Source organism: Panthera tigris, chromosome C1 (genome assembly GCF_018350195.1).
Source record: "Panthera tigris isolate Pti1 chromosome C1, P.tigris_Pti1_mat1.1, whole genome shotgun sequence".
In the NCBI taxonomy this organism is placed as follows: domain Eukaryota; kingdom Metazoa; phylum Chordata; class Mammalia; order Carnivora; family Felidae; genus Panthera; species Panthera tigris.
Window position 1 is genome coordinate 104,010,336 of NC_056667.1, and position 144,179 is coordinate 104,154,514.

The window sequence follows — 144,179 nt, forward strand, 5'->3', positions numbered from 1 at the left end:
CCCCTCCCCTGTTTGCACACACACACACACACACACACACACTCTCTCTCTCTCTCTCTCTCTCTCTCAAAATAAATAAACATTTAAAACTTCCCCATTGCCTCCAAATCTTCAGCAAAGCCTAACACATACACTAATATCCTGTGTGAGGAGTATTTTCTGGGGAAAATTAAAGAAGTTGATTTGCATCTTGGGACAATGTGATGTAAAACAGCAACAGCACACCAGAGATAATAAAATGATACATCCGTTGAACCAATCAGTAACAAGGAAAAGCATAAGGCACACCCCCTACCCCCAGAATCCCTGGAGTCAGGGAGGGGGCTCTTAACCCTACTGGAGAAAGGGTTTCAGGCAGTTTCCTTTGAATCTCACTGTAACCTTCACACCAACATAGGTTACAATTCGGTGAAATGTGTGTATTCCCTTTTTACTCTCTCACCCTGTGAGTATGACAGGGGCCCTGTGTGGTACTCTGTGCCCACTATATGAGTACTAAATAAATACATATGTGGTGATGGTATTGATGTTCATTTTTCATTTTCCTTTCATTTTTTTATAAACTTTATTTTTTTAAGTTTATTTTGAGAGAGACAGAGACGGCGTGGGGGAGGGGGTGGGGGTAGAGAGAGAGAGGAGAGGGAGAGAGAGAGGATCCCAAGCAGGCTCTGGTCAGCACAGAGCCTAATGCAGAGCTTGAAACCACAAAGCTGCGAGATCATGACTTGAGCAGAAACCCAGAGTCAGAGACTCAACCAACTGAGCCACCCAGGCACCACTCATTTTCCTTTCATTATAAAGTGGTCTGCTCAGGGGCGCCTGGGTAGCTCAGTCAGTTAAGCATCCGACTCTGATTTCAGCTCAGGTCATGATCTCACAGTTCATGAGATCAAGCCCCAAGTTGGGTTCTATGCTGACAGCACAGAGCCCACTTGGGATACTGTCTCTCCCTCTCCCTCTGATGGCCCCCCACCTCAAAATAAATACATAACTTTAAAAAATAAAATACGGGCGTCTGGGTGGCTCAGTCAGTTAAGCGTCAGACTTCGGCTCAGGTCATGATCTGGAGGTTCATGAATTCCAGCCCCACATCGGGCTCTGTGCTGACAGCTCAGAGTCTGGAGCCTGCTTCACATTCTGTGTCTCCCTCTCTCTCTGCCCCTCCCATGCTCATGCTCTGTCTCTCTCTGTCTCAAAAATAAATATTTAAAAAATAAATGAATGAATAAATAAAATAAAATAAAATAAAATAAAATGGCCCGCTTAGAGGCCTGGTCCATCATGCATTTTCTGGTCCTCCAGCTGTGGCCAGCAGGCAGGATTCTCCTCTTCCTGTGTGAATGCTTCTGGGGCCACCGCCCCTCTACCCAAGGGGTAGAATCTGCCATCAACCCTGAGAACAGTTCCAAAGGCCTTCTCCTCAGTAAAAAGAAAACACCATGTCTCTGCCCAAGACTTATTGACACACACACTCTTTCTTCCATGACAGGCCTCCCATGGGTAAACTTTGCTAATAAGAAAGGTCCCAGATAATTAGTGGAGGGAATTGGAATCAAACAGAGAAATAATGGAAGACACCATTCTTGTGTCCTATTTTGTAAAACTAGTATCTGAGCGGAAGAATAGGTAACTTCTGTGTGTTCTAAGGGGAGACAGTAGACAAGAAAAGAGGCAAAAGACAAGGACAGGGTATTAGTAATACAGTAGAAATTATAAAGGGTGATTCCCAGGTGACAAATCATACCACTCGGGCCCACACAAGGGGCATCTCTGCTCTGAGCCCTGATCTTGAAAAGGCATCATTCTGACCTTCCCCTGGCCATTATCTCTTCCTATAGGTTGAGATGTCCACAGAATCTGGAGACAGGCACATCTGGAGGCCAGGAACCCTTTCTAGAGCAGCACCCTCTGGGTGCCTGGGAGTCTGGAATTCTCAGTCCCAATATTCTGAGCCAGCTTCCAGGGCCTATGAGGGCCTCTTCCCTAGGTCCAGAGTCCTAAGGGTAAATTTTATCAGCGATGGGCCAGCTCACCTTACGCTGCCATATTCCTGGCTATAACCCCAGAGCACCCAGGTGGCTCAGTCAAACATCCAACTCTTGATTGAAGCTCAGTCATGATCTCATGGTTCATAAGTTCAAGCCCCGCATCAGGCTCTGCACCGACAGCTTGAAGCCTGCTTGGGATTCTCTCTCTCTCTGCCCTTCCCCCACTCATGCTTTCATTCTCTCTCAAAATAAATAAACTCAAAAAAATTTTATCTAACAACTTGTTAGTTTTTAAATATTTAGATACATAGTATATGTGTCTCTACTTATACTCTTGCCCCAGGCCCCACAAATGTCAGAGGTGGGCCTATTTAAAATAAAAAGTTCTTGGGTTTAGAGAACCATATATTTAAGGGAAAATATGATGGAGAGCCCCTCTACTTGCTAGGTGGGATGCTGTCCAATTCGTGAATCACTTAATAAAACCAATTCAACTTTCAAATTAAAAAAAAAAAAAATGACAAGGGCACCTAGGTGGTTCAGTCAGTTGAGCGTCTGACTGTTGATTTCGGCTCCGGTCATGATCTCTCGTGGTTCATGAGATTGAACCCCATGTCAGGCTCTGCACAGACAGCACAAAGCCTGTTTAGGATTCTCTCTTTCCCTCTGTCTCTCTCTGTCTCTCCTCCTCCCAAGTGTTCCTCCTCTCTGCTCCTCCTCTCTCTCTCAACATAAATAAATAAACATTTTTTTAAAAAGACAAAATATTCTTCTCTGCTATTGATTAAAAGCTTTGACTACAAACCTAGATTTTTATTTACAGCTACTGACTTACCTAGAAAATTTTCTCTAAAACCAAGTAGACCCCTGTCAAATGATGATCTGTATCTAAAGATCACACTTTTCCTAACAATGCTTGGTGTAGCAAAATAGTTACTGGCACTTGTTGATTTCCTAGTTTCCAAACAGGGGTGTGGATGCTGGCCTCTAGTTGGCCTTGTCTAGTGAAGCTCTGGTCTCTGCTGGGGCTGCTCCTCCCATCCTCCTCCCCTCACCTTGGCCTCAATCTCCCTCCTCCCATTTCCATTAACCAGCCTCTGGTAAGTCAAAAGTAATGTACTTTTTAAGTACATAGTTTAAAAGGTGTTTTATTCAATAGCAAATGAATTGACTCTTATATTCCTTTCTCTCAAAAGGAAAAAAAAAAAAAACTCTAATCATTTTTTTTAAGTGACTCAGATTTTTTCCCCTATTGGCTTATATACTTTAACAGGAAATATGTTCCATTTTGCTGTATCAAATAGTGTATTGTTAAGGCTTTTAATGTCTGATTTTTTTTTTTCCAACGGGGGTGGGGAGGAAGGCAGGCTGGGCTCAGGTCCTAGGCGCCAAGAAGACCTGAGTAAGGTATATACTCACAGCAGCTGCAAGGAATGAAGCTGGAGGGTGAGTGTAAAACTATATTTGGGGGAGGTGTGGCAGGGGTTAAGTATTAATCTAGAGAAGCAAAATCTTGTCATGAAGTCCAAGGGTCAGATTCAGAGCCAAAAATAGAAGATGACATCAGAGGTCAGGAGCTCAGTCTATTTCATTTTGTAGCAGTGGACCCTTTCACCTCATACCTGCCTTAATCATTGCGCTGGAGTTTACTGAGTCCCAGAGGCCCTTTTATGGGACGAGCAAACATGGGCTAAGCCCACTAACCTTTCAGGTTTAGTGAAAGAGCAGCAACTTGCTGGTGCTCCATGACGGCACCAGCCTGGTGGAATTCAGACTCTGGTGCTCAATGAATACTTTCCAGATGATGAAATCAATCTATTAATTAGTCGACAATATTAATGAAAAACATGTAAGATTATTAAAACATGCATATTGCCAGCAAACTCGGCTTTCCTCAAGAGAGGCAAAAGGGAAAGACGTTTAAATTTTAATTTAAATGTGGACATTTAAAATTCATCATTACAGACACAGTGGTTCCTCTAGACTTTCTTTTGCCACCAAATACACCATCTAACAGTCATTTTGCAGCAACGACAGTTTCTTACTCAAAAATGAAGAAAAATCTAGCCTCTCTCTCTACCCCCCACCACCCACCCCTCCTCTCTCTTTACTTTTCTTCCTGCTTCCCAGACTGAGTCTAGAATTCAGAATGGAAGTGATGAGTCAGGGTTCGTCCACAGTCTTCACCTGTGACAAATCCTATAAAATCATATGCCTGAGTCTGAAAAACAATCGATCTGGCTGAGGGAACAATTCCAGTCCTTGGTAACTAGGATGGTCTAGAAAAGCCGCATCCACATGGGCTCACATGAGCAGAGCATGTACTTCATTGGTTCTCAGACCGGCAACAGTACATCACCTCGAAGCTCATTGGAAATGCAGACAGTAGACTTATGGGCATAAAGCGACGCCACAGGTCAGGGCGGCTGGTGGGCTCAGTCAATTGAGTGTTGACTTCAGCTCAGGTCAACATCTCACAGCTCCTGAGTTCAAGCCCTGAGTCCAGCTCTGTGCTGACAGCTGAGAGCCTGGAGCCTGCTTCGGATTCTGTGTCTCCCTCTCTCTCTGCCCCTCCCCCCACTCACGTTCTGTCTCTCTCTCAAAAATAAATAAACAACAAAAAGAGAGAGAGAAAGAGAGAGAGAGAGGGAGAGAGAGAGGGAGAGAGAGAGAGAGAAACCACAGGCCATGCAATGACGTCTTATCGCCAGCGCTCTAGAACAGACTCTGCAAACCATTAACGAGGGATGGGAGTCTCTCTGCTGGGCAAGCCAGGAGTCCCTCTCCATTTACCCTCAGTTTTATTCAGCTCTATGATATCTCGCTAGATGATCTTATGTCCAATGGTATGTATTTTTAAGAACCCAAAAGAAAAAAGAGACATCTCAAGATGGTCTGTTACTGAAGAGTTTGAGGAGTCTCTTATCAGAAAGATCAGAACATTCTCATCAGTAGCAGCAGCAACAGCACGAGCCGCAGCTAAGAACACCGGTGTCTAATAAGATTTTATTGTTTGCCTTTGTTGTGGCACAAGGTTTATCACAAATTAGATGATAGCTGGCAGTGGGGAATTAGAAAAGACAGAGAGACTCCTCTTTCCTGGTCTATGTTCTAAAAGCAGAAGCAGAAAGTACTGACTTGAAATACTAAATGGTATAGAAGACCTGACCGAGTGACATCAACATTTCCTACTTCCTCCTCCACATTAGCGAGTGAAGACAGAATTTAACTCCTTTAGCTGAAAGCAATACTATTCCTTCCTAGATTTTTTTTTTTAATTGAAGTGTAGTTGACATGCAATGTTATATTAGTTTCTATTCCTTCCTAACTTTGACACATCAGTTACTGCCCAGTGCCAGGGATATGAAAGGCATTCATCTCTCAATGGAGCGCCACTATGTAGCATATTAACAAAAGCACTTTTAAAAATCTTTTTAATGTTTTATTTTATTTTTGAGAGAGAGAGAGACAGAGTGTGAGCAGGGGAAGGGCAGAGAGAGAGGGAGACAGAGAATCTGAAGCAGGATCCAGGGTCTGAGCTGTCAGCAGAAAGCACGACGCAGGGCTTGAACCTCCGAACTGTGAGATCATGACCCTAGACAAAGTCGGACGTTCAACTGACTCAGCCACGCGCCTCACAAAAGCATTTTTTAAGCAATGGAATAAATACTCCATTCTACAAATTAAATCTAGTCCTTGCTTAGCTTTTCTAAGACCCTTCAATTAGAGCCATTTTCATTTTTGTTGTTAAGGATGAGACCAGGGCAGGGGCATGTGGGCGGCTTAGTCGGTTAAGCATCCGACTTTGGCTCAGGTCATGATCTCATGGTTCATGAGTTCGAGCCCCACTGAGGTGTCTGTGCTGTTAGCTCAGAGCCTGGAGCCTGCTTCAGATTCTGTGTGTCCCTCTCTCTTTGCCACTCCTCCCCCTCTCACTCTCTGCCTCTTTCTCTCAAAAATAAACATGAAAAAAATTTTAAAAGAAATAAAAAGAAAAGGATGAGACCAGGTCAAGTTATAATGCCTGAGGTAACAATTTTTCTGGCAGGAGCTTGTCCCTGATTATTGCCTCTGCACTCCGGGGAATAAGGGATCTCACAGGCTTATGAGGGGACATTAGCTTAAATAGGAAGAGAACAATAAAGAGGATAAGGGTTTTGAGTACAAGGTGATAAAACCTAGGAACAGATGGCCTGATGAAGAACACCAAAGAGAGTTAAAGACATTGATCTATCTGCTGTTTTCCCTGGTTTTCACAAAAGCTAGAAAAATTATTCTTGATCTTTTAGGAATTTAGCTTGAATGACATTATGTGACAAGAGTTGTAAAAATATACAGAACAAATTTCTGTAGTAGAGGGATATAAATCTGTACATACAAGTGACCTCAAGAAGAAGGGACTGACTGAAACCAAGGACTGAAATGTTTCCAGAATTCTCCCAGGCTTCATCATGACTTCTTTCTACTTTTGAGCTTTATTCTCACACAATACACACTGGCTTCTTTCACACAAGAGGTAATAACAACTCCAGAGCCTCACATCTCCCAATGCTCTCCACCAGAGAATCCCTGAGACCAGCTTTCCATGTCTAAGTTAAAAATCTGGAGGAAGGGCTCTGATTGGACCATATTGGGTCAGGTGACCATTGCCAGAGCAATGAAATCTGTCCAGTGTGGGGGATGGTGACATATTATGTTTAGGTCAGGTGTCCAGGCCTAGAAACCACTGTGGTGGGAAAATGGAGTTATATAAGAACATGGAAGCTTCCATAAAAATTACATGGTTGGAGAAGGAGATGTGGTCAAGGGCTTGTGTTCATACTTGGGACAAAACAGTAGAAGGGAAGCAGAGCTGGGAGAGTCTAGTTACAGGGCTGCAAAGGGATCTGGAGAAATCTGAAGCAAGAGTGGCCTTGAGTGAGGCCTTGAGTAAGAGCTTTCCAGCGTTCTTCAAAGGGAAAAAGAAGGAATGAAGTACATGTTCCTTCCTTTTAGAACATTCCCTTGAAGTTGCACACAACATTTCCGTTTTTCACCATTGGCCAGAACTTGGTCACATGACCACATTCAGCTGCAAAGAAAGAAAGCTTACAAATGTATTGTTTATTCTGGGTGGCCATTTGCCAAGTTAAAATGAGAGATTATTTTACTAGGGAAGAAAGGCAGAACAAATAGTAGAGAAAAACTAGAAATATGTGTCATAGGCCATGCAATGAATATTTATTGTTTTGTCTGGCTATAACAGTACTTGTTTACTTTGGGGAAATGTCTCTTTCCTACTGCAACCCTGTGATTTTGGAGGGACTTGCCAATAACAGTGTTCCACTTCCAATGTCACAGAGACGAGATCCTGACCCAGATTGTTTTAAACATAATATCTCATCCACCTTGACCTCAGTGATTAGCACAAAGATGACACATAACCCAAATTTGACCTATCAGAGCCCCTTCCTGGGATTTTCTAACTGGATTTTTCTCAGGTTATGAGGTCTTAAGGGTATAAGCTCAGAGCTACTTAAGGCTATGGTTGAAATATGTTCAGAGCAACTTAAAAGATTAAAGCCAACACGGAGAGAAGCAGAGGTGAGAAGTGAAGAGAAAGAAATGATACCAAAGTTCTTGCAGCCAGTGATCAATGAGAACAACTCTACTACTGCCCTTTCCATAGTTTGGCATTATGAGCCAATACATCTCCCTTTTTGCTTAAATTCATTCCATTGGGATTTCTGTAACTTTTTAAAGCTTATTTACTTATTTTGAGACAGTGAGAGCAGGGGAGGGACAGAAAAGAGAGGGAAAGAGAGAGAGAATCCCAAGCAGGCTCTGCACCATCAGTGCAGAGCCTCATGTAGGGCTCGATCTCATGAACTGTGAGACCATGATCTGAGCCGAAACCAAGAGTCGGAGGATGTTTAACCGACTGAGCCACCCGGGGGGGGGGGGGGGGGGGGGGGGGGGGGGGGGGGGGGGGGGGGGGGCCTGGATTTCTGTAATATGCAATCAAAAATATATTTATATTTGAAAATCTTTTATTTAAGATAAACATTTTTAAATTTCTAGATTATATCATTATTTCAAAGCTATGCAATATGTACAACCAATGTAGGCCATTAATCATATGTGCTTCTGCTTAAATAATCTTTGACTTTCAGTCTTCAGATAACATAAATCAAATGTACTGTAAATCAAACATATCATATTGAGTGCTTTTTATATGTGATAGGCACCCCATTAGCTAGGTTCTAGGGGTACAAGATTAGGTCATTGTTGAGGAGGGAGCATAAGGCAGTCTGAGGGCAAAGTACAAGCTAGCACACCCCTCCCCCAGGTGGGGTATATGTGATAATCCTCAGGCACTCCTGGCTGCCCACAAACAAAAGGAAGGAAAGAAAACAAATGGTTCACTGATAGAGATAACAAGTCCTGCAGGACACATTTACAAATATCTTAGTAAATTGCAAGAAAAAGGCAATCTTATCAATAGCCTAATCTCCAGAAACCTATAGACTCAGTTTCCTGGAGCCCTAATATCACCCTCCCCTCCATAGTGATGTGGGGAACAAAGGCAGAAGGAAATGGCAGGTAAAATTAAACTTCCTTATAACCTGCAGCCCATCGACAAATACTTATTTGAGGCAGGCAGAGTAAAACATTTCTCCAGGAACTCCTTACTGTCTTAATGCTAACACTTTGCTAGAGGGAAAAAGCCTTAGCCTGACAATAGCTAGGCCTCCAGTATCCTGGGGCACTCTTCTTTAGCATATGAAAATCCCTTTGGAAATTTGCTCTTGACTTTACCTCCCTGACCCCCAAGTATACAATCAGTCTCTCTTCAGGGTCCCAGGGCAGCTCTTTCTGCCCACAGGTCCTGTCCCTATGCTTTAGTAAAATCACTCTTTTGCACCAGAGGCATCTTCAAGAATTCTTTTTGGCCTTCAGCTCCAAACCCTACCATCACCACAAAACCTCATCTATTATCCCTAACTTTAAGGTGCTCATCCTCTGAAGGGGAGGCAGAGAGGAAATAAATAATCACAATACCATAGAGATATGTAATAGGTAAGCCATGGCACAAATGTAAAGGGATCAGCTCAACATTACCAGTTTTATTTACCACAGAAGTTTCCCTATAATAAATGGCTACTCGTCTAGTATTCTTTAGTGCTAAAAGAAGAGTGCCAAGAAAAGTGCATTTTCTTAAAATTCCAAATTGGAAATATTTCTTTTCTTTATTACTTCCCTACAAAATATATAAATTCTGTTCTATTCTATCATGGAAGATTTCAAGTCGAAAAGTAAAGAAACTTCTTCAACTAATTTGGTAAGTTCAAATTATTGAGATGTTAACTAGCAAAAGAATTTCTCAGACACATTTCCATACAATTTCCTGTATGGACAGAAAATACTAGGAAAAAAATAAGCAGCTTTCTGAAGCAGCCAAAGTAATAGATCAATACCCAAATCACAAAACCATAACTTGACACGGAATTCCTTTAGATAGAAACATCTATTAATTTATTAGATAGTAGGTAATATTCAATAGCATTCGTGTTTTCACTAAATCCACTATACGTAACCGTTCTGCCCCAAAGAGTTAATTGTTTTAAATCAAACAAGTTTGGCAAGGATGCAGTTGTCAATGATATCCTTGATATAATAGACACCATAAAATGAAACACAAGCAGGCATTACAAGCTCTAGAGAGCCCTGTTTAAACTATACTAACTACTGGATTAAATTCTACCAAGATTATTTGGCCTGATACAAGGTTTTGTGATTCCCAGGAGGACCTGGGCAAAGCCAGATTAGGAGAAAATACTAGGTAAAAGAAAAATTAAGGATTGTACTGTTTTTATGAATTAAAATTATGTATTAGTAATCTCTAGTATCAGGTTTAGTCAATAAATATCATGAATAATTAATGATGAGTTAGGAAACCCAGCTTTCTTCCCAAGTCTCATCAAGATATGGGGGAAATGTATTTGTTTAGGCAGATCATTAAATCATCATTTTTATCAAAATTGTAACAAGTTGAACAAGAAGCTTTCATTGATAAAATAAATTCTGTGGCATGTTGAGAGGGTGACCATCCACTCACAAACTGTCAATTGATTGATTAAACAAACCCATTGCCCCTGGTTCTGACACTGGCAGGCTCTGGAATGCTAACGATCATGTCTACACTTGCATTGTAACTCGAGTGAGGTTTTTCTCAAAATTCTAAAATCTTATCTCCAGCAGATAAGTAAATGCAACAAATGACTGCAGATATAATCCTATAACTCAAGGTTGTTTTAGATTTGCACTACCAATAGCTCAAGAATGAGCTTACTGAAGATTCCAGAAGTTTTGGGAGTTTAACCCAAAGAAAATCTAGGAATATATTTATTTGCAGCTGCCTACAGCAGAGGTCGTTCATTCTTTCAGGCTGCACAGTCTCTGGGGACAAGCAATTTGGTTGTAGCACTGTCCTGCCTTCCCATTTTTCATATAAAGAAAGAGGGTCGGAGAGATTTAAGTAACTTCTCCTAAACCATATAGCAAGGAAGCCACAATGGGTTCTCCAAAGCCTGTGCTCTTTTTACTGCACCACACTGTCGTCTCTGAAGTCTTAAAGTCTAGTAATCCACAACCTGCAGCAATCTCTTACCCCTCCAGCTGTCCCACTCCCATAGTCTCCACACCTGTCCTTTGCCACCAGAACAGTCTCACATTCTTACATGTCTTCTTCTGCTCTGAGTCCACCTGAACTTTCTTAGCAACACTTTCCCTCCAAGGACCCTGGGTCCCATAATGAAACCATTGGTACCGTGGCTCTCTCTTATCCCTATTTTATATGTAATCCCCAAAAGCTAGTTTCTCTGCTACTACATGTTAAGCATAATGGGATAAAATTAAACCTGTGCGGGGCACCTGAGTGGCTCAGTTGGTTGAGCATCTGACTTCAGCCCAGGTCATGAGCTCATGGTTCATGAGTTCGAGCCCCACATTGGGCTCTCTGCTGTCAGCACAGAGCCCATTTCGGATCCTCTGCCCCCCTCTCTCTGCCCGTCCCCTGCTTGGGCACCCTCTTGCACTTTCTCTCTCTCTCTCAAAAATAAATAAACATTAAAAAACAGAGAGAAGAAAATTACACCTGTGGACCATGTAAAGATTTAAGTATCAACTTAAAATTTAGAACTTTTCTCTGATTCCTTCAGTCACTATGCCCAACACTCACCACCATCTTCCCTTTATAACTGTCACCTTGCTCCTTCTCAGAAGATGACCAAACTGCCCACTTCACAGAGAAAACTAACTGAGGCCTTGGTGTGAGTGGAAGGCATTTCCCTCACCTCCAGACCCTGAACTCACAAAACAATGCACAGCTGAATAAATCCTCATCTTAGACAACTTTCTGGTTAAACGCCTTTCCTTCAGGGCTTAAAGGAAATGCCCCTTCTGTTCAAGGTTAATCCCCCTAATCCTCACCCCTCCCACCCCCCCACCCCATTTTGTACAAAGTCCCAACCCCTGCTGCCTCCTCAGGGAACTTTTATCATTAGTATTCCCTTTCTCTTCTTTCTTCTGTATCTTTCATTACTCTATCTCTCCTGGATCCTTCCATTCAGCCCATATCACTCTCATCTAAAAGCAAACAAAACAAAACCCAGCCCCATAAAACATTCTCTGGACCCTGCATCTCCCTCACAGGCAAGCCTCTCAAAGTGTAACACCCCATCTCTTGTTCTCTCCTTCTTCACCTTCCATTCACCGGCAGCCTGCTTCCATTTGACTTCCCTTCCCACCAGTACGTGGAAACTGCTCTTGCAAAAGGCCGCCCGTATCTGCAGTATCTGTAATTGATACCTTTTGATGCTTACTATGGCTAATCTACGTGGGTCTTTTTATTTTTTATTTATTTATTTACTTATTTAAATGTTTATTTATTTTTGAAGGAGAGAGAGACAGAGCGTGAGCAGGGGAGGGGCAGAGAGAGAGGGAGACACAGAATCTGAAGCAGGCTCCAGGCTGCGAGCTGTCAGCACAGAGCCCGATGTGGGGCTCAAACTCACAAGCTGTGAGATCATGACCTGAGCCAAAGTCGGAGGCTTAACCGACTGAGCCACCCAGGCTCCCCTATGTGGGTCTTTTTAAATTGTTCTCATATGGGGTGCCTGGGTGGCTCAGTCGGTTGAGCGGCTGACTTCGGCTCAGGTCATGATTTCGAGGTCCATGAGTTTGAGCCCTGCAGTGGGGTCTGGGCTGACAGCTCAGAGCCTGGAGCCTGTTTCAGATTCTGTGTCTCCCTCTCTCTGACCCTCTCCTGTTCATGCTCTGTCTCTCTCTGTCTCAAAAATTAAAAAAAACATTAAATCATTTTCATGTTTTCTTTACTTTTGAGAGAGAGAGACAGACAGAGCATGAGGGAGGGGCAGAGTGAGAGAGTGACACAGAATCCGAAGCAGGCTCCAGACTCTGAGCTGTCAGCACAGAGCCCGACAGGGGGCTCGAACTCACAAGCTGTGAGATCATGACCTGAGCCAAAGTCGGAAGCTCAACTGACTGAGCCACCCAGGCCCTGCTATGTGATTTTTTTTTTTTTTTTTGTAGGGAACGTAGTGGTTACTGCTCACTTAATAATTTCTTTTTTTTTTTTAAGTTAACTTATTTATTTTGAGAGACAGAGCACAAGTAGGGGAGGGGCAGAGAGAGAAGGAGAGAGAGAATCCCAAGCAGGCTGCGTACTATCTGTGTGAGGCCTTTTGCGGGGCTCAAACTCACAAACCTCGAGTTCAGGACAGGAGCCGAAACCCAGCCCAATGCCCAACTGACTAAACCACCCAGGTGCCCTGCTCACTTAATTATTAAAGTATGTAGATTTAGAATATTAGATTAGATTATTATATTATACCTTTTTACATTTGGTGTGAAAGGAATTTTTTTACTATTTCATTTTCAAAGTGACGGCTACTGGTGTTGAGAAACATTATTTTTGTACACTGATCTTGTCAGCCTGGTCTGATTGGTTTCAATAGTTTGCCCATTTCTTTTCTTTTCTATGTAGATCATCATGCCATCTTCAAATAAACACATTTTCTTTTTCCAGTCTGTATACCTCTTATTGTTCTCACATTATTGCATTGGTTTGATTTCTAAGAAACGTTGAATTAGTGGTGATAAATTTTCTTGTCTGGAAATTCTTCTGAAGTTGCACCATTAAGTATAATGTCTGAGTATACATTAAGAACTCAAATCAAAAAAAAAAAAAAAAAAAAAACAAACAAACAAAAAAAAAGAACTCAAATCAAGTTAAGAAATATTATATTTCTGGGGTGCCTGGGTGGCTCAGTTGGTTAAGCGTCTGACTTCAGGTCATGATCTTATGGTTTGTGAGTTGAGCCCTGCCTCTGGCTCTGTGCCGACAGCTCGCAGCCTGCTTCGTATTCTGTCTCCCTCTCTCTCTCTCTGCCCCTCCCCGCTCCCACTCTGTCCCTCTCGCTCAAAAATAAATAAACATTTAAAAATTTTTTTAGGGGCACCTGGGTGGCTCAGATGGTTGAGCATCCGACTTTGGTTCAGGTCATGATCTCGTGGTCTGTGAGTTCAAGCCCCGCGTCGGGCTCTGTGCTGACAGCTCAGAGTCTGGAGCCTGCTTCGGATTCTGTGTCTCCTCTCTCTCTGACCCTCCCCCCATTCATGCTCTGTCTCTTTCTGTCTCAAAAATAAATAAAACATTAAAAAAATTTTTTTTTAATTTTTTTAAAGAAATTTTCTTTTTTTTTTTTTGCTAAAAATTTTTATTATTTATTCAGGAATGGCATTGCGTTTTCTCAAATCTTTTTTATCCAACTCTTAAAATGATCTTTCCCTCTTTAGTATATTAATATTCTGAATTCTATGGATAGACTTTCTAATATTGAAACATTCTATAAACTTGAATAAGTCCTGCCTGGTCTTTTAATACATTGCTGGTTCTCTTTGCTAATATTTCATATTTTGCACATGTGTTCATAAGTTAAGAATGCCCTATGGTGTTCTTTTCTGGTGCTAATTAGTATGGTTTTTGGTATCCTGGCTTTGCCAGGTTATAATCTGAGCTGGAGCATTTTCTTTCTTTTTCTGTGCCTTTATGCGAGACTGCTTTGTAATTACTTCTCTGTCTTCAATGTTGGAATGTAAACTCTCTGAGGACAGAGACTATTTGTTTCATTATTTGCTATCTTCCCGGTACCTGGAACATGTTAATCACTGGCAGGGGGTCAAAACTTTTCGGATAAATGAAGTTCTCCCTGGGGATCTAATGTATAGCACGGGGACTATAGTCAACAGTACTATATTATACAGTCAGACTCTGTCAAGAGAGTAGATCTTAAATATTCTCACCACACACACATACAAATGGTAATTGTGTAAGGTGACAGAAATGTTAACTAACCCTACGGTGGTAAACATTTTGCAACATACACGTGTATGAAATCATCACCTGGTACACCTTAAATTTACACAATGTTGTATATCAATTATATCTCAATAAAGCTGGAAAAAAATCATTAAGCTCTCCCCATTGGTAATGATCATATTCTAGTATTCCCTTAGTATTATTTCCTAGCAGTATCCCTAGTAGTAGTATCCCTAGTATTATTTCCCTTACTAAGTTACAGGTTCCTTATATGATTTTTCATTGCATGTTTGTTTGTGCCTAGCAAAGAGGGATCTAATGAATATTTATTAAATAAATTAAAGAAAATGTTAAGTGACATGAAAGTGATACATTAAATAATATTACCATATTTTAAATGAGGTATAAGGCCAGGTCCAAACAAAACTTATCTGCAGGGACAGCCACCGCTTTGCAGTCATTAACCTAGTCTTACTGTCTGATGTCCCACAGAGCCTTTAATGATGTGATCTTCCTTCCACCTCCATAAAATGTATCTGTCCTATTTTTTTTTTTATTTCCTCAGGGCATAAGGTTTCAGGTAGCAGATCAGACAAACTAATTTTCATTAATAGAGAACAGTAATTGGAGAAGCCAAAGGGAACACCAGCCTAGGCAATAAGTGTACACTTTTCAAAAAACATGGTGCCTTTTCTGATTATAAAATACATGGTTATTATAGAAAAAATTTAACCACCAAAAAAAAAAAAAAGCCACATAAAGAAAATAATAACTATGCCAAAAAAAAAAAAAAAAAACCCTCAAACAAGTCAAACCCTTTTGGTTTTAACATAGCATAGTAGTTAAGAGCTCAGACTCTACTGCCTCACTTTGAATCCCACCCCTACTACTTTCAAGCTGTGTAACCTTGGGCAAATTACTTAACCTCTCTGTGTCTCAGCTTTAGCATCTGTAAAATGGAAGCAGTGATAGTATGTATTATTGTTCTGAGGATTAAATGAGTTAACGTGTGTAAGGTGCTTAAAACAATCCCCGGCATGAAGTAAGGTCTATGTAAATGTTTGCTATTATTGTTTTGACAAATATGCTTCCAGATAGATAAGACAGACCAACCAACAGACAGGAGAGGGATATGTCTATAAACACACATACTTTAAAAAAATATATTGAAATCATCCTTTACCTATCCTTTTCTTATTTGCTTTTGTCACTTAGAAGTATACCATGTAGGGGCCCCTGGGGTGGCTCAGTCGGTTAAGCTCTGACTTCGGCTCAGGTCATGATCTCACAGTTTGTGGGTTCATGCCCTGCGTCGGGCTCTGTGCTGACAGCTCGGAGCCTGGAGCCTGCTTCAGATTCTGTGTCTCCCTCTCTCTCCGCCCCTCCCCCAGTCACACTCTGTCTCTCTCTCTCAAAAAGAAACATAAAAAAAATTTTTTAAATAAAAAAAAGTATACCATGTATATTTTCCCACACTTTAATATTCCCCACCAGTAGATGTTTCAAGCTGATAAGCCTGTGGGCAGAATTCAGACTTTGCCTTTTGTCAACCACAATAGTATTGTTTTATAATTTGAATTTTAGTGCCATCAGGTGGAACAGTAACTGTCCAGTTAAACACAGACCACTCACTAGCGGCCTTATACTCAGATGCACTGCACATTTAGTTTGCTGGCTAAGCACCTGAAGACTTTTGAGTTTTTTACCTCCAGTATGACTTTTAGTAGTTGCATATTCTTACATTCTATGACTAGGCCATATTTTATTTAAGCAATTTCTATTGTTACACATTTAACTTGCTGTTTCTCTCTCACTATTATAAATAATGCTGTGAAGAACACCCATAAACACAATTTTGCGTTTTCCACCAGCCCATTTCCTTAAACGGTTACTGGTACTGGCACGCAGTTACATTCGTTTCAGGTGTACAACAGTGAGTCAACATGTACATATGTGGGACACCTGGGTGGCTCAGCTGGTTATGTGTCCAACTCTTTTTTTGTGTGTGTGGGTGTGTGTGCATGTGTCCAACTCTTGACTTTGGCACAGGTCATGACCTCAGTTGCGAGTTCCAGCCCCATGTCCGGCTACGCACTGGGCATGAAGCCTGCTTAAGATTCTCTCTCCCTATCACCTTTTAAACTTTTGCCCAGAAAAGGTCTACTAATCAATAATACGCATATTTTATATAGGGCCTTTTTGAGGACAAACTATTTTTTCCTCCAGCCATCAAACCTCATTCTTTTCCCTGCTGTCCAGACAAGTAAGTGAAATAGTTGGGGGAAGATAAGAATCCTAGCTGTGTCCTCAAATGATATTCAGTATCACCCAAGTGGCTCTATGCCTCAAAGAACTGGCTTGTGGTAAATAACAGGGCAGGATATGAGATATCTTTAGTCCCTGCTAACCCCTATCATTAAGGTATAAAATTAACAGGATAATTATTATTGTAGCTGTTGATAACAGAAAACTTTATTATGGTTAGGCACACTTACTATGTAATAAGCACTTTACTTTATTAATCCTCACAGTAGTCCATGAGGTAAATAGTATTATATATACTCTACTGGACAAAACTGAGGGTCACACAGGCTAAAGAAACTTATTTCAAGTTTCTTTACACGATTCTCAGTGGTAAAGCCAGAATTTAAGCCTTGACCAGTCTAACTCCAAAACCACAATACCAAAATGTCTCTAAGCATATTATTATTAATAATAAATCTTTCGGGGCACCTGGGTGGCTCAGTCGGTTAAGCGTCCGACTTCAGCTCAGGTCACGATCTCGCGGTCCGTGGGTTCGAGCCCCGCGTCGGGCTCTGGGTTGATGGCTCAGAGCCTGGAGCCTGCTTCCGATTCTGTGTCTCCCTCTCTCTCTGCCCCTCCCCCGTTCATGCTCTGTCTCTCTCTGTCTCAAAAATAAATAAACGTTAAAAAAAAAAAATTAAAAAAAAAATATTAAATCTTTCATTTAACACTTTTCATTTCTCAAAAGGTTTTCATATACATAGTTTGGCACCGATGATCGTATGTCTATGGGATTTGATGAGGAGGTATTATGATCAATTCATAGATTAGGTAACCAAAGCAGTCTGTTGAAATATAATAATAAACACAAAATCTTACATTTCCTTTGCTATCCATTAAGGTCATAACCCATACCATACTTGCAGTTAGAACTTAAAAATTGCTCACATAAGCACTTTGGGTTTGATGTAGATGACAGGCCTATAGATCTCCCACATACTTAGGCCTCTCTGAGCTACAGCAGAAATGCCAAGTACAGAATTAAGACAGGAATTCTGGCCTATTCCAACCCATCCTCGTTCAGCAAGTTTGTCCTTTTTCTGTTCTCCGGCTGACAGAGCTACTTTAAAAAAAGAAATCATTTCTGCCAACATTTGAAGTGGCTCATCCCTCTGGCTTTTAGCATAATTGGACTCTGTCAGAATAATCTAGAAATCTGTGTTCCAATGCTTGAATGCAACCTCTTGAGTTTTTTGTATGTTTATGGGGTTGTTATGGCATTAGATCAGGCCAAAAATATAAATATAAATGTAGACTTTGACTTCTTTGCAGTAGCATATTTTGAATACTGCGGTTTCACTGTTTTATATTTACTTAACTGCCTTTAAAAAATGTCACCATGATTTAAAGTACTAATAATGTTCATTGTGTAATTAATTTTAGCAACTTTCATCATAAGATCAACATGAAGGGGTGCCTGGGTAGCTCAGTCAGCTGAGCATCTGACTCTTGATTTTGGCTCAGGTCATGATCTCATGGTTTATGAATTTGAGCCCTGCATCGGGCTCCACCATGACAGTGGGGAGCCTGCTTGGGATTCTCTCTTTCTTCCTTTCTCTCTGCCCCTCTCCCACTCTCTCTCTCTCTCTCTCAAAATAAATAAATAATCTTTTTAAAAAAATTGAGGACCTCAAAGAGTTTTTGATTATGTGGGTTATAACTATTGATATTTACCATATTAAAAATTAAAACTGAGATATTTTTAAACTATTCATTTAAAATAAATTCATTATATGTTAACATAGATAACATTTTTTTTAAATTTTTAATGTTTATTTATTTTTGAAAGAGAGAGAGACAGAGTGCAAGTCGGGGAGAGAAAGAGAGAAAGGGAGACACAGAATCTGAAGCAGACTCCAGGCTCTGAGCTGTCAGCACAGAGCCCAATGCAGGGCTCGAACTCACAAACTGTGAGATCGTGACCTGAGCTGAAGTCGGAAGCTTAACTGACTGAGCCACCCAGGAGCCTAAAATAGATAACATATTTTAAGAAAAATAACTATTTTTTCCAAAATAAAAAATTAGTTAGAGAACGGCATTATTTTACATTTTTGCAAATCTCTTTAATACATGGCTTAACAGACGATATCTGGATTCTCTCTCATATCCACTTCTACAATCAATTTGTTGTGATATGTTGTTGGAAAAGGTTGAGTATTCTTCTTTGATACTACCCCAAAACTCAACAAGTAGTAGTTTTTAAAAGGTTAGTTGCAATGTGGAATCTGAAAGCATATACAATGAACTTTTCACACTGTTACATTAAAACCCATGAGTCCAGGGGCGCCTGGGTGGCGCAGTCGGTTAAGCGTCCGACTTCAGCCAGGTCACGATCTCGCGGTCCGTGAGTTCAAGCCCCGCGTCAGGCTCTGGGCTGATGGCTCGGAGCCTGGAGCCTGTTTCCGATTCTGTGTCTCCCTCTCTCTCTGCCCCTCCCCCGTTCATGCTCTGTCTCTCTCTGTCTCAAAAATAAAATAAAAAACGTTGAAAAAAAAAAAATTTAAAAAACAAAAAAACAAAAAAACCCATGAGTCCATCTTGCTCTTTGAATATAGATCTTTTAGCCATGCTTATTTTGTAACATCATGCATTGGTCCTGTCAAAAATATTGGGTCACTGAATTATGCAGATCTTCCAAATGTTAACACATTTCATTGTATAATAGCAAGATAATTCATTTATGAATATGATCTGATTAGAAAATCTTTTTTTTTTTTAATTAAAAAACTTGTTTTTATTTTTGAGAGACAGAGACAGAGTGCGAGTAGGGGAGGGACAGAGAGGAAGACACAGAATCTGAAGCAGGCTCCAGGCTCTGAGCTGTCAGCACAGAGCCCGACACAGGCTCGAACTCACAAACCATGAGATCATGACCTGAGCTGAAGTCTGACACCTAACCGACTGAGCCATGCAGGTGCCCCTGATTAGAAAATCTTTAAGTATCAGGAAGCTCTCAAGTTCACAATGGCAGATACAATTTTTCCAAAATTGTTATATTTGAAAGCTCAGATTTTATCATTGGCAACAGATTTGGTCAGTTGTTTACCTTGAAGTGATAGGCTCACTGTGTTCATTTTCAAGAAATGTCCACCATATACCTGTCTCAGCCATAGTCCCATCAGGTGTTCTTTCAAGTAAAAATGGCATCTATGGCCAAAAATGTAGCTAGTTCAGCTCACAATTCAAGCAATTGCACAAAGGCTCTTCCACAAGACAATCATCACACTTTGGTATACAGCAGAAGTGTTTGCATTCTTATTTCATTCCCCAGAATGTCAAAAACACACCTACCTCAGGGGTCAACATTTAATAAAATAGTTTCTCCTGCTTCATCAAGATCAGTCTTAAGTGAAACCGGCCTTTCTTTTTTTCATTTTCTTCCTTCCTTCTTCCCTTCTTTCTTTCTTTCCTTTTCTTCCTTTCCTTTCTTCCTTCTTTGTTCCTCCTCCCCGCCCTTTGTTTCTGCAAGTGCCCGGTGCTGAAGAATACAATGACCACTGCATGGTATAGTTTGGCACTTAATCTGTGCTAAGAGACTAGCGGTTTTACCTACCATTGCTTTTGCACCATCAGTATAATATCAACAGAGTGGGGGGAAAGGCGTATCATGTCTAAAAATTTGGGGGGGGGGTTTGTGGGTTTTTTTTCAAATTTTTATTTAAATTCTAGTTAGTTAACATATAGTGTTATATTGTTTTCAGGAGTAGACTAGGGATTCATCACTTACCTCTAACACCCAGTGCTCAACACAAGTGCCCTCCTTAATACCCATCAGCCATTTAATCCTTCCCCCCACTCACCTTAAAACTTTTTGAAAATAATTTTTAACCTTGTAACTCTCCTTAAAGGGTCTCAAGGAGCATTGCCCCATTTATGGCTTAGTTCAAAAGGATTTTGCTTAACAAATCACATACTAACTCAACACATACTAACTTTTTGGTTGTCATCAGAACCATTTTATCAGAATCAGTCATTCCTAAAATCGTTTCTTATAATTGGAATATTTTCCTTAAAAAAACACTTTTAAAGACCATTGTGATTAGATTGGGCCCCCCCCAGATAGTATTCTTGCTATCTTTTTTGAACTGCAAAAATTTTATTTTTACATTTTCCAATTTCATTGATATAGTTGACAGACAACATTGTATTAGTTTCAGGTGTACAAAATAGTGATTTGATATATATACATATTATAAAGTGATTACCACAATATAAGTCAAGTAATAAGTTTAGTTAACATCCATCACTTCATATAGTTACATTTTTTTCTTGTAGTGAGAACCTTTAAGATCCACTGCTTAGCAACTATCAAATATATAATACAGTATTGTTAACTATAGTCACCGATAATCTTTTCCATTTTAAGTTCAGCTGATTAGCAACCTTAATGCCATCTATAATCTTAATTCTCCTTTGCCATCTAACACAACATATTCACAGGTTCCAAGGGTCCTAATCCTAATGTAGACATCTTTTGGGAGGGGGGCATCATTCTGCTTATCACAGGGAGCTTCACCCTTGAGTTACTATGTCAAAATTAATTCCAAAGGTCACTCCTATAAGACCTTCATGTGCTTTGTAATTTCTCAGTGCCTGTTCTTTGTAACTCCCCATAGTGGTTCATAATAACATTCTTTTGTTTTTTTAATTTTTCTTTCATATTTATTTATTTTTGAGAGAGACAGAGACAGAATGCAAGTGGGGGAGGGGCAGAGAGAGAGAGGGAAACACAGAATCCAAAACAGGTGCCAGACTCTGAACTGTCAGCACAGAGCCAGACATGGGGCTCAAACTCACAGACTGTGAGATCATGACCTAAGCTGAAGTTACACGTTTAACCAATTGAGCCACCCAGGAGTCCCTATAATAACATTCTTAAGGGCGCCTGAGTGGCTCAGTTGTTAAGCATCTGACTTGGGCTCAGGTCATGATCTCACAGTTCAGGAGTTCGAGTCCCACATCAGGTGAGCTCGAGCCCTGTATTAAGTGGGCTCAAGCCCTGCATTGGGTGACCCCCACTTCTCTCTCTTCCCCTCTCTCTCCTTCTCTCTTTCTCTCTCTCTGCCCCTTGCTCACTTGCACTCCCTCTCTCTAAAAAAATAAATAAATAAATTCCTAAAATGCAAAAGGCCTGGGAGGAATGAGCAATCAGAGACACAGTATTCCAGTCAAAGCCAGGCTTGGGAGAGATTGAACCCAAAGGTGCAGCATCTGGGGAGAAAAAGGTAGCCTGGGCCTCAGGGAGAAGAACACGGTGTGCAAGTGTGAGTGACACAGGCACCCTCACTTACAAAATACAGCGACATCTAGTAGAACATCCCCCGTATCCTCTAACACAGAACTGTTAGCCAACCGGGCTCCAGTTTCTAGAAAAGAGAAAACCCACATGCCAACCATACCCTTAGCACTGGGGCTACCATATGTGTATTCTTCTACTGTCTTCCTGTAAGGTTTAAGTCTGCTTCATGGTTGCAATAGTGGTAAGTGCTCAATTAACGTGCCTTGTGTACCAGGGGCTGTGCTAGGTAGAGGTTTAATTCACATCTTGAAACAAACTTGCAGACCAGCTAACAATATACCCTTTGGACAGATGGGGATGCTGAAGTCTAGGAAGTCAAGCCACACACAGCTGGTGCTAGAGTAAAACTGAGATTGAGAACTTGGTTGCTTTGGGTTCAAAGTTAGTGTCTTTTCATGACATCACACCGCCTGCCCCATGAAACATCTTTGCCTGATATTTGCTCATCTATTGTTCTTTTGAGAGAATTTACCATGTTTCTATGTTCTTCATCGTTTTAACTTTTGAGACTGTTCAATATTCTCAAAAATGAAGCCATCATTATGTAATCAATCATTTTTGTATTGCTGACATTTTTATGATCCTAAAAAAAGCTGCGGTGAATATGAGAAAAATTGTTTTAATGGAATGATTCACGAGGGAGTGAATCCAGAAAGAAAAACATGAAATTAAGGTAAGCTTAAAGTGATTTTCATATTGATTACAATCGTTAACTCATCTTACTTAACAAATATTTGTCCCACAACAATTTAACAATACCCACAGAACTGAAGAATTTGAGCTAATATGTCTTTAGTTCCTTCCTAGAATTGAATTATTCATTAGGTAAGATTTAAATGGAAGCAATATAAACAGTTCTGTCCAGGCCTTTGAAAATAATAGTGAACTGGGGTGCCTGGGTGGCTCAGTAGGTTAAGCGTCCGACTTCACCTCAGGTCATGATCTCATGGTTCATGGGTTTGAACCCCACGTCAGGCTCTGTGCCGACAGCTCAAAGCCTGGAAACTGCTTCAGATTCTGTCTCCCTCTTTCTCTGCCACCCCCCCCCCCCACTCATGCTCTCTCTTTCTCTCTCTCTCTCTCTGAAGAATAAACATTAAACATTTTTAAATAAATAAATAAAATATAACCTTTATCATAGAGTACCTTTCCATTTAAACATGGGTCTGTTTCTGTGCATTCTACTCTATTCCAATCTATTCATCTTACCTTTGGCATTACCAAACTATCTTAATTATTCTTGACAGTCTGATATTTGATACGGCAAGTCCTGGCAACTTCATCTGCTACCCATTGCTCTCTGAAAGTAATTTTTTCTTAATTGTCTATCCCTCTCTATATTCTCTCTTCATATGTCAAATCCTTACCCCCCAAAAAAATTCCCACTGAGGTTTTGATTGAGATTACATTGAATTTACAGATTAATAGGAAAGACTGACTGACATCATCGTAATATTGAATTTTCCCATCCAAGATTACATTATCCCTTTATTTATTCAAAATGTTTTAAATTGTCTTTCAGGAAATATGTACATTATTTTTCATATAAGTCAATATTTCTTATTGGGTGTATATTCTTGTTATTCTTATAAATGGGATATTTTTCCCATTACATTTTTTTCATTAGTTATTGCTGGCATACAGGAAGATGTTGATTTATCTTATATGGAGCCATTTTACCTCACTGTTATTAATTCTAATTAGTGTTTCATTCATTGCCTTAGATTATCTAAATAGGCAATCATATTGCCTGCATATAATAATTTTTGTCTCCTTTCTAGCACTTATTTCTTTTGTTTATTTTTTTTACATTGGCTAAAACCTCTAGATCACTGTCGAATAGCAGTAGGTATGGCAGCCATTTTCATCTTATTCATGAAAGGCTTCTAATGTTTCATAATAAAGTGCGATGTTTAATTAAGCTTTTTAACAGATGGCCCTCAATTAAGGCAACTTCCTTTTCCTAGCTTAGACTAGCTTTTATCCGGAACAGGAGTTGAGATTTATCAAAAGAATTTTCAGCGTCTTACAAGATTATCTTCTTATTCTTTATTTCTTTCAGTATAATGAACATCTTCCTTAATGTCAACCATACATTTCACGTTGCATTCCTGGAATTAAACCTATTTGGTTAATTCAATTCACTCAGTTCAACAAAAATGTGGTACCTAATATATGTCAAGCATTTGGCATGTATTAGGGACCCGGCAGATTCCTCCTGGAGCTTATGGTCTAGCAGATGTCTACGATCTATTTTCTTTTTAATCCACTGCTGAACTTAAGTTGCTTATATTTGCTTTAGAATTTTTATTTTGGTATTTATAAGTGATATTGACATGAGTTTTTCTTTTTTGTGTTGTACTTTTTCCTTTCCTTGTCTTGGTTAGGTTAACCTAAGAAATATATTGCAAGTATTTCATTATCTTCCATGTTATAAGGATGTGCAACAAATGAATTTGTCTCTTTCTTAAACGTTTTCTATAACTTGTGCATAAAACCCCTAAGACCTAAGGTCTTTTCTTCTCCCTTAAAAATTATTTTTTCAATTGCAGTAAAAAAATATGTAAGTAAAACTTACCATCTCAACCATCTTTAAGTGTACCACTCATTGTGCTCTTTTCCTTTTAAATACATTTCCTTTACTATTCCTATTTTAAATACATTATTTTACTATTACTTTTACTATTACTGTTTTAAATACATTCCTTTTGGGGCACCTGGGTGGCTCAGTCGGTTGAGTGTCCGACTTCGGCTCAGGTCATGATCTCGCATTTCATGAGTTCGAGCCCCACATCGGGCTCTGTGCTGACAGCTCGGAGCCTGGAGCCTGCTTCGGATTCTGTGTCTCCCCCTCTCTCTGCCCCTCCCCTGCTTGTGCTGTCTCTCTGTCTCTCAAAAAAATGAATAAATGTTAAAAAAATTAAAAAAAAATACATTCCTTTTACTTCCTAATTGCTTCTATGGTTATTGGCCTATTAGATTCTCTATTTCTTTGAGTTTTATGTCCCTAGAAATTCCTCTGTTCCATTTAGATTTTATGTGTTTTGCTCCAAAGCTTTACACAATCCATTCTCATGCTTTTTATGTCTTCACTATTTCCACGATTATGTCCCCCTTTCATCATTAACATCGTTTTTTTTGGTATTTTCTCTCCTTCTCCATCGTTTCTTCTTTTTTGATCAGACTTGCCCAAGGCTTGTCTATTTTGCTGGTCTTTCCAAGAATCAGTTTTGGATACACTAGTCAGTAGATGTTTGATTGTTTTCGACTTCATTTTCTCTTTTCATTCCATCGCTCTGTTTTTTCAGGTTTGCTAGTGAGGTTCTTTGTCTAACTTATTGAGATCAACATTTGGTTCATTAATTAACATCAACATCTCATGTTTTCTAAGTGCATTTCTAACACTGTATGTTTTCTTCTCAGTACTATTTTCTGTATGCTGTAGGCTTTGCTGTGTAACATTCTTAGTGTTGTCTTTAATTTCAATTTTTATTTTCTTTCATTTCAACCCCAAAGTTATTTCTAAGAGTTCTGTTTACCTTACAAGCAGATAGTTTTGTAGGTTTTTTTTTTTAGCTACCTTTTGGCAAAAATAATAATAATATATATATATATATATATATATATACACACATATACACACACATATATATTATAAACATATATATATATATATATATATATATATATATATATATATATATATTTCCTCCTACCCCTCCCCTCACACTCATTTCCACTCAGAGAACCATTCCCCTGGCCACTTCAGGGCCAACTTCTGCCAAGACCTGCCCCACCTGTTGGCCTAAAGATCAGCATGCCCTCTCCAGCCAGTGGACCTCACTTTCATTTCACCCTGCTCTGCCTTGTAAGGGTCGTTTTATACATTTGTCTTTCCCACCAGCTGAGGCCTTTTGGGAAGGAATTCAGAGATGTTAGTATTACATTTTGAAACAATATTTCTCAAAGGGAAGTCCGGAGGCCTTTTGCATCAGAATGACCATGGGGTGCTAATTAAAAGTATAGCTTCCAGAGCCCCACCTCAGATCTATTGAGTCAGAATCTCCATTTTTAACAAGCATCCCAAGTGAATCTATTCTAGCACACTGAAATTTAACAACTACTGCTTGACATGATACCCTGGTAAACTTCAGTAAGTTCAGAGGATGTCAGCTAGGTAGGAAGGCCTTAAGAACCATGTCATATAAAGAATATTGAACAAACCTAAGATGTTCAAAGCTACAGAAAAAAATAGTTGGTGGGAAGAACCCAAAAGTTGCTACTGATATGAAAGATGCTTAAAATTTACTTCCTATAGGGGCGCCTGGGTGGCTCAGTCAGTTAAGCATGTGGCTTTGGCTCAGGTCATGATCTCGTAATTCGTGGGTTCGAGCTCCTCATCGGGCTCTATGCTGAAAGCTCAGGGCCTGGAGCCTGCTTCGGATTCTGTGTCTCCCTCTCTCTCTGCCCCTCACCTGCTTGCACTAAAATTTGTTTTAATTAAAAAAAAAATTTTTTTTTTTTACATTTACTTATTTTTGAGAGACAGAGAGAGACAGAGCATGATCGGGGTGGGGGGAGGGCAGAGAGAGGAGACACAGAATATATAGAAGCAGGCTCCAGACTCTGAGCTGTCAGCACAGAGCCCAACGCAGGGCTCGAACCCACAAACCGCGAGATCATGACCTGAGCTGAAGTCGGATGCTTAACCAACTGAGCCACCCAGGCACACCTAAAAAATTTTTTTAAATTTATTTCCTATAGCTTCTATAATTTTTTTAAGTTTATTTATTTACTTTGAGAGAGAGAGAGCTGTGTGCACGAGTAGGGGAGGGGCAGAGAGAGAGGGAGAGAGAGAATCCTAAGCAGGTTCCACACTGTCAGCGCAGAGCCTTACATGGGGCTCCATCCCATGAACAGTGAGATCATGATCTGAGCCAAAATCAAGAGCTGGATGCTTAACCGACTGAGCCACCCAGGCGCCCCTATTTCATGTAGTTTTTAAAGGACAAGGGCAAAGGGTAAAAAGTAGACAGAGATAGATTTTAGCTCTAATATAAGGAATAGATTTTTAGCAATTTGAACTCTTCAAAAATGGAATAGCTTTCTTATAAATTAGTGACATCACTCCTATTTGCACATCTAAGCAAATAATGAATGATGTTGTGCCAGAGATGAAGAGAGACTTTTACATCAGACCAGGTAATTTCTACATTCCCTTCCGACTTATAGGATTCTTAAGATTCTCTAATTTTAGGTTCATGAGCTCAATGAGAGTTATAATCATTATAACATTTCCAGATGATACCAGAAGCCCCTTTCTTCATAGTGAAGGATCCAGGTGCATTTGGTGATTTAAAACAATATATACAAAAATTGGTCTGAAGAGGGGCGCCTGGGTGGCTCAGTTGGTTGGGCGACTGACTTCAGCTCAGGTCATGATCTCACGGTCTGTGGGTTCGAGCCCTGCGTTGGGCTCTGTGCTGACAGCTCAGAGCCTGGAGCCTGCTTCAGATTCTGTGTCTCCAGCTCTCTCTGCCCCTCCCCTGCTCACTCTCTGTATCTCTCTGTCTCTCAACAATAAATAAATGCTTAAAAAAATTTTTTTAATAAAAAAATTGGTCTGAAGAAATTAAATCTCACACAATTATATTTTTTCAAATTTGAGAGTTGTTAAAGGTTTAGTTAGATCATATTCTTGTACATGTATGTGATGGCTAACCCATTCTAAGAGTTAAAAACACAAAACTTATCAAAATCAGGTGTGCAGTGACCAAACTCATTCATTGCTTACATGAAAGTCAAGGATATGCGACAAAGAAAACTATTTATAACAACCCAATATTGCAATGTCTATAAAATCACTCCTCTACTCTTTCCATTTTCATAAAGGTGAAAAAATGAGAGTTTAAAATTTGAAGGAGAGACAAGATGTATTAACCTGTGAAATGGTTCTTCAGTTGTGTGCCTTTAAATTGGTGGGGGAGGAAACTCAGTATTAAAATAGATAAATTATATATCACTATATTTATGTAGTATTTTTGTAGCCAATATCCTTTAAAAAAATTTTTTTAACGTTTATTTATTTTTGAGACAGAGAGAGATGGAGCATGAACAGGGGAGGGTCAGAGAGGGAGACACAGAATCTGAAGCAGGTTCCAGGCTCTGAGCTATCAGCACAGAGCCCGATGCGGGGCTTGAACTCTCAGACCTCGAGATCACGACCTGAGCTAAAGTTGGAAGCTTAACCCACTAGCCACAGAGGCGCCCCTGTAGCCACTATCCTTAACAGAAAAATTACCTAGTAGTGTCAAGGGGATCAGGGATAATAAGGATTTTTAGATGCAGATTTCAAATTCTCATTGAAAAAAAAGGTAACACTTTATTTGTTTTTATTTTAGAGAAAGAGAGAGCACAAGCTGGGGAGAGGGGCAGAGGGAGAGAGAGACTCTTAAGCAGGCTTCATACTCAGCACAGAGACCAACACAGAGGTCAATCCCACAACCCTGGAATCATGACCTGAGCTGAAGTCAAGAGTTGGACACTCAATCAACCGAGCGAGGCACTCAGACACCCTACACTTTGTTTTTAGACTAAACTCTTAAAATTAGAAATACTATTCAACAGACACATACCAACGTTGAGGGAAATTTTTGGCAACGGAGAAAAAAAGGCATTGCGAATTTTATAGAGAATTTTGCCAATATTAGAATTAAATGTTTTAATCAGATAGTGATTTACTTGTTTCCTTCTTGTACCCTATACCATCCCCAGTTTGTGTTGTTAAGTCCTGCATGTTAAATAACAAAAACAAACTAATTATATATCTTGCATAATCAGTATGTTACAACATTAAGATCAGAGTAATAATACAAATCCACTCCACTGCCAATTTTTAAACTTCCTGCAATCCTACAGCAAGTCCTCAAGAATATATAAATGTGAACAAAAAGGCTTTATATTTATCCTACAGAAGGTATAAACATCAATTGCAAAGAGATATAAGGTAATATAATTAACATTACAAGCATTTTTAATAAAGCAGAGGAAATAATGTCTGTAGTTCTATTCCGAGTGTATCGAACCATTGAAAACAACTTCAGGGGCGCCTGGGTGGCTCAGTCGGTTGAGCATCTGACTCTTGACTTTGGCTCAGGTCATGATCTTACAGTTGGTGAGTTCAAACCCTGCATCTGGCTCTGTGCTGACATCGCAGAGCCTGCCTGGCATTCTGTCTCCCTCTCTGCTGCTCCCCTGCTTGCCCTCTAGCTCTCTAAATAAATAAATAAATAAATACACTTTAAAAAACTTCAAAACCAATCAAATACAAAGGCACATCCCTATTACAGAAATACAATACATGCAAAGTATGTTTAACCTTTGAATATTGATGTAGCCTTCGCTTTTCCCCAGTCCAAACAACCTATTCTTAGTTCCTACAGCGCGCAGGATGGATGGGGAAAGGAAGAAGCTAAACCTTGCCTATTGTAGCATTTTAGGTGTGTGGCATATGTGTGATGCAGTAACAGCGGGATTGGAAGGGGTAAAGGCTGCTTTTCCTCAGTTAATGGCAGCTTCATCCTGCCGGTTGTTCAGGCTAAAAACCTGGCATCTTGCTGGGACTCCCCTGCCACATATCCTTCATCCAAACTCTCAGCTAATGCTGCCTCAATCTCTAGAATCCTTCCCCCACCTTCTCCATCTGCCTGGCTAAGGCCTCCCATCTCTCACCTGGGTTAATGTAAATACTCCTAACTAGTCTCCCTTTTTACCTTTGCCCTCTGCAGTTTATTCCCAACCCAACAGCCACATCGATCCTCTCCTGAAGCTCTCCAGGGACTTACAGCTCATTCAAAATAAAAATCAGTGCCCTGCCAGTAGGGTCCTGCACACACTGTTCCCCATTATCTACTTTGCCCCCCACGCCTCAGCTCCAGCTATGCTGTCCACTTAGCGCTTTGACCAACAGGCCACTCCCACCTCAGGGGTTTTGCAACTGCTCTTCCTTTTATTTGGAAGGTTCTTCACTTAGATACCACCTAGGTTATTCCTCTCACTCCCTTCAGGGTTTTGCTCGATGTCTACTTTTCAGTCAATGATTCTCTGACCATCCTGTGTATAACTACAAACCTTACACATGCCTATAATCCCCATCTCTTTTTTAAAAAGGTTATCATCTGGATAAAGCCATTTTGTTTTCCTCTATAGAATCATCATCTAATTACCATAAATTTTATGTATTTTCTTTGTCTGATTGTCCTAAGATTGTAAACTTCATAAAATAAGGAAATTTGTCTGTTTTGCTCAATGCTATATTTCCATAGCTAGCACACAGTAGGTGTTCAATAGGTGCTGGTTGAAAGAATGAATACCCTCCACAAAACCTCTAGTAACCAGTGCTGAGAACTAAGTGCTTCCATAGATGCCTTACACCGTGGGGGGTGGGGGTAGGGGGCTCCATACCAGTGCTAAGGCAGATGCATGGCATTATTAGATTTATGTGAATATACTGCTCCCAGAAATTGAACAAGATATATACCATATGCAGATATAAAACAAAGAAGATGATTTCCACATTAAAATCTAAAACTCAGAGATTTATGAACTGAGGTTTTCTAGCCAATTCCCCTCATTTGAAAGACAGAGGTCTAATGAGCTAAAATCATTTCTTTTTTTTTTTTTCTTTTTAACATCTATTCAATTTTGAGAGACAAAGTGCAAGCAGGGGAGGGGCAAAGAGAGAGAGGGAGACACAGAATCTGAAGCAGGTTCCAGGCTCTGCACTGTCAGCACAGAGCCAGATGCAGGGCTTGAACCCACAAACCGTGAGATCATGACCAGAGCGTAAGTCAGATGCTTAACTGACTGAGCCACCCAGGCTCCCCTAAAATCATTTCTGAAACTCACCCAGATATTAGTAGTAAAATATACTATACATCAGATTACCTGGCTCTCAATTCAGTGTTCTTTGCATTCTATCATGGCAAACTTGAGTGTTCCCAGGAATTGAGTCAGTCTATAGCATCTGAATTTAAATGACTATATCACCAGGAATAAAGAGTCTGATTTCCCAAAATTATTCCTAAATTAAACCACGGTGAGTGTTGATGTTGCTGTATTCTTTCAATAATTACTGGAATTTAAAGGGAAAAAAAAACCAATTTCACCATTAGTTGTATATTTTGTGCCATGAATAAGGGAAACTGTCATTTGCAATATAGTATTCTGGCTATAAGTATGGATGCTGGTGAACCTCCAGGTTCAAATTCCAGTTTTGTCACTTCTTAATGGAAATCTTCGTAACCTCTCTAGGCTTCAATTTTCTCATTTTCAAAAAGAGGGTAACAGCACTACTTACGTCATTGAGTTGTCAGAATAATGCACAGAAAGTACTGAGCACATAGCCTAACACATACATATTCATATTGACAGATTTACTGTCAGTTGCAATCAGACATGAAGAGAAGTTATAATCACTTTTCCAGCCTTCAAATTTAGATATGACTTTATATTTATTAAACAAACCTCCCAAATTGAATGCTTGTTGATTTGAACCCTATAGCAATTACTTTTGTCTAGTTCCTTAAGAAATGAAAAAATTGGAAAGCGGTAAATGTTTGCAAATCTTTCAATAAGATATAAAGCTAAAACCAGATGAAACTCAATAGCAAAGCACTTTGTAATCTATTTTGACCAAAACAATATATTTTCCTTCAATCACGTAACCGTTACTTAGTGAGCCATCATGCAATGTCAAAAAGCTGCTTTAGTTCTTGATACCTTCTTGGTGGTCCAAGGGCGCCCTCTGTCTGAGTACTGAAAAAATTCAAAGCTAAATTAAACACTTTTTGAAAACTGATGCTTTCTCAAGTACTTAATCAACAATTTTATGAAGTTCATTCTCTTTAATCACAGCTAGCAGCTAGAAAAAAACAAAATTCATGTCATTTGTGATTAGAGTGCCAGAACAGTTAAGTCTACATCCTTGTAATGTACTTGGGAATTTAAAAAGAAAACCCATGATATCTTTCCCAGAATTTATTCCGTATCATTCAATAAAATTACTGGCATAAATCATCTGGATAAGTATCTTGATCTCTTTGTTTGGACTGTCCATGTAAAACTCTACACTTTAACATGCCATTGTCGAAGTTAGTCCAGTGATGAGTATCACCAACATGAAATATTTATTGGGTAATTTCTGTGCACAGGACTGCACTAGGTGAAAAGGATGGGAAAAAAACAACCTTTATCCTCGAAGAAATGACAATCCACTTCCTAAAAAGGATGTGCGGAAAGGACTTGTACAAAGAAATATGGTAAAATACCCACAGAAAAAGAAATGTTTCTTTCAATTTGCTGCTGTGTCACCTTAGAAAAGTTATTTAACTTCTCTGAACCTCAGTTTATCTGTAATATCTAGACAATACCTCAAAGGAAAGTTGCAAAAATTGACTGAGATATTTGTAAAGGTCTCAGCACATAGTAAAAACACAGTAAAAGATGTTTGCTTTTATTTATTAATATTATTAAGAGACATCTTGGGGCACCTTGGTGGCTCAGTCAGTTAAGTGTACAACTTCAGCTCAGGTCATGATCTCACAGTTCCTGAGTTCGAGACCCAAGTCTGTATCCGTGCAGACAGCTCAGAGCCTGGAGCCTGCTTCAGATTCTGTGTGTGTGTGTGTGTGTGTGTGTGTGTGTCCCCCTCCCCCACTCACGCTCTGTCTCTCTCTCTGTCTGTCTCTAACAAATAAACATTAAAAAAAATAAATCTTGAACAACCTCCTACATTAAATTTCATTTGTTTCTAATAGAAAGATGTGCAAACAAAATATTTTTAATCTTATTTTTTTCAATATCAAATATTCTTTCTAGTGAAGAAAAACAAGTAATCCTAATCAAATGTTTGATCAAGTCAATAATGAGCCATCTCTAAAGGAATTATTTCAATATAAAAAATATAATTAAAATTCCTTTACCACTAATGAAATTTAAGGATTTATAAGAACGTGCATTTTCTCGTATTTACTTCACATGGCTTGCTTATTGTCTTGAAATATCTAAAATGTTGAAAATGATTTCGGGGCATCTGGGTGGCTCAGTTGGTTAAGCGGCTGACTTTGGCTCAAGTCATCATCCCCCAGTTCATGGGTTTGAGCCTCACGCCGGGCTCTAGGCTGACAACTCAGAGCCTGGAGCTTGCTTCTGATCCTGTCTCCCTCTCTCTCTGCCCCTCCCCTGCTCAAGCTCTGTCTCTCAAAAATGAATAAATGTTAAAAAAAATTTTTTTTAATAATTTTATCACATTTCATGGTCATTTACATTTTTTTTAAATTTTTTATGTTTATTATTTTTGAGAGCAAGAGAGATAGAGCATGAGTGAGAGAGGGGCAGAGAGAGAGGAAGACACAGAATCCAAAGCAGACTCCAGGCTCTGTGTTGTCAGCACAGAGCCTGATGCGGGGCTCAAACTCACAGAGTGTGAGATCATGACCTGAGCCACCCAGGCACCCCTGGTCATTTACATTTCTAACCAGTGTAATCCAAGAACAGAATCATGATTATAAAAGAGACCCTACAATATTCTGGCTCAATCATTTTTTTAAATAAGAACTTATTATGCACCTTCTTAACAGTACACTTTTAAATTCGTTTTGTGAATTTTAATAATATCTCAGGAGAGCAAGCACATGACAATGTATTTGTTTGTTTATTGCTATTTCACCTTCATTTCTTCCTTCTCTGGTGTTGTCCCTTTTTTTTTTTTTAATTGAAGCATCATTGACATACATTACGTTAGTCTCAGGTATACGACACAGTGATTCAACAAGTCTGTACCTTACACTATGCTCACCACAAGCATGGTTACCATCTGTGTGTCAAGTATTTTTATATTCAGTTTGTAGGTGGGGAAATTTATAAACAGTAAACACAGTGCAAAATATTTGCTAGGAAAAAGTAACTAAAGTTAGGCTAACAACTGCACGTATTAACTCACTTCATGCTCACTCCAACCTGAGGTAGGTATTACCTTCTCCTGTCTACAAATGAAGAAACTGAGTCCTGGAGGGGCTATGTAACCTGCCAGAGTCCTGCAACTAGTGTTCAGCAGAATCGAGTCCAGGTTGCCCAATTCCAGAGCCTGCACTCTCAAGTTCTATATATCCTTCCTATTACTTAAAAGTAATTTTCTCCATTTGCAACTATGTGGATGGAACTAGAGGGTATTATGCTAAGCGAAATTAGTCAGAGAAAGACAAATATCATATGATTTCACTCATATGAGGACTTTAAGATGCAGAGCAGATGAACACAAGGGAAGGGAAGCAAAAATAATATAAAAACAGGGAGGGGGAGGGGCCCCTGGGTGGCTCAGTCTGTTAAGCATCCGAAGTCGGCTCAGGTCATGATCTTTCGGTCCGTGAGTTCAAGCCCCACGTTGAGCTCTGTGCTGACAGCTCAGAGCCTGGAGCCTGTTTCGGATTCTGTGTCTCCCTTTCTCTCTGACCCTCCCCCATTCATGCTCTGTCTCTCTCTGTCTCAAAAATAAATAAACATTAAAAAACAAAAACAAAAACAGGGAGGGGGACAAAACATAGGAGACTCTTAAATATGGAGAACAAACAGGGTTACTGGAGGGGTTGTGGGAGGGGGGATGAGCTAAACGGGTAAGGGCATTAAGCAATCTACTCCTGAAATCATTGTTTCACTATATGCTAACTTGGATGTAAATTTAAAAAAAAGTCATTTTCTTAAATATCCATGAGTCTGACGTAAATAAGTGATTGAATAAGTAAATGGAGGGGGGGGAGTATAGCTCTTTTTTACAGAATTCCAAACAATAACCGTAGAAGAAATGAGGAAAGTAATTACCATCAGGTAAACACCAATGTTTGCAGGCAAGAACTGTCCATGGATTCCAGTTAAAATTAACAGGTATCACAAGTATGAGGAGAAATGGGACACTTGCAACACATCATGGCATCTCTCCATATGATATTTTTGTTTATTTTTGCTTCAAGTATAGATGTTTTTAAAAAGACTTTATTTTTTGCCTGAAGACAGAACATTTGGAAGGCAGGAAGAGGAGTTTGGGGGGAAATGTAAGGTTTACGTATTTTATAAAATAAAAAAATAAAATTTAAAAAAAAACATAAAAAGATAATGAAAAGACTTTATTTTGAATTTGAATTTCTAAGAAGTCTGCTTAAAACCGCAGGTATTTATTTATTTACTTATATTTATTTATTTATTTATTTATTTATTTATTTATTTATTTATTTATTTATCTTTGAGAGAGAGCAAGCAGGGGAGGGGCAGAGAGAGTGGGGGATTTGAAGCAGGCTTTGCGCTGAGAGCGCTGAGAGCGCTGAGAGCGCTGAGAGCGCTGAGAGCGCTGAGAGCGCTGAGAGCGCTGAGAGCGCTGAGAGCGCTGAGAGCGCTGAGAGCGCTGAGAGCGCTGAGAGCGCTGAGAGCGCTGAGAGCGCTGAGAGCGCTGAGAGCGCTGAGAGCGCTGAGAGCGCTGAGAGCGGGAGCCTCACGCAGGGCTCCGGGCTCGATCTCACCAGCTGAGAGAGATCATGACCTGAGCCAAAGTTGGACACTTAATTGACTGAGCCACTCAGGCACCCCTAGATTTTTTTAATCGAAGCTTAACTGACATACAATGTTATATTAGTTTCAGGTGTACAACATATTGATTCGACAATTCTCTACATTACTAATACTCATAATGATGTGTCGTCACCATCTGTCACCGTACATGATTACGTTATTATGAACTATATTCTTTATGCTGTACTTTTCATCTCCATGACTTATTTATTTTGTAACTGGAAGTTTTTACCTCTTAATCACCTTTATCTATTTCCACATATTTATTAATTACAAGGAGAAAAATAATTTTACAGTGGAGAAACCCAGCAGAGACCACTAACCAAGTGATCAAAGTTAACATCACCATCAGAAAGGTGAAACCATGCAAACTACTCAATGTGCAGACAGCACTCTCCGTGCACATAATTTTTACTTAATGATTTAAAGCAATTCAATATTTTTGCTGCCATAAAGTTCAATACTAAACTACCAACTGTGACAAAAACTTAACAAATGCTGTTTGATTTGAAGTGGGGTAATCACTAAGTAACTTGAAGCATATTTTTCCTAAGTTTTCTCTCTGTGAAAATTGTATGGTTTACAAATTATGAAAGAGCAGCCCAATTCTTCCCATCAACACTTCTATTACTGTATGATAATGCAAGATAAACTTATTATGGAAATTATATTTGGAAGGTGTCCTTTACAAATTCTGAAATTGACCACACTTAAAAATTTTCTTGTCAAAGGGGAATAAAATACATCTTATGTAAAAAAATAAGCTAAAAGGTATGTTTACCTTTTGATTTCAAATAATTAAAGCTGATACTTACTGAGCATTTAGTATGTACCAGACACTTTTTTTCTGCACATTATTTCATTAAGTTCTCACAATTTCCTAAAGTAAATCATTACCATTTATCAGATGAGAAAATGGTTACAGGTTAAAGAACACTGCACAGGGACTAGTTGTCTGACACTTGGCAATACTGTCATTCTTTCTCCAAATACTTTTTCAATTGCTAACAAGTAGGAAATCTAATACCTAAGTCTCACTGAATTTCATCTTTACTTCTCTCCTATCCAGGGGTTGTTGGGGAAATGTTAACACACAGCAACAAAGAACAATAGTAGATAATTAACAATCTAAGATAACTAAGAGTTAGCCATACAATTAATTATAATTATACTGAAGCTTATTTACATATCCTTTGTTTTATATCAAGCTTTGAGTTCTTCTGCAGGAAAAACATGATTTTAATTAAATATCAAATGGGTAGTTAAACCTCTATATTATTTTATTATTACATTACATTACACTTTGTAGAAAGTTGGAGCACATGTAATTATTCAGGTAATCATTCCTGTTTATTTCACTTACACACATATTTACAAGTCTACACAAATGTAAATACAGTATTTTTTAACTTCCTGTTTTGTACCCTTAAAGCATTGATTTCTTGGACCTAAGCAAAAGTAAACTTTTAAGTAATTGCATTAGAAACTTTTATAATTAACGCAATCATAATTGAAGAATGTCATGATTTTTTAATTTAGAAGCCTTTATTATTGAAAATATTTGTTATTACAGTTTACTTACACTGTAAATTTAAACAAAGAAATAAGTAAGGCACTTCATATTGGCTTCTGAATTTGCTGTGTCTTGCCTACAACCAAACAAGTTACTCTGGGTATATCCTGGATGAGTCTCAAAGCAAGAGTTTGGACTTTATCATTGGTGCCAGTCCTAATTTTAGAGAGAGATACAAAGTTCTTAATCTGAAGACATTTAAAATGGCTTTTGTAGTTTTCTTCAGAAAGGGAATAGGCTCTCAAACTTTAGGACTATCACAGCATCCTTTAAATACATCACAACTTTGGTACAAAATGTTTACATTCCATATCTTATCAATGTACAAAATAACAGTGCCACTGATATCATGGAACTTCCTGGGCAATGGAATGAATTGCTAAGCCTTGTGCAAAATAGGCATTTTCTATCTCCTTTAAAATGTTAGAATTGTCCAACTATAAATAAAGAATGCAGTTTCTTGCCATGTATTGCTTACAGATTGACTACTGCCTAATAAAGCACAAATTTCATAGACAAGACTTTCCTTGTTTCTTCTAAAAAAAATGTATAAAATGGAAAACAATCTTATACTGAAGTCTAAATTATAGGTAAGAAAAAACAAAAACCAAGGGACACAGGAAAGTGGTGAATTTTCAAACATTGATTAACTTACAAGATTTGCAGGTGTTTCACTGGTTCACTGTTTTCTATATTTTAAATTGTAATGTATTTTAAATATTTAATGTATTTAAGTTTTTAAGTAATATTTTAAATTAATAAATAGAATTTTCTTATGTTAGATTTTTCTCATTTGTATCCCTTTAAAGTTCACATTTTCATATTAACTTTTCTTTCAAAACATAACTCAAAAATGGATAAAAGCCCAATGGTAAGTTTTATTTACACGGTAGAAAAGTTGAAAAGAAAATAAGACACATTCTTCACAATTTCAGAAGTGACAAACATCTAGGATATTTCAAGTGGCTTCCCATCTCCCTGAAAGGATTTGATTATCGGATATAAAGTTTTATAAAGTAGTCTTAATAGCCAGATTAATGTTAACGTGCTCTGGGTCTAGTTGTAATTGAATCCTTCTTAAAATATAACGAAAGAATGATTGATTTGGTAATGTTGAAACTATTGATTAAACAGACCCCAACAATGGTCATTATTTTAATGGAAATATTGACAAGCAATTATAGTTGTAGATTCTTGTTGTTTCTTATTATCTTCCTGATTTTTCAATTCCCCAACGTAAAGGTGCGGGGGGAAAACTAACATTTCCCTCCTTTTCGAGAAATGGCATGATAAAGAGAAGACCTTTGGGGTATAAACACAATTGCAGACGTTTAGAAGTTGATGGCTTTAAGATTCATTTTGCTGCTAAGTTTTTGTTTCTTAAATCAAAATGTGTTTTCCCTTACAACCCCCACGCCACTTTGCTGTAGCCCTAGTGCATACGTACCCCCTACCCATTTCTGACTGTTAACTAGGCTCCTGCCCGCAGTGTCAGCGTCACAGGTCCCTCGCTCCCCGCTCGAGCAGGAGCCCGCAGAGTCCAATCCCCCAGGGTGCCGAACCTGGGGTCGCTCGCCCGTGCTGCCAGTCCCCGCAGCCGACTCAGCTCCAGGCCCTCCGGGAGGATCTGAGGCCGGTCCTAAAACATCCCTCAAGGGCATTCCTTTTGTTCTATCATTCAACAAATATTCAATTTCACGTGCTCCTCACTCTTCGGAAAACCAAGTCGGGCCTCACTTTGCAAGAGTACTGTCCTCGTCTTGTTAAAGACACGGTGAAGCCGGGGAGGACGAACTTCGGCCATTACTTAGCAAATACCTTCCCGATCGGCCGGGCGCATTACACCATCTCTCTTCCCTTAATCCTTCACTGCCCCCAGGAAAATATTCGTGGCAAACAGCGACCACGGCCACACTCTGTTGTTCTTGCCTCCAAGCCAACCTTACGCCAAGTTCCTCCACCACGCGAGGGGCTACCCTCTCCCCAAGCCAGCAAGAGAGGCTTGCGGCCGCAGCCGGGGCACCCCGGAACCACGGCCGGCAAGTCCGAGTCCAGGCCTCACACACCTCCAGGCTGGCGGTGGGTGGCGGCGAATCACTACCGAGCGTCGCAGCCCAGGGGTCTCAGCCGGATTTTTCCGTTCCGCCGGGCGGCTGGGTCGCCCGCGCCGCGCAGCGGAACTACAACTCCCAGCACCGCCGTTGCCCGGACTTCCGGAAGCCGAAGCCCGGCGGGGAGGAAGCCACCGAGACCCGGCCAAAAGGCCGGGGGTTAATTTAGCCAGAAAAAAGGGGGCGGGAAGGGCTGTGGGGCTAACCTGTCAATTCGCTACCATGAACGTGGTTTTTGCTGTGAAGCAGTACGTTTCCAAAATGATAGAGGACAGCGGACCGGGTATGAAAGTACTTCTCATGGATAAAGAGACGGTGAGTTTGCTTTGCTCAGTATTTGTGAGGGAACCCTCCCTCCCTTACGATAGCTACTCCCACTCCGCTGTAGGATTTTAGTATTTATGAAAGGTTTTGAAGCGAGGGTCAGTTCTGGATGGAACTGAAAGGTGGTATAAAGCTTGTCTAGTACGTTTTCGGTCTAAATGGCTCTACCATCTACTACCAGAGATTTCTTCTTGTAACCCGGAACAATTTATTGGAGTCAGGAATCCTTTTCTAAATGTCTCTGGCAAGAAATAATATGTGAGACAGAGCACTTGGAAGACTTTTATTTCCACTCAGCGTTGTGTTTTTAAAATAAAGCTATTAGTGCTCAAGCTGAGATGACAGGTTATTATTTGTTGGTCACAGAATTATTTTTCTAAAAAACTCTCTAAGGTGATGGGGAAAATTTTTTGTTTTGGAAATGTATGGATTGTGTTCAGAGAGAATATGTTGTTCATCCTGGTACCTTACCTATATGTTTTGGATGCTCAGTAAGTGTTATTACATATGTTAGTATTTAAGTTATCTAGCTAAGTATTAATGAAAAATAATTTTTTAAGTCTTAAGTATTGTTGCTTGTTTATATTATTTCTAACTAGCATAATATTAGTTGATTCTTTTTCTTCACAGACTGGCATTGTGAGTATGGTATACACACAATCAGAGATTCTTCAGAAAGAAGTGTACCTTTTTGAACGCATTGATTCTCAAAATCGAGAGATCATGAAACATCTGAAAGCAATTTGTTTTCTTCGACCTACAAAGGTACTACATAAACTGAGCTGTCATCTGCCTAAATACAGAACACTATGATCTGAAAGCATTAAGAAGGCAAAATAAATTTGTATTATCGTCATTTGTGGCATCATATTTAACTGGCTTCATCAGAGTTATAACCTTGACTTTTCTCCTTTCCACATCTCAGTTCACTCCTTATAGCCCGTTTTTCCTCCAAGATGCCTTTTAGGTTCTCAGCCACTTCCAGAGCCACTATCCTGCCAGAGACGCACATCACTTCCTGGATTAATTCCTGGATTAACCTCCATACCTATTACACTGAACACCATTGCCACTTAATCTTGCACGCTACACCAGTATCTTGAGTCTGTATCATTTTATTTGCCTCTATGCACAGGAACATATAATGGCTCACTTTTACTTCCATGATTAAATCAATATCTAGTAGCTTGGTCCTTGAAATCCTCCTTTAGCTGGTTTGGTCTGCCCTTATGTATACAGCCTCCTGTGTCCAATCTCTGCTCCTCCACTATGGCCAACTAGGCCTTTTTATCATCCCTCTACATGCTCATTCCTGTTCTCTATTTGTTCCCCTCCCCTACTTCTCCATTTGTTCTTTAGCCTTCTGTCCATCTTCATCCATCATCATATAAATCTAGCTTGAGTCCTCCTGTAAAAATCCTGTACTATTCCAGGCTTATTTTGTATATTTCCCTTTTTTTTTTTTCAATATTTATTTTTGAGAGAGAGAGAGTCAGAGAGAGAGACAGAGTGTGAGCAGGGAAGGGGCAGAGAGAGAGGGAGACATAGAATCTGAAGGAGGCTCCAGGCTCCGAGTTGTCAGCACAGAGTCTGACGCGGGACTTGAACTCACAAACTGTGAGATCATGACCTGAGCTGAAGTCAAACACTTCACTGACTGAGCCATCCAGGCGCCCCTGTATATTTTCTTTATATTCATGTTCACCAACTCCAATGAGCTGTTTTACCATGCTTGTATATTATGTACTTTCTGAAATACAAATCTGCTCATGTCATCCTCACTTGAAATCCTTGAATGACTTTTCATTGTTTTTATGCTAAACACAAAACTCCTTAATTGTGGTTCTGTATGGTCTAGTTCCTGTCATTTGTACAGCCTCATTTCAAACCACTCCCCCTTTTGCTCTTAGATACATTAATCTTTCAGTTCACTTTATTCTGTCATGCCACAGGACTTTTGAACAGACTCTTCTTTCAACCTGGATCTTACTCACTTCTTCCAGAAAGTCTTCCCTGGTTTTGCTGACCAAGCCAAAGCCCCCTCTTACAAGCACTTACAGCACCATCTTCTCCCTATTGCTTGTCATAGTCTAAGTTTCATATGGTTTGTATGATTAATATCTGTCTTACCTACCAGCAGTAAGCTCCATGAGAACAGAGGTGGTGTCTGTTTTTTCACACTGCTATGTCTCCAGTGCCTGCTACATAGTGGACCTCAATAAACAGTTCCTGAATGAATGAATGCTTTAATACTGTATTATAGTCATTTCTAGTTGTTTCACATTTGTAGGTCTTTTGAAATTTTGGTGCTGAGAGGGATCTTAGAGATCATCTAGTCCATTTCCTAAGATTTTTCGTGAGAAAACCTCTTTCACAGCTATATATATATACTCGCTCAAACTAAAAATGATTTATCCTTAAAATTATAAAGTTAACTTTCAATGTATTTTTTAATCTAAATGACAATTTTAAAAACCTTTTTCCCATTTAACAAGTAATGTACATTGCTTACGTTATTTTTAATTCTTTAAAGAAATGTGTGATTTTTTAAACATTCAATACTATTTTATATCATGTCTAGATTGGGGACTAAATTCATATTGAAATTTAACTTGTTAATAGTTAAATTTCTATCGACAATAGATTAAAAACCTGCATTATGATCTTAAGTAATTGGAATTCTTATGTTTACTTCTAGATTTCATATTTATTTTTAAATAGTAGTCTTAACCTACTGTGTGCAAATACTTCACAAACATTACAGTTGTATAATCTTAGGTCCCAATAAGTTAAAAGCCAAAGTAAATACAATTAAGTATATTTTCTCTTGAATGTTGGTTTTTAAAGAATTAGCTACATTTTGATAGTCTATATAAGAATTTTGATTAGGGGGCGCCTGGTGGCTTAGTCAGTTGAACGTCCTGACTTCAGCTCAGGTCATGATCTCACAGCTTGTGGGTTTGAGCCCCGCGTCGGGCTCTGTGCGGACAGCTCAGAGCCTGGAGCCTGCTTTTAGATTCTGTGTCTCCCTCTCACTCTGTCTACCCCTCCCCTGCTCATGCTCTGTCTCTGTCTCTCAAAAATAAACATTAAAAAAAATTTTTTTTAAGAATTTTGATTGGATGAATAATTTACAGGCCAGCAGCCTGAGGCAAATTTGCAGAATTACTATCAATTTTATGTTGTAGTTCCACATTTGTGTTTTTAATATTTTTTTAATGTTTTATTTATTTTTGGGAGACAGAACGCGAGCAGGGGAGGGGCAGAGAGAGAGGGAGACAGAGGATCCAAAGCGGGCTCTGTGCTGAGAGCAGAGAGCCTGATGCAAGGTTCAAACTCACAAACTGTGAGATCATGACCTGAGCTGAAGTTGGATGCTTAACCGAGTAAGCTACCCAGGCATCCCTGTGTTTTTAATATTTTTAAATCTTAATTTGGCCAAGGTAATACAGCTAGTTAATGTTATAGTTGATTCCTGAATACTTAATGTATCTCTTTTTCACTGCCAGCCCTCACGCCTGCAGTATACAAACACTTAATCTAGACCTCAGCACACAGTAGATTCTCACTAGATACTGAAATAAATCAATGGATGATATTTATTAATTTTTTACTTAAATATATGAGTTCTCCTCATATATTATTTGTTTATTTGTTTTTTCTTTTCTAGGAGAATGTGGATTATCTGATTCAAGAGCTCCGGAGACCAAAATACAGTATATATTTTATTTGTAAGTATATTATTTCACCTATTCAATCATGTAACTGTATTCTAGATAGTTTTTTCCTGTTAGGTGCTTCATATCATCAATAAGTTAAGTGAATCCATCTCTATATAAGTCTGATTTTTTTAATGTCCTTTCAAAGTATTAAAAGTCTTATGGCTAACATTCTATTTTAGAAAGCTGAGCATGACTTTTTTCATCATTGATTAGGTAAAATTATTTTTTAAGTTTTCCTTTGCCTTTCAAGATTCTTTGCAAGGCAAAAGTTGTTAAGTAGCCAAATTTCACATCCCACCTCTGCAAAAGAAGAAGAAGAAGAAGAAGAAGAAGAAGAAGAAGAAGAAGAAGAAGAAAGGGTACATTTATTCCCTATTTTGTACTTTTCATGAACTGAGGCACAGAAGCTGAATTACTTGGAGGGAGGATATACTTGAGTGTGTTGGAAAAGCAAAGATTTATTTTACATACCAGATGAAAACATAACACTTCTTGCTACTTTATGTAATGGTTGAAAGAACAAGTTATTCAGTAGATACCTCTTATGTGCATAATTTGTGGGGGGAGTTTGGGGAGGGTACAGTCGTGGAAATAAATTAGGTTTGCAGTTACTATACATTTTATATGATTTTTTATTTTTTTATGTAATACATTCTGCTTTAGAAGTTACATCCATTCTCCTCTAGATGTCATTATTGATCCTTATAGGATTAGTAGGTATAGTTTACCTGGTGCCATTTCCAAAACAAAGACAAAACTTAATTCTCAGTATGTAGGACATTTGAGAAATTTTAAAGCTTGCTTGAAGGCTTTTTAGGGTTTAGATTATACTCTAAGATATACATACTTTCTATGTAACGATATGCAACAATATGCAACAATAAATAATGGTACCAAAAATTAACATTTGTGGGGCACCTGGGTAGGTCAGTCGGTTAAGCATCTGACTTTGGCTCAGGTCACAATCTCACGGGTTCATGGGTTTGAGCCCTGCATCAGGCTCTGTGCTGACAGCTCAGAGCCTGGAGCCTGCTTCAGATTCTGTGTCTCCCTCTCTCTCTGCCCCTTCCCTGCTCACGCTGTGTCTCTCTCTGTCTCAACAATAAATAAACACTAAAAATAAATAAATAAGTAAAATAAAAAATAAATTTAAAAATAAAAATTAAAAAGAAATTAAAAAAAGAGAAACTGCTAAATGTTTTCTAGAGTGACTATAAGCCAGATACTTAGGAAAGTGTAGAAACTTGTACTCAATGACATATATATGTATATGAGAGAGATTCCCTGTATTGCTGAATTTAAGTAGACATCTAATGGAGTCACTCTTGTGCTGTCTCTCAGTTAAAAATTGAGTAGGTCACAAGATGAAAGGCTCCCTTTTCCTCTAAAGAGTTCTTTGATACAGCAGTTAAGACTAATAACCAATAATAAATCTACTGCCTAGTCTCCTCGTTCTTTTTTTATTTTGAGAGAAAGAACACGAGTGAGGGAGGGGCAGAGAGAGGCAGAGAGGGAATCCCAAGCAGTCTCCTCGCTGTCAGCACAGAACCCGATGCAGGGCTTGAACTCACAAACTATGAGATCATGACCTGAGCCGAAACCCAAGAGTCAGATGCTTAACTGATGGAGCCACCCAGCCACCCCTCATCTCATTTTTTTATAATTTCATTTTTGCATTTTTATGTCTACTAAACATCTTGTATGATAGGCTCCTCCCTTCCTTTATTTTAATAAAAACTATTTCTATTATGGAAGTTTTCAACTATATACAGAAGTAGACAATAATATAATAAATTCCAGTGTACCCATCCCCCAGTTTCAAACATTGCTTTGCCACAGCCTGTCTTGTTTTAGCTATGGTGCTGCCACCTACTTCCACACCAATGGTATTTTGAAGGAGATCTAAGACATATGTCATCCCTAAATATTTCAGTATGCATCTCTAAAAGATAAGGACTCATTTTTAAAGATACCATTATTATTCCCAATAATGACAAATGATTCCTGTTTTCAAATACTCATTCATTGTTCAAATTTCAAACTCTCTTATTTTTCCCCCACTGTTTTTGTATTTGAATTAGGATCATAGTAAGATCCACACATATCTATTGGTTGATATGTTGTTTCAGTTTCTTTAATCTTCTTTAGATGTTCTCTCTCTTCCTCTTTCTCTCTCTCTCTCTCTCTCTGTCTCTCTCCCCCCCCCTCTGTCTCTCTCCCCCCCCCTCTTCCCACCCCACCCCGCCCCGGGCAATTTATTATTGAAGAAACTACATTGTTCTGTTAAAGTTTCTGACAGCCTGCATCTTGGTGATTGTATCCCCATGGGGTGGTTTAACAAATTCTTTGCAGTTTAAAATATTCCTCTATCCTCTAGTTTTGTAAATTGGTATCTGGATATAGAGGCTTAATTAGGTTTAGATTTGATTTCTTTTTGGCAAGAATATTTGATAGTCAGTGTTGTGTGCTTTCGATGATTATCTCTTACTGTGATATCAGCGGCAGTTGGTGCTCAGTGCCCAGGTCCATCATTGATTCATTAGTGTTTGATAAAAATGATGATGTTTTAATTCTATCATTATCATTTCTTATTTTTTTAGTTGGAATATTTCCATAAAGAGGAATTTCCCCTCGTCTTCTCTCTGGTGGTACAGTTTGTATTTGAGAGAAGAAGACGCACTTCTTTCCATTGTTATTTTCAATATTAAGGACTTGCTTCCTGCTATCCTCCAATACCTACATAGTGGTCTTTTTTTTTTTTTTAAGTATTATTATGGACTTATGGATTTAAACATATTTGTGCTACTCATTTCAATTTGAAGGTGTTTGACTTTGACATATACCACAATGTATACCAAACTTCACTTAGTCATTAGGCTTTAACTGTCAAGCCCATTTACGTCTAATTGCAGCAGAGGTGATCTCCTTTGAATCAGCCACAACTCATATGTCTGTTTCAGATTTCAGTAATGTGATCAGCAAGAGTGATGTGAAGTCATTAGCTGAAGCTGATGAACAGGAAGTCGTGGCTGAGGTTCAGGTAAACGTATTGGTCCTCTAACACATCTCTTGTTATTGGCCCTTTTTAAAGATTTGCATCTAAAATAAGAAAAGTGCTGTCTCAAGGGAGGCTGTTGATCAGACACAATAAATGTGCATTGCATCAAACTATTCTCATATTTAGAAAGTTTGTAAGAGGTATCAAATTGAGGGAAAACAAAATTAGAGGAATCAGTGCAAATAAGGAGATTGCACTGGAATGGGATCCTACTGCATGGATAAAGAGGGTTTCATAGGGTTGGGGACAGGGTCAGATATATCTTCTGCTAGTTTTATGAACCACATTATAAGAATGTTCATCTACAGGGCTATGTCTGATTGGAAAAGAATAGAAAGTAAAGGATGTGAGTGAGGTTTGTTAAAGTTCTGTTTGTGATTATCTTGCTCTGTCTGGGAGGTAAAAAGCATACTTTTGTCATTAGGTTAAAACTTGGTAACTTCTAAATATTTATTCTGCATGGTATAGAATACGTGGCATTAGAACATACCATGTTACCTTTTACTTAAACGCTTTAGTGTTCTTGGATACATTTATCACAGATGTTTGAATACATTTATCACCTAAGCGAAGAATAGGGCAGCAAATAAATGAGTTTTGGATTTTCAGAAGGATGTGCTAGGTGGTAAAGGAATGAAAAAGAATGACCTATTTTATTTTTATTTTTTTATTTAAAAAAAAATTTTTTTAATGTTTATTTATCTTTGAGAGAGAGAGAAACAGGATGCGAGTGGGTTAGGGGCAGAGACAGAGGGAGACAAAGAATCCGAAGCAAGCTCCAGGCTCCAAGCTGCCAGCACAGAGCCCAACGCGGGTCTCGAACCCACGAGCCGTGAGATCATGACGTGAGCCAAAGTCGGACACTCAACCGACTCAGCCACCCAGGCGCCCCAAGAATGACCTATTTGAAATCATGTTTTGCCTCATGAGAATACACTGGATTAAAAAAAAAAAAAAGAATACACTGAACAGCAAAGTTCTTTTTCATCTGTGTGTGACACTGTATATCCTATAGCAGTGTCTTAATTTTACTAATTGATAAATGTGCACAGAAGTCTCCAGAAATGTAATATTTATACTTCTACAACTTTGTTTTTTGTTTTTTAAAAGATTTATTTTTATTGCTACTATTTTATAATTATTTTATTCCCCCACATTGCTCCCCCTGCATTTGCTCAAATTTGATTATATCACATAGTATTATATTACATATGAAAATGTTACTTTATCATCAGTTGGAATTTATGAAACGAATGACTGATCTTGTGCTTCATTTGCAGGAATTTTATGGGGATTACATTGCTGTGAATCCACATTTGTTTTCCCTCAATATTTTGGGTTGCTGCCAGGTATGGAATGAAAGGATAAAAAAATAAGTTTATCAGGTGGGAGTTAATTCAGCAAGTAATTGGACTTGTAAGAAAAAATTCAAATATTTTCTCTGATAATATATTTTTAACAAAAAGGGTCGAAATTGGGATCCAGCCCAGCTATCCAGAACAACTCAAGGACTGACGGCTCTCCTTCTATCTCTGAAGAAGTGTCCCATGATTCGTTATCAGCTTTCATCAGAGTCAGCAAAGAGACTTGCAGAATGTGTTAAGGTATGGCTTTTTCTATCCCCAGTTCCAAAGACCATTCATTTCCTTATCATATTTCAGAAACTATAGGAATAGTTTGTCTATAACCAATGAGGTGATATGTTAGGTTTACTGGCAAAGAGGTAGATATTTGTAATAAAAAACCAAAAGCAACAAAATAGAGCTGAGATTCTTAGGCTTAACTCAAAAAAAATTTGCAAGCTATTTAACCTATTTTGATCCAGTTAAGCCATTGGTAAAATAGAGTTTTAAATACTAACCTCTTAAACAGGACGCTACCAGATGTTGTCAAGCTTTTGAATCCTTTTCTGGAAAGCCTGTGAAGATGCAAAGAACTGTTGTTAAATGTGTATTTTATGTATTAATTTTATGTTTATATCATCTCTGTCTGTAACTAATTGGTTGACCAAATCATCTTTCTCATCCACAGCAAGTAATAACTAAAGAATATGAACTGTTTGAATTCCGGCGGACTGAGGTTCCTCCGTTGCTGCTTATTTTAGATCGTTGCGATGATGCCATCACCCCATTGCTAAACCAGGTGCAGAACCCTTTATTAGCATAATAGAAGTACAATTTCATGTGGTATTCATCAAAATGCCAATGTGGAAATGAACAATGTCATCCATGTATTCTCCTCCTTATTTTCAGCTTTTCTTTTTTTTGCCTTGTATTTCCTATTATTTTGGTATCAACCACAGTCATCTTCGATTCTTTCTTCTGCTTTATCCTTTCTGTCCCTTTCTACCACCACCTTCACCTCTAATCAAGGCAACTTCTAGGTTCTGTAGATTCTACTTTTCCAGTGTCTGTCTGCAATTTCCCATTCATACTGCTGTCACCTTGTCATAAACCCTTAATCTTTTATAAGATTACTGAAATAGTCATCTACTTGATTCCTCACTCTTATTTCTTATTTTCCTTTTTTATAAGAAAACAGATCTACACTTTTATTTATTTACTTTTCAGTAAGTTTAAGTCCTTGAGGATACAGAATCACATGGATTCTGTGTCCAATGGCCTTAGCAGGTAGGTTGCTTTGGAATTGACGTGAACCGTGCTGCTGTTTCCTTGAATAGGAGCTACGTTTTCCTAGATTACTCTGGTTTTCTTCGTTTCGCCACCAGGAGTCACTGTGTTGTTCTTTTCTTGGTACACATAAGTACATCTCTTGCCTAGATAGAATTCAGTTTCATTCTGAGCATAAACACCTTCAGTTTTAAGAAGAGCTGTATGCTCCCTCTGGTTCTGGAGACCCTGCTTATGGTCAGCAAAAATGGCATTGATAGCCTTCCAGGCATATTTGTCATTTTAGGAATCCTGTTCCCAGCAGGCCTTCACAGGCTCCAAGATTGCTGAAACAGAAGGGGCTTGATTCTCCACTTTTAATTTCTTCCCACTCTAATATATTCCACAGTGTTGTTAAATTACTTTATTTATTTATTTATTTACTTATTTATATGTAGAGAGAGAGCACGTGCGCTAGTGAGCACAAGTGGGGAAGGGGCAGAGGAAGGGAGAGAATCCCAAGCAGGCTTCACACTGCCAGCACGGAGTCCAATGCAGGGCTTGAACCAACAAAACAGTAAGATCATGACCTGAGCCGAAATCAAGAATTGGATGCTTAACCATCCGAGCCACCCAGGCGTCCCTTAAATTATTTTCCTAAAGCACAGTTCTGATCTTTTTACTCTTGACTCAAAAATCTTCATTGCTTCCCATTTGCCTACTGGCTTAAATACAGACTCCTGAACTTGGCGTCTAAGAGCCTTCACAATATAGGCCCAACTTTAACCTACAGCTCAGGACACTTAACCGACTGAGCCACCCAGGTGCTCCAACTGATAATTTTAATTATAGAGTAAGTGCTAATGGTAGACGCATGCACAGGATGCTGTCTATGGAAGCATAAACATTTTGTTGTACTTAATTTACATACCCCAATGAAACTTGCTTTTTTAAGGATTCATTTGGCAAATATTTTCGGAAATTAAGCACCTTCTTTTATAACCTCTTAAGTTCTTTCTTAATAAATCTATATTGCTTAAGGTGAAATGTATAAATCTTTCTAGCATTTAGATTATAGAGTTAGAGAGTAATTGGCTGGAAAATACTTAGTTTTGTCTAAAGGACCTAGGACTAAAAGTAACCCATTCTCCATAAATGGTGAGAAGGCAAAATTTGGAGTTTCTCCTTTCCATTTTTGCCAAATAAGTTCACATTTTGTAAGAATGGAAACCAATCCTTCTTCACAATTCATGTTAAGGAAAAATAGGAAATAAAATGGATACAGAGGCAAGCTTCTGAATATGTGTGTTTTGATCAACTTACAAGGTTTTTTTCTGATAATATTAGTGTTCCCAGGATAAATATAGCACCACTCAGATCTGCAAGAACACACTTCTCATGCTGCAGAAAACCACAGAAGCGTACAGGAAATGGTACAGCTTGTAACTGCAGTACCAATATAGCCCTATCTGTGAAGCCAAAAATATACTCTTAATTCACAGGCAAAAAGTAGAGCTAATGATAGATCTAATTTGTTTTCTTTCTATCAGGAATATTAATCTCGCTGCCCCTCTTCCAAAAGTGTAAACTCTAATAAAAGTATTTTGACTTTTAGTTTAACCAACTACAGTAAGTCTTAATGCTTAGTATAACACAAAGTATTAATAAAACTTGAACTAAATAAAGAGCCTCTGTGTAAAGAAGACTAGTTGCTAAGAATGTTACCAGTTTTTATTTGTTTTCCTGAACATTTGCTATTTCCATGTTTTACCAGTTACCAATTTTTCTGTCCTACTTCTTCATTTAGTGGACATATCAGGCCATGGTCCATGAACTACTGGGCATAAACAACAATCGGATTGATCTTTCCAGAGTGCCGGGGATCAGTAAAGACTTAAGAGAGGTGGTCCTATCTGCTGAAAACGATGAATTCTATGCTAATGTAGGTTAAAATTTTTTTTCATTGTTTTTCATTATTTTTATGTAAGAAGGCTGGTGTTGACTAATGTAGGTTAAAATTTTTTTTCATTGTTTTTCATTATTTTTATGTAAGAAGGCCGGTGTTGACTTGTTTGAATGAAAACAGGTATGGGATTTCATGGGGAAGGTTGTTGAGGCATCCTGTAGATAAATTGCATCTCAGAAGATTTGGATTCTGACCCTTTAACAGTTTTTTTCCCATAGAAATCACATATTTAGTTTTATACTCTCAGAATTAGAACCCGATTTATTTACTTCCTTCCCTTCTGTAGCCCTTTGTGAGAATAGTAATGGCATTCATCACCCGTGTCCTGGCCAGTGTCCAGATTTGGTCATTATAATGGAATTTTCTTGCCTTTCAATTCTGTCTTTGGGATTCTTTCTCACTTCTTTTATTTTTTATTTATTTATTTATTTTTTCCAATATATGAAATTTATTGTCAAATTGGTTTCCATTTCTCACTTCTTTTAAATGATCTGGAAGTCAGACTCATTGCTGGAACTGTTTCCAACTTCCTTTTTCACAGAATATGTACCTGAACTTTGCTGAGATTGGTAGCAATATAAAAAATCTCATGGAAGACTTTCAGAAGAAGAAACCAAAAGAACAGCAAAAACTAGAATCAATAGCAGACATGAAGGTAAATTGAACATGTTCATGGATGACTAACATGCAAGACTTTGGAACTATTCATGTAAGCAATATTTCTAGAATATTCTCAGTCTGATTTCTGCCTACATTCATTTGTTTGGTTTGAAATAATTTTCTGTACTATTTCTCTTTAGGAAACAGTATAGTGAAAACTTCATAACAAGCCATGTACTTTTTTCCATTCTTCAGTCACATTTGGACTATTTAAAGAGTCAGTGTATTGACATATACCAGTTCTTATCTTCTTAAGCATAAACAAAATACCATGTGATTGGTAGATGCCTTAGTCTGGGCAGAACAATTCCTGCTTATTTTTTCCCTTCTTCATACATGTCTATCCTCAGTCAAATAACAGAACCCCCAATTGATGTCTTTCCCATGGCAGGCCTTTGTTGAGAATTACCCACAGTTTAAGAAGATGTCTGGGACGGTATCAAAGCATGTGACAGTGGTTGGAGAGCTGTCTCGGTTGGTCAGTGAGCGGAATCTGCTGGAGGTTTCAGAAGTTGAGCAGGAACTGGCCTGTCAGAATGACCATTCTAGTGCTCTCCAGGTATCTATTCAGTCCAATTTGATGAGCACCTACTATGTGTAAGGCACTGTGCTAGGCAGAACAAGAGATACGAAGGCAAAAGTAATCCTTCTTCACTAACGTGGAATTTATTGTCTAACAAGGAGTTGAGACAAGAACACAGATTAATTTGATCTTAGATACAAGAGCCATAGGAGAAGAATAATGTGCAGTAGCAGAGGGTTCAGGCAGTTAATGAGTATTTAGGAGGGCATCCTAGGCTACTAGAAAGAATTCTAGACCAAAATCAGAAGATCTGGATTTTGGCCATTTGCCACTTACTGGCTTTGTGACCTGGAGCCGTTGGCTTATTTTCTGAGCCAGTTTCCTCATCTGTAAATGATATTTATCTCACAATGTTGTAAGGAAGATTTAAAGATGCAATATATATTAAAAAGTATTATCTAAGTTTTTTATTATTGAACACTTGCTCTTCAGTCTATAAACATGTGAATGCCTGCTGCGTGTACATAGTGCTATAAGGATCCAGAGGTACGAAGAGGAAAAAGATACCATACTTTTCCTCAAAGAGCTCACATGATAGTAGGGGAGAAAGAAATTTAAACCAGGAATTACCATATGATAAGTGCTGTTATACTAGAGGTATTTACAAAAGGATATGGAAATACAGAGGAAGGACAACTGTTTTCCCTAAGGATGAGGCTTCTTAAAGAAGATGACATTAGATTGGGTCTGGACAAATAAGTAGGAGTGCACCAAACAGAGTAGAAGTGTACCAACCAGAGACAAGAGGGGAAATTCTTAGCAGAGATAATGCAGGCATGGAGATGGCGGGGGGCGAGGGGGGGTGGGTTAAGGGAACAGAGAATAATTCAATGTAGCTAGTGCAAGGTACAAGATGAGTGGTCTTAGATAAGCCAGAAAGACTGGGGCCCAATTATGGCCACTGAAAGGAGATGGGGCTTTAATCTTAAAATGTTGAGAGTTGCCAGAGGATTTTAGAAGAAAAGGGACATAATCAGACCCTGGCCTAAAGAAATTTGCAGCATTGTTGAAGGGACAAAACTAAAACACAAGAAACACTTAGTGTTTTAAGGTAATATTTAATTAAGTCAAAATTGTGATGCTGACTATAATAAGATTGAGGTTATTGAGAACAGTTCCTTAGAGAAGATGATATTAAGATGGACCATCAAGAATGAACAGAATCTGGAGGAGGATTTCATTCAGGGTTAACAGAAAAGCAAAGATGCAGAAGTATGCAAAAAAGTAATAAGCAGTGTGAGAGTGGGTGTGGAAGAGAAATAGGAGATAAAATTGGATTGGTACACAGGAACCAGTTTATGAAGAAGCCTGTAAGAGGAATTTGCACTTGCTGAGATAAGCAAAGACATCCATTGTGGGGTCATTTGTAGAAAGTCGATATGATGAAAGCAGTATTTTAGGAAATTTAATCTAGTAAGGATGCTTTGGAGGTAAAAAAAACCAAAAAAACAAAAAACAACTGAAGTTAGGCTGGTAGACTCATAGTGATAGTACTAAAAATGTACAGTAAGGGCAAATCTGAGAGACAATTCAAAGGGACAAAACAACAATTTAGTGACAGATTGGATATAAGGATAACAAGACAGAACTAATCCAATAATTCCAAGGCTCCTGAGAAATGACAATGTGGTGTCACTGGCAATAAGTCACTTGGGAATGAGAGTCCTTAGGGAGATGGCCATTTCTAAGGCACTCCCATAAGAAGTACATTTCCTTATTTATAGGGCCCTGTATTCTATAACTTAGTCTCTCTCTTTCCCGGCTACAATTCAACTTTATAAAATAAAGCCAGTGTGGTATAATGGAAACAACACAGGCTTTGGAGCCAGACCATCCTGGCTTTTATTCTGTCTCTACATACCAGAGGGTTTTTTTTGAGGAAATTACTTATTTTTCCCAAGCCTCAGGGATAAAGATTTGAAACTTTTAGATTTGTACCAGGATTCAGTGAGATATGCAAAATCCTTCACATATGATAGGTGCTTTGTAAATGTTGTTTCTTCTTCTATAAGCATGTTTTAAACATATGGTACAGCCAGAACAAAGAAATCCATCCACCTGTGGTTGCTTTAGTTATAGCGAAGTCTTTACTGGGATTTATAGTTGTTACTTTTTAGTGTTTATTAAGATTTCCTCTGAAAACACCATCATTTTGAAAATCATAATGATGCTATTTGCTTTATATTTATGGAAAGTACTTCTGTCATCACTTTGAATTTTATCCCTTAAATCTTTTCAAAGAACTTTTAGGCTGGCTTTATTATTTTTTAAATTGTATTAATTTCTAATTCTTAAATAGATAATATAAGTACTTGGTTCACCAAAAGGAGTGTAGTAAAAACTGAGTCAGTTACCAGCCTCACATACACCCTTACAGTTGTTCTGTGGATGCAAGTCTGCATGAGTGAGTGTATCTCTCTCTTTGTTAAATTCAAATGATATCATACTGTACACATAGTTTTGCATTTTACTTTTTCACTTAACCACGTATCTCGGAGACTCATTCTCTTTTTATTTATTTATTAAAAAAAAATTTTTTTTTAACGTTTATTTATTTTTGAGACAGAGAGAGACAGAGCATGAATGGGGGAGGGTCAGAGAGAGGGAGACACAGAATCGGAAACAGGTTCCAGGCTCTGAGCTGTCAGCACAGAGCCCGATGCGGGGCTCGAACCCACGGACCGTGAGATCATGACCTGAGCCAAAGTCGGCCGCCCAACCGACTGAGCCACCCAGGCGCCCCTCATTCTCTTTTTAATTACTAAACAGTATTCCTTCATAAAGATGTATCACAATCTATTTAACTTGACCAACTACTTTAAGCAATACTACTAATAATACTTCACAGTTGTTTTGTGGGTCTAATAGAAGTATTCCTATGAAAACTTTTTATTTTTCTCAATAAAATGAATTTTCTTCTCTCATTAAATAAAAACAAAATTTCGTCCTTTAATTAAATTTAAATTTCCTTCTGTTTCTTGGGGCACCTGAGTAGCTCAATTGGTTGAGTGTCCAACTCTTGACTTCAGCTCAGGTCATGATCTTGACTTCATGATCTTGACTTCAGCTAGGGATGGGATTGAGCCCAGTGTTGGATTCCATGCTGAGCATGGAGCCTGCTTAACATTCTCTCTCTCTCTCTCTCTCTCTCTCTTTCTCTCTTTCTCTCTTTCTCTCTTTCTCTCTTTCTCTCTCTTTCTCTCTCTTTCTCTCTCTCTCTCCCCCCTCTCCCCTCTGCCCCTCCCCCCACTCATGCATGCTCTCTCTCAAATAAAAAAAAATTTAATAAATAAATTTCCTTCTGTTTCTTTATCATTTTATTTTTCTCTTTGAAACAATAGAACCAACTTAATCACTAGCCAGTTTTAGTATCTTTATTTGTATCTCTCTACTATATGGAAAGCAGTTGGACAAGGTTACTGTAATTCCTTGCCTGAAATCTTATTTCTTGTTCACTTTAAGAGATAAAAATAGATACTTTAAAATATGAATTCCATTTGTGGTCCACTTTATATCTTAGAAAGTTATCCTTTGAAGGTTTTCTTGCCCATGTTGTTAGGGTTTTACAGTGAGCAATTGATTTGGACTCTTCCACCATAAAAGATTTCTTTGGCAACATGATTTAAATAGTCTATGAAGGGAGCTTTTGTTTGGTAATGAGTAGATGCCAGGGGCCTGACCCCGAGATGGGTTATAGCATTCCTTGGCTTGACCTTAGACGATAATACATCATGAAGCAATGAATTGAGGTTTTTGAGTAGAATGGGGTTTGCTTTATTGAATAGTAACTATATCATAGTGAAGGGAAAAAATTCATATATTACTAAAAATTAATCTATAAATTGCTTCCACTTCTAACCAGTTATCCTACAGGCTACCAAAAATTTGATTTAGAAGAATTTTCACTGGAACCAAACTGTAATGTACATCATTGAAACATATCCATAGCCTCAGTAAAGACTCATTTGATTAGTAAGGAAGATTTATTTTCATGCCATGAAGAGAAACATCTTCAGAAAGTAAGCAGTCCCCCAACTCCATGTCTCATATCATAGCTTTCATTTAGAAGGAGGAACTAGTCAGGGCACCTGGATGGCTCAATTGGTTGGGCGACCAACTTCGGCTTGGGTCATGCTCTTGCAGTTTGTGAGATCAAGACCCACGTCGGGCTCTGTGCTGACAGCTCAGAGCCTGGTACCTACTTCGAATTCTATGTCTTCCCCTCTCTCTACCCCTCCCCTGCTTGTGCTCTGTGTCTCTCTATCTCTCCATAATAAATAAACATTAAAAAAATTTTTAAAAAAGGAGGAACTATTTTATATCCTTCTTTCCTGACCTTGGGTAAGAGATCTCAAATCATCCTATTACTGGTATAAAGACTCGATAAATGCTTGTTAGAAATATGAAGAGGACAGTTCTGTTTGAAGCAGTATAGAGTAGTGGCTAAGAGCTTAGGACTTTGATGGCTTGGGTTTGAAAATGATAACCACTCTAAGGCTTAGTCTTTTTGCCTGTAAACTGAGGAAAAAATCATAATGCTTACCTTAAAGATTTTTCTGAGGGTTCAGTGAGCTAGTACATATAAAGCACTTAATATTGTACCTGGTACTTACAACATTTAGTAAGTAGTAACTGTCATGATTATCAGTATTATTATCTGATGACACATTCTATTTTCTTTGTGGTATCCAGGACATGTTTTCTAGTCTACTCATCACCTCAGATCTCTCCCTGATTGCAGAAGGGTTTTTCTGCTTCTCATTAAAATCATAACAAAATTGTTTGGGACACCTTGAGGTGACAATTTTACTTTCACCAATTAAGAATAAAAATGATCTTTTTCTGTCTAAACCAACATTTAGCCAGTGTTTCAGAAACAGTGTGGAACAGCAAAAGCTAATTTTTATATTGACTAGATATTAAGAAAAAGAATACTGACTCAGATGTATTACCAATCACTGGAATTGGGTCCTGCCTACTTTCTATCATTTTTCCTGGATAAGTTCTTTATAGTCCCACAACACTGTTCTCTCAAACAGATTAGACTCATTTTTTTTTTTTTTTATCATATCAGCATGTTGAAGGCTTCTGCCAATTTCATCTTGCCATTCTAATCTGCTGACTTATAATGGTATTCATTGACAATTTTACTACAGTTTTGTAATTTTATAGTTACTTGAGTATCTCAGATTTGCTGAAAAGTATAGAAATTGAGTAGATTTAAGATGAAAAGAGAGATAACAAGGTAGAGTTCTTACTCTTTTGGTTAAATTGAAGCAGAAATTAAGGACTATTTTTAGTTGTTGACTTCACCTGTGATTTGTACAGTGGTTTAACATGTAGCTATGTCATTATAAAAAACTTTTCTCGTTGTGTTATGTCATCCTAGTTTTGGTGGAAGAAAATGGAAAAGTAGCCCCAAACAATGGGAAGGATCTTTAAATATCAGAAAAGAAGAATTGTTTTTTAATTGATTTTTTTGAGTGAACATTAGCTACTTTTTGAAACTTGACCTTCAGAGATAGTGCTTTTGCTTTTCTTTTCCTATTCCTTCATTAAGCCTGTATGAATGTTAGAATTCAGTGAATTTTATGTTTGAATCCTGTCTTCTTAAGGGGACAATAGTTTTCTGTTTCTCTTGTTACTCGGCCATTGTTATTATGTGATGTATACTTTTCTCTCTTGAAAGTCTCAAGACTTATGGAAAATTTAATAAGAAAAGAGAAACCAGAAGTTCATTATGTAATTCACTCGTATTTCCAACATATAAATACCACCATGTAGCAGATAACCTTCTATGTAATTAGAAGTCTCTCAGAATGTTTTCTCCTCTTCTCTGGTTAGTACCCTGGAATCTCAGTATAGTGTATGCCACTGTCAGTCAAGTTGATGAGTCAAGTAGCCATGAGTGAAATAGTTCAAAATTAAGTCAAAGGGTGACCTTGGATCCAGGCAGACAAAAAGGGCCTGCTTCTTCAAGGACTTACACAGCTGAAAGAGAGGAAAGAGCTTGTACCTACAGGTTTCTTCTCATGAGGAAATAGATAAGTCTAGCTGGAACACTGACCTGAGTCATGGGTTGCATCCTAAGGGCTCAAAAGTAAACAAAGTCTACTCAAGTCATCCTGCATCAGATTCTGGCCCATGTCCTCAAGGGAGAACTAAGAGTCAAGCCAGGAACTCTAAATGCCAGCACCAGATCTCAGGGAAGAGAAGTGGATTCTTTAATGGGAAAGAGCCAAGAGTCAGGATGCAAGTGAAAGTAATTAGAAAGGGAGCAAGTGGGAAGGGTACAGGCTGATTGCTGCAGTCTCTGTTCCATACCAGTTCTGTGGTTTTATAGTTACTTGAGTATCTCAGATTTGCTGAAGGGTATATAAATTAAGAAGATTTAAGGTAAAAAGACAGTGACTGCAAGGGCACAGAGTGAAACATTGGCCTATGAGAAATGTGACAACAGAGATCGCAGATGGATGTTTTAAGCTTATGCTAAGTTGATTGAGATACATATGAAATTGGCTATTCTTACTTGATGGTAATTGGTACTCTGAAATGTCTTCGTAGTATGGTAGAAACTAGTGGCAAATTTGAACAGATACTCTAAGTAGTCTGTATTCTGTGACAGCTCTGGAAAGGGTACCACAAAAGAAAAAAAAAAAAAGCAAGGAAATTCTTATGGCTGCAGGGTTTAAGTCTACAGAAGAGAAATTTCTTCCCTTTTGATCCCTTGAAGATGATGCTAGTGAAATCTTCACACAGAAAAGCAACAATAGGGATCCTCCCCAGAGAACATTCTACTTGGGAGACACCTGGGAGATCCCCCGTGTCATCACAGTCCCTCTTTGGTGTGAACAGAAGAGTTCTTAAACATTAGACCTGGTTGTTGTGAAGTATTAAAAAGATAAGGTATGTGAAAGCATCTCATAAGTTGTGAAGTTCCATTTGGATGTTGCTATGTCCTCAGAACCCAGTGCCCATCAAGGCTTTTGCCAGATTTTCAACCCAACCCATTTCTTTCTCTGATTTCCTTATTCCCATTAAGAGCATCTCCTCTTTTAGTCTCTCAGACTAATTCCAACACTCACTGATTGTTTAAGGCCTTTGGCAAATGTCACCTCCTTCATGAAGTCTTTCTTGATTTCTCAGCAAGCAGATGTACTTTTCGTCACTTTGTGTCCCCTTCCCCCCCCCATTGCGCTGATTCTCAGTTTCTGTTTCTTGTTTTGCTTTGTATATATGTTTCTGTATTATAACAGAAAAACCTCCCACTGCGCAAAATCATGTACTAAAAATAAACCAGTTGGGGCACCTGAGCGGCTCAGTCAGTTAAGTGTCCAACACTTGATTTTGGTTCAGATCATGATCTCACAGTTCACGGGATCAAGCCCCACATCAGGCTCTGCACTGCTAGCACAGAACCTGTTTCGGATTCCCTCTCTCCTCTCACTCTGTCCCTCCCCTACTCACACTTTCTCTCTCTCTCTCTCTCAAAAATAAACTTAAAAAAATAAAAATAACCAAGTGTTCTGGGAAAATAGAGTTATAAGCAGGTCACTTAAAATCTGCATAACTAAAAAAATCTATATAACTTTGTAATCAAAGCCCTAATAAAAACAATAACAATCCTAATAAAAATATTAGCACAATTAAATCTCCACAGGCATTTGCACCTATAAATACATTCAGCCCATCCTTTGTAGCTTTCCTTATTCCTGGGGTTCATGATTTAGTCTTCACGATGTAAGGTTACAAAAACTTTTGTTTCTCATACAAACTAGTTTAACCAAAATTAAAAATATAATATGAGGATATCTGTCAGTTTGGGGCTGTTGTTTTGTTTGCTTTTTAACTCAGAGAAATATCTTTGCATCCTTTTCATTTGCGCTTGCCCTTTCCCCAGATAGCTTAATACAGTGGAATGTACAGCAGTCTTAAAGCTACAAACCAGCTACTTCTTGCAGAAAACACTTGTGTAGGATTTACATCCTTTTCTTAACATAGTGTCTTTAAAGAGGAAACTTGTCCCTATTCCCTTCTTAATATTAAAACACTCAAAAAACTACCCATAAAGCAATATGCCTTCTGTGTTAAACTGACACTATTCCCATATTTTAATGATCTCATAGAGTTAAGGTGCTTTCAAGAAAATGCTCCGTAGCAGAATAGGCTATAAGTGTTTCATTCCCCTCCACCTCCTTGTCTGAACTCACTGAGGACAGAAACTGGGTCTAGCTCATCTCTGTATCCCCTCCAGTGCCTGGCATAGTGCCTCATGCTTAGAGGGAGATCACAAAGTATTTATCGGCCTGGATTAACTTATTCTGCTGCATAATAAATATAAATAGATACTATAGGGAAGTCCCTTAATGTGAGCATCAGCAAAACCTAAATGACTTTGTTGAGCTCCCTTTGCTGTCAATACCTGCCCTCTTAAAATCTTAAGTGTTCCGTTTAAAGATCCCGTGCTCTACATACTTGTATATCTGAAAGCCATGTTGAGACATAGCGTTCATCTGATGCTTCTTGGAGATTAAGCCCAGTCCCCCTACTCATCTCCATGTCACTGGTCAATCACTAACACTAGGCCATACTTGTTCAAGTCACCGGGTCAGTTCCTTTGTGAGCTGTATTGACTGAAACGGTACAAGTAATGTGTGTTCCTTGTTTCAGCAAGGAAACTGCAACCCTTCCTGCCTGAGACCACAGACCAACTCATCAAAGGAAAGAAAGGAAGAACCATTCATTGTTCAATTCACTATTGTCCTAAAGCAATTACAGTGGGAATTTTTTTCTTATTTGCTTCATATCTTAGGCAAAGGCATTTAATTTTCTGTAGTTGAAACAATGGCCGAACCTAGACCTGTACATTGCCATAGTGGTAATCTTAGTCATAAACTCAGATGCATCACTGCCATTCAATAGTTATTAGATCTAAGATATTACACCTGACTCAAGTGAAGGGGAGATAAATGTCAGCTCTCTCTTTTTTCAGAATGTAAAGAGGCTTCTGCAGAACCCCAAAGTGACAGAGTTTGACGCTGCCCGCCTAGTGATGCTTTATGCTCTACATTATGAGCGACACAGCAGCAACAGCCTGCCAGGACTAATGATGGACCTCAGGAATAAAGGTGTTTCAGAGAAGTATCGAAAGGTAACCAAATCTGTATGTTAATCCCACCAAATAGGTAGTAACATTCTTAGCTCTGACAGAGGAGAATTATAGTGTTTTACTTAACAAAAATGTATAATTCTGTCCTCTCATGTCCTCATTTCCTTAATAAAGGTATTTTCTTATGAAATGGGTCTCCTTATCCCCAAGCAGTAAGAGATAGTTTCTCTTTTTTCTCCTTATAGCTTGTGTCTGCAATAGTTGAATATGGCGGTAAACGGGTCAGAGGAAGTGACCTCTTCAGCCCCAAAGACGCTGTGGCTATTACCAAACAGTTCCTCAAAGGATTGAAGGTATGGCATGTCCTCTGGGCTTTCCTAAAGGAGAAACCATTGAAGCCCCTACAGCTGAGAGCGAATAAATACAATCTTCAAAGCAACTTCAGAATTGTTGCTGACTTAGTACTGTGTCAATTTAATGAAATTAAAGCAGACATCCTCCTGAAAGCCTTTTCTTCAAATACTTTCTATATTGGAGCAGCATCAGCATTGGACCAAACAGCCAAATAGGGATTAACGAAATATTTCTAGGAAATACCCAAGAGTAAAAAGACAGACAGTTCTGTTAGTCATGGCCATTTTACTCCATTTGTTTATAATTCAAGGTTTGTTTGGTATTTTTTCTTTGAAGGAAGTTAAAGATAAAGGAAACAATTGTAGATCTTTTAAAAATACTAAACCATTTTCTTAAGATGGTAACAAATTAGTTTTAATCTGCAAGCCTTTCTTAGATTTCCTGAAATGTTTCCATTTTCCTGAGTGTTTCTAGATTCCTTTCCTACATGTGTTTTCCTTTTATTTGCTCTACCTGTCATGTAACATTTTCACAAAAGGATGAGAATCACTGAAGAGATGATAAAGGATTTAAGTCATTCCATTTTTTAAATTCTTCTTTAATAGCTAGGTTTAAATTACAGTATTTTTATGAGATTGGAACATTTCTGATTGATGAAAAGAAATTTTTTAATGATTTAACCATAGCATTCTTCTAAAATTCCTATTTGAATCTATCCCATGAAAAACCTATTGAATGCATGTCCTTTTCTGATGAGTATCATTAACTCTTATATTACACATTTCCCAAAAATGATATAAGAACCATCTTTCCCTGTCTTAGGGAGTAGAAAATGTGTATACTCAACATCAACCTTTCCTACATGAGACCCTGGACCATCTCATCAAAGGAAAGCTTAAGGAAAACCTGTACCCTTATCTAGGCCCCAACACACTCAGAGACAGGTAAGACAACGAAGATATTCATAATAAAAACCATAAACACTAAGAAAATAGGAAATGTAGAGTGATGTAAGAGACTACAATTAAGATTATATTGTGCCACTCCTCCTCCCTTGTTGTTTCAGTTCTGAGATTCATTTTGGTTTTATGTGTGTCCAAGTTAGCTATAAATTCACTTGCTAGGCCTGAAACATTATTTCTTTCGGAACAAAGAAACAGGTGTTTTAGAGTACCCCAAATACTTGTATTCTGTCCTTTCATATCAGATGACTTCACTTAAGCCATTTAAGGTTCAGTTCCATGGCATTTCACATTTGGACTTTCAAACATTAAAGCCAAAAATAGATTTGCGACTTGATTGCCATCCAGAGCAGGTTGTTACTATTTTGGGGGAGGACTGGACTTTGCCACATGTGGCCAGCATACAAACAGATCTAATTAGCAAAGGCCATTTGTTACATAGAAGAAAAGGATGGCTTGCTTTGGGGGTATTAACTGAAGGAAGCAGTTTTAATCCAGTGGTTTGTTAGCTTTAATAAAAACAAAACTCCAGAACAACTTACTTAGACCAACCTGAAATTTGAAATATACACAAAGTCTACGTTGTTAGAAATTTTATTCTTGTATATTTTTTCTATTGGAGCTTCATGTTATAAAGAACCTGATATATGTAATGGAACCCTATTGGATAGATTGATGTGAGAATTGTTACTATTGATAGAATTCTTCTGTTATTTTAGCTAATCATAATCTAAGAGTCTTGGAAGACTCTTTTAGTGTTTTATAAATACAATAAACTTCTGAAAGGAGAAGAATGTTTTGAGGTACATAGATAACTCTTTTATATGATAAAATGTATTCTTTTTCCATTTTGTTCCTTTAAAATAAAAACTGTAATTTGGTAACAACAGAAAAAAAATCTTTTTAAAAAAATCCAAGGTTGAGAGGCAGAATATCTGGGCCTAAATTCAAACAGTACATTCATTCAGATAAAATGTTTAAGGACCTTGACATCAAGATGTAGAACTGTCAGCTAAGTGGAAAGAATGAAAACCAGCCTAAAGCTAATCACCTATCTTAGAGGCTTCTGAAAAACAGTATAACTCTGGTGCCTGGGTGGCTCAGTTGGTTAAGCATCCGACCCTAGACTTCGGCTTAGGCCATGATTTCGTGGTTCCTGGGATCGAGCCCTTCGTTGGGCTCTATGCTGACAGTGCAGAGCCTGCTTGAGATTCTGTCTGCCCCTCCCTCCCATGCATGCATGCTCGCTCTTGCTCTGTCTCTTTCTCAAAATAAATAAACATTTTTTTATATAAAATTAAAAATAGAATTTAAGATTCTCTCTCTCCCTCTCCCTTCCCCCACTCATGTGCACTCTCACTCTCTCAAAAAAGAAAAACAGTATAACTCTATTAAATAGCTTTCTAATTAATATGATAAAAGTAAAAATACTACTTTTTTAACGAATTTCATATAAGAATTATCAAACAGGAGCGCCTGGGTGCTCAGTCAGTAAAGCCTCTGACCTCGGCTCAGGCCATGATCTCATGGTTCATGAGTTTGAGCCCTGCATCGGTCTCTGTGCTGACAGCTCAGAGCCTGGAGCTTTCTTCAGATTTTCTGTCTCCCTCTCTCTCTGCCCCTCCCCTGCTCAGGCTCTATCTCTCTCTCTTTCTCTCAAAAGTAAATAAATGTTTTAAAAAATTAAAAAAGAAAAAGAATTATCAAACAAGCAATTAGCTACTTATTGTTAAAGGGACACCATATACCACCAGAACAGTATATTGTGTATGATTAGTTCATAACAGCAAACCTTTCTAATTTGGGTGATTCACTTCCAAACAAAGCTCAGAATGATGTTCTGCCAACAAAATGCACATTTCTGAGTTGTCAGCCTCTGTTAGCATTTGTCACTATTACCTAAATACAAATACAGTTAATAATTCAATTGCTCCATCCTTTTATGTAACAAATATTTATTGAGTGCCTTCGATATGTCAAAAACTGTTGTAAATGCTGGGGAAATAGAAGTGACAGGAAAGACAAGTTACCTGCTCTTAAGGAACTTACATGCTAGAGACAGTAAACAAAGAATATAATTTGAATGAGACAAGTGCTACGGAAATGAATAGGGTAATAAACTACAAAGTAACTTGTAGAGGTGAGGAGGGCTGCTTTAGATGGAGAGAACCTCTCTGAGGCAATGATATTAAGATTAGCTTTGAATTATAAGACAGAGCTAATCACAAAATGATTAGGAGAAAAAGCATCCCAAGCAGAGGGAATGTCAGAGCAAAGGCCTCGAAGAGAGAACTTGGCAAGTTGATGGAACAGAATGAAGCCCAGTATGGTTGGAGCAAAGCGAGGAAGGGGGAAAAAAGTGGAAAAAATAAGTGGGGGCTGCATGACATAGGGTCTTATAGGCCCTGGTTAAGAGGGGTTTTAAATTTTAAATGTCATAGGGAACTGTTGAAGAGCTTAGCATGTAAGTGACATGAACTGAATTAGTTATTAAAGATCACCTTGTATGAGAATGGATTTTTTTTTTTTTTGAGAACAGGTTTTTAAAGGCAAAAATAGAAGCAGGGAGACTACTTAGGAGTCAGTTTTAATAGTCGATGTAAGGAGTGAAAGAGGTTTGGATAGGAGGCTGGGAGAGAAACTCAATGGACTTACTTAATGGAGTAGATTGATGGGACAAGGTAAAAGAGAAGTCAAGAATAACTCTCAGGTTTTGGGGGGAATCAAGTTGTTAAATTGCAGATGCCTATTAGATAACCAAGATGAAATGTTAGATACCAAATTGGGAGTCAACAGGGTTTTGGTAATATTTAAAGCTACAGGATATAAGATATATAAGATCACTTAGGGAGAGAACATAGAAAGAGAAAAGAAGAGAGTCCAGGACTGAGCATTGAGTGGAAGACGTGGAGCCAGAAATAGACCCTGAGGAGGAGACAAAAAGGTAGAAGGAAAACCAGGAGAGCATGGTGTCATAAAGACCAAGAAGTAAGTGGTAACCCAAGTCTAGTCTTCTGAAGAGGTAAAGCTGAAAACAGTGAAGAATCCATCAGATTTGGCAACATGAAGAAGGTCTTTGGGGACCTATTCCCCAGTTTCAGTGAGCTTGGAAACCTAATTAGTGAGGGTTACGGGATATAAGGTAAAATAGAGATAACAAATGTATATAACACTTTTAAAAATTTTTTTCATGAAGGTGTCAGAGAAATGTAGATGGTAGCTAGGAGAGAGTGTGGGCTCAAGGGTAAGAGAGCTAGAGCATTCCTAATGAGATTAGAATCTGATAAGAATTATTCTAAAGAGGCACGCCTGGGTGGCTCAGTCAGTGAAGCGGCTGACTTTGGTTCAGGTCATGATCTCATGGTCCGTGAGTTTGAGCCCCGCGTCAGGCTCTGTGCTGACAGCTCAGAGCCTGGAGCTGCTTCGGATTCTTTGTGTCTCCCTCTCTCTCTGCCCCTTCCCTGCTCGCACTCCGTCTCTCTCTCTGTCAAAAATAAATAAACATTAAAAAAAAAAAAAAAGAATTATCCTAAGCAAAGAAAAGTAGAAAATACAGAAGAGAAAGAGGAAGAGCTGAAATGAAGCCTATAGGGAATCCAGAGCATAAGCAGAGGAGCCTTTGGAAGCAGAGGTACTTTTTTTCTTCTTAACGGTTTTGATGGTGAGAATATGGGGCCAGCTTATCTGATTGCTTGTATTTTCTCAGGAAAACATGATGTCAGGTGATCAGCTGAGGTTGGGTAAAAAGAAAATACTGTGAAACTCAACTTGCAGGATAGGAATAAAATTTACTAGGGAAATGTAAGTAGGACTTCAAGCCAAATTGAGTGCCCATTAGAGTTTTGTGGTCATTAATTTAAAATAGAGTCCATGAGGGGTGCCTGGGTGGCTCAGTGGGTCAAGCATCCAACTTCAGCTCAGGTCATGATCTCACGGTTTGTGAGTTCGAGCCCCACGTCCGGCTCTGTGCTGACAGCTCAGAGCCTGGAGCCTGCTTCGGATTCTGTGTGTGTGTCTCTCTCTGCCCCTCCCCCTGCCCTACTCATGCTCTGTCTCTCCCAAAAATAAATAAGCATTAAAAAAATTTTTTTTTAATAAAATAAAATAGAGCCCATGAGCCCAGTGGTTTTCTCCAGCAACTTTTGGCTATACTAGATTAAATGATAAGGCCACCCAGAAGCATATGGCCAACTAGTCTTTGACAAAGCAGGAAAGAATATCCAGTGGAATAAAGACAGTCTCTTCAGCAAGTGGTGCTGGGAAAACTGGACAGCGACATGCAGAAGAATGAACCTAGGCCACTTTCTTACACCATACACAAAAATAAACTCAAAATGGATGAAAGACCTAAGTGTAAGACAGGAAGCCATCAAAATCCTTGAGGAGAAAACAGACAAAAACCTCTTTGATCTTGGCAGCAGCAACTTCTTACTCAACACATCTCCAGAGGAAAGGGAAACAAAAGCAAAAATGAACTATTGGGACTTCATCAAAATAAAAAGCTTCTGAACAGCAAAGGAACAATCAGCAAAACTAAAAGGCAACTTACAGAATGGGAGAAGATATTTGCAAATGACATATTGTATAAAGGGTTAATATCCAAAATCTATAAAGAACTTCTCAAACTCAACACCCAAAAACCAAATAATCCAATGAAGAAGTGGGTAAAAGACATGAATAGGAAAAAAAAAAAAAAAGACATGAATAGACACTTCTCCAAAGAAGACCATGAAAAAATGCTCAACATCACTCATCATCAGGGAAATACAAATCAAAACCACAATGACATACCACCTCACACGTGTCAGAATGGCTAACGTTAACAACTCAGGCAACAACAGATGTTGGTGAGGATGCAGAGAAAGAGGATCTCTTTTGCATTGCTGGTAGAAATGTAAGCTGGTGCAGCCACTCTAGAAAACAGTATGGAGGTTCCTCAAAAAATTAAAAATAGAACCACCCTATGACCCAGCAATTGCACTATAGGTATTTATCCAAGGGATACAGGTGTGCTGTTTCAAAGGGACACATGCACCCCCATGTTTATAGCAGCACTATCAACAATAGCCAAAGTATGGAAAGAGCCCAAATGTCCATCGATGGATGCATGGATAAAGAAGATGTGATACACACACACACACACACACACACACACACACACACACACACACAATGGAGGATTACTCAGCAATCAAAAAGAATGAAATCTTGCCATTTGCAACTACATGGATGGAACTAGAGGGTATTATGCTAAGCGAAATTAGAGAAAGACAAATAACATATGACTTCTCTCATATGAGGACTTTAAGACACAGAACAGATGAACATAATGGAAGGGAAGCAAAAACAGTATAAAAACAGGGAGGGGGACAAAACAGAAGAGACTCATAAATATGGAGAACAAGCAGAGGGTTACTGGAGGGGTTGTGGGAGGGGGAATGGGCTAAATGGGTGGGGGGCATTAGGGAATCTACTCCTGAAATCATTGTTGCACTATATGCTAACTAATTTGGATGTAAATTTAAAAAATAAAGTTTAAATGAATAAATGAGGATAAGGGTGATAGCTGGGCCCAACCAGGATTTGGGGAACTGAAAACAGAAGGAGGTTATTGGATGGTGAATAAAGTATTGTTGAGTGGATTGGAGGTCTTGATGACGTCAAAGAATTATTATAGTTGAAGTATTAGTATAAGTGAATTAGAAGTTAAGGAGGTAATTATTGGAGAAACAGATCTTGGATTCAAGATTTCACAGTGCACATACTTGTAGTGAAAAAGTTTGTGTTATAATCATGGATGTTGGATCACTTCTCGGCCTTTTGGTTAAGATCAAGTGTATAATCATGGATGTTGGTAATGTGGGATGGAAGAACAGATCATCCTGGATGAGGAGACCAGGATAGAAGATGAGTAATTCACATTGATGTGAAAGTCACTGAAAATCCTGAAAGGAACAACAATGAAAAGGAGGACAATAAATCAGAGCTAAAGTCTTTAGGGAATAAGAGAGTGACCAAGAAAAGAGGTCAGGAGAAAACACTGCAACTGCATCATGAGCCTCTAGGTTAAATGAAACATTGAAGAAGGCAGGGAAGTTGGTTACACAACAACAGAGGAGGGCGCAGAAGATCCCTATGTCACTTTCTGGCCCCGCTTAACAGAAGGAAGACTACAGAGGCCTTAAAAAGACCTACTGAAGGGGTGCCTGAGTGGCTCAGTCGGTTAAGCATCCAACTCGGCTCAGGTCATGATCTCACGGTTTGTGAGTTCGAGCCCCGCATCAGGCTCTGGGCTGACAGCTCAGAGCCTGGAGCCCGCTTCAGATTCTGTGTTTCCCTCTGTCTGCCCCTCCGCTGATTGCACTCTGTCTCTTGCATTGTCTCAAAAACAAATTAAAAAAAAAAAAAGACCTACTGAACAATTCCATGTAGATATATTGTGCAAGTACACAAACACCTATAAACAAGGATAGTTACCAAAACATTATTTGTAATAACTTAAGGAAAAAAAAAAAACAAAACAAAACAAGGGGCGCCTGGATGGCTCAAGTCAGTTAAGTGTTGGAATTTAGCTCAGGTGTTGATCTCGCAGTTCGTGAGTTCGAGCCCGCATCAGGCTCTCTGCTGTCACAGAGCCCGCTTCTGATCTTCTGTCCCCCTCTCTCTCTGCCCCTCTCCTACTCACTCGCTCTCTCTCAACAATAATAAACATTTAAAAATGAAAAACAGAAACAAGCTAAATATCCATCAGTAGAGGACTTGTTACCTAAATTGTAGTACAGTGCTATGTGTTCTTCTTAAAAAATGGTGTAACTCTTCTTGGGGTAATACAAAAACTTTCTAAGATACATTGGATAGAAAAACAAGATGCTATAATATCCCTTTTGTGTAGAAAAACATATCTAAGCATAAATGTGATTATATACGTATGTGTATATAAACAAGTCTGCTTGGCTACAGGCATGCATAATATGTATGTAATATATATGCAAGCACATATATGCTTATGTATACAGTAAATATTTCTTGAAGAATTAACAAGAAAATGTTAATAGTGGTTACCTCTGGATGTTGAGACAGTAGTTAGATGTATACATACTTATCTTTCCCATTAGATATTGCATTAGGTATCATAATCTTGAAGTAAAAACTATGTTTTATTAATATTGGGTTTTTCACAATATTTAACACAGTGCTTTACAAATAGGTGTCCAATAGATGTCAAATTTCTTATGTAGGCATTTAAAACAGTTGAAATGACAAGATTTACAGTTGGAAAGTTTAAACTAAAGGATAAAATTGGTTGATGTTTCCAGAAAATTGAGATTTTTACAGTTTGCCATCAACTGTCCACAGTATTTTGCCTCCACTTGGCCTCATTCTCAGTTGTAGCCACTGTCTTGGATCATCACATTGAGAAGAGTCATTGATTTTAGTCATCTTTATGTAAGTTAAGTCTCATCATGATAGAGCTCCTTGGTTTTGTTGTTATTAGAAAGTATCAAAGGAGATGTGGCAAGAATACAACTTTTTTTTTTTTTTGCAAAACCAGGAACGCGTGTAGAAATGTTTTAGCCCTTAGCTATTAAACTCATGGTTTACCTGTTTGGCAGTATAGCCATATCTACAAATTGAGTTTTGATCTTTCTTCTGCAGATGGGACTCCCACATAGCCTATTTAACAGGCTCATTTTTCTTTCTCACTCCAGAATTGCTTCTTGTCCCTGATAAAAACAAACAACTTAAACATTTGGTGAGAAAATGGAGCTATCTGGTCATGCATTCCATAGTCAATTCAAAACGGAAGTACTTTTTCACGTTTACACAAATTTAGTAGAATCTTGTTGTAGCAGTTTATTTTTATTTCTATAAAGGCAGCAGTCCTTTAACATTGGCCTTTTTTCCAGTAAATTCTCATAAGATCTTTACTATCTGTAAGTGTATTCAAAAAATTAAATTTTAGCCATAAACACAGTGGTCCACAAAGTAGATAAAATATTGCCTCTTAAAAGTTTAAGTTTTTCTACTCAGCTTATTCATGTATGGAAGTAATGATTTCCAGAAATACTATATGTGAGAATTTTTTGTTTATTTTTCTAATAAAATAAGGTGTAAATTGGTTGAATTCTCAAGGTATCCTTGTATATCTATATACAGCATGAACTGACTGCTGTTTATTCTAATGTTTGTTGCCTGCATTAATTAATGCTTTTGGTTGCTATGGTGAATTACAGAGCACAGCAAAATGTGTACAAAGAATTGAACCTGTGTATTCCACTTAGCTCTAACCATCATATAAAAATGATTTGTCGTGTATTTTACTGTTGGCCCCATCAGAACATCTACTTTTAAAATTCACCAGGGAAAGGAATGAAAATGAAAAATGTCAGGGATTTTTTTTTTCCCGTTGATGTTCCTCCTTAAGCCAGTTTGAATAAGTAGTAGGAGGCTCAGGAAAACATTTATTAATGTTTTCATAACCAAATGTGACATAGTCATCTTTGTTAAGTACACAATTAAGTCAGACTGTAAGAGTCTATCCCTGTATCTAAGTTTTGTCCTTATGTTAATATAACCTACACCCACAGGTACTGTCTGTGACATTTCTTCCCTCTCCAGTAACACGAAAATACTTTGGCACCCTGAAATTGTCAGGCTAAAGGGTGGAATTCTCAGACTCTACTCGGAGTCTGCTTGAGTTTATTCCTTCCCAGTTCTCGCCTTTCTTTTCCATAAGAGACAGATGTACTCTTGAGGTAAATAGAGGGAAGCTATAGAAAATCAACAAATATTTTCCAGGATGATCCTCATTAGTCTGCCCAGCTGCTTTTTAAATTGACTTATCAGATCAGAAGCTCAAAACAGAAGTGTTCCTGTCTGGTTCTTCTCCCTGCAAGGGAGAAACTTCCTTCCCTTTTTCTTAATGAAATAATCTGTGCAATTCATGAGTATTTACTCAAGATAAACTGCATAACAGGTCTAGAGTTGTCCCTCAATGTAAAGAGTCTCACTGTAAAAAAATATTCATTTTTTTGAGAATGGAATTTCATTTCAGCTTTGAGAATTTTATTACTTCTCTGAACAGTGTAACTGCTTTTTTACCCATTTTCCACCTAGGCTGACCTCAGATGGTTACAACATAGACCAAACAATTGACAGAATGTCTTCTGTCTCTTTGATGGCACATTCTTCCAACACTGGATTTTTTTCCTCCACAGAACTAATTCTTCACTTCCTTTAATGAATATTAAACCAGTAATGACTGTATTTGGGAAGCCATTATTATCTCAGCTCATTGGTACTTCTTGAATCAATATAGTGGGAAGAATTAAAAACTTATATCCTTCATAGTTTGGTGTTAAAAAGAAATTGCGTATATCCATGAGGGTAATGCTATGATAAAGGTTACAGAGATTCCTGTCCATATTTAAAATTATAGCCAACTGTAGCTTATTTGATCCCCTTAAGAAATCGATTTGTCCAACTCTTGATTTCGGCTCATGTCATGATCTCACAGTTCATGAGATTGACCCCCTCATCGGGCTCTCCGCTGACAGCATGGAGCCTGCTTGGGATTGTCTCTCTCCCTCTCTCTCTGTCCCTCCCCCGTGTATGTACATGTGTGTGCTCTCTCTCTCTCTCTCTCTCTCAAAATAATAAAACAAATTAAAGAAAAAAAATCTTTCCTAAAGATCTGACAAGAACTAAACTTGAGTTTTAGCTGTTCATGTTCCCCTTCTGTAGAAGTATTAGTCAGAACTGAAACAGCTGATGTCAGTTGGAGAAAAAGAAGAGAACCTGTATTTTGCCTGAATATTCAGTCCCCAAATAATTAAGAGCTAATCATATTTGGTGAAAAAATATTACTATCATAATCATACAGCATTTATTAAGCAAATGACCTTTCTCTGCAAGAAAAAGCTGGCCAGTAACTGGAGGCAAGGACTTGACGGAAAAAACCTTGATGGTATAGAGAATTTTAGTGATTCAGGTAATGCTTTCCTGCAAGTTTACAAAGAACCTCTTTCCCTACAGCCTAAAGCACTAGATTAATACTGGATTAATAACTTAGCCTAAAGGCTGGTATCTACTTCTTTGTGATACTAGAGGAAATAACACAAATTATAGCTTAGTGCCACTACAAATTCATTATTTCTAAACTCACTTGGGCCTTCCAGGACACTCAAACTTTTTTAAAAAATTCTTTTGACGTTTATTCATTTTTTGAGAGAGAGAGAGGGGAGGGGTAGAGTGCGAGATGGAGACACAGAATCCAAATCTGTCAGCAGAGCCAGATAGAGGGCTTGAACTCATGAACCGAGAGATCATGACCTGAACCAAAGTCAGATGCTCAGCCGACTGAGCCAACCAAACTTTTAAAAGTGTCTTTTAAACATGAAAGATACTCAAACTTTTATGTACCCTTGATTCTCTCTCTCTGTCTCATTCTCCACATCAGTTTTGAATGTTTTCCATTCTCTACAAATTACCTAATCCACCCCAGAGCTCAGGAGTGTTTCCTAGAGAGAAAAGTTGAATCTGTCAGACATTAACTCCCTCAATGTCTAGCCCCCATTTTTATAAACTTATTTACATATCCCTACCTTTATGTCCTTCCTCCACTCTAACGGAAATACATCCTTTTTTCCTATTTGGAGCTAATCACTCTGTCAACACTCTTGTCTTAGACTCCTGTCATCTCCTGAGCCTTCCTATGTTGATTCCCTCCTTCTCTTTCCCTCCCTCCTATATTTTCAGCCTCTCCTTGTCTAACTACTTTCCCACAGACTATGAACATACTCGGGTTTCTCCTATTAAACAAGCAATAATTCTAAAGCCCTTGAGCCTGCATTCTTCTCTGTCTCCTTCCTTTCACCGCCAGGCTTCTTGAATGAAATCACTGTCTTCACTTCTTCAATCCATGCAGCCTGGGTTCTTACTCCAAAATAATATACTAAGACTTTTCTTACAAATGCACATCACAGCAGCATGCACCGCGGTCTCTTTCAGTCCTCACCTTACTTACCCACTGTGCATTTGACACTGTTAACCATTCTGTTCTTCTTGAAAGTCACTTGTCCATTGGCCACTCCCTTCTGGTTCTCCTTCTACTTTTCTGATAGTTTCTCAGTTACCTTTGCTGGCTATTCATCTTGCTTAGCCTGTAGATGTTAAAGATTCCCCAAAGCTCTGTCTTTGGGTTCTCTTCTCATACTACACGACCTCCTTAGGTAGAACTCCTCGCTCCTGGATGAATCAGTCAGTTAAGCATCCAGCTCTTTGTTACAGCTCAGGTCATGATCTTACAGTTCGTGGGATCGAGCCCCATGTCTGGCTCTGCGCTGACAGCGCAGGGCTTGCTTGGGATTGTCTCTCTCCCTCACTCTCTGCCCCTCCCCTGTCACACCCTCTATCCCTCTCTCTCTTTCTCTCCCTCTCTCTCAAAATAAACTTTCTTCAAAAGTTAAAAAAAAAAAGAACTCCTCTATTCCCATGGCTTCAGCTGCCACCTGTATTCAGGGAAATCACTAGGCCTAAATGTCCAGATAGATGTTTAGTGGACGTCTCTGTTGGGATGCTCCACAGGTATCTCCAATACATGTTTTTGTCTTATTTTCAGTAAATCAGTCTTGCTTGCTTTCTCAAACCTAAACCACTATACCTAGTCACCAAAACCAGAAAACTTAAACGTATCATGTCCTCTCCCTTTATCCTCATCCTCCACATTTAATCATTGACCAAATTCTGAAGAGTCCTCATTTTTTGTGTCTTCTATATCCAGTCCCTCTCTACACTCCTGGTATTTCTTTAGTTCCATTTTTCACCATGTCTTTCTAGAAGTCTTACAATAGCCTTTTGTTTCCCAGTTTTTCCTACCTGCATCCCCCAGTCCATTCTCACACAACTGCCAAAATTGTCCTTCAAAAAAGCACATTTGATCAAGGTACCTGTTAAAACCCTTCAGTGACTCCCCCATGGCCTAGAATACTCAAGGCCTTCCATGGTCTGGCCCATGCTTACTTCTCCCTCTCTTTCTCTCACTATGTCTCTAATTTATCTGCTTCATTCCAGCCATAACAGGGGAGTTAGGATGAATCCAGTTTTTGTCCTAAGCAACTGAAAGAATAGACTGGCTGTCAACTAAGATGGGGAAAGCTATAGGTGAAACAAGCTTGGGGGAGGTTAGGAATTTGAACATTTGAGTTGAGAAATTTATTAAACATCCAAGTAGAAGTGTCAAGTAAATATATATTTAAGGCTGGCATTTAGGAAAGAGGTCTGTCTGGGCTGGAGACAGAGATTTGGGAGTCATCAGCAGAGAGATGTATTTAGAAACCATACAACTTGGGTGTGATCATCTAGGGATAATCAGTAGGCTCAGTAGAACTTTCTACAGTGATGGAAATGTGCTCTGTGCTGTCCTGTAAGGTAGTCATTAGCCACATGTGACTGTTGAGTACTTGAAATGTGACTAGTTCTGTTGAAGAACTAAATATTAATTGATTGATTGATTGATTGATTTTTTAATGTTTTTATTTATTTTTGAGAGAGAGAGAGAGAGAAAGAGACCTAGCACGAGCAGAGGAGGGGCAGAGAGAGAGGGAAACACAGAATCCAAAGCAGGCTCCAGGCTCTGAGCTGTCAGCACAGATCCCAATGCAGGGTTCGAACTCACACACTGTGAGATCACAACCTGAACTGAAGTCGGACGTTTAGCCAACTGAGCCTCTCAGGTGCCCCCGATTATTTTTTTAGAAAGAGAGAACAAGCAGGGGAGGAGTAGAGGGAGAGGGAAGAAGAGAATCTTAAGAAGCCTCCATGCTCAGCGCAGAGCCCCACACAGGGCTTGATTTCACAATTGTGAGATCATGATCTGAGCCGAAACCAAGAGTCAGATGCTTAACCAGCTGAGCCACCCAGGTGCTCCCTGACTATTTTATTTTATTTTAATTAATTTTTAAATGTTTATTTATTTTGAGAGAGCACGTGTGAGTGGGGGAGGGGCAGAGAGGGAGAGAGAGAATGCCAAGCAAGTTCCTTGTTGTCAGTGCAGAGCCCAATATGGAGCTCGATCTCACAAACCATGAGATCGTGACCTGAGCCAAAATCAAAGAGTCAGACACTTAACCCACAGATCCACCCAGGCACCCTTATTTTATTTTAATTAATTTAAATAGCCATATGTGGCTAGTGGTAACTACACTGGGCAAAGTAGATCTGGAGAGTAAGTGTAGATGAAGAAGAAAGGAGGACTAGTGACTGGGCTCTGGCATTCCACCATTAAGAGGTCAAGGAGATGAGGTGAAGCCATCGAGGAACACTGAAAAATAGCAACTAATGAAGTAAGAAGAAAACCAAGAATGTGATGCCCTGGAAACCAAGTGAAGAAAGTGTATTTAGGAGGAACAAGTGATCAACTTAGTCAACTTAGAAGGACTGGGCAGCCTGGGTGGCTCAGTCGGTTAAGTGTCCAACTCTTGATTTCAGCTCAGCTCGATCCCAGGTCGTGGGATCAAGCTCCATGTCAGGCTTTGCACTAAGCATGGAGCCTGCTTGAGATTCTCTTTCTTTTTCTTTCTCTCTCTCCCTCTGACCCTTTCCCCTGCTCACACACACTCTCTAAAATAAAATTAAAAAAAAAAAAAGGATCAAAAGCCTTGATAATACATGGTGCTTGAAAGGTTGTGGAGAAATAGACACTTTGCTGAGTTGCTGGCGGAATGACATCTGTGGAGCAGCTTGGTGACATCTACCAAAGTTTAAAATGCACACTAAAGGGCGCCTGGGTGGCTCAATTGACAAAGCGTCTGACTCTTTGATTTGGGCTCGGGTCATGATCTCATGGTTTGTGGGACCGAGCCCCACGTTGGGCTCTGCACTGACAGCACGGAGCCTGCTTGGGATTCTCTCTCTTCTCCCTCTCTGCCCCTCCCCTGCTTGTGCTCGCTCTCTCTCCAAATAAATGAATAAGCTTTAAAAAATAATAACAAAATAAAATGCACACTAGATCCAAGATAAGGGCAAGGAGCAGAACAGTGCACATAAAATGCTTTTATTTATGTGTGTGTGCTATAAATATATATACATATATATGTAGTGTGTATATATATGTATGTGAATATGTATATGTATATTTGCATATATACCATAGATAATATCTATGAAAGAACACAGAAGATTCAAGTAGTAGTGTTTGCCTCTACACAAATTGAAGTGTGAGAGCACTGTGGCAGGGAGGAAACTCACTTTTTTTATAGTATTCCTTTTTGTGTTTTATACCATATGCAAACATTTATCTAGGTTAAAATAGCATATTTTAAAATAACAAAAACGATTATAGAATATATAATAGCAAGTAACTCCTAAAGCGCTGTAGTGCTAAGTACATCGTTTCAGGTAAGTAGACTTAAATGAAGTTTATTTTGTCTTAAAAAGTAAATTTAGTATTTAAAGGCATGATTTTAAGTTCCAAGTTCACACAGAAATGTCATGATTGACTCTCTACCTAATTAGTTGCAAAACAACTACCTTTTCATCATCTGGAGCCTCTTAGTGGGTGTCTCTGCAATTCAGATTCTCAGAACATTTTTAATTATGGTCATAATATCTGATTCTGTTTCCATGAAGTGCCATAAGAATAAATACTCTCTCAGCTAATTCCTTCATGGTGTTTTAGAAAGAGATGAACAGAAAGGAAATGTAGGTTTTCTTTTTCATGATTTATACATAAGCACATATGATTAAAGATGTTTCTGTTTAATTTTGTGCTATAACCTCCAAATGGATGCTTCTGCTTGATGTAGTTTTAAATAATGTGCAGTTAAGTCATTTAATAAAATTACTTGCCTACTAAAATTAAGTAATTGTATCTTCTTTTGATGGCATGAGAAAAAACAAGGCAAACTTTTAACAGTTTTGGAATGATATGGTCTCCTTCTTGTGAGTATCTACAGAAGGGACCAATAGGAGGTCCTTACTTTTTTTCCCCCCTCCCCACCGAGGTCCACTTAACTTTGTTATAAGCCATTCTGATAAAGGTTGGAACACGTAAAACTACACTGTGCTACCCACACAGTGGGTAAGTGAGGCAAGTGACTGAGTTGATGTGTCAGTATCTCCAGTATCAAAACCAGACGCAAGAGTTTTTCATTTGTTTGTTTTCAGGGTTTTTTTTTTTTTTTCCTTGGTTTTTCAAAGGATTCAAGAACAAAGATTTTACGAAGAGGTAGATTTCCTAGAAGTGTCATTATTTATGTGTCCCAATCTCTTTTTACACTCAAAATACTAAATGTTTCTAGTTTCCATCTTATGGGAACATCCTAATATACCGGTACTTTCCAAAATACTTTAAGGTCCTTGGACAGAGGCCATTGTAATGACACTGTACTAAGTATTTGATAAAGGGCTTATATACGAAAGGAGTTGTGTAGTACAAGCATAAATTACTGCTATATTGATATCATGTCACAGTGAAGTACTCTGAAGCCTCTTGAATATAAAAGAATATTTCTACATTTGGTTCTAGCAAACACTATTGTGCTATTCTGAAATCCACAGCACAGAAATTATAAGACATCCGCTCCTAAACAGAAAGCAAATCACTATTCAGCATTTCCTGCTCTGTTTCCTGCCAATTTCAGATAATTAAAACTTTTTTTAAGCCTTTTATTCTATTCTGCTTTAATTCTGCTTCTTCCACCAAAAATGAAAGATTTAGAAATTAAAACTGTGCATATCATAGTAACAACAAATCTTTGCCTTTTTCCCCTCTTATCCTACGATACTGACTTTCCTTCATTATTGCAGACCTCAGGATATCGTTGTGTTTATAATTGGAGGAGCCACCTATGAAGAGGCTCTAACAGTTTATAACCTGAACCGTACCACTCCTGGAGTGAGGATTGTCCTGGGAGGAACCACAGTGCATAACACAAAAAGGTAAGGGAGAACATTCCATCCTACAACTCTGTTCCCCTTCCTAGAGAATAAAGCTTAAATTCCTTTTATGTAGGAAAGGTAAGGTCAATGTTGAGTAAACTGCTCTAGACCAAAATGCACCAGTTCATAGAGCAATTTAGACTTTGTGTGAAATGAAGGATCTATACTCCCATTAGGTTCATAAATCACTTAATTAGTTCAAGAGACCTAGAGTATAAGGACTAGCCTGTACTGTTAACACTTTATATTTCTTATGTTCAAAAAAGGAGAAATCTAATAGCCACAGACTGGCACTTTGAAAATACTAAAGCATAATCGTATTGAATTCCATGAGTTTTTCTATTTTGTTTATTAATTACATTTATTCAATAAGTAGTAAGAAGAATACAAAGATAAATAAGATACAGATCCTACTTCAAGGAAGTCATTGTCTGTTAGGAAAGATAGAACATGAAAAAAATAACAAAGTAAGTGCCTGGAGAGACAGACTAAAGAGCCATGGCTTCTCAGTGTGACTAAGAAAAATTAGCAAATATTTCATGGAGAAGATAGTGCATAAGCTGAGCCATGGGTGGAAAACGGACACGAAGAGGAAGAATACATTCTAGGCAGAGTTAATCACATGAACAAGTTACAGAAGCTGTAGGCAACATGCATAGGAAAAGAGCAAATAGTCAACCAGCTGGAATGTGCACCATAAGTGAAAACGTTGACTGAATGCTATAATTGTGAAAGGCCTTGAATTCCAGGCTGAGAATGAAAATGAAGAATCATTGAAAGTATTTAAGCAATAGAAATTACAAGAGAGTCACAGTATTTTAGGAAGATTAATTTGGAAACTAAGGGTAGGAGAGGCACCTGGGTGGCTCAGTCAAGTAAGCATCGACTTTTGATTTTGGCTCAGGTCATGATCTCACAGGTTTTGAAATCAAGCCCTACCTTGGGCTCATGCTAACAGGGCAGAGCCTACTTGGGATTCTCTCTACTGTCTCTCTGCCCCTCCTCCCCTCGTGCACACTCTCTCACTCTCTCTCTTAAATAAATAAACTTTAAAAAACAAAAAACTAAGAGTAGGAAAGATAGGAGGAGATGGAGAACCGTGGTGTGATAGTTGAATTTAACGATGGGGCACTGAGAGATCTATCCATGCTGAGCCAGGAACACATGGATACATCAGGAGTCATTTAGAGGTGTTTGTGTCCTTTTGTGTTTGTATTGCTGTTTGGCCTTTTAACATAACTTTTCCCCTTTATCATGGAAGTAATACGTATTTGTTCTGAAATTCTTTTCATTCAGAAAATATAAAGAGGAAAAAAAAGCTTCTATAATCTAACCATTGTTACACTTGGATCTTTCCAGCACATTTTTTTTCTGAATCAAGTTTACTTATTTATTCTAAGAGAGAGAGAGAGAGAGAGAGAGAGAGAGAGAGAGAAAAAGCATGAGTGGGGGAAGGGCAGGCAGAGGGAAAGAATCCCAATGCAGGGCTTAAACTCACGAGATCATAACCTGAGCTGAAACCAAGAGTCGGATGCTTAACCAACTGAGCCACCCTGGTGAGACCTTTTTTTTTCTGAGCCTGATTTATGTGAGTGTATCAGCAGAAAGGGATATCTTATACATTCTGTTTTATGACCTGAATTTTGTAGTCTATGATGTATACATCTTTTAGTGTTAAGTATATAATCATTCATTCATTAAACAAATATTAATTGAAAGATAAGATTACCGGAGTTTGAATCCTGACTTTCCCTCTTACTGTTTAGGCAAATTACTTAACTGCTTTGTCAGTTTTCCAGAGTTTACTGGCCATTTATATAGCTCTTTTTGAATTGCTAGTTCATATTGGGTTTTTTTTAAGTTTTTTTTTTAAGTTTAAGTTTATTTATTTATTGAGAGAGAGAGAGACAGCACATACAAGTGTGCACACACAGGTGTGGGGGGTGGGGGGAGGCAGAGAGAGTAGGAGAGAGAGAATCCCAGACTGGCTTCTCGCTATCAGTGCGGAGTCCAACGTGGGGCTCAAACTCATGAACTGTGTGATCATGACCTAAGCTGAAACCAAGAGTCAGATGCTTAACTGACTGAGCCACCCAGGCACTCCTTTTTTTTTTTTTTTTTTTTTTTAAGTTTATTTACTTGCCCAGTTCATATTCTTTGCCCATTTTACAATTTGGTTATTTTTTGCCAATGATTTTTATTAATTATATCTATATAATTAAGGATATTGACCATTTGTTACATATTTTAGCAAATCTTTTTTCTTGTTTGATGATCCATTTTATAGTATTCACAGTATTTTGTATAAAAGTTTTTATTAAAAAGAGGTTAGAGTGGGAGAGAACCAAAGCATAAGAGACTGTTAAAAACTGAGAACAAACTGAGGGTTGATGGGGGGTAGGAGGGAGGGGAGGGTGGGTGATAGGTATTGAGGAGGGCACCTTTTGGGATGAGCACTGGGTGTTGTATGGAAACCAATTTGACAATAAAATTCATATATTAAAAAAAAAAAGTTTTTATTATATTTTATTTTTACTTTTATGTAGTCAAAACTACCAGTGATTTCTGCCTTTGGTGCCATTCTTAGTTCTTTCCCAGCCAAAATTATGTAAATGCTAACCTCTATTTTTTCCATTTTTAGGACTTGCATTTAAAGTTATAGCTTTATAATCCATCAAAATTTTATTTTGTAGTAAATTGTGAGGTAGTTTCCTTTTATAATTTATAGAAATACATACTTGCATACTTCATTACATACAGAGAAGTGTATGAATGATAAGCAGACAGCTCAATGAAATATGACAAAGTGAATACAACTATGTCACTACTACCCAAACCAAGTCGTAGAATGTTACCAGCATCTCCAGAAGTCTCCCTTATGCCTCATGTCCCCTCCTTGTCACAACTCTCACAAAGTAATCACTATTTTGACTTCTGTCACCACAGATTAGTTTTACCTGCCCTTAAAAGATATTTGTTGAATGAATGAAGAAACAGGTTAAAAGTAATCTATTTCTGCCTTTCTCACAAATAATACAAGGATCTTGGAATGATTGGAAGGATCTCTGATCAGCTTCCTCCCAACTGACAAGCTATCATAGCATTTTGGTTCCATCTTGTTTTTATAATTATGATTAATTTGGTTAATCATCATCATTATTTTTCAGTTGTCATTATGTATTTGCTTCCCCTGGCCCCCAACACTGGCTTTTTCACTCTGCTCCTTCTTTCTAATCCAATTTTCTTCTTATTAAAAACATCCTTGGGGCACCTGGGTGGCTCAGTCGGTTAAGCATCCGACTCTGGCTCAGGTCATGATCTCACTGCTCTTGGGTTTGAGCCCTGCGTCAAACTGTGCTGACAGCTCAGAGCCTGGAGCCTGCTTCAGAGTCTGTCTCCCCTGCTTACGCTCTCTCTCTCTCTCTCAAATATAAAATTAAAAACATTTTTAAAAATCCTTTAGTAGTTCTTTTAGCTACTAGTCAATTTGATTTTTTTTATAAAAATATCTTAGTTTATTAAGTTTAGAAATCCAGGTTGATAATTTACTCTCAGCACTTAAAAGTCAGAAGAAATGGAATATTATTTTTAATTGTTGCTGTTAAATCTCCTTTCAATATAATTATTTTTTGGGGTTGTAGGCAATATATTCTTCTCTGATTCTTTTAAGATTGTCTTTGATATTCTTGTTTCAGTATTATGTATCTGAATGTGAATTTATATTTATAGTAGTTGGCATGAAAACTCATGTTTGGCAAAATTATTGGAAAATTTCTAGTCATTATTTCTTTTAACATTGCTGCTTTTCCGTTTCCTCTGTTCCATCCTTCTGGAACTCCTATGAGATATGTTTTGTCTCTTAACCTTTCATTTATATTATCAATTCATATCTCTCTGTGCTGCAGATCTGTGTAATTTTTCAGATCAGTATTCCATTTCAATAATTCTCTCTTCATCTGTGTCTAATCTGTGTTTATTTTAATTTGTCCATTCACGTTTTAACTTCAAAGGTTATAGTTTTATGTCTATAAGTTCTTTTTGCTTCTTTTTCAAATTTTCTTGATATTTTGTTAATTTCTTCTTCCCTCATGTTTTCAAATTCCTCATTTTTCTTTAATCACATTAATTCTATAACCTAAAATACTTTCTAGTTCCTGAGGAAATAATCTTTTATGTAAAAATAAGAAAGTGGGGCATTTTTGCAAAAGCTTTAGATTAGAGTCTTCCAACTAGCCAGATTTGGTATTTCCTCGTCTGACCTAACAGTGTGCTAAGCAGTACACTGAATTATGTTTGAGCTAATAGCCTCAGCAATAGAAGGTTCATTAAAATCTTGAACAGGATTGTTTGCTGGCCCTAACCAATGAAACTTTTTTTTTTTTAATTTTTTTTTTTAACGTTTATTTATTTTTGAGACAGAGAGAGACAGAGCATGAATGGGGGAGGGTCAGAGAGAGAGGGAGACACAGAATCTGAAACAGGCTCCAGGCTCTGAGCTGTCAGCATAGAGCCCGACGCGGGGCTCGAACTCACAGACCGCAAGATCATGACCTGAGCCGAAGTCGGACGCTTAACCGACTGAGCCACCCAGGCACCCCACCAATGAAACTTTTTAAGAAGGAGGGAGTTACTATGGTAACTACCAACCTGGAAAAAAAGTTAATTAATGTTTGCAATACAAAAATTATCCAAAATCAGGTTTTTATCATTTACAAAATGATAAAATCATCAATCAGGTTTTTATCATATATATTTCATAAATATATAACCTCTAGTTAATAGATAGTGAAATTTATCATTATCAGTAAAAAGATAGTGGAATTTGTATTTTAGAGATCAATTATCATAAAGGCCTAAATAATCAAAAGCAACTTAGCTTCAGCTTTTAGTGGAAAGGCTCCATTTTCATGATGAACGTGGGCTACCTTGGGTATTGCTAAGCATGTTGCATAAGTCCACATCTCTTAATATATTTTGAAATCTTGGACTCTCAGTAAGTGGAAAGGTTAGGTTAATATTTTTTTTAATCAGTTTCATAACTGGATATAGTAGGGCTGCTGTGAGCTGGCAATAAAACCTTCATTTGGGGGAGAGTAAGTTTAATAATTTGTTTCTGTAAATTGTTGGGGTTTAATTTTTATGAAGGGGTATATTATGCAATTCCCCATGTAATATGGGGGTTATTTCTTAAGGAAGAGTCCAAAGAAATAAGTGACACACGGCATTGACCCCAAGAGTTCAACGGCACAGAAGTACTATTTTAAGAGATTGTAGTGATCAGGAGATAGTATACTTTTAGATGTGAGTGATGAATGCCCTCCTTTTATACTTGGAATCATGTAAGATGTGGTATGGGCTACCCCACAAGGCTATGGATTAATAGATGTCTCAATAAACAGGAAAGAAATCATGTCTCATAGCTGGGAGTGTGATGTGCTGACAGAGGAACTACTATCCCTCTAGAGTGGGAAATGCCTGTTGCAGGATATTTCTGGGATACAGGTCACTTGATTTCCCTGATCTCTTAAGGAAAACCTTAGATCAATAGAGGTTTATTCCGTAGTCAGATACCACCACTTACTAGTTTATGATTTGGGCCAAGATACTTAATGTAATGGTAAGTAGGTCAAAAATGATCTCCTGCATCCTAGAAAATTACATGTAACCTTATCTCTCATGTAGCAATTTTAATAATCTTCATCCTGGGATACCTTCTATTTCTAAAAGACATCAAGATTTTTTTAAACTTTTTTTTAACATTTATTGCTGAGAGAGAGAGACAGAGCACAAGCAGGGGAGGGGCAGATAGAGAGGGAAACACAGAATCTGAAGCAGGCTCCAGCTCTGAGCTGTCAGTACAGAGCCTGATGTGGGGCTTAAACCCACAAACCATGAGATCATGACCTGAGCTGAAGTCAGATGCTTAACTGACTGAGCCACCCAGGCGCCCTAAGACATCAAGATTTTAAATGGAGATATACATTAGTTGAATCTGAAATTCAACTTGCCATTCAAAGTTATAATTTACGGGTGCCTCCGTGGCTCAGTCAGTTAAGCGTACATGTAGCCCTTGGTTTTGACCCAGGTTATAATCTCACAGTTCATGAGTTCAAGCCCTGCATTGGGCTCTGTGCTGACACTGCAGAGCCTGCTTGGGATTCTCTCTCTCTCCCTCTCCTTCTGCTTCTCTCTCTCTCAAAATAAATAAATAAACTCTGAAACACAAAAGTTTTTTTAAAAAGTTATAATTTAAGTTGCACTTTCTCAAGTACCTTTATTTTTAATGGAGGTATAATTGATATATAACATTATATTAGCTTCAAGTATACAGCATGTACATTACAAAATGATCACCACAGTAAGTCTAGTTAACATCCATCAGCATATATAGTTACAAAAAATGTTTTTTCTTGTGACGGGAACATTTAAGGTTTACTCTCTTCACAACTTTCAAATATACAATGTAGTATTATTAACTAGAGTTTCCAGGCTTTACATTATATCTCCCTGACTTACTTATTTTATAAAATGAGTTTTGCACCTTTCAACTCCCTTCACCCATCTCACCCACCCCTCCACCCACTGCCTCTGGCAGCTACCAATCTTTTCTCTGTATCTGTGAGCTTAGTTTTGTTTTATTTTGTTTTGCTTTGTTTAGAGTCTACATATAAGTGAGATCATACAACATTTGTCTTTCTCTGTCTGGTTTATTTCATTTAGCATAATGCCCTCAAGATCCAGCTATATTTTCACAAATGGCAACTTTCCATTTTTTTTATGGCTATTATTTCATTGTATAGATATGCACCACATTTTCTTTATCCATCCATCTATGGATGGACCCTTAGGTTGTTTTCTTATCTTGGCTATTGAAAATAATTCTGCAGGGTGCCTAGATGTCTCAGTTGGTTAAGCATCTGACTCTTGATTTGGGCTCAGGTCATGATCTCATGGTTCATGAGATCGAGCCCCAAGCCCGGTTCTGTGCTGACAGCATGGAACCTGCTTGGAATTCTCTCTTTCCCTCTCTGTCTCTGCCTGCACACATGCTCTCTCTCTCAAAATAAATCAATATTTTTTTAAAAAAGAAAGTAATTCTCCAACGAACATGGGGGTGTGTATATCTTTTTGAGCTAGTGTTTTTGTTCTCTTTACATAAATACCCAGAAGTGGAATTGCTGGATCATATGGTAGTTCTAGTTTGAATTTTTTGAGGAACCTCCATATTCTATTCCATAGAGACTACAACAGTTTACATTCCCTCAACAGTACATAAGAATTCCCTTTTCTCCACATCCTTGCCAACACTGGTTATTTTTTGCCTTTTTGATAATATCCATTCTAACAGGTGTGAGGTAATGGCTCATCGTGGTTTTGATTTGCATTTCCCTGATGACTACTGATGTTGAACATCTTTTCACATACCTGTTGGCCTTCAGTATGACTTCTTTGGAAATATGTTTATTCAAATCCTCTGCCCATTTTTTAATCAAGTTATTTTTTTTAATGTTTATTTTTGAGAGAGAGAATGAATGGGATAGGGGCAGAGAGAGAGGGAGGCACAGAATCCAAAGCAGGCTCAAGGCTCTGGGCTGTCAGCACAGAACCCAACATGGGCTTGAACCCATGAACCATGGATCATGACCTGAGCTGCAGTCAGATTGCTTAACCAACTGAGTCACCCAGGCACCCCTAATTGAATTGTTTGTTTGTTTTTTTCATTGAGTTATATGAGTTCTTTATGAATTTTGGCTATTAACCCCTTACTGGATGTATGATTTGCAAATATTTTCTCCCATTCAGTAGGTTTTTCATTTTGTTGATGACTTCCTTTGCTGTATAGAAGCTTTTTTAGTTTGATGCAGTCTCACTTGTTTATTTTTTTTTCTTGCCTTTGCTTTTGGTATCAAATCCAAAAAATTATCATCAAGACCAATGTCAGGGAGCTTACTGCTTATGTTTTCTTCTAGGAGTTTTATGGTTTCAGATCTTTTTTAAATTTTTTTATTTTATTTTTTTTTAGATAGAGTGCACATGCGTGTGTGCATGTGGGCAGGGGAGGAGCAGGAGAGGAGAGAGAATCTTAAGCAGGCTCCACACCCAGCACAGAGCCAAATGCAGGGCTCCATCTCATGACTGAGGTCATGAGATCATGACCTGAGCCAAAATTAAGAGTCAGACACTGGGGCACCTGGGTGGTTCAGTCGGTTAAGTGTCCGACTTCAGCTCAAGTCATGATCTCACAGTTAGTGAGTTCAAGCCCCACATTGGGCTCTGTGCTGACAGTTCAGAGCCTGGAGCCTGTTTCGGATTCTGTGTCTCCCTCTCTCTCTGCCCCTCCCCAGCTCCTGCTCTGTCTTTCTCTGTCTCTCAAAAAATAAATAAATGTTAAAAAAACATGGTGCCCCATGGCTTTAGATCTTATATTCATGTCTTTAATCCATTTTGAGTTTATTTTTGTGTGTGGTATAAGATAGTGGTCTAGTTTCATCCTTTTGCATGTGGCTGTCCAGTTTTCCCAACACCATTTACTGAAGAGACTATCCTTTCCCCGTTGTATATTCTTGCCTCCTTTGCCATAAATTAATTGGCCATATACGCAAGAGTTTATTTCTGGACTCCCTGGTCTGTTCCATTGATCCGTTTGTGTTACTACCATACTATTTTGATTACTATAGCCTTGTAATATATTTTGAAATCAGGGAGCACATTGTCTCCAGCTCTTTTCTTTCCTAAGATTGCTTTGGTTATTCAAGGTCTTTTGTGGTTACAAATTTTTTTATTCTATTTCTATGAAAAATGTCATTGGAGTTTTGATGGGGATTGCATTAAATCTGTAGATTGCTTTGGGTAGTGTAGATATCTTAACAATATTAATTCTTTTAATCCATGAGTATGGAATATCTTTCTGTTTATTTATGTCTTCATTTTCTCTCATCAATGTCTTATAGTTTTCAATGTACAGGTCTTTTCACCTCCTTGCTTAAATTTATTCCTAGGTATTTTATTCTTTTTGATATAACTGTAAATGGGATTGTTTTTTTAATTTCTCTTTCTGATAGTTCATTATTAGTGAATAGATATGCAATAGATTTCTTTTTATTGATTTTGTAACCTACAACTTCACTGAATTATTCTAATATTTTTTTGGTAGAGTCTTTAGGTTTTCTGTAAATAATATCATGTCATCTGCAAAAAGTGACAGTTTTACTTCTGACTTTCCAATTTGAATGCCTTTTTTTTTTTTCTTGCTTAATTGTTCTGGCAGGGATTTCCAATACTATGTTGAATAAAAGTGGTGAAAGTGGACATCCTTGTCTTGTTCCTGATCTTAGAGGAAAAGCTTTTCAGCTTTTCACCGTTAACTGTGATGTTGGGTGTGGGCTTGTCATAGATGACCTTTATTATGTATGTTGAAGTACATTCCCACTGCACCCACTTTATTAAGAATTTTTATCTAAAATGGATGTTGAATTTTGTCAAATGCTTTTTCTGTATCTAGTGAAGTGATCTGATCGTATCATTTTTTATCTCTCATTTTGTTAATGTAGTATATAAGCATCTTCTTTCTTTAAAACAATTCTTTTGTGACAACATTTTTCCGTGATTCAAGTACTGGTTACAGTGAAGCAGAGTTCCACAGCCTTCTGTAGTTACAGGGTTTGTTTCTATAGGTCCTGCTCTAAGTGTAATTGTGATCATCTTTGTTTAGGTTTAAACAAGATTTAAATCTTGTTTAAAAGATTAAACAAACTTTTTTTTAAGTTTATCTATTTACTTTGAGAGAGAGAGTGAGAGTCAGGGAGGGGCAGAGAAAAAGGGAGAGAGAGAATCCCAAGCAGGCTCCACATTCAGTGCAGAGCCCAGCACACAAGGCTTTATCCCATGAATGGTGAGATCATGGCCTGAACTGAAATCAAGAGTTGGTTGCTTAACTGACTGAGCCACCCAGGCGCCCTGATTTAAACACCATTTAAAATAGAAGGCATGTGGGGCGCCTGGGTGGCTCAGTCGGTTAAGCATCCGACTTCAGCTCAGGTCACGATCTCACGATCCGTGAGTTCGAGCCCCGCGTCGGGCTCTGGGCTGATGGCTCAGAGGCTGGAGCCTGCTTCCGATTCTGTCTCTCCCTCTCTCTCTGCCCCTCCCCTGTTCATGCTCTGTCTCTCTCTGTCTCAAAAATAAATAAACGTTAAAAAAATTTAAAAAAAAAAAAAAAAAAAAAAAAAAAAAAAAATAAAATAGAAGGCATGTATTTGCTGCTAAGACACCAAGGAATTTTGCAGAAGCTAATTATCTCCTTAGCAACATTCTTAATAAAATTGCCTCCAGATAAAGAGAGGCAGTCAATATTATCTCCTCTCCATAGCCATATGAAGTTTAATATGAATTTTGATTTACTTTCCCTTCTCTTTTTTGTGCATAATGAAATACAAAGAAAAAAAAAAGATACTAACCGGTCACAGGGACCTCTTTAAAGGTATAATTTTCATGCTTCTTTCCAGAGAACCTGCCCTAAAAAGGATCTGGGTAGTGGATTTAGCAGAGATCTGAACACATACAGGTGTGCTTTCCCTGAATGGTTAGTCCGTTGTGTCCCTGGGGTCCATGCAGGTTTGCAGTGTGTACACTGTGGTCTCCTGTCTCAGTGTTTTCCCTTCTTATGATAGGAATTAATACCCCCCACCACCACCACCACTACCAACTTCCTTCTTCATTTGTCTCATTAGTCATACTGGCCTAATATACCCTCAATTGCTGGTCGGGGAGTGGGTGGGGGTCAAAATTTCAACTTCTAGGAATTGTATATGACATGAGTTGTTCCATAGCACAACCGAGATTTTCGCCAACATCTGTGTGGAACAGTCAGAAGTCTTATTGCCCTAGTTGAGAGTTCTAGAATTCATAAATAAATATATATTGAACACATGAGAACAGCATAAAGTTCATAGTTCACTCACTCATTCAGCAAATAAATTCAGCTCAGTAAATGAGCATGGGAGATACTTCCGTGAATAACATAAAGATCCTAGCCCTCGTGAAAGTTATATTTTAATGCAGAGGGAGACAGAAATAAACAATAAACTTAATAAGTAAACTTGATAGTAAATCAGGTGACAAATACTATGGGAGAAAAAAAGCAAAGCAAGGTAAAGGGCAATTGGTATTGCATGGGGGCTGTGGGAGGTAAGTTACCCTCCTCAGCATGGTGTCAGAAAAGGCCACATTAAGAGATTTGAGGAAAGACTTGAAGGGGTTGAGGGAGTGAACCAAATAGATGGAGGGAAGAACATTTCAGGCACAGCAGAGCTAATGTCCTAAGGCACAGTCATGCAGTGTGTCTGAGGAGACAGGAGAGGCTGAGAAAGGAGAGGGAGATGTGCTGTCAGAGAAGAATCTGGAACCTGACAGGGGAGGTCTTGTCCACTGTCTCGAGCACTGGTTTTCACTGTAAGTTAGCATTGAAGGGTTTGGGTTTTCTTCACAGTTCTATTGAACTATAACGTATGAACCATACAATTCATCCCTTTAAAGTATACAATTCAATGGTTTGGCTGTATTCACAGATATGTGCAACCATTAGCCACAGTCAACTTTAGAACATTTTCATGACCTTAGAAAGAACCCCTCTCCCCTCCAGGCCTAAGCAACCACTAATCTACTTTCTGTTTCTGTAGATTTCCCTGTTCTGAACTTTTCATGTAAAGGGAACCATATAATATATATTGCCTTTTGCGAGTGGCTTCTTTTACTTAGTATAATGTTTTCCATGTTGTAGCCTATACCGATACTTCCTTCCTTTTTAATGCTGCATACATTACATTCATTGTATGCCTATACTGTATTTTGTTTATCTGTTTGTCAGTGATGAACATTTGAGCTGTTTCCACCTTTTGGCTGTTATAAACAGTGCTGCTATAAACATTTAGGTGCAAGTTTTTGTGTGTTTTGTAGATTTTTAAGCAGAACCATGACATCTGATATTTTATCAGGATCACCCTGGCTAATATGTTTAAAAGCTAATATGCTCAAGAGAGGTATTATTTCTCTTAAATGTTCAAAATAAACATGTGTTAATAGAAAAATGCAAATTCCTAGGTGTATTTAAATGAACCATACCCATTATTTATTCACCTACAATAGACTGATCTGTTGTTCTTGTGTTTCTAATGCACATGATCCTACCTTGCAAATAAATGAGCATCTTGGTTAGGGATTTGAGCTGGCTTGCCTTATCACTTCACAAGTCAATCAATATTAAAGAGTTCTAGTCCCTGCTGGCCGCAATTGACACTTTAAGTTAGCCATGTGAGCTGAGAGGCCAAGAACCAGATCCATACGGATGGAATTGTTCTCTCAGTAGAAGAAATCCCTCTGTCTTCTCGGAATTCAGGATACAAGTGGAGGGGAACAGGGAAGCTACGTAGATGTATTAGCCAAAGTGCTGCCCTTGCCTGAACCCCACTTGAACTTGGGTGAAGAGAGCACGGTAGTCTCCAGTGCTGTCAGTTTACTACTTAAGAATTTTAACAAGGAGGAAGACGTTTCCTGCTAGAAGGTGACCCCAGATCAACAATCCCTTTACAGCCAAATTCCCTTTCAATCTGATAATAACGACTACACATAGTAGGTTCTCTGTAATGCTACCGGATTCAGTTAAACCCTCATTAGCTATACGCCTGCAGAATAATTAATGGTCCCATTTTTCAACTATTTTCTAACTAGTAAAGACAAATAAAGAAAAATAGGCTCCCTCCACCAAGTAGTTCATTCTCATTATAATGAAAAACTCAAGTATTAAAGTAAAAACCTTTCATAACACCACAATTAGAATTAACCACTGTTAGTATTTTGGCATATTCCCTCTGGTTTTTTCTTTACCTAAAGTTCTTTGAGTTTTGTTTTGTTTTTGACATAATTAGGACCATATTGTCTATACAGTTTTCTACTTGTTTTCTTACTTTTAATTATATTGAGAACACTTTCCCATATTATTAAAAATTATTTAAAATAATCTTAATGGCTATATAATTTCAGTTTTAAGAATATATCTTTAACCATTACTATTAGATATTTAGATTGTTTATAATTTTTATTTGATATAAGTAATATGGCAATAAACATCTTGTGTATTGAGAAACCCTTGTCCCATCTCTGATTATTTCCTTAAGGTAAGTGTGCAGTGAGGCTGTTTCAGTATTGCTTAGAGATATACATTGGTAGAACTTTTCCAGAAAGCAGTCTGTATGTATTCAAAGATACAGGGTTGACTGCAGGGCTCTTGTTGTTGAGGTTGCACTAGTTTTCCTGGCTTTTAAGAAGCCTTGGCCCAGGTGATAGAAATGTTCTGTATCTTGATTAGGGAAGTGGTTACACAACTGTATCCATTTGTCAAAATCATCAAACAACACCCTTAAAATTGGTAAATTTCGTGTCTGTGAATTATATATCGATAAGAAATTTAAATTTTAAAAACAAAGTTTTGTAGTATCAAACTGACACTTTTTTCTCAATATGGTCAGAAAGATGAAAAAATAATTTTAGAAGGAATAGTTTTCTGACCATGTAATTCAGTGTTTTTTAACGCCATTGTTCCAGAACCACCCAATATTAGCTAGTGTTATGAGTCACATACTTGGAGAAAAATCCATAGCAATTCCTAAAAAGGGAGTTATGATGATACCAAGAATTAAATTTATTTAGCCATAGTATGCACTAGATAGCACGTTATACCTGTGCTATCCAGGAAGATAGCCACTAGTCACATGTAGCTACTGAGCGCCTGAAATGTGGCTGGTCTAATTTGAGGTGTGCTGCCGATATGAAATATACATCAAATTGCAAAGACTTAATACCAAACAAGAAATGTAAAATAATCTCATTAATAATGTTTTGATGTTGATAATGTTTTGGATATATGGGTTAAGCCAAATATGCTATTAAAATTAATCTCACCTTCCTTTTTACCTTTCTAATATAGTCATAGAACATTTAGAATCCTATAGCAGTTCACATTTGTAACTTGCTTTACATTTCTGTTGGATAGTACTGCTTTATCCATTCAGTTTTGTTTAATTCTCGTAACGACCCAACGAGGTAGATATTTTTATTATTATCATCAACTTCATTTTCCAGATGAGATTGAGGTTTTAGAGAAGTGAAAACCTTATCCAAAGTCATATAGACCTAATAGGCGACAAAGCTGGAATTGAACTCAGATGGTGTGTTTCCAGTTTGGGCAACTAAGCACTTAGCTGAAAGAATATTTTAAGATTTATCTAGCTATGATTTTTCTAATCCCTTGCTTATAAATATCACTTATAAGGTAGGCAGAATTTGTTTTTACCAAATTCACAAATATGTGAAGCTTTCTGCCTACTAAGATATGTTGTAAACCAAAGCAGGGGAAAAAATAGTACAAAAGTGAGGAATCATTTAGTGTTGTTTTAAGATTTTTGTCATCCAAATATAATTAAGAATGAGATTTAAGACAGTGTTGCTCTTTGAATAAAAAATGGTTAACTTGATTAACTAGTTATAACTCTTATTAGTTTCATCACTACCTAAGATGATAACTTAAGGGTTGGTAATAATATAATCCTGACAGAGTAAGTAAGTTACAGTGCAGAGAGTACTTTTTTTTGCAGAGAGTACATTTTAGGGCCTAGAAAACATTTGGCATTTTGGATTTCTGTAAATAAACGTGAAGCTGGGAGGGGGCTGATTAATATCTTCAACAGGTACTTTATAGATTTCTACCTAAACAAGTAACACTAGAAACTTGGACCTTCTCCTGTAACCACAAGTTGGTTCAATCTCTGAATTATTTACAGAAAAATTAGGATCCTGTAACAGAATTTGCATTTCAAAGGAAGAGGAATCCAGAGGACACTCTTGTTCACTTATGGGCATTTCAGGATCAGTTTTTTAAAAGTGTTGGAACCATCACCATCTCCGTAGAGATTCTAGAGGGAGTTACTTTGCTGCTGTGACCAACGCGTTAGACACCATTGCAAGAGCTGTGGTGGGGTGTATTGCCTGTCACTGACAAGCATTTACTGAGCACTGATAACATGTAAGGTTTTGTGAAAGGCGCTACAAAGAGACAAACGTGGAGACATGTTCCATATTTTTAAGGATTTCGATGTCCAATGGGAAAATAAGCATATAAATGAATAACTCTAATAAGATGCTTTTTGAAAAAACTGGATTTAACCAAGATTCAAATCTAGGTCTGTCTCTTGGTTCCAATTTATTTGTGCATTTGGAACATATATTTTTAAAATTAAAAATAGCTTTTCACTGCAAAATCAATGCATAATACTCGTAGGAAAAAAATTTAATACAGCTAAGCAAAAATAAGATAATAAAAATATCCATACTGCCACAATCCCACCATAGGAAATGTCAACATCTTGATGTATGTATAGCCTTTTGGACCTTTTTCTATTAATGTACACACATATATTTTTAAACAAAAGGACTGTACTATACATGTACTTTCAATGAAAATTCCAACATATGTCATTTTTAGAGTGACTGAATAGCATTCTGTTGTCTGATTGTGCCCCAATTTATTCAACCAACCCTTTTTTGTTCATTCAGCACTTATTGAGTGCCTACTGTGTTCCAGGAGCTATCTTAAGACTACAGTGTTAAGTGTTACAGTGGTGGATAAAATTCTTTGGTATTAATTGTTTATAATTTTTCAATCATATTAATAATGCTGTAATAAACATTATTTTATATACATCCTTATATACTTGTCCATTCGTTCACTTGGGATAATAATTGAGCATATACTAGATGCCAGACAGTCTGGTGACTTCATTACATATATTATCTCATTTAATCTTTGTGATCCAAGAGGCAGTGTTGTGATTTCAATTTTAAAATGAAGAAACAAGAACATGGAGAAATGAAATAATTTGCCTTAGGTCATACGACAAGGAAGTGCAAACCTGTAAATCAAGTTCAAATTTGTGTGATCCTAGATTCATGCACTGCTAGCAATGTTAAGGTGAAATTACTGCCTCCAAGAGCATAAACTTTTTTTTTTTTTTTACTTTTTTTTTTAGTAAGCTGTACACCCACCATGGGGCTTGAATTCACAACCCTGAGATCAAGAGTCACAGAACATAAATATTTTTAAAAAAAATTTTTTAGTGCTTATTTATTTTTGAGAGTGAGGGAGAGAGACAGAGTGTGAGAGGGGTGGGGGCAGAGAGAGAGGGAGACACAGAATTTGAAGCAGGCTCCAGGCTCTGGGCTGTCAGCACAGAGCCCATCGTGGGGCTCGAATTCATAGGCCGTGAGATCACGACCTGAGATGGATGACCAACTGACTGAGCCACCCAGGCACCCCAAATATTTTTAAGATGCTAAATTACTAATTTTCCAGCCACAAAGATTTTATTACCAGTTTAACCTTCACATCATGTCCATGCAACACTGAGGTTAGGTGCACTTGATTCTTAAAAATAAACTTAAAAATCTTCAATTCTTGGGATGCCTGGCTGGCTCAGTCTCTCGATCTCAGGGTTGGGAGTTCAAGCCCCATGTTGGATGAGGAGCCTGCTTAAAAAAAAAAAAAAAAAACTATCAAAAATCATCAATTTGTATGGAGGTTGGTTAAAAAAAAAAAACTTCAACTCAAATCAGAGAAAGAAGAAAGAAGCAGATAAACACTGTGAAGTTGAGAAACCAATAAATGAGAGAGACACAAATAGAGACAAGAGAGTCAGAGGGAGATACTGATCCCCTTCTCCCTCCCATCGCTTCAGCTTACCCCCAGCCCCACGCCATCTAATACACCTTTTTCTTTTACATAAGCTTGTTTGAATAGTTTCTGTTGCTCATAGTCAGGATGTTGCATTTTAGAAAAGTGTTCTCGTCGTTTACAAGTTTATAGGATATGCCTTTTTGTGTAGTGTGTAAGACCCAATCTGTATTTGCATATTTGTTTCAGGATTTGTTGGATTAAACAATAGAAAGTTAAAAATAGAAGGAAAAGTTCAAAACTTCTAACTGTGTAGTGACACAAAAGTGACCTGTTTACTTCATATATTATCTACATTTCTTTTTTTTTTAAGTTTATTTATTCATTTTTAGAAAGAGAGAGGGAGAGAGAGAATCCCAGGCAGACTCCAGGCTGTCAGCACAGGTGTTGATGTGGGGCTCGATCTCAAGAACCATGAAATCACGACCTTGATCATGATCAAGAGTCAGATGCTTAACCGACTGAGCCACCCAGGCACCCTTATGATCTACATTTCTGTTTTTTATGATAAAAAATACTGAAATGTTCTACAGATTCTTAAAAGTTATCAATTTGATGTCACTGAGATTATTAAATACTCAAGTAGTTGATTATTGTCAGCACAGCCCTGAGTTGTCTTTCCTCTGCCAAAATTCTGTTACCTTCCTCAGCTGAGTGATGTATCCACCAGGACACCTGTTCTTTCACAGGGATTGTCATTAGAGCCTCTGGGGTTGAATGGGACCTGTGATTTACACATCACTTTTTGGTACCTTTCATCTTTTAAAAGACAGTACAGGGGTGCCTGGGTGACTCAGACTCTGGATTTCAGCTCAGGTCATGATCCCAGTTCGACTCCGCGTGGGGCTCCACGTTGAACGTGGAACCCGCTTAAGATTCTGTCTCTCCCTTTGCCCCTCTGCCCCACTGAGGCATGCTCCCTCTCTTAAAAAAAAAAAAAAAAAAAGGCAGTTTCGCATAGCACTTAAGAGCATGGACTCCAGTGCCAAGACTACCTTTTTAAATCCCAGTTTTGCCATGTGTCCACTTATATGACTTTATGCAAATTATTTAACCTTTTTGTGCCTCAGTGTCTCAGCTGTAAAATGGAGGTCCATAATGGCTCTTTCACACCACTGTGGTGCTGAACGGATAATAGAACATATATGAAATGCTTGCAGGAGAATCTGGCGTGGGGGAAGCAGTCAATAACTGTTACTTGCTGCTGCTGCTACTGTTAACTGCTCTTCCATTTGGGGAACTCTGGATATTCATCATCAACCACCTCTGCCATCACCCATACTTCAATCACTTGTTTTGAAACCCTTCAAGAGCAGAATTCTGTTATTATCCCAAGTAGGAATACACCAGGGCAGTGATAAAATTTACTATGAAGGTAGTAGCCCAGCTGCCAGATGCCTTTGTGTTGTGGTCTGTGAGGACAAAAATGTTTAGTAGCTCAGGTTCCGTTTGTGCTCACTTAAAATGTCCCCTTTGAGGCTCCCAGAGTCAGCACCTGTGTAATTAATAGGCCAGCACAGAGCCTTCCACAGCCATGCTTGCTGCAGGCAGGTTATTTGGGGCTTTGCTTCTTGTATTTTTTTGTAGTGGTCACCATTCTACTCCTGTAGTTGTGGTTGCTTTGAGAAATTGATGTGGTCTTGAATGTTCCCAGTGGTGAGAAAGTGTATCTCTAGCTCTTTTGGTTTTCGGTTGATAACCTCCTTTCAGGCCCCTGTATAACTGATATTACAGGCAGTTGTGTCCCTGAGGAGTCTGTTTTCTGCCCTGTGGACTCCAAGGGTAGTACTTTCTCCTCACACGGCCCTCCAGTGAATGATATACGCACAATGCTGGCTACAGGCAGAATCCCACTGGTGGGTTTTGTCCTCTTTCTTCTCAGTGAGAAAATAAAGCCAAGGGCTCCTGTTTATTTGTTTTCTTTTGCTTTGCTTTTAGGGTTTTGGTTTTTTTCCCCATAAGTCAGGTGTCTAGTGCTAAGGTGGGAACTGGGAAGGAGAAGCTATGTTTTTTAATAGGCTACATTGTTTGTAAGAAAGTGTCAATTCCTCAGTGGAAGTGGTTATAATCAAGGAAATATTTTGTCTTAATTCAGTGTTTCCCAAGGTCTGTCCTATAGAAAATGTGTTTGGCATTTGTTTAGTATTGATAGGTATTCCACTAAAAAAGGATTCTATAGCCAACTAAGTTTAGAAAATAAACTTAGTTTATTGGGCGCCTGTGTGGCTCAACAGGTTAAGTGTCCAACTTCAGCTAAGGTCACGATCTCATGGTTTGTGAGTTTGAGCCCCGTGTCGGGCTCTGTGTTGTCAGCTCGGAGCCTGGAGCCTGCTCCAGATTCTGTGTCTCCCTCTCTCTCCACCTCTTCCTGCATGCTCGCTCTCTCTCTCTCTCTCTCTCTCTCTCAAAAATAAATAAACAGTAAAATTTTTAAAGAAAATACTGCCTCCAGGGCGCCTGGGTGGCTCAGTCAGTTGAGCGTCAGACTCTTGATTTCCGCTCAGGTTGTGGGATTGAGCCCCGCATTGTCAAGCTCACACTGACTGGGCACGCCGCAGAGCCTGCTTTGGATTCTCTTCTCTCTCTCTCTCTCTCTGCCCCTCCCCCGCTAGTTCCATCTGTCCTGTCCCCTGGGACCAGTGTTCCTAGCCTAGCTCAGCCCCCCTCATAGGCACCTGGTCTTATCCCTCACCTACTCCAGGATATGACTCCAAACTGGCTCCTCTCTCCTCAATCAGTTTTTCCCACTCTAGTGGATCATTCATAGAAACTTACTGACTTTCCCCCACCCTTAAAAACCCTCCGGTAGCCTCCTATCTCTTTCCAGGTCCTGTATCATTTCTCTGTTCTCTTTTGTAGCACAATTCTTGAAGAACTCTTTATAGTCACTGTCCCTGATTCCTCTCCTGACATATTCTCTTGAACCCACATATTCTTCTAAACCTCACTCTGTTCAGGTTTTCACCCCCATCACTCTCCAGAATTGCTCCCACTATGGTCTCTAGGGACCTCCACATGGCTAAACCCAGAGTCAACTTTTAGCACTCATTTTACTTGACCTGTCAACATCATTTGACACAGTTAATAGTCCCTTCACTTGGAAACACCTTTATCCCTTAGCTTCCAGAAACTGTAGTCTCCCGGTCTTCCTGTCTCACTGGCCATTCCTGCTCTGTCAGTTTTGTTCATTTTTCCTATTTTTGGAACCCCTAGAACACTGTCCTTAGACTTCCTTAGTGCTTAGATGTCCTTAGTCTTCTCCTCTGTACCCACTCCCTTGGCAGTCTTCTCCAGGCTCATGGCTTTAAAGTCTCTCTGCTACATACTCCCAAATGTGTATGTCAAGTCCAGAGTTTCTGCCTCAGCACTATCAGTGTTGGGGACCAGATAATTCTTTGTCGTAGTGAACTGTCCTGTGCACGGTGGGATGTTCAGCAACGTCACTAGCCTCTGGATGCCGGAGCGCACCAGTTACGACAACCAAAAATGTTTCCAGACATTGCCGGATATCCCCTGGGGATAAAATGACACCTCTCTGCCCCCCCTTCCCCATTGAGAACCACTGTTTCTAGTCTGAACTTCTTCCCCAAACTCCAGATTTGTATATTCAACTGTCTACTTGACACTTCGGTTTGAGTGTCTAATTATCCATATGTAACATGATCAAGACCACGCTTCTGATATATCTTTCTAAACCTAATCCTCCCTCAGACTTCCCACCTCAGTTAATTGTATACCATCCTTCTCCTAGTATGCTTAGGCCAAAAACCTGGGTGTTTCCTCAACTCCCTTCTTTCTCTCACACCTGCATCCTGATTCATCAGTAAATCTTACAATCCTTTGCTTCCAAGTGTGTCTAGAATCTGACACGCTCTCACTACTACTGCCCTGGTCCATGCCACCATCATTTTCTACCTGGATTGTTACAACTGCCTCACCTTCTCTGTATCACTAGAGTGACCCTGTGAAAATTCGTAATTCAGGGCATGTCACATCTCTGCACAAAAACCTCCGGATGTGAGGTGCCTGAGTGGCTCAGTTGGTTAAGCATCCAACTCTTGATTTTGGCTCAGGTCACCATCTCACCATTCATGAGTTCGAGCCCCACATCGGGCTGTGCGCTGACAGCGTGGAGCCTCCTTAGGAATCTCTCCCCCCCCACCCCGCACCCCCTCAAAATAAATAAATAAACAACTTCCAGATGTTTTCTTTCTTACTCAAAGTAAAAATCAAAATCCTTACAGCAAGCTACCAGGCCTCACATGATCTCATCTTCTACTCCCATCCATCTCCTTCTGTCTCCTCTCTCACTACCCAGACTTCCAGCCACACTGGCCTCCTCTCTGTTCCCCAGCACACACGGCCTTGGTTCCTTTGCACTTGCTCTTTCCCCAGATAATCTTCTCTGTTGCTTCATTCAGGTCATGGCTCAAATGTCAGTTTCTCAGTGAGGCCTTCCTTGACCACAGGATTTAAGATCTCACACCACTAACACCACCTCCACCTCTCTTTCAAACCTGCTTTATTTTTCCCCATTGCGCTTTCTTTATCTGACATACCCCAGACCACTGTATCCTGCTTACAAGAATAAACTCTGAAGCCAGATTGCCTAGGTTTGTATCCCAACTCTGTCACTCTCAAGATGTAGGACCTAGGCTTCTCTGTACCTCAGTTGCTTTGTAAAGTGGGATAGTTTTTATCTCATCAGAACAGAACCTCACCTACAGTGTTAGGAGTTCACCATGATTATTTTTGTTGTGTTATTATTATTGTATTTTACTTATTAACTTCCTTTGTCTTCCCCTTCCCTTACTGGAATGTAAATTCCATGAGAGAACTTTTTTACTTTGGTTATTGCTATATTCACAGCTTCCACAACAGGGCCTGGCACATAGTAGGCACTTAACAAATATTTGCTAATCAAATTGTCCTCTGGAAAGAGTAATGGGGAAGAGATGAATCCAGGAAGACCTGAGCTCTATGTGTACCATTTAAAACTTTTACCAAAAGAATGTGTTCGTGTATTGTGTCCTCAAAAAGCTTATAGACTTCAGTGGAAAAAAGACATGTAGACAAATGAATTCCTAGAGGATTGATAATATGAGAGTTGAGTTGTAAAAGATGCATAGTTCAGATAAAGTATGACACAGATGGGCAGTCCTCCAGGCAGAGGGAATAGAATGTGCAAAAGCAAAGAGGTACAAGATATCAGAGCAGCTCTGAGCGCCATAAGCAGTGGAAAATGAGAAGACTTTTCAGTGTTCTGGGCTATTAAATGCTCCGTCACATCCTTCTCTCTGACCCACTCCTATATTCCAGCATCTCTAGTGTTTGGCTGTAATTAGAAGATTATTACTCCATTAAGGCAAACATTTCAAGTTTTTTTCTCATTATTTTCCAGAAAGTCTTTTTCTAGGTTCCTGCTTCCCATAAATTCCATTCATTTTGTTTCATTATTCCCCTTCACATTTGATTCTAGCTTCCTTTGGTGTCTTTGGTTTTCTTATTATTAAGAAACTCATATAGGGGCACCCTGGTGGCTCAGTCATTTGAGCTTGATTTCAGCTCAGGTCACGGGATCGAGCCCCACATCAGGTTCCAGGCTGAGTGTGGAAGCTTGCTTAAGAGTCTCTCTCTCTCTCTCTCTCTCTCCTGCTGCCCCTCTCCCCTACTCATGCTCTCTCTCTGTCTCTCTCTCTCAAAAGAAAAAGAAAAAAAAATCCCATATAATTTCTACCTGTGGAATATAGTGAAAAAAGAGGAAGATGTAGGTGATAGACAGTCTTGCTATGTAGCTTTAAGAACACAGTTGTTCAACGAAATTACTTTAGTAATGAAAATCTAAAATCCTGTAAGTGATAGTCTCTAGTTCCTTACCAAAGACTAGAAAGTGAAGAAACTCTTCTCAATGTGCGATGCAAGCCTTTCTTGAGGTTCACTTTAAAATCGGGGCCTTTTACTGCCCACCTTGCTTCTTGCCATAGAGTTGGGAATCATGACAGCACAAACCAAGACGAGCAGTAGCATTAACCTCCTGGGTTAGCTTCTGGAACCATCTTTGTTTATATCTTGTCTCACATTGAGTTGTGACTGTATCTGTCTCAGACAGTCCCTTAAAGGTAAGAATCCTAACAAGTGATCCTTTGTACACCCAGCTCAACACCTACCTCATAACGGATGCTCAGTAAAACACTTGTTAAATTGAATTGAACTGAGCTGAATTGAATTAGATTATAGTACCACAGGAGAAGGGGACTTTTTAGTTTGCTTTGTAAGCGAAATTGATTTAAAACAAAGCTAGGAAAGAAAAATCCTTCTTTTGTTGTTTTTCATAAACATAGTCTAAATTTGGGGTATAGATACCAATATGTTCACCGCCCATAATTTTTTAAGCATTCCACAGTGACTCATCAAAGTCCTCAAATAGATACTTTTTAAAAGTCACAATGGCCCTAGGAAATAAAATTAGACTTGGCAAATATAAATAGTATTTTCTCTTTGCAGTCAAAAATGTGGGGTCTTATTGATACGCAGAGGAGGATCATTAAGTATAATTTCAGTTAAGTTACTTCTTTTCTTTGCACCGGTAGCAGAGTCTGAAGGGAAGCAAATAAAGGTCACCGCTGAATTCCCGTAGGGTTTCCCAGCAGGTTTGTTTCATTCTTAACCATCACTAACCAAAGACTTCTTGTGCTGTCTTTCAAGAAAGCAGTGCTACTTCGTTTCCTGACACTTGTTTTCTGTCCTCCACGTGTCTCCAGTCCTACTGGCCAGAAAACCAGGCCAGACAGATGTGCCCATATTTCAGTAGCGGAATAAATGAATTTAGCTTCTACTCCTTTCCCTCTACTTCATCTTTTTTTTTTTCTTTTGCAAAGGAGTTTTCATTTAAATCCTCCAAGTGCCAAATCTGACAGGTCTAAAACTGCAAAACAGTAGTAATAATAAGGGACCTGGCCATCACCCCTCCAACCCTCTGCTACAGGTCTGTCTCCTGAGCGTGAGTGTGGCACTTAAAAATACCGCCCCCAGAGCTCCTATATCACAGCAAAGGCTCTTTTGCCAACAGGAGCCATTCAAATGAATTCACTTATTCAGTATACCTTTATTGGGTCCCTGCTAGAAGTCAGCATCTGTGCTCAGTGAGTGCTGGAGATCCACCCTGGAGATCGAAGAACTCTCAGACCCACCCTAAGCACCTCACAGTCTAGTGTGACAGAAATAACTGAGGAGTACCTACAGAATAATCATACAGAGCTAAAATAGCACCAGAAAGTGATTAGAGCCGTGGGAGGGATCCGTCCAGCATGGAGGAGTTTGAGAAGGCTTCACAGAAAAGGTGGCTTTTAATCCTTAGCCTTAAAGGATTTCATCAGGGGCGCCTGGGTGGCTCAGTCAGTTGAGTGTGCGACTTCAGCTGAGGTCATGATCTCATGGTTCGTGGGTTTGAGCCCCGCATCAGGCTCTGTGCTGACAGCTCGGAGCCTGGAGCCTGCTTCAGATTCTGTGTCTCCCTCTCTCTCTGCCCCTCCCCCACTAGTGCTCTGTCTCTCTCTTTCCCTCTCTCAAAAATAAACAAACATTAAAAATATATATACAGGATTTCGTCAGACAGAGAAGGGCTGTCTAGCATTTTGGACACAGGACCTAAGAGCAAACAGGTGGGAACGCACATGAGGTGTTTAGGGGACAGCAAGTGTTGGGGCGCTCCCGGGGCTGCAGGGTGGGAAGTGGAGTCAGCCGAGCAAGGGAACAATCCAGTGGCAGTATATGTGGGCCCGAGGGCACAGGTTCCAGAGCCTGGGTTTGAGTCACAGCTAAGCCACTTACTGGCTGTGGTGACCTTGGAAAATCACTTCACCTCTCCATAGCTTGATTTTGTCATCTTTTAAATAAGGATAATAGTGTCTATTTCACACATATGTACACATGCACATATGACTTAAAACAGTTCTCAGAACACAATAAATACAAGTATGAGTTATTGCAAGGACACATTGTGAAGGGCCTCAAGTTTTAACTTGTGCGTCATTCTGTAAGCAAAAGAAAGGTCTTCAAGTGGAAGAGGCAGAAATATGCAATAGGATATCGTCTGTATTTTAGAAAATGAATTCTAGTGCCACTTTGCAGAGGACACTGGCTGAGGAGGAGACTGAAGGGACACAGTCCAAGTTCTGAAGCCATGTCGAGAGTACAGATAAGAGGTGCTTGATGGAACGTGGTTCTCAGTTAATACAGTAGCCTTGCGCTTAAAACTCCTGGGTTCCTAACTAGAAATTTCAAACAGGAAGTTTTAGCCTTACCAGATCTTGCAGATTTAGTGCTAAAAAACCCCATGAGAACCCTGGGGAGGAGCACAGAGGGAGGGCTCTCCTAGCCCGGATGTCTGAGTGCCCCGCACACCAGGCCAGTAATCCTTGCATACTCTTCACGATCTCCTTCATCCAGTCACAAGTCACAGGCAAGATCTTCTATTTTGGAGATGCTTTTCCTTTTCCCCCTTTGAGTAACCTCAAGTCTACCGGTCAGTTTCCTAGAGGAAGTTCTGGCTTCCGGACTGCACAGCAGAAGCAAGGAGAGCTCTCAAGTTACAGCGAGGTCCACAAGCAGACGGTGAACCTGAACCGGCGCGGGGAGAGGAGGCGCAGGGTGAGGAGGCCGGCGCAGCTCGCCCTCAACCTCCCTGCAGGCTTTCCCCACCGACCGCAGGTGTTGGAGGAGAGCCTTGGGTTTCACGCTTGTCCTTATAACCCACCTCCAGGTAGCCTGCTCACTCCTGAACTGTAGGCACAGACACCCACACTCCCAGGGACAAGTTGAGAAAAACTCTGTGCCGGTCCTGACCCACCTTTCCCGTGATTTCCTTATCAAATAAACAGATATATTCCTTGTATTTGACAGCACAATCACTTTGGTTTCTGATGAATTTTGTTGGGATCTCACTTGAGAAAAGGGTTATCAGAGCTCAGAGGGGTTTAAAAAGTAAACCATTTGATGCACACGCTACACATCCTCCCTTCTCTTGACCCCTTTTACTTTTCATTAACCACATTCCTGCACACCTCATTTTTGAAAACTCATCATGTTTCTGTAGAAAGCCATCCAAAAATTGTTCCTACACTGCAATTTTCTGTGGCACTGAGAAACCATGTATGACTACAATAAAAATCCATTTTGTGAAAAGATACAAGTTTTTATTTCTTTGGGGTTAATGGGGTTTATGGGAATTCGCAAGATGAGGCATGAGTTGGCTTTACACCAAACAGAGAGAAGGCATCACTTCTATCCAGAGGATATTTAAACTATGTCAACGCTCAGGCGATTAAGTATCCAGCTCTTGGCTTTGGCTCAGGTCATGATCTCACAGTTTGTGGGTTCAAGCCCCACATCGGGCTCTTGCGCTGACAGTGCGGACCCTGTTTGGGATTCTCTCTCCCCTTTCTCTCTGCCCCTCCCCCGCACGCATGCTCTGTTTCTCTCTCTAAATAAATAAACTTCAAAAAATTAATGTCAAGGCAGATGATAAGTTCTGGTGTCAATTTCAGTTCTCTTGAAAGCAGTGGAAGCTGATGTCACTAATGCCAGATTACAGCATCCTCAGATCATGGCAAAAACACAGCACAATCCCTCTCTGGCTCTCTGTAGGCCCTTTATATGTTTTTTAACCTTTCTTTCATGTGGAACCGAAAATATTCTCTAGCCTCAGATACCCTAGGCTCAAATCTGTCACAATTATCAGACTTTGGCGATGATATATAAATATAAATATAAATATAAATATAAATATAAATATACATATGATATATATGTAAAAGTGATAAACTACCTCATAGGATCGTCAGGATTAGATGAGATAATACATATAAAGCACTTAGAACATTGTAAACACTAAATGAAATTTGACTACAAATAGGACAGTAAGACTGATTCCTATCTCCAACTTGGGGTTAAAAAATCACTACATAAAAAGTTTGGATTCCTGTCAACCCTCCCACTGCACTAATCAGGACTCAAGAAATAAAAGGGAAAATAAAGGTCATTCCATCCATCCCCCTTTTCCCATTCCTCCTCCCCCTTTTCATCATTGTTTCTTTAACTTCCAGTCATGTGAAGCCCTAAGGCTTTTGGCCGTAGTATAGCTCAGAGCTAGGTCTTACTTCTCTTTTCTTTTTTTTTTTTTTTTTTTTTTGGTGGGTCACTTTAGGTACTTTTTTCTACTTTTCCAATTTTTATAATCCTAAAAAAGGGAGATAGCCTTCACTTGGGGAGACAGTATTTTATTTTTTATTTTTTATTTTTTTAAATTTACATCCAAGTTAGTTAGCATATAGTGCAACAGTGATTTCAAGAGTAGATTCCTTAGTGCCCCTTACCCATTTAGCCCATCCCCCCTCTCACAATCCCTCCAGTAACCCTCTGTTTGTTCTCCATATTTAAGAGTCTTAGGTTTTGTTCCCCTCCCTGTTTTTATATTATTTTTGCTTCCCTTCCCTTGTGTTCATCTGTTCTGTGTCTTAAAGTCCTCCTATGAGTGAAGTCATATGACATTTGGGGAAGACAGTATTTTAAATGCAGCAAGTTACACAGTCTTTTCAAATAAACAGAACCCTCCCTCCAAGCATGAAGACCTGTGCTTCCTTTCCTCGAGGCAACATAACTCTTTGGAATAAGAAGAGTAAGAATGGAGACTTTTCTTAGACCATTGCCCTGAGTATTTGCCCGCTTCCATTCTGCTACCCAGCTGACAATGCCAAGTCTAAGAAAAGAGCCTTACAGGGGCTCCTGGGCGGTTCAGTTGGTTAACCGTCTGCCTTTGGCTCAGGTCATGATATCTCTCTCTCAAAAATAAATAAATAAACAATTTTTAAAAAAGAGAGAAAGAGACAGAGCCTTAACTTCAGGATGTTTGATGCCAGAAGTTGGCATTTCTTTTTTTTTTTTTTTTTTAATGTTTATTTTTGAGAGAGAGAGTGCAAGCAGGGAAGGGGCAGAGAGAGAGGGAGACACAGAATCCAAAGCAGGGTCCAGGCTCTGAGCTGTCAGCACAGAGCCTGACGCGGGGCTGGAACCCACGAACCGCAAGATCATGACCTGAGCCCAAGTCAGACGCTTAACCAACTGAGCCACCCAGGCGCCCCTGGTATTTATTGAGGATGAAAGACTTAAATTTTTATTTAAGATTTACAGAGCTGATCACATTATTAGTGGCCTTTCATTTTTACCCTTTAAAAAACAGCATTTTAGTTAAAGTCTCATGTGCTTTTGATGCCCTCTCCTCCACAGATTGAAATGCCCTAGTCAAATGTCCCAGTTACTCTACAAAAGACGAGGCGCTGCTTTTAGGCGAACAACTTTTTGGATGACAGTTTTTGCCCAGTAAACTTGCAGGCAGCAACTCACAAATCCTCACTGGTGAGAGCTCCTTTCTTCCTCCCTCAAGTGGACTGGCTTATAAAACAGTCAACCAAAGCCTGGGTGGCTCAGTCCATTAAGCATCCGACTTCAGCTCAGGTCATGATCTAATGGTTCGTGAGTTTGATCCCCACATTAGGTTCCTGTCTGACAGTGCAGACCTTGCTTGGGACACTCTCTCTCTCTCTCTCTCTGCCCCTACCCACACTTTCTCTCTCCCTCTCTCTCAAAATAAATGAACTTAAAAAAAAAAAGTCAACTGAAGAATGAAAACTGGCAGTAGTATCTTATCCATGGTGATGCTGTTAGTGGGGTAACCCCATCACAGGTCCTCCCAGTATCTTATCTCCAAAAAGAGAAATTAACGTATTTTTGTGGTTTATGTGTATGGCAGTGTCAAGCTCACTGAAGACACAGCGCTATGAAAATGTGCAAAAGAGCCCATAAGTTCTCACTCTGAGATTTCTCACTTAAGAACTGGTCTTTGGAAACAGTCCTAAGTCATAGATCCCAATAGATCCCAATTCAGGTGCCATGAGGATCACCTGGTGGGAGAGAAGTCAGTTGGAGAATAGGCCCCGGAAGAGTATGGCACAGGGGAAGAGGCGTGCGTAATAGGACCAGGGGAGACAAAACTGTGGGAAGGCAGGGGCAGGATAACATGAGGCAGTACAGCAGTGCAGGTTAGTGGCGGGGGGAGAAGCCCAGAGATTTATGTAACATCTTAAGGAGCAAATAGGCAAGAAAGGTTCTCCAGCCCACATGCATCTGTTCTGGAATCTGAAAATTACTTTGGAGGGTTTTGATTTCCGAGCAGTCCCTCTGCCTGATGTTCCACAAGGCTCCAGCACCTGCCTGATGCCACACACAAGGACCCCACTACCGTGCATAGAGAAGACACTCAAATATTTGTTGACTAAAAGGAGGGGAAAGAAGGAAGATGGGGCAAGTCATGAATTACATGTTTCCCATACACCAGAATCTATTTAAACTCTGAATTCAGACTGCTCTGATCTATCTGGCCAGCAAGCCCTCAAAAGATCATGCAGGCTAGTACGCTGGGACATTTTGCTTCCTCATTATGAAGACACCCCTGGATTTTCTTATTCTTGAGAAATACAGATGGTGGGAAGGGAAGAGGGGCTGTGTGTGTATATGGTGTGGTGTGTGTGTGTACAAAGCCTAAACGGTAGGCTGGAGTCTGAAAACCTGGATTCTAATCCATTTAGCCAGTAACGTGCTGGGTACACTTGGGCAAGCCGATTGATTCGCCGAGCAGTTTACTCATTTTCCAAGTGGGAATAATATTTATTCTACATACCTCACAAGGTGGCACTAAAGATTTAAAGAAATGATGTACAAGAGCATTTTGCAAGGATAAATTTCTTTATCAGACTAAAATAGAGGAATTAATTAGTATGGTAAATGAAAAGAGGTTAAGAGGAATATTGTTGGATTAGGAGGAAAGGAGGGTGCCAGAAAAAGAGAGAAGCCCCTGTTCATTTGACAGATGCCAGAAAAAGCTGAGCCCACCCCATTCCTCAAACCACAAAATTGGCCAATACTTCCTTTTATCTGGAGACATCTCCAGAAAAAAGAGTTCTTCCTTTTCCCTGCTCCTGTGTGCCAGGGATTCGTATTCATTTAGTGGTTATTGCGTGTCTACCATACGCCAGGAGATGTGTCTGCTTGCTGTTATTCAATAATTGACCCTAGAGGGCAACACTTGCATATTTTCATAGGACTTTCACAGGTCACCTCTGATAGTCCCCTTTGCTTGTTGATGGAAGTGGTGGTTCATCCCTCACCTTTTAATACATGGAGGCACAGAGGCCTAAAGAAATTCGGTCACGACCTAAGGCCACAAAGTGGTGATGATGAAACTAGTGCCCAAACCTGGGTCTCCTGACTCACCTCCTCTCCTTAAATATGTATGGGGGGGGGGGGGCGAGTGGGGAGGAATGAAGTTACTAAGATGTTGGTCTGTAAGCTCTGAAGCAGATCTGGTGTAGGAGGCATCAGCAGCCATTCCCCCAGTCATCAGAGCATCTTCTGGGCATTGAGCCCTTCCCTCCACTGGACTCTGATGGGATGTTTACATGTCAGTGCGGCGGGAAGAGATACCCAGGGTCGTAGAAGTTTAAGCCTCCCCCGGAGCTTACATTTAAAGCCACATGATATTCTGGACAATGGCTTTGGAGACAGAGAAATCTCCTCCTGCCAGGAATTAGCATGTGTGTCTGCACATCCCTGAGCCATCCTGAGTCTCACTTTTCTCTGTGTGCAATGGAGATCATTCTATCCACTTCATCCTTAGGCTCAAAGAAGGCCCGAGGCTTTGTAAACGGGCAGAATTGTGCATTAGTATTAATTCCACTCTCAACGCGTCCCCCTACACATCGACACCCCCATGCTCCCGGAACGTAAAACTTTTCCCCAACGTCTGACCTACCCAGGCCACTATCTCTGCCACCTAAGGATCGTGAATTCCAGATGCCAGTTCCCGCTCTTGTTTTTGTTTTCTGTTTGGGAGGGAGCCAATCTCGATCTGGGTTATCTCGGTCTTCCTAAACCTCTCCCTATTATCCGCTCCGGCTGCCTCCGCGGTCTGTCCGGGCAGGTCCGGCGGGGTGGGGGGTGCGGGTGGGGGTCTCCCGGGCCCCACCTCTCGCTCGGGCCGCAGGTGCGAGCGTGGGTCCCGCGCCCCCCCTTCCCCGGGGAGCAGCTCTCCGGCTGGGTTTGGGTCCGTCTTCTTCACCCTCAGCGAGTCAGAAACAAAGGAGGGGGGGTGGGGGAGCGCACCATCTCCGGCTCCGCGATTCGCCCTTTATTCTGAACTCGCAACGTCAGCGGGCCGGCGGATGGAACGGCAGGGCGCGGGCCGGGCCGGGGAGCAGGCGGCGGGGGCGCGCGGGGGCCCGGGCCGCGTGGGCGCCGGGATGGAGGGCGCCGGGGGGCGGGGAGCGGGCGTGCGTGTGTGTGCGAGTGCGAGGGAGGCCGGCCTCTAGTGTAACCGGAGCTACAAAGAAGGGGAGCGTCCGGGAGAGGGAGGGCGGAGCGGCGGCGGCGCCGGGGGCAGCTCCGCCAGCCGCCCCTTCCCCCGCGCCCGCGCCCACCCGGAACGATGAAGAAGAACAATTCCGCCAAGAGGGTGAGTGCGCCCGCGCCCGCCACCCACCGCCCCGAGGGCCCCAGCCCCGCCGCCCCGGGGGCTTCCGTGCGGGGACTCGGCTCGGGGGCGCGGACTTGGCTCACTTTCCTCCCGCCGCCCCCCCCCCACGGCGCCCCCTCCCCCGGGCTCCCGGCCGCCGCCTGCGTGTGCTCTGTGGCGGCGAGGAGACAATGAGAGAGAAAATGAAACGCCGTTTCTCCCGGCGTGGCGGGGCCCGAGGCTGCAGGCGGGGGCGGGGGGCCCGGCGGCGATCCCGAGGCTGCCCTCCACCCAGGCTGGGCCCTGGCCCCCCGCTCTCGCACTTGGAGTTGTTTATCTGGGGGACGAGGGAGGGCGGCCGTGGGGGAGAGAGTTGCCCCGAGCGCAGACCTGCCGAGAAGTGGGGAGCGAACGTTGGGCTCCCTGAGTCCAGCCTGGGGAGGGGGTGGGGGGAGGGGGCGGTCGCGGGAAAGAAGGGACGAGGGGAGCCGAGGGGGGTCGCGAGGGACGGAACGAGAGGAGGGAAAAGCGATAGCCCCCTAACCGGACGGTTCTGCTCTTGCCCGGGGGCAGGGGCCTCAGGATGGAAACCATCCGTCCGCACCTCCGGAGAAGGTCGGCTGGGTCCGGAAATTCTGCGGGAAAGGGATTTTCAGGGAGATTTGGAAAAACCGCTATGTGGTGCTGAAGGGGGACCAGCTGTACATCTCTGAGAAGGAGGTAGGTGCCCTTTACCACCTCTGTCCCCGTTTTCTCATATTCCCCGTTTTGTCCCTCCACAGGGGACTTCCCTATCTCCGTCCTCCCCCTGCCCTCAACCCCCATTTTGTTCCAAAAGCAAGTTCAGCAATTCGGTTGGTCTCTACCCCCATCAGATCTGCAGAGAGAGGTCACCCCTTCTCTAGAAGACCCGGGTTGGAATTCGAAGTTGAGTGTGCATCTTATTTAATGAATTTTCTTTGCAAACACCTTTCTGGCAATGACAATAACCCCCCTCGCAAGAGGTCCCAAAAGTTCTAAGTGTCCCCTGTTGCCCCGTACCCCGTCCTGGCAGCTGGCTGAAGGTAGGATTTTTTTTTCTTTGCTACTGCTGCTGAAAAACTCTATTCAGCTTCTCCTCCACCCCTTCCTGTCCCCCAACCCTAAGCCAGCTAGCCTCCTCTTTTCCTGTCTCTAGAAGGAAGGTCTACGCAGGTCATCTCACCAGTGCAGCTGTCCCAATCACAGAAAACATGCACAGCCCTGGGTCATCCTCACATGACCTCAGGTAGAGTATCTGTAAGTGTAGTTGTTTCTGTTGAAGCCAAGGTTACTAGCCAGTATGCTTCCTAATCCATTTAAAGAAAAAAAAAGGCAAGGAACGTATTCTCCACCATTCCCAACTTCCCCCATTTGTATCAGAAAGGAGACAAATGGAGTCACGAACTCTTGTAAGTCTCTGCAGAGTTAAAATGAAGCCCACAGTCCACATTCGGAACCTGAGCCCAGATCATTGAATCCAGACTCTTTTTTATCTCTATAATTCGAGAGACCCGTACCACTTGAGAAACTGAGTTGCCCCTCCGTGAGTTAGAAGTCATTCCAGCCCCTACCTTCTGAGACTGTGTCAGCATAGCCTGGGAGACTGTCCCCTGCGCCCCTGGTAGGATGGGCCCCTCTTCCCCCAATCCCGTGTTCCCTAACCCCCGGAGGCTCCTGGGAGTCCACCCTGAGTTCTAACCTCTTCTGCTTTCTGCAGACTATATTTAGGTAAATAAATCCTTTTATGGTATTGAAATAGCCACACGCGCAGTCCTAGAGAAAGTATTCATCCGAACAGAACATCTACCTAGGCAAGTAGGGAAGAACAAAGCTGTGTCAGGGCCAGAGAGAGACATCCCCTTCAGGGTGTTTCAGCCTTACTGTTTACACTAAGCCAGGAACTTGGTGATGGAGGGAGGTGAGAGAAGAATTTGATTGCAGGATTTATTTTTAAGGGCCACTTCTACCCAATCCCAAATCCTATAGAAGGTTTTTCCATAATTGGCTGGCTTTCCAGTTTAAAAAATAATACTAAGAAGCAAGTGTCAAAGTGTATCTCCTGTCTTCCTCAAACTTCATAATGGCAGGAAACTCTGGTGAGCAGTCAGAGAGAACTTCCTACACGTCAGAGGGGAACCATGAGAACAGTGAAAGGGGTAGAAGAAAGAAGACATTTTTTTTTCTTGTTTATGTTCGTCCCAAGAACAGAGTCTGGGGGGCAAAAGAGCATACTTGTTTCTTGTGTGTGGAGGAAGGAGTACGGAGACAGGGGGAAGGATGGAATGACCTCAGCCTCCCATGCCTGGTGTCCTGTGAGTCAGGAGCATCTGACTGGTCACGGGGCCCACTGCTCCTGCTGAGAAAGGCACAGGAGAAGTGGGAACCAGCCTACTGTCACCTCTCTTCTTGGGAGCCCGTCCGTGCCACAACGGGCCTGGGCTGAGGGTGAAGCTGACCCAGGATTCTAGGCTCTATTCTGTCCACTTCCCATAAGCTCCGGAGCTAAGAGATTCAAGATCTGTGTTTGAAATGCAAAGTATAATGTTTGTAACCTATGTGTTAGTGCAAAAATATTCTTAACCCTCTCCTCTTGATTTTTCAGTGGTCTTTTTTTTTTCATTACTTATCATAAAGGCAGGATCTCCCACAACTGCCTGCACCAAGGAAATCCTTCTGTATTTGTTATTAATCATTTTCCTCATTCTCAAAGGGCACCTTATGATCATGGGGTTGATGTAGAGCAACAGGAACTAGATCTTCGGGAGATCTCATGGTAGAGGAGACTGGGTTCAGGGCATCTGTTTTGGCAAGGGAAAATCCCTTTCTGCAGGCTCCGGGGAAAAGAAAGGTTCACTCTGGAAGATGGGAAATTATAAATGAGGCTTTGGGAACTTGACAGAGGAAAAACCGTACAGCAGAGAACAAGGGCCTTGGAGTTACCCATCTTCCCTGGGAACCCCTGCCCTGTCAGGGCCCGACCCCTGTCACTGTCCCCTGCTTCCTGGAGCTCCTTGTCAGCCGTGTTCCTGCCCTTCCCTTCTCCCCTTCCTGTAAGGGAAACAGAACAAGTAACTCTCCTTCCCTGGGTGCATATACACACCCAGCACTTTCCTCTCCAGGGCTTCTGGTCTCTGCTGATAGCCTCCAATCTGAGGAGGGAGGGCAGGTGACCTGATGCATCACCCTGCCTCCCTGCCCCGTGTTTCTGGGAATTGTTCTCGGATCCCCTTGCTGACATCTTCCTCACTTCCATCCACAATCCTCCCAGGCCTCTGGTCACTTCCCGGCCCAAAGCCAGGGAGCCCTGGGAAAGGGACAGCCCTGTGCCAGGGCAAACAGACAGATATACGAGCAGTCATTGACCCGAATGAGGCTGTGCAATTAGCCCCCCTCCTCTGCATCAGCCGCTGGGCCTGCAGCAAGTCTTAAAACAGACTTTGGGGCTCCTGGGTGGGTCAGTCAGTTAAGTGTCCCAACTCTTGATTTTAGCTCAGGCCATGATCTCACGATTCATAAGTTTGAGGCCCAAGTCGGGCTCCCGTGCTGGCAGCTCAGGGCCTGCGTTGAAAATCTCTCTCTCCCTCTCTCTCTCTGCCCCTCCCCTGCTCACTTGCTGTCTCTCAAAATAAATAAACATTTTTTTTAATAATGAAAAAATAAAACAGACCTTGGCAGAAATGTTACTGGAATTTGTGGCACTCTGCAAAGGCTAGTTGGGTCAGAGGATATGGATAGGATTGTGGTCTCTGATTAGACCTTCCTCAAGAGAGTTCAGAGCCAAATGCTGGCTACAGCTGCTAAGGGTAGAACCAGGGTGCCAGATAGATACCACATGCAGGAAAGGCTACGTTTAGACACAAGAACTGCCCGGCAGTAAGGGGCTTAGGCTCTCAAATTGGAACAATGGCAAGAAGTAGCAGAATACAAGTCTGAAATTTTGTCCTCCAGGGACAGTATAAGTGCATCTTTGTCTAGAGAGAGGTAGAGGATTGTTTTTTAATGTCTTACTTACTTAATTTGAGAGAGAGAGAGTGTGTGCGCACATAAGCAGAGGAAAGGGGCAGAGAGAGAGGGAGACAGAGAATCAGAAGCAGGCCCCAGGCTCCGAGCTGGCAGCACAGAGCTCAGCAACTATGAGATCATGACCTGAGCCGAAATCAGACGCTTAACCGACTGAGCCACCCAGGTGCCCAGAGGTGGATGATTTAAATGGCTTTTGAGGCCTGCAGGGGCTAGGTTGGGTTGCTAGAGTACCTTGGAGGGAAGAAGGAGGGTTAACTACAGGTGTATTTTTCAGCATGTCTGAACAAACTGAACACAGGGGAACGCTGTTTCTGTGGTGCTGAAGCTCCTGAAAGGAATGAGGTGGATGACTCTAGAATAGTGTAGATCTGAGGAGGGAGTCAGGTCAGGTACTAAAGCAGCAGTGCAAATATTTAATAAGATGGGGGCGCCCAGAGGCGGCCTTTGCCTCCAGACATGCCCTGATGCCGGCCCTGCTGGTCTCTCCTCCCTCTGGATGATCAGCATCCACGTCTATCCAGGTCTTGCTTTCTTCAGGATGATAGGATTAACCTACTAGCCGTCTAAGCCGTGTCTTGAAGGACAAAACAGGGTCAGAGTGACATCGTGGGGCTCCGGAAACAAGTAGCTTAGCTGAAGAGAGTGCCGATAAGGGGTTTAAACGGAAGCCCGCCTGAGGAGTCAGGGCAAGGCCTGCGAGCAGGCCTTGGGTAGGACAGCCCCCCTGTCCTGTCATCCCTCCCTTCTCCTCAGGCTTCTGCTTCCCAAGTTAGGGCTAAACTAACACTCTGGGGGAGGCACCAAGTAATTTTCTCCTCAGCACCTCCCCTCTAACCCTCCCCTAGGTAAAAGATGAGAAAAATATTCAAGAGGTATTTGACCTGAGTGACTATGAGAAGTGCGAAGAGCTCCGGAAATCCAAGAGCAGGAGCAAGAAAAATCATAGCAAGTTTACTCTTGCCCACTCCAAGCAGCCTGGCAACACGGTATGTCCCGTATGTTCCGCCCCGGGAACCTCAGCCCGCTTGTGTGTAGGGGGCAGGGGAGAAACCCTTCCCTCTGCGGGTTCTCCCTCTCCACTCCAGGTTCAGAGGCTGGACTTGCTCTCCTGCCAACTTTTGTTATTTAACCCCAGAATATCCTGGCCATTTCCTTCCCTCCGGGCAAGCCAGCCTTTAAACTGTCCGACCACAAAGATCATATCTCTCTCTCCTCTCATTCTCTCTGTCTCTCTTTCTCTCTCACACAGACACACACACGCATGCATGCACACACACACACACGCATACATCTCTTGGGAGAAAATCACTTTTCCCTGTACCCTGATGGGTGGTTGAAGTTCTGAATCTAGTTTCTCTTGTCTGAGGGACCTCAGGGAAGTTCCTGTCACATTCTGTTTACTCAGACCTTTAAAGATCTTTACTTTGGTACATGTCCTTTACCGAACCTCCTCTCATTCTCTCCAGCACCATATTAGTATCCATTACCCTTCTTAACTCTTCCCTGGTCATTTCTAAAGCAACCTCTAAGCTGTGGCCCCTTCTAGGAAGAAAGGCTGGTTTCCTTAGGTTATGGATGACTCCAGAAGCAGAAGGCCTCTCCTTCTAGGAGCTGGGTCTGAGGGAACGAGACAGTAACTTCTTCACTGTCATAGTGAGGCACCAACCGCAAAGCCCTGGCTGAACCACGAATGTCTCCCCCACAGGCTCCCAGCCTCATCTTCCTGGCAGTTAGTCCAGAAGAGAAGGAATTGTGGATCAATGCCCTCAACTCCGCTATCACCCGAGCCAAGAACCGTATCTTGGATGAGGTCAGGGGGCTCATCCGGAGGGGAGGAACACCGGCGCAGAGGCAGTAATTGTGACTCACTAAAGGGGGAGATTACAGGGCGGCCCCCCCTTACATGCTTCCCCCCACCAGCTACACTTCTTTAGCTCCCTTTAAAAACCCCATTCTCCTACCTTCTAAGTCCCTCTGCCACAACGCCTCTTTCCCTGCTTTGTGATGCATGGGGCCAGCCCCAGAGGCCCCGCATGTGCGGTAAATGCCTTGCCCTTGGATCTTCTCAGAAGCAGTTAATGGGGTGGGTTTATTTCCCAGTCCAGGCAGGTGCAGGCCTCAGGGGCTGCTGGGTCAGGACAGAGTCTCTGAAGAGCACCCATGACTCACAGTGCATCTCTTCAGGTCACCGTCGAGGAAGACAGCTATCTCGCCCACCCCACTCGAGACAGGGCAAAAATCCAACACTCCCGCCGCCCCCCAACGCGGGGACACCTAATGGCCGTGGTACGTAAGATTGTAAGAAAGTAAAAGTTGTGGAAGGGCCGGTTCCACATCTATGTCAGACATGATGGTACCTGAGACCGCCCACCAGAGGCATTTGTGGTACCAAGGTCAAAGGCTGGGGCAGTCCCTCTACCCGTCCCCCTGCCTGATTCCTCCATATCAAAAATATTTAGCACCTTATGAGTTCAAAAGTCCTTGCCCTCATTTCATCCTTTGTGGGGAAATGAGATATACCCACAAGGAAAGTGAAGGAGTAGAAGAGGTGAATGCTGTTCCAGGGAATGTAAGCGACCCCGCAGCGGCTGGCTATTCTGGCCGGTGACAGCATTAAGCACTGCAGTCGTCTCCAGGAGGAAGGCTCACTGTGAACCACTGTAACACACAAAGTGTGGTTCCTTTCCCTGTCCGAGCCTTCGGTCTCTAGGGAGAGAGCCAGCCGGGTACAGTAGAACCGGGCAGAACTGGGTTGGGGCCTAGCTTTGCGCTTTGCTCTCTCTGTGTGATTCCCTGAAGCTGCACGTCACTGCCCTTAAAGCGGGACGGTTAATCGTGCCCGCCTTGAAGGGTCGCTGTGAGGAAGGATTGAAGCAATTTATGTATCAATCCACATGAGGTACCGAACACCCCTGTCAGTTTTTTATTACAGTATTCTGGAAATAGAACAAGTTTTGTTTTAAGGCAAGGGGCTCAGGGTTGTCAGGAGCAGAAGCGGTTGAGGTGTGTGGCTCTGAGGGTACAGGTGGAGGAGGACAGTTACTTCCTGTGTGGAGTATCCTGAGTGTGTCAGACCCAGTTCGATGCTTAGAGTCCACTAGACAGAGGAGAAAGACACTCTTCAGGAAACTCATAGTAAAGCGGAGAATTGGGGAAACCAGCAGAAGCTACTTTAGATCACAGAAAAATGAGAGAAAGGTTCAAACCACCATCAAAGGAGTAAGAAAAAGTAAAAAAGCCCAAGGGCTTGGTGAGGATGGCGTGCTTCTCATTCAGGGAAGGCACGTCGAGGAGGGAAGTGACCAGTTTGCGTCTCTCTCCCAGTCAGTCCCGAAGGGCCCACTGCTGGCAATTCTTCCCCTTCATTCCCGCCCTCTCCCCTCCAGGCTTCCACCTCTACCTCGGATGGGATGCTGACCTTGGACCTGATCCAGGAGGAAGACCCTTCTCCCGAGGAACCCACCTCTTGTGCCGAGAGCTTCCGGGTTGACCTGGACAAGTCTGTGGCCCCGCTGGCAGGCAGCCGGCGGAGAGCAGACTCTGACCGTATCCAGCCCTCCTCAGACCGAGCAAGCGGCCTGCCCCGAGCTTGGGACAAGCCAGACAGAGGGGCCACCTACACCCCCCAGGCACCCAAGAAGTTGACCCCCACGGAGAAAGGCCGCTGCGCTTCCTTGGAGGAGATCCTGTCTCAGCGGGACGCCGCCCCCGCCCGCAGCCCCCAGCTGCGGGCCGAGGACCCCCCAGCCTTCATTCCATCCCTTCCGGGGCAGCTGTCCCGGATCCAGGACCTGGTAGCCAGGAAACTGGAGAAGACTCAGGAGCTGCTGGCAGAGGTTCAGGGACTGGGAGATGGAAAGCGAAAGGCCAAGGACCCCCCTCGGTCCCCTCCCGATTCGGAGTCCGAGCAGAGGCTGCTGGAGACCGAGCGGCTGCTTGGAGAGGCCTCGTCCAATTGGAGCCAGGCGAAGAGGGTGCTGCAGGAGGTCAGGGAGCTGAGGGACCTGTACAGACAGATGGACCTTCAGGCCCCCAGCCCCCACCTCACACCAGGCACTCAGCACAGTCAGTACCGCAAGAGCCTGATGTAAAGGCAGGGGGACGGTGGCCGGGACTTGGGGGGTGCACAGACTCATCTCCAAGTGTTGCAGGATAAAGCTTTTTTATTTACCTCAGTTGAAAAAAAGAAACTCGTTGCGCATGCTGATGCCCAGTCCTCTTCCCACCCTCTTTCCCTTCCCTGTCCCTGTCTCTCGGACACCTAAATTGCCTCAGGGTTGAGGAGGTGACCCCTACAGCAATGCTAAAAAGCTTTCACCTAGAGGAGAGATAGAGGGGGATACAGGCATAGTCTGGCCATCCACACACACCACCCCTCTGAGGCATGGCGGGGAATGCCTGCTCCCGAGGACATGTGTAAGCTCCTGAGTTTGGGGGAAGGGTTTTTCTCCTATGTCCCATTCCCAGTTTTCTATCAGAGGGTGGCATGTCAGCTACCCAGCTCTAGCCCTAGGGATAGGGAAGCCATTGCCACCTGTGCACACAGAAGTGACATCTGCCCCAGCCCTGATCAGGGTGTGTGGGATCCCACCAGACACCAGCTTCTTGCCTCATAGCCTCTGAATGACACTGAGCTGTCTGGATCTCTTGCCGGGTTTCTCCTTTTAATCTCCCACAGCCTTCCCACTACTGACTCAAAGATCCAATGCTGGGCAGATGGCATTGGTTTGGCCCTTTGGTGAGGGGGGCCCAGTGCAGGGGAACTAGGGACAGCTGACCCCACAGAAGAACCCCACTAAGAATGAAACTGATTTGCAATGTGAGCTGGGCAGGATTGAGGGGAAAACCAAAAGCATGCCCGTGTTCCTCTTTTTGGCCAAGCTAGGGCTTCTGTAGCCTCTCCCTCTCCTTCCTCAAACCTGTCTTCCAACACTCATCAAGCCCCAACTTCGGCAAAACATCTTTATGCTCATGCCACCACCCTCCTGGCCAGGCCCCCCGGAATTCTTAATGGTAGATTCCACACGCTCCTTGTATTTTGTTTGCTTCTTTCCTTTGAAGTCCCTAAGATCAAGTCAGCAACAGTGACCGGGTCCAGAGAAGACTTGGGAAGGCAAGAGTGGTTTTTGACAAGAAGGGGACAGAGCTTCATGAATCAAGTAGAGGGGTTAGAAACCACTTTGAAGTATATGTGCCCCTTGCTAGCCCCTCTTCCCTACATCTCCTCTGGCCTCCAAGACCTAGAGCCTCTCTGGGGGTGAGAAGGAAGACGGGGTAACACCGGGACAGACTGTCGGTCTTGGCGATGAGTCTGCCCCGTTGGGACATTCAGGAAAATGGGGAAGGAGAAAAGGAGAGTCCTCTGGGTGGAACACAGACGCTTCAATTCCCATTCTTCTGCTCTGGGATTTGTTCCTCCTGTATCATGTATGTATGATCTCCTCCTGTATCAGTATGATGGGGGACTGTCTCCAAGTTAAATGGTCTCTGTGGAAGAGAAGTTCTTGCTTTTAGCCCTGCACCATGTGATCCTGAAGATTTTCCCTAGATCTAGCCTGTACATCTCTCAACCAGTCTCTTCCCTGAGGAATGTGTATCCTACTTGAGTGAGGGACAGTGCACCAGAGCACCACCTGAATGTCGTCCCCAAGATCTCCTGGGGTAGCATGGGAGGAAATCAGTCTGCAGACCTGCCTTCCTCCAAACAGGCCTTCCTCTCCTAAACTCAGCAGATCTACCCATTGTCAAATCAGGAAAATTTACTTTCTTTGTGTAGGTCCCACCTTTGTATTAATTTTATCTTACCAGTATTTTTCCTCTTTTTCTTCCTTATTGCTCCCTCACAATGAAGAAAAAGACAAGAGCGAGAAGGACATGTATATCCCAACATGCCAATTACCTGTGGCTCCCAGGGGGGCTAGAGCACAGAGGGGGACACTGGGAGGAAAATGACAGGTGAGGAGAGCAGAAAAGAAATATCAGGGCCCCCAGGAGACTAAGAGCCAGACACTGGGCTCCTGCTGTCTCCAGGCCACAAGGTAGTAAAATCAAGCCCAGCTTTGGAACCAGACAGATCTGGGGTTCCAATTCTGACTTTTCAGTCATGATGCCCTGGGCAAGGCATTCAACTTTCTGAGGGTCAGTTTCCTCATCTGCAAAATGGAGAGTTATTGTGGGCCAGGCAAAGACCGTACATTACGTGGAAAATGCCTGTAGGCCAATGAAAGGCTACTGGCCCTGAGCAAATGGCCACTGTGGCTGCAGCTGCTGCTATTAGTGAAACGACTCCTCGGGCTATGCACACGAGGGCTAGATGACAGTTGGAACGAGGCCTGGGGCATGGGGTGGATCACTGTCACTTTGTTCTAGTAAATCAGCTGAGTCCACACACGGTGCCCACACCCTTTCTTCAAGGGGAGAGTGCCAGGGACTGTGTAAGGCTGGAGATAAGAGGGGGAAAGCTAGACCTCCTGTCTTCAGGAACTGCAGAGATTGGCATCAAGCTGGCCTTCCCATTAGAAACCCAGCTTAAAGCACACCCTGAAAGTGGGCACTAGCAAGGTCTCTTAACCCAGAGCAAGCACAGGCAGAAGGACAGGAGGACAACAGCTGGGACCCTAGCTCCCCCTCTCCCAGGACCTCTCTCCCCTCATTCATTCCGTCATCCCAACTTCTTTGCCTGCCGAATTGCTCCCATTCCCTCCCAATTGCTGGGTTCTGGGGTAACCGGGTAGACAGAGTAGGGGATGTGAGCCAACTTGCTCATTACACGGTCGCCAACAGACATTCTCCAGGATGTGTATTTCTTGTTCCTCCCTTTCTCTCCTCCATCAAGTGTGCTACATCTTTTCTTGCACAAATGAACTGGAAAAGGGAGAATCTTTTGGGATGTCCTAGGATGGGGCAGTGAGGAAATCCAGGACACCGAGTCGAAGCTGAGTAAGGAGTAAAGACAGGTGAAGAACAAAATGCCATTTCATATTTCAGTGACATTCTCCTCAACTCTGCCTGTTCTTCTCCATTCACCTAAGTAGGGATTTGGGGAACAGGAGGAAAACGTCTGAGGTGTCCACCTGAAGAGTTGATGGGTTCCTGTGCATGCTCTTTCGCATAGCTATAGGATGTTTAGGGTGAGAAGAAAAGGAGACAACCCCATGAGTTTCTCTAACTACTACTCCAAGCCTTTGGAAACCATGCCATGCCCAGCCTGGAGCTCTAACCCCAGGGAAACAGCTCTTGCCCTCTCTCCCAGCCCCTCTGTCAACAGTATGTTACCCCTCAGCCTCCCCTAAAAACCAGTCCCCCCACCCCAGATCTCTCCCTTTTCTACACCTCTCAGGCAAGCAGACCTAGCCCCAGTCTGTAACCCCCAAGCTTGGCTCCAGCCCCCTCCCCTTCTCACTCCATTCCCACCCCCACCCCACCCCCATCGGTTCGCTTCTCTTCCTCCTTTCTTCCCAGCTCCCAGGCTCCTAACCACGGCAGCCAATCTCCAGCCTGCTCTGGAGCCACACCATATAAGGAGAGGTTGGAAAGAAACCCAAGTAAATGCGGGAGCAAACACACACACACACACACACACACACACACACACCAGCACACACGCACACACCCTAGAGTTTGAGCACCTTTCTGCACAAGACCCTGTGTCCCTTCTTCCGTGTGGATGACACCAGCCCTACAGCTCCCTGTCCCCGGCTCACCCCCCCCCCCCACAGAAGGAGGAACCTGTTTGCTATTCCCCGCCTTTATTCACGCCCCCCTGAGACCATCACTCCAACCAGTTGCCTCTGACCTAGATTTTCTGCACTAATTACAAGCCTAACGAGATCTAACAAACACCCAGCTTAGCACAGCTGAGACCCTTGAGGTCAATTAGTGCAACCCAGCTCAGCCCAGGAAATGAAGGGTGGAGCCAGAAACTCTTGTAGGCACCTCACCCCCACCCCAACTCAACCCTGGCCTTGGAAGCAGGCAGGGGAGAAGGCAAAGATTAGCAGGACCAGTTTAAAAATAGGATCTTGGAGAGCTGACAAACGTGCAGAAAACTGCATTGAAGTTGGGAAGAATACAGATTCCCATCTCCTCTTAAGTGATCAGTAGGGTGGAGGTTGGTGCAGAGCCATACGGCAGGCAGTTGGCAGTTTTCTTTCTTTGAAAGACAATACGGAGCCCAGGAACTCAGAAGGGCGGGTAGCACTGGAATCTTGGGCCTGCACCCATCTCCAACTCATCATCCCTCTTCCTCTTTACTTCAGACAAGTTGGGGTTGTCTCCCCTATCTTTCCTGCTGGTTTGCAGTAACTCTGAACTCCCCTCTTTCTTTCAGAAATGCTAGATTCCACCTCACTCTTGCTCCTCCTTCTTCCAGATATGAAAACAATGAGAGCAAACAGCTCCTTCCTCCCAAGAAACACAGTAAAACAAAGGCGATCAGGTTTGGGTTAACGAAGTATGGTGATGATGCCCAACTTACTGTCTTCTAGAGGAAGAATGAGAAGAGATAGTCAGAAGTGGTAGAATCCGGTTGCTTTCGCAGCTTTCCGACCTGGCAGCAACCTCAGCACCACAGGAAAAAAGATGGAGGGCAATGTGGCCCTCATTCCCTGGGTTCCTTTCTTTAGGTGGCAAAAACAGGGCAGTAGGGAGGTTCCCTGTCCTATGTCCTCTGCGTGCGGGCCAGTTGTCCCAACCCCATCCCTGGCACTTGTGGCTCTGTTGAGATGGGAAGGGAAGGACAAGGCTCTGCCCAAGTGGTAAGGGGACTTGGAGTCACTTCAAGAACAGGTGTCTCTTCCCCCAGCCTCACCCAGCTCTGGCTGCAGTGGGCTGCACTCGGCTCACATCCCGCCTCATCTACAGTCCAGATTTACGCAGGAACCAGGTACTTGGTGGGCAGGACAACCCACAGAAGCAGCATGTCTATATGTGGAGGACTCCCAGATTTACCTTCCGGGCCCAAACCCACCTCTGAAATAAAGGCACTTACAGCCACGTGCCTATCTGACATCTCTACTTCAGTGTCTACAGGCATCTTAAACTTAACATAAATGTGGAAGATCTTTAAACAATGGTTCTTGGTGAATCAGCCTTCCTCCATGCTCTTTTGCAATGTGAGTTTACCATTCTCCGCTCAAGATTTCTCCAACTGCCATTTGAATCTGGGTTTGCCTTGATCTCACCGATAGAATGTGCCATTGTGTAAGTTCCAGAGCTTAGACCCTAAGAGGTCTTGCAGTTCTCTCACTGCATGTAAGAAGCCTGGGCTTCTTAAAATTCAGCTGCATGTAAGAAGCTTGGGCTAGCTCAAGGATGTGAGACCACATGGGGAAAGAGGTCCTGAAACCACATGGAATCATCCCAACATCCAAGCCTCCACACAAACACTGGCTAAATGTAGCACATGATGCAAGACCAGACGGCCAACCTTCCAGTCAATCCACAGAATTGTGAGAAGTTGATAAATCATTGTTGTCTGAAGCCACTAAGTTTGGAAGTGGTTTGTTATTCAGCAGTAGATATGGAAACAGAAATTGGTATGAGGAAGTGGGATACTGTCATAATTAAAACCTAAAACACATGGCATTGGCATTGGGACCAGGGAGCAGACAGAGGCTATAAGGGCAGGCAGCAAAAAGACTATTAGTAGAGTCTGGATGAACAGGGATGAAATTGCTGTTGGATGCTCTGAGAAAGGGTCACCTGTGTTATGTAGTGGTGGAATAATTTATGAAACCATCATCTGTGGTACTTGGAAAATAGAAAATGTACCTAATGAAGTTGTTGGAGGTGGCTAAGGGGATTTCCAAGGAGAATGTTGACAATACCAATATGCTTTTCTTAGCTGTAAATGATAAGGTATTGAAAGAGAAAGGAACTAACAAAGGAACCAGTTTTCAAGCAAAATTTGAGGGGGAAATCATAAAGAGACAGGAACAGTCTCCAGCCAGAAGAAACTGGAGAAATTGAAACCCTTGTGCACTGTTGGTAAGAATGTAAAATGGTGTGTCCAACTATAGAAAACAATATGGCGGTTCCTCAAAAAAAAAAAAAAAAGAATTATCACATGATCCAGCAATCCTACTCCTGATATATATCGAAAAGAACTGAAGCTAGATATTGAAGAGATATCTGCTCACCCACCTTTATAGTAGCATTATTCACAATGGGTCAGAGATAGAAGTAACTCAAGTGTCCATCAAAGGATGAATGGCTAAGCAAAATGTGCTATATACATATAATGAAATAGTATTCCGCCTTAAAATGGAAGGAAATCTGTCATATACTTACATGAATGAACCTCAAGGACATTATGCTACATGAGCTAAGTCAGACAAAAAAAAATACCGTATGATTCCCCTTACATGAGGTATCTAAAGTAGTCAAATTCATAGAAACAGAAAGTAGACTGGTGGTTTCCAGGGGCTGGGGGAAGGGGGAAATGGGGAGTTGTTTGATGGGGACAGAGTTTCAGTATTGCAAGAAGAAAAAGTTCTAGAGCTGGGTTGCACAACATTGTGAATATGCTTAACATTACTGAACTGCACACTTAAAAATGGATAAGATGATAAATTTTATTATATATTTATTATATATGTTAACCTCAGTTAAATATAAAATTTTTTAAAGACACTTTAAAAATGCCATGATCTCTTGCCCAGTTCCTACACCTGAAATAGTTTTCAGACCTGAAATCTATTGAATGAAAAAGTGGCTGAACACACCCCCCGCCCCCACCCAAGGAGGAAGGACCCTACAGCAAGTATGTATTGTGATAATTCCACCAGTCCTTCTCTCAAAGGGACTTACAGGCATTTACTTCGGTGACTGTAAACTAGGGGAGAGGGAATATCCAGTACAACATAAGGTCTGAAATGATATTGGTATTTCGAGACCTGAAATGTCATTGTGGACCCTCACTAGAGTGATGGACTATGGGCCCAGTCAAAATGGAGTCCTGGCTGACATCCATCTCAAGGTGCTCCGTGGGCCCATGGCCCCACCTGGTGGTCATTGCCCCAGTTTCTGAATGTGTAACTGCGATTGATATATTTGGCTGTTAGGAAAGCCCCTACATTATTGGGTCATTGGTTTCTGTAAGAGCTGTCACGGGGGGTGGGATGAGGGGGAGGCCTGGATGGCTCAGTCCATTAAGCATCCAACTCTCGATTTCAGCTCAGGCCATGATCTGGCTCAGAGCAGGATCTCACAGTCCATGGGTTCAAGCCCTACATCAGCCCTGAATCAGGCTCCACGCTGGCAGTGCACAGCCTGCTTGGGATTCTCTCTCTCTCTCTCTCTCTCCTTGCCCCTCCCCAGCTCATGCACACTCTCTCTCTCAAAATAAACTGTAAGAGCTATCACAGTGGGGAAGCTTCTGAAATTGTGCCTCTCTCCCCACTCACGTAATTTCAAAGCATGATGGCAAATAAAAAACAATATCCCAGAACAAACTGGTGGTTACCACAGAGGAAGAGAGTGGGGGAGATGGGCAAAATGGGTGGAGGGGAGTGGGGGTGGGTGGGTACAGGCTTCCAATTATGAATGAATAGCTCACAAGGATGAAAGGTATGCATAGGGAATGTAGTCAATGGTATGTATTGTAATAGTGTTGTATGGTAACAGATGGTAGCTACACTTGTAGTAAGCATAGCATATATTCAAATCACCATGTCGTACACTGAAACTAATATAACATTGTGTGTCAACTATACTTCAATTTAAAAAATATATATCCCGTTAGAGAGGAAAGACAGATCAGCACCACCCTTAAGGATCTCAAAGGATAGTGGTCTCTATCATACCTCTGGTTAATTTGCCAGACTGGCTCCTGCAGAAAAGAAATGGATCCTGGAGAGTGACACTAGACTACAGCCAACTCAAGTCAAGCCCTGATTGCAGCCACTGTGCTGGATGTGGTCTCATTGCTAGAGCATATAAACATGGCTTCAAAGCACAAGACATGTGGCCAGGGATTTAACATCTGCATTCTTCTTCATCTCAGTCGGGAAAGAGGACCAGAAACAGCCCTCGCACAGACTGAACAACAACATTCATTTAGTTTTTCCCCCAGGCTGTAATAACTCTCCCAATCTATGTCATGATCTATTCAGGAAAGATCTGGACCACGTGGACATCCTAGAGAACATCACATTGATCCACTGCATCAATAACATTGTGCTGATTGTAGAGAATGGGCAATAGGTGGTTAACACCTGGAGGCCTTGGTAAGACACATTCACTCAAGAGGGTGGGGTATAAACTCTATGAGGATTCTAGGGGTCTCCCCCATCAGTAGTTTGGGGGATCCAGTGGTCAGAGGCATGCTAGGACATCCCCTATAAAGAAACTGCTGCATCTTACATGCCCGATACCTGGTGGACCTCTTCGTTCTGGAAACAACATGTTCGACACTTAGGAATACTGCTCCAGTCTATATCCTGGGTGACACACAAGGTTGTGGCTTTGAGTGGGAACTGACAGGGATATCGAGACTGATCAGCAGAAGGAGGTGGAATGCTGCGACACCTGGGGCGGGAATACGTATGGAACTCAGGTGATCCACATGGGCACCTCTTGGCGCTCTGTTGTCTAATTGTGATGTGAATGGCAAGCACAGCACAGCCCATGAAGGGTGAGGTTATCAGGGGCTCAGACTGCCTCGAGAATCAGGGTTAGGGTGACTCCACCAGGTAAGCCATCAACACCAGCCGAGATGACAGTGGATAATGGAGGAGAAAGATAATAAATTACCAGCTGCAGCCCAAGACCCGCCACAGCAACAGCCTCTGGTTAAGCCATCCTTTTCTAGGTCCCTTTAGGAAGAGAGCTCACTAGGAGGAAGGACTACCCCTCGTATGTGTCTGGAAAGTGGGTCCACACAGTACAAGGGATGGACTGTGGTGGCCCGCTTAGATGTGCCTTCAGGAAAGAGCTTGCTGAGCAGCTGCAAGAAGGGCAGTCAGCTATCAGCCCTCAGCTGCTGGAAGCTTCAGGCTTGGTCTCAGTTTTCAAGCCAGGGCACGCCCCTCCTGGCACCCCCCACCCCACCCCGTGCCCATGACTGACGGCAGAGTGAGGGGTGGTGAGGGCCTGAACATTTCTGCGCAATGGGAACTCCTCTCTTGAGAATCTTTGCTCTGGGGTTCCCCGGTGGGTTGCCCAAGGTTTCATCTGCATTTCAGACCGAGGCTCTCCCTGCCCAAGCCTGCTTCCTCTCCCCTTTCCTATCATAGGCACACCCCCTCCTTACAGCTCTTACACTCCCCACTCCTCAGCATCTACTTCCTAGAGGACCCAACCAACATACCTTTCTTCCTCTTGACCTCCTCAGCGCCAACATGTGCAACATGTGCAACAATCCATGTGCAAGTCTTTTGGCTCTACCTTAAAAGCATATCTAGTATTTGACCATTTCTCTATCTCTCCCCTGCCAGGCCGTCATCATCCAAATAACTGCATGGTCTCCTGATGACCTCTGTCTCTGCTTCAACTCTTCCCCATTCAGAAACTGGGGAAGCAACCCTTGTAACTTTTTTTTAAAGGAAGGCATTTATTTACTTACTTATTTTTAAATGTTTATTTATTTGTTTTTGAGAGAGGGAGAGAACAAGCAGGGCAGGGGCAGAGAGAGGGGGAGAGAGAGGATCCGAAGCAGACTCTGCACTGACAGCAGTGAGCCAAATGCCGGGCTGGAACTCACGAAACTGTGAGATCGTGACCTGAGCCAAAGTCAGATGCTTAACCGACTAAGCCACCCAGGTGCCCCTGCAATTCTTGTAATTTGCCTATTTAAAATCATCCAAGCTTCACAACACTCTTAAAATGAAAATCCAATAAGAATCCAAACTCCTTTCCCTGGAAAATAAAGCCCTTTGTCATCTGACCCATGCACACCTCCCACCTTATGTTATCCTGATCCAGCCGCACAGACCTCCTTCCTATTCATCAAACACACCAATCTTCTTCCCACCTCAGGCCCTTTGCCCCTGCTATTCCTTCTACCTAGAAAACATTTTAGTTCTCTTCCTTAAAATCTTTATTCAAATGTCAGCTCTCAGAGCTCTTTACTGGTCACTCTGTCTCTTCCAGGGGGAGTACCCCTTCAGATGACTTGCTCCATGTCACATTACTATTTGCTCCCTTCAATTCCTTCAACAATTACCACAGTCTAATTATTTGCTTCTTTTGCCTAGGATCTTGACTTGTTCACTGTTCTCTCCCAGTGCGCTGCACACAATATTTAATGCAACAGTTATTTGTGCAATGAATGAATGATTAAAGTCCCACGCAAACCTCTGCTACATTCATCCACACCATTTACTTCCATTGTAATGATATTGATATATCTTGACGGCCCATCAGTTTTTAAATAGCATATTCTTTTACATACTTTATTTATTTATTGATCTTAAGAATTAACCCTGTGTGGAAAATAGAACAGAGATGATACCCAAATTAAGGATAAACACACACACACACACACACACACACACACACACACACACACCACCGAAGCTGACAGAAGTAACCAAACTAGAAAGTGCCAAAATCTGAATCTAAAATCAGGTTTTGGGAAATGCAATGATGTCTGACACCAGCTGTAAACCACAGGTAGGCCAAAATTCATAGTGCCCTCACTTCAGACACTCATCACAAGTTCAAGGGTCCCACTACCTCCTCAAGTTTGATAATTTGCTAGAACTACTCACAGAACCAGGAAAGCACTGTACTTACAATTAAAGTTTTATTACAAGGATACAAACCAGAACCAGCCAAAAAAAAAAACCAGACAGATGGGGTAAAATCTGGGAAGGGCCCAAACATAATGCTTCTGGTCATCTCCTGTGGAGTCCTGGATGGCATATACTCTTCTCACCTACAGTGTGCGACAATACTTGAGTGTTGCCAACCAGGGACACTTACCCAAGTCTTTGGTGTCCAGAGTTTTTATCGGGGCTCTATCAGACACCACCTACACTGCTGACCCATAGTCTCCAGCTCCTCTGGAGGTTGGAACTGATACAGCATGTTTCAAAGCCATCACAAATCACATTGTCAGACTGCCCAGTAGCCAGCCCCCACCCCCAGGGCAAAGACACTCCTATCAAGCAGGACATTCTAGGTACCTAGAGATCACCTCCCAGTAGCAGAGGGCAAAAGCCATGCCTCTCTTTGGGTAAAGTCAATTCTTGGGGTGCCTGGGTGGCTCAGTCAGTTAAGCATCTGGCTCTTGATTTCAGCTCAAGTCATGATTTCACACTTCCTGAGTTCGAGCTCTGCATTGGGCTCTGCGCTGACAGCATGAAGCCTGCTTGGGATTCTCTCTCCCCCTCTCTCTCTCTGCCCCTCTCCTGCTTGCACTCTCTCTCTCTCTCTCTCCCTCAAACAAATAAACTTTAAAAAAGTTAATTCTTCACTATACAGGATTGTTTTGCTTTTTTTTTTTTTAATTCCAAATCTAGTGTTCCAAAGATACTATTCTGTCTAATCTTTGATCTCAAAGCCTTGCTCCACCCCCTCCTCTCTTAGAATCTGCTCCAGGTCACATTTACCCTGGAGAACTAAGAAGGTGAGCAGACCAACAAGCAACTGAGGCCCCAAAATAGCAAGAGGCCTTCTTTTTAAAAATTTTTTTAAAATGTTTGTTTATTTTTGAGAGACAGAGAGAGAGTGTGAGCGGGGGAGGGGCAGAGAGAGAGAGAAAGACACAGAATGTGAAGAGGCTCCAGGCTCTGAGCCATCAGCACAGAGCCCGATGCAGGGCTCGAACCCACAAGCCGTGAGATCATGACCTGAGCCGAAGTCAGACGCTCAACCAACTGAGCCACCCAGGTGCCCCCTTCTTTTAAGTCTATTTCTTTATTTTGAGAGAGAGCACGAGTGGGCAAAGGGCAGAGAGAGAGAAAGAGAATCCCAAGCAGGCTCTGCACTGTCAGTACGGAGCACGATACAGGTCTTGAACACACAAACTGTGAGAGAGGAGCTAAGCCAAAATCAAGAGCTGGCCGCTTAACCACCTGAGCTACCCCTAAAAATAGCAAAGGGACTTCTATAAGCAAAGTCTTTATTATCAAGCAAGAAATAAGCTGTTTGCAAAGGAAATTATTGTAAATTCCCCTTTTTCACATGATGTTGTCAAGCTAACATCTAGTAAATGTATCTGTTAGCAAGGAAAAGACCAAAACAATGCTGGGCAGCGACATCAAAGTTAACATAACCCAGTAATCTACTCGACATTCTCTGCCGATACACCACAACACCCCGGCCTGTAATTTCCTACAGATTAACATGCCAAGAAAATGCCACTTACTTCCTGGAATGTAAGATTCGGATTTTCACTGATGGGGTTGGGGTGGGTTGGGTAGTTACACACGGGTATGTGTGTGTGGCTTCTTTCTCCCACTTTTCACAAAAGTCAGCTGTGATTATTACCTTTTGAGTAAAAGCTGTCATCATGCTGTCATTAAAAACCATTTGTGAAATCTCCAAATTGCAAACTTTGTTTTGTCTTTTATTGCAACTCTTTGTTTATCTACTTTTCTCCCAACTAGATGCTGAGCAGTTTACAAAGGTACTCAATAATGTTTTGTAATGAATGTCTACACAAGGTTATTTGATTTTAAAAGCATAATAAAAGCCTAATAACAATAATGAAAATATAAAAAGGCATTGAAGTTGTTGACCAAAAACCCAGGTTCCCATTCTGGCTCTGCTCCTTGCTGGGTTTTTGACCTTGGACAGGTCTCAATTCCTAAATCTATTTCCTCATCTGCAAAGTGGAATTATTCATGTCTGTCCTGCTTACCTGTAGGGTTACTGTAAGAATCAAATGAGTCCATGGATTTTTAAGGTGTTTAAGGTGTAAACTAAAATATCTTGCCAATGGTATCTATTTTTTTCAATGAAAAAGTATTTTTTTGTGTTTCAAGTTTATATTTAAATTCTAGTTAGTTAATATACAGTGCAATATTGGTTTCAGAAGAATTTAGTGATTCATCACTTACATGTAACACCCAGTGCTCATCCCAACAAGTGCCCTCCTTAATGCCTGTCACCCAATTAGCCCACCCCCCAATCACCACCCCTCCAGCAATCCTCGGTTTGTTTTCTATCAGAGAACCTAAGAGTCTATAAACATAAACGTAAACATAAGAGTCTATAAACAAATGGTTTGCCTCTTTCTCTTTTTTTTCTTCCTTTCCCTATGTCATCTGTTTTGTTCTTAAATTCCACATATGAGTGAAATCATATGGTATTTGTCTTTCTCTGACTTACTTTGCTTAGCATAATACACTCTAGCTCCATCCATGTCATTGCAAATGGCAAGATTTCATTCTTTTTGATGGCTGAGTAATATTCCACTGTATATATACATCTTCTTTATCCACTCATCAGTCAATAGACAGTTGGGCTCTTTCCATAATTTGGCTATTGCTGATAACGCTGCTATAAACATTGGAATGCATGTGCTCCTTCAAATCAGTATTTTTGTATCCTTTGGGTAAATATCTAGTGGTGCAATTGCTGGGTCATAGGGTAGTCTATTTTTAAACTTTCTGAGGAATCGCCATACTATTTTCCAGGGTGGCTGCACCAGTTTGCATTCCCACCAGCAATGTAAGAGGGTTCCCTTTTTTCCACATCCTCACCAACATCTGTTGTTTCCTGTGTTGTTAATGTTAGCCATTCTGACAGGTGTGAATTGGTATCTCATCACGGTTTTGATTTGCATCTCCCTGATGATGGATGATGTTGAGCATCTTTTTATGTGTCTGTTGGCCATCTGGATGTCTTTGGAAAAATGTCTGTTCATGTCTTCTGCCCATTTCTTAACTGGATTATTTGTTTCTTGGGTGTTGAGTTTGATAAGTTCTTTATAGATTTTTAGATACCCTTTATCAGACACGTCATTTGCAAATATCTTCTCCCATTCTGTAGGTTGCCCTTTAGTTTTCTTGATTGTTTTTCTCTGTGCAGAAGCGTTTTATCTTGATGAGGTCCCAATAGTTCATTTTTGCTTTTGTTTCCCTTGCCTCTAGAGACAGATCTAGTACAAAGTTGCCCCCGCTGAGGTCAAAGAGGTTGCTACCTGTGTTCTCCTCTAGGATTTTGATGGTTTCCCTTCTCACATTTCGGTCCTTCATCCATTTTGAATTTATTTTTGTGTATGGTGTAAGAAAGTGGTCCAGGTTCATTCTTCTGCATGTCACTGTCCAGTTTTCCCAGCACGATTTGCTGTCTTTCTTCCACTGGATATTCTTTCCTGCTTTGTCAAAGATTAGTTGGCCATATAGTTGTGGATCCATTTCTGGGGTTTCTATTCTGTTCCATTGATCTATGTGTCTGTTTTTGTGTCAGTACCATACTGTCTTGATGACTACAGTTTTGTAATACAACTTGATGTCCGGGATTGTGATGCCTCCAGCTTTGCTTTGCTTTTTTTAAGATTGCTTTGGCTATTTGGGGTAAAAACTATTTTTAAAGTTGCATACATTTTACTAGGATATAAAATATGATTGGGTAAAATTGGGAAAACAGACTCAGGAATTCCAAGCCTAGGTCTATAAAGAGCAGGGTAGCTACCTCTCACCTTCTGAGTCCTGTAAGTAGCCTAGAGGGGACCTATTCCTGGTCTCCAGTGTTTATTATTTATGTGTCTTCCCTGAGTCTCAGTTTCATTATATCAGTCTCTCTGAGCCTCAGTTACACCACCTGCTACATGGGAATAAGACATGCCTTTCTTACACCGGATGGTTTGCTGGGAGGTTCACATTAGATCACTGTTGCTAAGGTCTCTTTGCCAGCCACAAAGTGATATACAAACATAAAGAAATCTGGTAATATTTTCCTAAAGTGATGAACTTTCAAGCATGGTTTAAATGAAACACACAGGCTGAGGACTCTTGGGTGGCTTAGTCGGTTAAGTGTCCGACTCTTGATTTCAGCTCAGGCCATGATCTCATGGTTGTGAGATCGAGCCCGTTGGGCTCACCATGGAGTGTGGAGCCTGCTTGGGATTCTCTCTCTCTTCCCTCTCTCTTTGCCCATCCCCAACTCATGCACACACACACACACACACACACTCTCTCTCTCTCTCTCTCTCTCTCTCTCTTTCCCTCTCTCCCTCAAAATAAATAAATACACTTTAAAACACACACACAGGCTGAGAGTATGAGAGGCTTACACTGGCCACCAGCAGGCACATCCCAGGAAAGAATAGATTATGCGTCACTTTCTTGGAATGGATCACATATTGCCTTACAAACTCCATTCTGTCAAGTCTTTGGAAAAAAGTACAATAGGCCCTTTGATACCCATTGGCTTATTCAACCTTCCCAATGCTTGTGCCAACCAGGAATTATTATGCCCATTTTCCTGATGGGGGTACTGACACTTGCAGATGTTGACACTTTCCCAGAATCACGCAAGTGGTAACTAGGTGCTTGGGGAACAAACCCTTCCAGCAGCAGTGGGAGAAGTCAAATGTGCTTAAATGAAAGAGGCAGCCTTCCACAAATGGCCCATTTCTCTTTCCTCCCCGACACAGCTTTCTATCCAGGTCATCACACCTATTTTCTTTTACAAATCCTTCCTGTTTCTCACGAGGGCTGGGATGCCCAGAGAAACAATTATGCTAGCAGGCAGATTTAGGGTGCAATAGGGTGACAGCTATGGATGGGTAAGAACGCACTTCTAACCACGGGGGAGTATGGGCAGTGTTCCCACAGCACTCACACCTCCTACCCTGAAAGATCTTTAGTTGGTGAAGAAATGGCTACTGCCTGTTAGAAACGCCCAGCTCTTGGGGCACCTGGGTGGCTCAGTCAGTTGAGCATCCGACTCTTGGTTTCAGCTCAGGTCATGATCCCAGAGTCGTGGGATTGAGCCCCACATTGGGCTCTGTGCTGACAGCATGGAGCCTGCTTGAGATCCTCTCTCACCCTCTGCCCCTCTCCCCCACTTGCACTCTCTCTCCAAAATAAAAATAACTAAGTTAAAAAAGAAATGCCCAGCTCTTAAGTCACATTCCAATTCTACACGTAGACTTAAAGGTCTGCATAAACGCCCTCTGCTCTCCCACCTCCACCCTCATAAATATGGCACCTTAAGGCTTAGACAAGTCAAGAATAGTTCCTCAGTCACAAAAATGTTAGGATCCCCACTTATGTATAAACCTTTTTTCACCACCTGGAATTCTTCCTTTGTTAATTCATATGGCTGTTCTTATTTAAAATCTAATTTTAGTGGTACCTGGGTGGCTCAATCAGTTAAGCATCCAACTCTTGGTGTTGGCTCTCAAGTTGTGATCTCATGGTTCATGGAATCCAGCCCTGCCTTGAGCCTCTTTGTAGGGCTCTGTGGTGACAGCACAGAGCCTGCTTGAGATTCTCTCTCTCTCTCTCTCTCTCTCTCTCTCTCTCTCTCTCTCCCCCTCCCTCTGTGCCTCTGCCCTGCTCACGCACACATTCTCTCAAAATAAAGAAATTTTTAAAAACAAAAAAAATAAAAATAAAAATAGATAAAATCTAATTCAAATATCAAAAACTGGAAACAGCCCCAAAGTCCATCAGTTTGGAGACCAATATAAATAAATTATGGTATGCACTCAATGGACCACATGCACTCAATGGACCACAATATAATGTTTAAGTGACTTAGTACAGGGAGAGCAGCATGCATAGTGTGTTCCCATTTTATAAAAAGAAAAATATTTTAATATTTCTCTTAATACAAATAAATATTATTTTCACAAAATGTTAAAAATAATAGGCATACCTCATTTCATCGTGCTTCACAAACACTGCCTTCAGTCTGTAGACTAAAGGTTTGTGGCGACCCTACATCAACCAAGTCTGTCGGCACCATTTTACCAACAGTGTTTGCTCATTTCCTGTCTTTATCACATTTTGGTAATCCTCACAATATTTCAAACTTTTTCATTATTATTTGTTATGGTTATCTGTGACCAGTGATTACAACTTGCTGAAAGCTCAGATGATAGTATTTTTTAGCAATAATTTTTTTTTAATTAAGGCATGCATAATTTTTTTGGAGGGGGTGGTGCAAAAAAGGTGATTTCATTAGAGCATGGGGACAGGACCCATGGGTAGGAAGAGCTGCCCTGGGACCATGAGGAGAGATTGATTATATACTTGGGAGTTGGGGGAGGTAAAGTCAAGTGGAAGTTTCCAAAGGGATTTTCATAGGCATGTACAATTTTTTTTGACACAATGTTATTACACATCTAATGGGCTACAGTATAGTAGAGACATAACTTTTAGATGCACTGGGAAACCAAAAATTCTTTGAACTAGTGCTATTGCACTGATCTATAACCGAACCCACAATATCTCTGCTATGTTAGAGCAGGCAGTTAGTTAGGTTCTAACAGGACACCTGGAGGTCAGCAAAGAGGAAGTGCTGGCCAGCTATTGGCAAGGTCAGAGGCCTGTCCTGGCAGAGGCAGTCCACACAAGAAGCCGGATCAAACCACACAGGCCCCAGATGGTGGGAGCCAAGATGGGGAAACCCCTGACCAAATTAGGAAAAAAAAAAAAAACTGGGAAGCCCTGCTTGCAGCCCCAAGTAGTAAGCGTTCTATCCCCTAGTTAATGACTGTCAATAAACAACAGAAACCCGACCCCAGGGTACATAGCTCTCTCTCTAAAAGCTTGCAGCCCTCATATCTCCAGTGTACTTGTCACTTTAATAAACTTTCTGCTGGTGTTACTCATCCGCTGTGCTTTGTGTCTGTTCTTGAATTCCTTCTTGTGACCAGACCAAGAACCTTCAGAAGCCACTCCTTCTACTCTGGCTGGGTCAAGGCCCCAGGGCCTAGGGTCTCCCCAGTTCACCTGGCAACACCCCTATAAGCTTATACTGGCACCAAAAATGTCTAGAAGAGTACGCAAGAACTATTCATAGTGGTTGACTTTCGTTAAGGAGACATATTTTCATTGTTATGTCTTTAGTACTGTTTGAATTTTATCATAGCATGTATTACTCTTTCAATTAAAAAACAACTTAAAAAATGAACTCAAATTCTTTATCCCTCAAAAGCTTTCCTTGTCCATCCTACTTCTTAAATATCTCCTAAATCTGATTACCTCCCTCCCTCACCCACCTCTTCTCTAGACTAACTGGCAGGGGTTGACTATGCTTTGTTCCTGGAGACAAAAATCTACAGGAGGTAGATATTTTTTACATAATTATTTAAAAGAATATCACTCTCGGAACAGCACTAAATACCCAGAATATTTAGTTAAATTGAAAGCTACTGAAAGGCACATTACCAGTCACACCCATTTGCAAGGCATATCTTGAATGACAGAGTTGTTTGAAGGTCAATCTGGGGATGTTTGCCCTGAGAACCAAAATTGCTATTCATGGTTCTGCCCCTACAGTTGAGGCCCCCTCTCTGGTACTGTGGAACAGTTTTGTAATTAGTCTCACTGATTCCATTGTTTCTCTTCCTCTCTCTCCCAGAAGCCATCCGCATACTGCAATCAGAACTACATCTAAAATTTAAATGACACGAAGATTCCCCATTGTCCTTGAGGGAAAACCTACTTCTTTAATGGGGCTTACTGGGCCCTCCAGATCTGGATTCTTCAGCCTCTGTCTCCCCCTCCCAAACCCTTACTAATGCCTCGGGGTCTGCACCCTGCTCTAAACTCCAGTTTAGAGCTGAACTTCCTGTTCCTTGAACCAGCAGTGTATACTCTCTGGCCTCTAACACTCTGCATCTGCTGTATGCTCTCTGGGGACCCGCACCTTACCAACTTGACTGCAGAGCAGTGACCAAAATGTGTGTTGCCACAGGCTTTCCTCTCTGATGCATACCTTTCTCCTGTTGGAACAAGTATCATTTCCATTAAAAGCAATAAATCTCTGCTTAAGTGGCAGATCGTTCAGATTGTTACTTTGGCTTTCAGCAGTGCTCCAAAAATGGAAAGGAAACCTATATGGCATAGAGGTAAGAAGAGATCAAATATTAAAGCCAAGAAATAACTTTTCTAGCAGCCAGGCAGAAGTTACCTAATGAGGAAACGACTCAAGTTCTTCACATCCAGCCTTCCACAAGGCTGCCATAGACTCAATGTTCTAGTAATCTAGGTTCATCCTCAAAGGTGTGATGGTCTTTCCAAGTTTACTCTGAAATGTGACCTCCCAACGCAGCCCAGTTTTCATTTGGATCCTCACCAGGGCAATTTCCTGGGTGTATGTGCACCATCAGATAGCACCTTTAAAGGCTTTGTACTTGGACTGAAAAATATAAATTTCTTCATTCATGTCCCCCAACAACACAGAACAGAGACCAGATTTTTCTGGTTCTTTTGTAATGTCCACACCATACCCATTCCTCAAAATCTGTCACACATCCAGATAATTCCAGTTAACAGTGAACTCTATCGATATACAATGGCAACTGATTATTCGGTTTTTTACACTTAATTATATAATGTCTTGAATTGTTCTCTAACAGCTACAAAGCACTTTCAACAACAGGGGAATGGAAAAATACTGCTGGGAGTAAAAAGATCTAGCTTTAAGAAAGTCAAGAGTCTGCCACTAACCCTCTGTGTAATCTTGAGGAAGTCACCTTTCTGGGCCTCAGTGTTCCCTGCAGAAGAAGGGTAGAGTACTGATCTCAAAGGATCCTCCAGTCTACGGGTCTATGACTCTGAGCTCCTTAAAGTTCAGGAGCACAGGCCACATCCTTTCTCAAGACACATAATGGGAGCTCTATTAAGACTTGAATGAAAGCCATTGATGAAGAGGTTGCCTGGCCCCAACCCTTCTATACCAAACCAACAGATGACTGTGTCTTCCTTGAAGAGCTCTCCGCTCTACATCTACAAGTGAGTCTACAACTCACAAACCTAGTAACTTTGAATATCTTCTTCCACTGGAGAGTTATTCCTTATAATAAACTTAAGTCTCTCCACATCAACCTTCAAGAACACTGAGAAACTATCAATAATGGTTTAAATCATCAGCTTCAGATTTGCCTTATTTCCCCCATTCCAGTACTCCTTTTTGCTACAGCACTTAGATTCTAGTTCAGGAAACAAACACCTGCTAGACCACTAATTTGTCAGCAACACAGCCTTACTGCCTAGACCCCCACTGTTCCCTCTAGGTAAGCCATGTGATTATGGGAATCATTGACTAACACCCAAAGGTCAAATATAAACAAAATCAAACACCTTTTCAGGAATTTCACTTAGAAAACGAAGTATAATGGGGGAGGCGGGGGAGAGGGGGGAACACCAAAAAAAAAAAAAAAACCCACACACACAAAACACAAAAACAAAAACAATTTTTTAAGCTTTGGGGGATGTTGAGACTTCGGTCTCAAGATCTGGTTTCAGAAAGGCAGTGCATACCAGACAATGCGGTACAAGAGGCTCCCGGCTGTTGTGTCAATGAAGCCTTTCAGACCTTCCACACTACTTCACTTGTTCTCCTAAAGTAGCGCTTTCTGGAAGCTCAGCTCTCAGCTGGTGAGAACAGTGAACCTTGTGCCATTTGTCTATCAACTTCTTTAAAAAGAAAAACCTCCTGTACAGCTGTCTTGTTTTGCATTTTCTATTCCGTACTTCAGTACACATAATGACAAACAGTGCAGGCAAAGGGGCTCTTTTAAAACTGGAAAGAAAGAAGAAATAAAAAAAGTACCCAGAAGTCTCTGCTTTCAGCTCCTGGAGAAAAGTTTGCAACCTATAGAAACCAGCACTAATTAAAGAAAAAAGAAAAGAAAGTCAGTCCTGAGCACCAGGAATCAACAAGGAGACACTCTTCAGGTTTTGCAATAGCAAAAAAAAAACCCAAAAAACAAAAAAAACAAAACAAATGCAGAGCCCATCCATCCTTTCCAAATCAAACAATACAGCTTTCCAAAATTCGAATGTAAAAACTTTTTCATGCTGAATTGCCTTTCAATAAATTAGTTTTTTAAAGATCTTCATGTGCAATCAACCAATTCTGTTGGCACTACGATAGAAGAGCCGGTGCAGATAATCCAAAGTAAACATTGCCAAAGACACTTTTCTCCAAAAGCATTTTCTTCTACGCTTTAGTATATATACAACTTGTGTACATTTTACAGAAAATTTGTAATTTTCTTTTTCTTAAAATATGGCTTAAGTATAGGTATTATACCAGTTGAGGCCACATCCATTGACAGTATAAGAAACCAGTTCAAAAGAGCACCTAAAAAGAACAGAAACTGAGTGTTTTCTTCAAATAATATTTTAAAAAGCAAAAACCCTACATGTTGGAAATTGCTGTTTAAAGGAATATTAACTTAAAAGAACAATCAACACTATTCACTTAAAAAACTAACAAGGTCTTAATACATCAAGAACTCAGATGAACTGGTAAGAAAAATCTGAGAAAAATGGCAAAGTAAATTATAATATAAATAGAAAATCTCCATCAATATAAGGAACTGTTCATAGTGAACAATAGCGACGAAGCAATTGATATTAAAGCAACAAAATAACATTTTTTGTCTCCCAAGTTAGCAACTAAAACACAAATGAGACTACCTCAGCGCTGGTGACTGCCATGAAATGGGCCCTTTCACCCACAATGAGGTGCAAACAGGACAACCCTTCCAGCACGTAAGTTGTCAAGATACATCAGGAAACTTACAAATGTTTACATTCTTCAGAATGGCAGTTCCATTTCCAGGAAATGGACCTAAAGACATTAATCCTGAATATGAAGAAGAGTTTGCTTACAAAGATGGTCACTGAAGCATGGAACCCAGGCAGACCTCGTTTTATTGTGCTTCACTTTATGTATTTTGAGATAGAGCGCAAGCAGGTGAGGGGCAGAGAGGAGACACAGAATCCAGTGAGGAGAGACAGATAGGAGAGACATCACAGTGCAGAGTCCAATGTGGGGCTCGAACTCACGAACCACGAGATCATGACCTGAGCCGAAGTCAGACGCATAACCAACTGAGCCATCCAGGCGCCCCTGCTGTCTTATTTTTAAAAATTGCCTCAGCCACCCCAGGCTTCAGCAACCACCACCCTGATCGGTCAGTGGCTGTCAACACTGCAGCAAGACCCTCCACCAGAAAAACAAGTTGACTTACTAAAAGCTCAGATGATGGTTAGCATTTCTGAGCACTGAAGTATTTTTTAATTAAGGTACGTACATTGTTTTTTTAGAGATAATGCTATTGCATACTGATTAGATGACAGTATATTATAAACATTTATATGCACTGGCAAACCAAAAAATTCATTTGACTTGCTTTAGTGTGGTGATCTGGAATCAAACCCACAATACTTCCAAATGATACCTGTATGGAAAAGTAGAATAAATGTCTAGCAATGGAGGAAGGCTGAACAAATTATGATATATTAGACTATTGGCCTCTAGGCATTTTAAATTATATTTGTGAACATTTTTTTTAATGTTCATAATTTGGGGTTTGCCTGGCTGACTCAGCCAATAGAGCATGAGACTCTAGAGCCCAGGGTTTTAAGTTCAAGCCCCACATTGGGTGTAGAGATTGCTTAAAAATAAAAAATCTTTTTAAAAAATGCTCATAATTTTAAGAAAAAAGCAAAAGAAGCAATTATATTTCATGATCCCAAATATTTTTAAAATACATTTAAAAGACTTGGAGGGAAATATACAGAAACTGCTGTGCTGAACATTATGCATTAATTTTTTTTTCATACTTTCCAAATTTTCAAAGCGTGCTTTTCACAATGGGAAAAAAACAGATTAAACTTAAATTAAAAACCTACTGTCTCTATAATGTACAAATTACAGTATGACAGCTATGATTAACAAGTTGTTTCTGAAATAATTAGATATTTCATTTTAAGTTGGGATCCATGAACTCTCTCTCCCTCCTTCTGAATTTCTGGAACTACGAATTTAGTACTTTGACAGCATAACATTTTAGGATTATAAAGTTTATACTAAATCTCTATACTAACTTTCCCAGTAGATTTCAAGCTTACTGAGAAACAAGATCATTTGGGGTTTTTTTGTGGTAAAACTACCTCCCCATCCCCCATCCCTTCTGCATATAATCAGAACTTCTCAATGACTGTTTCTCTCATTGATAAAGAGCTAAGTCACTAAGTAGAGCAGCTGGTGAAATAATCAGACATAATGGATCCCAGGATCTTTTAATGCCCTGGGATATGTGACAAAGATACACTGTATTTACTGTATGTAGTAATTACATAACTATTCTTGCCGCATTTGGCAGCTAAATGCCCAATAACTAAATGAACCTCAATTCAGAATGGGAACAAGTTTTTGGCCATTTAAATCAATCCATTTTATACCTACCTAGTGGTTCCAGGGGACTCCATATTACTCCTGTTATTTCCAAGGGTCTGTCCTGGTCCCAGTCTCTCTCAGAGTTTTAGAAACCCTCATCTGCCATCACCTGGCACCACTCCCCCCACCTCTAAAATGGTAAGATTTTTACCTATACCTGTGAATCACCCAACTAATTGCATGACTTTGGACAATTTATGTGCTTTCCCTATAATTTACAGCTATCCCATTCAGTCACAGTAGCTACCGGTCACAGGTGCCTTTTGAGCCCTGGAAATGTGCCTTCTGCAAATTCAGATATGCTGCAAGTGTCAAATACACACTGCATTTTAAAGACTTAGTATAGGGGCAGCTGGGTGGCTCAGTTGGTTAAGCGTCCGACTCTTGATTTTGGTTCAAGTCACGATCTCACAGGTTTGTGGGATTGAGCCCCTCATTGGGCCCTGAGCTGACAGCTGGGAGCCTCCTTGGGATTCTCTCTCTCCCTTGCCCACTGCCCCTCCCCCATTCACACATGCATTTGTGCTCTATTTCTCACAAAATAAATGAATAAACATTAAAAAAAGTTAATAAAATAAAAATACTTAATATAAAAACTAATGTAAGACATCTTAATAATTTTTATATTGATTACATTTTTAAATGATAATATTTTGATATATTAGGTTAAATAAAATTGTTTGTTTTTTTTTTTTTGAGAGACAGAGCATGAGTGGGAGAGGGGTAGAGAGAGAGGGAGACAGAATCTGAAGTGGGCTCCAGGATCTGAGCTGTCAGGATCTGGCTCCAGGATCACAGGGCTCTAACTCACAAACCACGAGATCATGACCTGAGTTGAAGTCGAATGCTTAACTGACTGGGCCACACAGGTGCCCCAAGAAACTATACTATTAAAATTAACTTGGGGCGCCTGGATGGCTCAGTTGGTTGGGTGTCCAACTTTGGCTCAGATCATGATCTCACGGTCCGTGAGTTCAAGCCCCGTGTCAGGCTCTGTTCTGTGCTGACAGCTCAGAGCCTGGAGCCTGTTTCAGCTTCTGTGTCTCCCTCTCTACCCCTCCCCTGCTTGCGCTCTGTCTCTGTCTCTCTCAAAAATAAATAAACATTTAAAAAAAAAAATTAACTTGGGGCGCCTGGGTGGCTCGGTCAGTTGGGCGTCCGACTTCTGCTCAGGTCATGATCTCACAGTCCGTGAGTTCAAGCCCCGCGTCGGGCTCTGTGCTGACAGCTCAGAGCCTGGAGCCTGTTTCAGATTCTGTGTCTTCCTCTCTCTCTGCCCCTCCCCTGTTCATGCTCTGTCTCTCTCTGTCTCAAAAATAAATAAACGTTAAAAAAAATTTTTTTTAAATAAATAAAATAAAATTAACTTAAAAAAAATTTAACTTCACCATGGTTCTCAGATGTGTATAAGGCATCTTTCCCCAGAAACGCTCTTATATCATCTCCAAACAACAACAGCTGCTGGCAATATCAGCAGTCCACTAACATACGCGGACCATGGCATACAGTACAAGTCAAGTGAAATGGTATCTTTCTGGACTATAAATTGGGAGAGGATTCATTTTATAATTTGACTAACAGGTCATATTTGTATACATTCACTGATATATTTACAGGAAAATTTATGCCTTATTTCTCTGTTGAACGTTCTTCAAAAATCTCTTAAAATCTGTATCCTCATAGATGAATGATGAACTGCTTGGAGGACTTTTAAAACTTTTTTTAACATTTATTTATTTTTGAGAGAGAGAAAGAGAGAGAGTGCGTGTGCGTGCACGAGTGGGGGAGGGGCAGAGAGAGAGAGAGAGAGAGAGACAGAATTTGAAGCAGGCTCCAGGCTCTGAGCTGTCAGCACAGAGCCCAATGCAGGGCTCAAATTCATGAACTGGAGATCATGACCTGAGCCAAAGTCGGACACTTAACTGACTGAGTCACCCAGACACCCCAGAAGGACCTTTTTATATGCAGTATATTCCTGTGCTCTTGGAGGGTACTGGTAATAAAGATTTTGATTCCAAAAAAACATGAATTTCACCAATTTTTTTTTTACTTTTTTTAATGTGCTAACTAGAAAAATGTTAATTTAAAATAAGTGGCTTGTGTTATCTTTCTATATAAAGCTTGACTTAAAAGGATTGGACTCCAGGACTTCAAAGATCCCTACTCCCAGGGACACCTGGGTGGCTCAGTCAGTTAAGCATTCAACTCTGGATTTTGGCTCAGGTCATGGTCTCGCAGTTCCTGAGTTTGAGCCCCACTTCAGGCTCTGCCTTGGCAACCTACTTGGGATTCTCTCTGCCTCTCCCCAGCTCACTCGCTCTCTCTCAAAACAAATAAACTTTAAAAGTAATAACAATAATAATAAAATTTAATTTAAAAAGATCCCTACTCCCAGGTTTAAACAGTAAAATTCTTCCAAACTGTTTGATTTCAAATCTCTGCTCTGCCACTTACTAGCTTTGTGTTTAGTTTCTTCATTGATAAAAATAGAGATGATGAGAATTGTAATACCTACCTCATAGAGTTGTTACAGGAGTATGTACATGTACATGAGAATGTACTGTGCCTAGCACTTACTCACCAGGGTATTTTCATTATCATTATTCACCGTGGAGAGCAAAGTCACAACTATGTCTTTACTGTGTAAAATACCTAGATGAAAAACAAGAAATATCTTGATAATTCCAAACAGTGTTGCTTAGTATTAAATGCTGTATTATAACTATCCAAGTGGTTCAATGAATTTCAAGCTTTCATTCATTGTGTTCTATATATTCATTCATTCAATGATTAAATATTCCTTGAACATTTACTACAAGCTAGGCATTTTTACAAGTATAAACAAAAACACAAAAATTGCTGTCTTCATGGAGTTTATATTCTAGTAGAAGGCAATAAAACCTGTCCA

General features: G+C 40.7%; 2 protein-coding genes across 3 annotated transcripts; both read left to right on the forward strand.

Moving 5' to 3' along the window:
- Positions 1–39,372: 39,372 nt before the first annotated feature.
- Positions 39,373–104,233, forward strand: VPS45 (vacuolar protein sorting 45 homolog). Of its 2 annotated transcripts, none has more exons than XM_007088043.3 (15): positions 39,373–39,589; positions 40,229–40,363; positions 43,269–43,329; positions 46,281–46,360; positions 47,659–47,727; positions 47,845–47,982; positions 48,410–48,520; positions 50,795–50,929; positions 51,495–51,608; positions 52,005–52,172; positions 61,189–61,347; positions 61,551–61,658; positions 62,482–62,603; positions 78,429–78,560; positions 93,395–94,283. In XM_007088043.3, exons 1-15 carry the CDS (start codon positions 39,497–39,499, stop codon positions 93,411–93,413), a joined length of 1,644 nt encoding a protein of 547 aa, XP_007088105.1. In that variant the 5' UTR covers positions 39,373–39,496; the 3' UTR covers positions 93,414–94,283. The 2 variants fall into 2 exon arrangements, with proteins under 2 accessions (XP_007088105.1, XP_007088106.1); XM_007088044.3 differs by lacking the exon at positions 93,395–94,283 and adding an exon at positions 103,870–104,233 and having other exon boundaries at positions 39,374–39,589.
- Positions 104,234–109,687: 5,454 nt separating this feature from the next.
- On the forward strand, positions 109,688–118,122 carry PLEKHO1 (pleckstrin homology domain containing O1). The gene is made up of 6 exons (XM_042994009.1): positions 109,688–109,903; positions 110,477–110,623; positions 114,793–114,933; positions 115,653–115,757; positions 116,132–116,233; positions 117,334–118,122. The coding sequence occupies exons 1-6, from the start codon at positions 109,877–109,879 to the stop codon at positions 118,036–118,038; spliced, it is 1,227 nt and encodes a 408-aa protein (XP_042849943.1). The 5' UTR covers positions 109,688–109,876; the 3' UTR covers positions 118,039–118,122.
- The last annotated feature ends 26,057 nt before the right edge of the window (positions 118,123–144,179 follow it).

Bases quoted from the DNA above. Each gene is read 5' to 3' on its own strand.
- VPS45 (XM_007088044.3), top strand. From the start codon at position 39,497: ATGAACGTGGTTTTTGCTGTGAAGCAGTACGTTTCCAAAATGATAGAG. The intron at 39,590-40,228 runs GTGAGTTTGCTT...TTTTCTTCACAG, and splicing joins TTCTCATGGATAAAGAGACG to ACTGGCATTGTGAGTATGGT. The intron at 46,361-47,658 runs GTAAACGTATTG...CTTCATTTGCAG, and splicing joins AAGTCGTGGCTGAGGTTCAG to GAATTTTATGGGGATTACAT.
- PLEKHO1 (XM_042994009.1), top strand. From the start codon at position 109,877: ATGAAGAAGAACAATTCCGCCAAGAGG. The intron at 114,934-115,652 runs GTATGTCCCGTA...TCTCCCCCACAG, and splicing joins CCAAGCAGCCTGGCAACACG to GCTCCCAGCCTCATCTTCCT. The intron at 115,758-116,131 runs GTCAGGGGGCTC...GCATCTCTTCAG, and splicing joins AGAACCGTATCTTGGATGAG to GTCACCGTCGAGGAAGACAG.